Source organism: Vitis vinifera, chromosome 2, assembly GCF_030704535.1.
Source record: "Vitis vinifera cultivar Pinot Noir 40024 chromosome 2, ASM3070453v1".
Classification (NCBI taxonomy): Eukaryota; Viridiplantae; Streptophyta; class Magnoliopsida; order Vitales; family Vitaceae; genus Vitis; species Vitis vinifera.
Window position 1 is genome coordinate 4,471,445 of NC_081806.1, and position 141,587 is coordinate 4,613,031.

General features: G+C 34.5%; 14 protein-coding genes, 1 long non-coding RNA gene and 1 other non-coding gene across 30 annotated transcripts; 11 read left to right on the top strand and 5 right to left on the bottom strand.

Annotated features, from left to right (window-relative positions):
• The first annotated feature begins 2,709 nt into the window (after positions 1-2,709).
• Positions 2,710-7,603, top strand: LOC100255536 (methylsterol monooxygenase 1-1). Its single transcript, XM_059743355.1, has 5 exons — positions 2,710-3,296; positions 3,721-4,043; positions 6,417-6,564; positions 6,665-6,697; positions 7,186-7,603. The coding sequence occupies exons 1-5, from the start codon at positions 2,967-2,969 to the stop codon at positions 7,264-7,266; spliced, it is 915 nt and encodes a 304-aa protein (XP_059599338.1). The 5' UTR covers positions 2,710-2,966; the 3' UTR covers positions 7,267-7,603.
• A 304-nt stretch (positions 7,604-7,907) lies between these two features.
• TRNAK-CUU (transfer RNA lysine (anticodon CUU)) lies at positions 7,908-7,980 on the top strand. The gene has a single exon. It is a non-coding gene; the product is annotated as a tRNA-Lys (tRNA).
• Positions 7,981-19,331: 11,351 nt separating this feature from the next.
• On the top strand, positions 19,332-24,331 carry LOC100253287 (uncharacterized). 3 transcript variants are annotated; one of them, XM_010663844.3, is made up of 2 exons: positions 19,332-21,923; positions 23,488-24,331. In XM_010663844.3, exons 1-2 carry the CDS (start codon positions 19,603-19,605, stop codon positions 23,606-23,608), a joined length of 2,442 nt encoding a protein of 813 aa, XP_010662146.1. In that variant the 5' UTR covers positions 19,332-19,602; the 3' UTR covers positions 23,609-24,331. The 3 variants fall into 3 exon arrangements, with proteins under 3 accessions (XP_010662146.1, XP_010662148.1, XP_019073048.1); XM_010663846.3 differs by having other exon boundaries at positions 19,333-21,877; XM_019217503.2 differs by lacking the exon at positions 23,488-24,331 and having other exon boundaries at positions 19,333-22,320.
• A 5,586-nt stretch (positions 24,332-29,917) lies between these two features.
• LOC100243038 (deoxyribodipyrimidine photo-lyase) lies at positions 29,918-37,963 on the top strand. 2 transcript variants are annotated; one of them, XM_002266447.4, is made up of 9 exons: positions 29,918-30,532; positions 30,971-31,311; positions 31,392-31,632; positions 31,857-32,014; positions 32,136-32,172; positions 32,394-32,452; positions 36,829-36,910; positions 37,001-37,072; positions 37,326-37,963. In XM_002266447.4, the coding sequence occupies exons 1-9, from the start codon at positions 30,203-30,205 to the stop codon at positions 37,497-37,499; spliced, it is 1,494 nt and encodes a 497-aa protein (XP_002266483.2). In that variant the 5' UTR covers positions 29,918-30,202; the 3' UTR covers positions 37,500-37,963. The 2 variants fall into 2 exon arrangements, with proteins under 2 accessions (XP_002266483.2, XP_019080098.1); XM_019224553.2 differs by having other exon boundaries at positions 29,928-30,532; positions 30,971-31,187; positions 31,397-31,632.
• A 3,951-nt stretch (positions 37,964-41,914) lies between these two features.
• LOC100260132 (IRK-interacting protein) lies at positions 41,915-43,869 on the bottom strand. The gene is made up of 2 exons (XM_002266526.5): positions 43,491-43,869; positions 41,915-43,346 (listed from the first exon to the last, which is right to left on the bottom strand). The coding sequence occupies exons 1-2, from the start codon at positions 43,581-43,583 to the stop codon at positions 41,997-41,999; spliced, it is 1,443 nt and encodes a 480-aa protein (XP_002266562.3). The 5' UTR covers positions 43,584-43,869; the 3' UTR covers positions 41,915-41,996.
• A 7,602-nt stretch (positions 43,870-51,471) lies between these two features.
• On the top strand, positions 51,472-56,773 carry LOC100248249 (probable protein S-acyltransferase 14). Its single transcript, XM_059743359.1, has 7 exons — positions 51,472-51,892; positions 52,502-52,748; positions 52,853-52,944; positions 53,787-53,910; positions 53,991-54,076; positions 54,197-54,262; positions 56,175-56,773. Exons 1-7 carry the CDS (start codon positions 51,704-51,706, stop codon positions 56,301-56,303), a joined length of 933 nt encoding a protein of 310 aa, XP_059599342.1. The 5' UTR covers positions 51,472-51,703; the 3' UTR covers positions 56,304-56,773.
• A 1,541-nt stretch (positions 56,774-58,314) lies between these two features.
• LOC100243132 (uncharacterized) lies at positions 58,315-62,513 on the top strand. Its single transcript, XM_002267260.5, has 7 exons — positions 58,315-58,549; positions 59,782-60,183; positions 60,301-60,470; positions 60,557-60,637; positions 60,828-60,903; positions 60,996-61,088; positions 62,076-62,513. The coding sequence occupies exons 2-7, from the start codon at positions 59,799-59,801 to the stop codon at positions 62,258-62,260; spliced, it is 990 nt and encodes a 329-aa protein (XP_002267296.3). The 5' UTR covers positions 58,315-58,549; positions 59,782-59,798; the 3' UTR covers positions 62,261-62,513.
• Positions 62,514-63,865: 1,352 nt separating this feature from the next.
• Positions 63,866-71,287, top strand: LOC100265433 (uncharacterized). 2 transcript variants are annotated; one of them, XM_002267421.5, is made up of 8 exons: positions 63,866-63,975; positions 66,444-66,813; positions 69,193-69,252; positions 69,377-69,459; positions 70,074-70,138; positions 70,227-70,260; positions 70,542-70,612; positions 70,847-71,287. In XM_002267421.5, exons 2-8 carry the CDS (start codon positions 66,525-66,527, stop codon positions 70,935-70,937), a joined length of 693 nt encoding a protein of 230 aa, XP_002267457.1. In that variant the 5' UTR covers positions 63,866-63,975; positions 66,444-66,524; the 3' UTR covers positions 70,938-71,287. The 2 variants fall into 2 exon arrangements, with proteins under 2 accessions (XP_002267457.1, XP_010662181.1); XM_010663879.3 differs by having other exon boundaries at positions 63,896-64,301.
• A 161-nt stretch (positions 71,288-71,448) lies between these two features.
• LOC100249883 (uncharacterized) lies at positions 71,449-72,552 on the bottom strand. Its single transcript, XM_002266601.5, has 2 exons — positions 72,299-72,552; positions 71,449-72,194 (listed from the first exon to the last, which is right to left on the bottom strand). The coding sequence occupies exons 1-2, from the start codon at positions 72,356-72,358 to the stop codon at positions 71,607-71,609; spliced, it is 648 nt and encodes a 215-aa protein (XP_002266637.2). The 5' UTR covers positions 72,359-72,552; the 3' UTR covers positions 71,449-71,606.
• A 1,787-nt stretch (positions 72,553-74,339) lies between these two features.
• On the top strand, positions 74,340-78,090 carry LOC104882013 (putative transferase At4g12130, mitochondrial). Its single transcript, XM_010663893.3, has 5 exons — positions 74,340-75,253; positions 76,470-76,723; positions 76,866-76,964; positions 77,300-77,458; positions 77,537-78,090. The coding sequence occupies exons 1-5, from the start codon at positions 74,787-74,789 to the stop codon at positions 77,779-77,781; spliced, it is 1,224 nt and encodes a 407-aa protein (XP_010662195.1). The 5' UTR covers positions 74,340-74,786; the 3' UTR covers positions 77,782-78,090.
• Positions 78,091-78,141: 51 nt separating this feature from the next.
• LOC100244756 (LRR receptor kinase SERK2) lies at positions 78,142-81,803 on the bottom strand. Its single transcript, XM_010663898.3, has 4 exons — positions 80,837-81,803; positions 80,122-80,382; positions 79,147-80,022; positions 78,142-78,953 (listed from the first exon to the last, which is right to left on the bottom strand). Exons 1-4 carry the CDS (start codon positions 81,273-81,275, stop codon positions 78,487-78,489), a joined length of 2,043 nt encoding a protein of 680 aa, XP_010662200.3. The 5' UTR covers positions 81,276-81,803; the 3' UTR covers positions 78,142-78,486.
• Positions 81,804-83,322: 1,519 nt separating this feature from the next.
• LOC109124359 (uncharacterized) lies at positions 83,323-84,144 on the top strand. The gene is made up of 3 exons (XR_002032328.2): positions 83,323-83,582; positions 83,730-83,798; positions 84,057-84,144. It is a non-coding gene; the product is annotated as an uncharacterized LOC109124359 (long non-coding RNA).
• A 3,777-nt stretch (positions 84,145-87,921) lies between these two features.
• LOC100232874 (serine/threonine kinase-like) lies at positions 87,922-88,742 on the top strand. 2 transcript variants are annotated; one of them, NM_001405804.1, is made up of 1 exon: positions 87,922-88,742. In NM_001405804.1, exon 1 carries the CDS (start codon positions 87,997-87,999, stop codon positions 88,438-88,440), a length of 444 nt encoding a protein of 147 aa, NP_001392733.1. In that variant the 5' UTR covers positions 87,922-87,996; the 3' UTR covers positions 88,441-88,742.
• Positions 88,743-94,418: 5,676 nt separating this feature from the next.
• LOC100249980 (uncharacterized) lies at positions 94,419-107,905 on the bottom strand. Its single transcript, XM_002267775.5, has 8 exons — positions 107,212-107,905; positions 105,895-106,020; positions 104,228-104,326; positions 103,214-103,356; positions 97,054-97,162; positions 95,864-95,971; positions 95,119-95,259; positions 94,419-95,019 (listed from the first exon to the last, which is right to left on the bottom strand). The coding sequence occupies exons 1-8, from the start codon at positions 107,281-107,283 to the stop codon at positions 94,594-94,596; spliced, it is 1,224 nt and encodes a 407-aa protein (XP_002267811.1). The 5' UTR covers positions 107,284-107,905; the 3' UTR covers positions 94,419-94,593.
• Positions 107,906-109,568: 1,663 nt separating this feature from the next.
• On the top strand, positions 109,569-115,051 carry LOC100261883 (uncharacterized). Of its 10 annotated transcripts, XM_059743396.1 has the most exons (5): positions 109,571-109,705; positions 109,794-110,934; positions 112,197-112,277; positions 112,396-112,529; positions 114,549-115,051. In XM_059743396.1, the coding sequence occupies exon 2, from the start codon at positions 109,939-109,941 to the stop codon at positions 110,809-110,811; it is 873 nt and encodes a 290-aa protein (XP_059599379.1). In that variant the 5' UTR covers positions 109,571-109,705; positions 109,794-109,938; the 3' UTR covers positions 110,812-110,934; positions 112,197-112,277; positions 112,396-112,529; positions 114,549-115,051. The 10 variants fall into 10 exon arrangements, with proteins under 10 accessions (XP_010662210.2, XP_059599372.1, XP_059599365.1 ...); XM_010663908.3 differs by having other exon boundaries at positions 109,569-110,934; XM_059743389.1 differs by having other exon boundaries at positions 109,569-110,934; positions 112,396-112,524.
• A 12,837-nt stretch (positions 115,052-127,888) lies between these two features.
• LOC100244845 (UDP-glucuronate 4-epimerase 3) lies at positions 127,889-130,049 on the bottom strand. Its single transcript, XM_003635538.4, has one exon. The coding sequence runs from the start codon at positions 129,591-129,593 to the stop codon at positions 128,286-128,288; it is 1,308 nt and encodes a 435-aa protein (XP_003635586.2). The 5' UTR covers positions 129,594-130,049; the 3' UTR covers positions 127,889-128,285.
• Positions 130,050-141,587: the final 11,538 nt, after the last annotated feature.

The following is a 141,587-nucleotide window of genomic DNA, read 5'->3' on the forward strand; positions in this document are numbered from 1 at the left end:
TATTAAAAACATCTAAATAAAACTTTTGTTTTATAAAAATTAGAAAACTACTTTTTTAAAAATTATTTTTTAAAACCGTTATTAAACACAGTTTTAATTATTTTTTAAATATTACCTTCAAAATTTATTTAAAATTTTAGATTCAAAATGCAATAAATCTATTTAAATTATTGTGAATTAAGAAAAAAATATGCTTGTTTGGATATATTTATTATTATTATTTATTTTAAAAAATAAATATATTTATTGAATAATCTAAAATTTCTTAACATAATTTTTATATTTTGAAATATGATTTAAAAATAAATTATATATATATATATAATGCTTTTATTTTTAATTATTCTTTATATTTATATAATTATTTTTTAAAATAGTCATTAAAAAGCAAGTAAAAACTGTTTTAAAAAATATTTTTAAAAAATGTCCCATGTTTTTGTTTTCTATTGTTAACATTTCTTATTTTTTATTTTTAAAAATGAAAAGAAAATTGTTTTGAGAAAATAGTGACCAAATATAACATTAATTATATTTTTTTTGTTTTAAATTACATGGTTACGCATCATTAAATATTAGGTATACATGATTTAATTGATTCTTTGATTTTCCAACACACCCCTGACCCCTCCTCTTCATTTAATATAAAAATGAAAAGCGTGAACAAACAGGGATAAGAAGAGAGAATGAAAAGCATGCAAAAGAGGTGGAAATGTGGAAACGTAGACGGCAGGAGAATGTGTTGTGCCATGTATGGATCTCAAATCTGATGCCGTACCCTAAGGCGTAACACGTTCCCAACATACTCCCACGTCCCAGCTCGACGCACTTGCCTCCTGTTTTTGCCCACTATTATTATTATTATTTATTTATTTTTAAGTCTTGTCTGTTATTAAAAATAAATAAAAAAATATTAAAAATTGTTTTAGCGATGTTATTTGGGGATTCTTGTTCTTTTTATTTAAATATATGGTAAGCTGGGTAACTTATGACTTAGTTTTTTATTGGGACAATGATCGGATCAATGTTAATTCATTGAATCTCACTCAAATAACTCATTGTTTATCAGTGTTAATTGGATGCTACTGATTTGGGTATACTATTAAAATAAAAACATAATATATATATATATACACACATACACATACGTGCACGTAACATATGACAATTGCTTTGATTTTAGAAAATATTTTTAATTTAAAAACGTTTTTAAAAGACGCTTTTAAAATTTTGAGGAATGATTCGTTGTATTGAAAAATTATTTATAGTATTTTCTAAAGAAATACTTGATAGGTAGGGATAATAATAGGGTAGGTTATTTTTGGTACTCAATTCACGCTTGTGTTTAATAGGATGAGTTCAAATTTTAAATAAACAGATTAGGGGTAGATTCGAGTTTTTTTTTTTAACTCGGAATGAGTTTGAATATTATCTTGTTTCATCCCTCCCTTACTTGTTCGCCCTAATTATATATAAAATTAAAATTTTTAAAATAAAATAAATTTATTTATTTTTAATATATAATAATAAAAAATAATTTTCAATAGAAAGTTATAAAATTTATAATATTTTAATTATTTATAAAATACATTTATTTTAATATGATTATTTAAAAAAAAAAAAAGGTTAAACTAGGCGGGGTTAGGTATGGGCAATTCATATACCTACCCTGCCCGTTAAACATTTTTAATGAGACAAATATGAAAATTATTTTGAATAAATGATACAAGATTGGGATGGGAGTGACCCATCCAAAATCCCAAATTGTCATTTATGTTGTTTTCCTAAAAACATTTTAAAAAAAAAACACTTTCACTAAATTATTGTGAGCGGAAGTTTTCATGCAAATAAGGTTAATTCAATAACATAAAGATAAGACAATCATACATATGCTATACAAGGTTTTAATGTGATTTGATCAATTATACTTATGTCAATGGATGAGAAATAATCATTACACCATACAATAGAGAATATTAGAGACAAAAGAACAAAATACAATTATTGGGTTCCCAAAACAGCCCATATTTCTCAACTTCTTGTATTCATACTCTACCACAAACTACCTTACCACAAACCATCTTGCTCCATCGGTAACTTGCGTTCTTCCTCACATCTCTATCCAACTTATATAGGTTTTACATATACATCTCCATCTCATAACCTTTTCATTTCATAACCTAAAATATTTATAGAGACATTTCTAACAATTTTTCTTAATCTATAAAAAAATATCATATTATAATAATATATCAACTTACAAAATATTTTATATACTATTCTTTATAAAAAAAAATTACACTAATTAGAAATACGAGACACTTCATGACAAAAACATTGTATAAAAAATGAAAGAAAACTCATAATATGAATTGACACTAATAATTTATAATAAAAACTTTTTCAAATGACTCCCAAAGATTTCAGCAATTATTTTATCTACTAGGAATAGGAAAATATCTTCACAACACATTTTCTATAATTTTATCATAATTTCAAGTTTGTAGACGAATACTTTGACTATATATATATATATATATATATATAGAGAGAGAGAGAGAGAGAGAGAGTATATTAATAAGTGCCACAAGGCAATCATTGCAGGAAAGGAAATTATTAATAATATGTGTCCAAATTCATAATTATAACATATATATGTATATTTAAAAAAAATTAAATTCCAAATTATGAAGGGCCAGCGGCACAGAGGCAGTGCCAGCAGAGCGGTCCATGGGGTAATAACTTTTGGTTTTATTTTTTTAATTTCCATAAGAAACGGCAGGAATTCCAAAACGGAGTTCAAAAAATATTCCGAAAATGGATTTCCCGCATTATATATATTTATAGCAAACAAACCTTTACTGGTTAAGTGGAGTCGCATTTGTTGTTTTCTTCTTCGCACCACCCATTCGCTTCCACTCGCCTTCCTGTTCCGCCATCTCTGCCACCTAGGGTTCCGCCGCCGACCAATGTTGCCCTATAAGACTCTCCAGGAGGCCGAGGCGTTTCTGGGGCGGAACCTCACGTTTCCGGAAACCGTATGGCTCAATTACTCTGCCAACAAGTCTGATTACTTCCTTTACTGCCACAACATTCTTTTCCTCTTCCTTATCTTCTCTGTCGTCCCTCTTCCGTTGACCTTCATGGAGCTCTCGCGATCTTCCGGCTTAGATAAGTTTAAGATTCAGCCCAAGGTGAGGCTGTCTTCTGCCGATATATTTCGGTGCTACAAGGACGTTATGAGCATGTTTTTCTTTGTTGTTGGTCCTCTCCAGCTCGTCTCCTACCCTTCCATCAAGGTACATTTATGTGGGTTGTATGCGATTTTCTGAATTTCTTGATCGGGATTCTGAATTTTGTGATTTGTTATTTTTTTTTTCCATAGTGTGTTTTCGGCAATTGCTGTGAAATATCCGATATTTGGTATATGATTTGTAGGGTTTGGATTTGAGGAATTTGTTAATTTTCTATCTTGCAATTGGGTGGTTGTTGCAAGTTTTTTGTGTTTTGTAATGAGATTTATGGCTTTTCAATTTAGGAGAATTTTTTATGTTTCTAGTGCTAGTTTATTTGTGACTGATCTTGAAACTGAAGAATGTGTTGCTTCTCGAAATTTAATCGGATTATTGGGTAATTATTGTGATTCTTTGGGATTATAAATAGTTTTAGAATTCATGGAATCAGCGTGATTCGATTTTCAAGACATTTGTTGTTTGTTCATAGATGATTGGGATTCGTACAAGTTTGCCATTGCCATCTGGGTGGGAGATTCTTATGCAACTCGCGGTCTATTTTATGGTTGAGGATTTTACCAATTACTGGATCCATAGGTTCCTGCATTGTAAATGGGGGTATGAGAAGATTCATCGGGTTCACCATGAGTATACAGCTCCAATTGGATTTGCGGCACCTTATGCACACTGGGCTGAGATTTTGATCCTTGGAATTCCGTCTTTTCTTGGACCAGCAATGGCCCCTGGGCACATAATCACATTTTGGTTGTGGATTGCTCTTCGGCAGATTGAAGCCATTGACACTCATAGTGGGTACGCATGCTAATTTCTTTCAGTTGCTGATTGTCGTTTTGTGCTTTAGTTGATTGTGATGAAATGATGTTAACAGTACCGCTTCTTTCTCACTTTTCCTTTCTCTTCTACCCTAACGTGTACCCTAACGTGTAGTTTCTCTATAAAGTATTTTTGTGGAGGATCTTTCCTAGTGATTTACCTTTTCTTGGTGAAGAATAGAATCAGAGATGTGCTTTTCTTCTTCTTCTTCTTTCTTTTTTCTTTTTACTTTTCTTCTTCTTCTTCTTCTTTTTTTTTATTTCTTTTTCCAAATCTTATTATTATTATGTTTCTTTTTATTATTATTTTTTTTAATTCATTTATAGTTTTTGTTTGGAAATTGTGGAACTGTTAAATTGCCACAGGGCTTTACAATTGAGGGTGGAATTATTATAGTCTGATTTTTCTCATTGTTATTAGATGCGGTCTTTCCTATAGGCTAGATCTATTGCATAGTTTTTGCTTTTAATGTGAGTACAAAGCCATACCAAGGTAAAAGGTTGAAAGAGATTCAGATGCCAAGTCTTTGGTTAAGAAATTTTGGAGTTGCAATTTATTTTTGCAGGTGAAAGAATTAGTTCAATCTGTTTTTCTGTGCATTCAAGATGTGGTGCTGAGCTGAATTGGATTTTACTTCAATTTGAGGTTGGATGGGATCTTTTCAGATAATCTGGAGGACTAAATTTCATTTTTTTTATATTAATTATTTGAATCGTTAGGTGCTTTAACTTTATGCACATAGATAATGTGCTTAAAATTATCTTGATAATCACTATTGTTGCTCGTCACCTAATACGGATAAAGTATCTTGATTATTTATAAGCTCAGCTGTAGTAATACTCTGTTGCTTTGGCTGTTTTGTTTTCTTTACTCCCATCTCCATCCAAGCCCTTTTTTACAACTTGATGGTTTTTTTTTTTTTGGTTTTTTTGGTTGAAGGTTATTGCTATATTCTTCAGTGACCTTGCTAGTAGTTAATCACCTCATAAATCTTAGGTGGCGGTCACCAAGGCAAGGAAGGTGTCCACAAATTGGTTAAGAGTCACAGTTCATATTAAAGGCATAAGTGATGAGCAAAGGCCTTGTTGGAGATGGGCAAAGAGCCTTGGTGGAGTATAGCGATTTTTGGAAAGATGGAAGGAATGCTTTTAGTGTTTTTCTATGTAAAAAGGATTCAAGTGGCCTAGAATTGTGAGCTTAGATGGCCTTGTGGTGACCCTGGGCCCAGAATATGCATGCTATAAAAAAAAATCAGAGGAGATATTTGAGGGTTCTAACCAGAATATGACAAATAGAATTTTGGGCTAGTTGGTAACCTGTTAGAATTCGGATATATGTGAGAAAAATTCAGTAATCTCTATTAACTAGTTTTCAGTGAAAGTTTTAAGTTTAGATTAACTAAGAAAAAATTAGTTTGGTGATTATTAATCACAACAAATGAGATATTCGAGATTTTAGCAAAAAATAGGGAGGGTGCTGTTTACATGTGGTTGGGGAAGGGGAGGGTGGGGGCAACAGATTTGAGGGGCATCACTAACAGAAAAGACCTAATTGTTACATTGATGTTGAGTTTCATTAATTATAGTAAAATTAACAGAATGCTCATTCTAAATGTAGGGGGTTGTTAAAAAAGGATCCATGCAGTCAATAGGCTTTTGGTGTTGTGTGGGCAAGCTATCAAACAAATGGCTACATTGTTTGGCTGTGTGGATAATTAGCATTAAATAAGGACCTTGATTGATGGTTGCTGAGAAGGATTCCCCTGGTGGCACATGCTGCTTGTATGATAATGTTCTCAGAAATTGACATATAGGCTCACATGTAGCTTATTATTTTACCAAAAAACGTAACTGTGAAGTTGGAAAATAGAAGGGGTTTCTTAGTAGTAGTGAAATGAAATAATCTGCTTAGAGTTGTTAATAGTTATATGGCAAATTTGGAACAAAGAGATGCACTTACTGAACGCATCTATTTTTGTTTACTAATTTCCAATTCTGAATGTGATGTTCATTCACTGAACAAATGCATAATTGTAGGTACTTGTTTGCTTTTCAAGATAGATTTGAAAGAGTTCGATAACTTTTATGTGTTTTTTAATTGTAACTTGATATTCTCTGAACTTTTAGCCCAAGGAGGATGTATTATATAAACTTTTTTGGTTGTCCTGTAAGCCTACAAGAGGATTCTCCCTTTCCTCTATTGGCAATAGAATTACTGGGATCAACAAAATAAGAATGATATACTTTTTTTTCTTTATCTTATTCCCTTTCTCCTTTGTCTATGTTTTGCACTAGAAACTTAATTGAGGTGGCACTCGGAGCATGTTGTAACAACTTATGTATGTTCGTACAGATATGACTTTCCCTGGAGTCCTACGAAATATATACCATTTTATGGTGGTGCTGATCACCATGATTACCATCACTATGTTGGGGGACAAAGCCAAAGTAACTTTGCTTCAGTCTTCACCTACTGTGATTACATTTATGGAACTGACAAGGTTATTATACAGTTATTTTTTATGATTCTGTTATCTACATTTTGTATTTAAAGTTAGTTGATTAAAATTGTTTTCCAATAATGTTTTCTTGACTTATTAGGGCTATCGGTATCAAAAGAAGCTTCTTGCAAAGGTAACATTCAGCGCTATGTATTTTTTGTTAGAATATGATCATGGACTATCAGCAGCTTTGTTGGGTTTTCTTCCGTATCTTATTTTGAACATATAGGGACTTTGGACCCACAATGCAATAGAGATCCAAATTTAGGTTGAATTACCTTCCACAGTCGCTTAGTTTCATATGCTAAATATTTTGATACTTATTCCACATGTTAAAATCTGATAGATGGTGGGATGGGATATCCTTTATTGTTCTTGGTAACTTCATTAATTTGGTATGTTGAATAATCCCAACTTAATCAACATTTTGGAATCTGCTTGGTGATGTGATTTGGATGTGCTCGTTAAATGGTTGGCTCCAATGTTATCCACATGCTTTGCTGGGAAGTAGGCCCCTGTTGTCTTTTACTTTATCCAACTTATTTTGCTTCAATAGTCCACTAAGCGTCCTGCAATGGGTTGAATGAATCTTTCTAATGTTTCTCTGTCGATGTAATTCAGTTGAAAGAGGATTTGAAAAGCAATGGCCAACAAAATGGAGTCTCATACCAGAACCTTACTCAAGATCTCAAATCTGACTAATGGTGGGGGATGTCGGGCTATAAGACTCTTATCTGGAACAATGCCCCTCTCGGATGCATCTCACCAGTAACAACTTACTGAGACCTCTGATCTCAGACTGACGTTATCCATTGTTATCACCATGCTAGTCTGGGGTAGTAGAAATTCTAGTGGTTCAGATGGGGATCAAATTCTTGGGGTCTTTTACAGTTGTGTAATTTGTGGGGAGGGGTTGTGTTTTGTGTTGAATTTGTTTTTCCTCGGTGGATTTTGAACATTCAGTGTAAGATGTAAAACCCAAACTTTTGTTGTGGTGTTATGGTCAAAGCCAAATATTATGAATTGTTATTGTTATTAATTTCCGTGTGTAGATATGAAAAGTATTTTATATTTTTTATGCATTGCTGATCTGAGAATCCAGAGCCACCAAAATGAGATGTTGAAAAACTATTCTTTTCCTAGGAATTGAAGAAAGGGGTAGAGGAGAAAGCGACACGTAGCCAATCATTGGCTTGAATTCTTTTCCTATGAATTGAAAGCGAACGATTCAGGCTCGTCTCCAGGTGTATGGAGATTGGAGAGCGTGCACCTAAACAGGATATTTTAAGATGGATGAAAAAGATATTTAAGAAAAAAAATTAATCTGCATGTCTGAACATGAAGCCCGTCTAGCTCAGCCGGTAGAGCGCAAGGCTCTTAACCTTGTGGTCGTGGGTTCGAGCCCCACGGTGGGCGCTTTTTATGAACTTTTCATTGGACCGGATAAGCATGGGTGGGCCTTTTAAGCGGGATCTTTTCTAAGTTGGTCCAAGGACCCATTTTTTTTTTTTTTGGGTTTTCCATTCTACCCTTTGGGCTTCTATTGCGACCTGCCTAGGCATTGGACCGGGTAAGCAGATATCTTTTCTAAGTTGGACCAAGGACCCATTTTTATTTTTTTGGGTTTTCTATTCCACCCCTTGGGCTTCTATTGAGCCCTGCCGAGGCATTGGACCGGGTAAGCAGATATGGGCCTTGTAAGTGTGATCTTTTCAAAATAAGTTCTGTTGGACCAATTCAAAAAGTTCTTAAAATGGCTTAAACTAACACCAATTTTCATCTTTTTTAGTGACAAATTAGTTTTGTTGGTCCTGATGGTTACAAAGTAGCGTTCACCTCCTGTAAGATTTTCTATTATTATTACCCAAATAAAAAAAAATAAAAATCATCCAGCAGTTTTCTTTTAATAAAAGATAAAACAATGTAGAATGTTATATACCTAATTATTTGATGAAAAAAATAAAGGAGGTTTCTTAATAATATTAAAAGTCTTAGGAGAAAATCAGAGACTAGGTTGCTATTTCCACTCACACGGGCCACACCAAATCTCACCAAAAATAGCTGTAATCTATCCAGAGGATTGAGGGCCGGGCCCATTCGGGAGTCCATCAAAAGCCCAAAAGCCCGAAGTTTTGTGGGACAACATCATATCCAGAGCCCATTATGCTACGTACGGAAGTTGGATAGGATGATGGCTTGATGTTGATCGCCCAATCAAATGAGAAGCAGGATGACGTTGAATACTGGAACTGAAAACACTAGAAACACATAGAGCGAAGTGGGCCCAGCAATGATGGGGCTTGATCCAGCCAGCTGTCCCAATACCGAAAACTAGCTTCAGCCTTCATTAAATTTAACCCTCTTTGGCCCAGTCATCTTTACCACTTTTGCAAAGTAGAGAATTACAAATCAGCTTTTCTCATAATTTCTGAGACATTATGGAGTAGTTTGATGGAGCATCATTGAGAGATGTCAGGTCCCCAATCTTTGCCCTACACCTGGCCCAGCCCCTCTCTAATTATGGGCCTAAATATGTAGCAGGCCCGTGCACCCATCATTCATCAATGTACACTTCTTTTCATATGAAATCTATGTTATTATTATAATTTCTTTTTAAAAATATTTTTCCACTTGCCCTTCCTTAAAATTTGTTTCCATCATATTTAATTCCTTCCATAAATTAAAATTTATAATAAATATTTCGATTTGTGGATCATAATACCACTCTCTAAATTGTAGTGATGCTCATAAAATGTTCTTTCTCTCTTTAACATTTTTATAGAAAATTTTATCAATATTTAAAAAATAAATAATAATAATAATAATTTTTTTTAATGATTTCAGATACTGGTGCATCTTTTTATTTTTCTGTAAATTAATGGACTAGGCCCAAATCCTAAGGACAAAATGGTGTGTTAATAGGTCACTTGACCTGCCCTGCCCTGCCCTACCTCATCCCAATTGCTCTAGGTTTGATATTGCCTCATACAACTTGGGACTCATTTCATGGGCTTGGACATGATAAAAGGTCCATTCCATGCTTCATGACCTAAAATTATTACTATCATTATTGGATAATTTCAAATTCTTCTTTCTTGGTATAAAAGAAAAATTAAAAAGTAATAACAAAATTTAATGAATTTTATCAAAATCTATCTTTTATTTATTTTTTTCTTTTTGTCCCTTCAAATCTTTTTAAAATTCAAATGGATCTTTCATGAATTCAAATTTTTCTAAAAATGTGTAATATATTTTAATATAAAGTTTGTACCAACTCGTACCCTATAATATATATATATATATATATATATATTGTCTGCTCCAAGCCTAAAAGGACCCTTACAACTTTAAAACATGTTTACATAATTAAAATGGGTCTATACTTATACAACGTTAAAAACTTTCTCTCGCATCTAATATGAGATATTACAATGGATATATATTCCTCATAGAATCAAACAAATAAAGGCTCATATTGAAGTCGGAGATAAATTTTGATACAATTTGTAACAATTTACACCAAATCATGTAGATATCATATGCTTTAAGCCCTAAAAAGTCCTCATAGCTTTAAATGTGTTTATATAATTAAGAAGAGTCGATACTTATATAATATTAGAAACTTTCTCTTATATCTAAAGTAGAATATTACAAAGTTAATTTTATTCAACTTTTCTAAAGCTTTCGTGAAATACATTTAACTCCAATTGATTTGAAATTTTATAAAATAACTTTCTTATTTTGAGTAAAATTGTGTGAAAATAAGAGATAAAAAATTATACGAGGGGTATTTGATGAAATTTTAAATCAATAAAAACCGGATGTATTTACCAAGAATTTCAAAAGAGGCTAATGACATTAATCTTTAAGATATTCTTAAAGAATTCATTATTAAGATTAAATTAAGATTTGTGTGGAAAATAATGTCACCATCGGATGCATTATCACAGGAAAATAGAGATTACTTTTTGAAGGTTGATGGTATTAAAGTTATGATAAGTTATTTTAATATATAATTGACAAGATTTGAGGTGAAGTGTGATTCATTAGGCACCCTCAACTTATTCTCGAGTCCATAATCAACTCAAAAATTCACTAAAAGAAATGGCCCCATTGAGTGAAATTAATTTACCGGATGAGAGAGAATTTTACGTGGTTACATTTTGTTACTCGAGTTGGAAACATAGAAGAACAACAAAGGGACAAAGGCCAGAGAGGAAATAACTTTCCAAAATTCCCAGGAAAAGCACTAAAGTTATGAAAATGACAAGCTTAAAACAGCAGCTTCCTTGGCTGAAATTTCAAATTTGATTCCAATTGCCCACTGTTTTAAGGTTTCCTTTCCAATCTCCCTTACCTTCTCGGGTTAAATCATCACTCACTCTCGTCATTCTACACACATTTCTACCTGCCATGTCCCTCTAGGTTACCACCCTAATTCTAAATTTGTGGGTCACAGCCCATTAGGGCTACACATGTCTATTCCTTTCTCCACTATACTCTCTCAAAGTGAACCTTCATGGGAAGGTAAGGTTGTCAATCACCCCTTCTGCCCTACTGTATTTCACTAATTGCACATTTTATTATTCACTCCCTACTCCCTCCCTCCTATACTCCTATCTTCTATAATTTAATTAGCCTATTTTTCCTTTTCTAGAGAAAGTGACACCCAAACAGGGCTTTGCTACAACCTTGTTTAAAATTTCAGCAACATTTATCTTGAGTCCATATTTTTATTTTTATTTTTATTTTCAATTATTTGGAATATGTGATGAAAGATGAAAGAGTTAGCAATCATATTTATGACTTTGCTTTAACCTCGATTATGTAAATTAAATTAAAAATGATTTAAATGAAATTAGTGTATGATGTTTGAAGCATTAAGTTTAGAGGTCTATTGTGTGAACGACACACCCGATGAAGGTAATATAATGTTATTACTAATGTTTTTGAGGTCGTATGGGTCATTAAATAAAAAAAGTTATCGATTAATGGGTTAATAGGTGGAATCAATGATTAAACCACGGTTGAATAAGTGATTTCATAAATATATTATTTATAAATTATTAAAAATAAAAATAACACATAAAATTTTAATATACGTATTTTTAAAAACGTACTAGTATTATTTTTCATATTTGATATTATCAAACTTAAATTATGAATGAATATAATTGCTTAAATTTTATAAATAAAAGATATATAATATTTAAATGTGAATAAATATATTAGAATAGAAGAAAATTCTTTTGTTTATAATTTATTTTACTTATATTGTTTATATGCAATTTTAAAATACCAATTATTAGCAACAAAGTCGTCACAACTCAAACCTTCGATAAAAGGGTTAATGGTTCAAATCATCCGGTTGTTAGTTACTCTAGTTGCTAGTTAGATTATAGTTTATGAGAAAGATTTTCAAAGATTTTATAACTCATCACAATTATAATTCATCCCACAATAGTGGATTAAGCTTTGATTGATGATTCAGTAATTTTTTATATATCCCACAATCATTTGTTTAGTAATTTTTTTAAAAACATTCTTAGTCGAAAAAATATTTTTGAAAAAAAGAAAATAAGTGTTTGACAAAAATTAAAAAACACTTTTAAAATGCAAATTAGTTTAAATTGGAGAATTAGTATAGACTATTCTTCAACTATTCCAAATAAATGAAGTGAAGATGACCTACATTACTTTAGTCAAGAGCACTTCTTGACCAAAATGTAGGCATTGAAAGGTAGGAAGTAAGGAGTCTTAGGAGAATCTAGTATTTTACAAAGAATTCAAAAGGTAAGGGTTACTTATTTTTGTTAAAATTTAAATTTCATAAATATAAGGAGTTTGCAAGATATATATCAAAATTAATGTCAAATCATATCAACATTGATTTTAAAATATTAAAAAAAAGAGTCATATTATATCAAATTCAAAGGTCAAATCAATTACTCTAACTAAAAATGATGGCCAACATTAGGGGTAACACTTTATAATAAGTGCCAACATTATGGGTGAGAACTTTAGAGAAAGGCGATTAATCTCATCAAAAGTTCTAGTAGATGATGGGTGGAACCGAAAATTTAGTAGTACTAGTAGCCTTTAAGGCTATGGTTGAATTTATCATATCCTCCGTCAAAGGGACATGAAAGTTGACACTTACTTGATTAAGATTTGAAGTTAATCAAATTTAAAATATCTTATGTAGAAATTACTAATTCCAAGATAGATGTTTTCATTATTTTTATTTTCACATATGAATATAAGATTAAAAACATTAAAATCACCTAGGATGCAAATTATAATCAAATTCAATTGAATTTTAATTCTATTTGGGCATATTGTAATTGTGTTTTTAGTAATGTAGGCCATGTTTTGAAAACTGTTTTCGAAAACAGTTATAAGAAACGGTTTTTAAGAACAATTTTTGAAAATTGTTTTATGATGTTTTGTAAAACAAAAATTTATTTAAGAATTTGAAATGTTTTTAATCTATTTTTAGTATTTTTGAGTATGTTTTAAAAATAATTTTTATAAGCAGTACTTTATTTTTAATCATTTTACATATTCGCATAATCATTTTTTTTAAACAACTTTCAAGAAACAAATGAAAATAATTAAAAAAATATTATTTGAAAACATCATATTTATATTTTTAAGAACAAAAGATATAAAACGATTTTTTGATTGCCAAATTTATTTTCATATTTTTTTGTTCTAGAGAACAAAAACCTGTTCTCGAAAACAGTCGCCAAATAAGCCCATAAGTTTCCATTTCAAGGCTAAAATCCTTTACAAATGGAAGAAAATCTAATTCTTTAAGTTATTTTAGCAAAAACCAAGCAACACAACACAAACTTCCACTCTTTTCTCATTTTCCTTCTATGTTTTTTAATAGGTTTAAAACGTTTGAAGGAATCCAAAGTGTGAAAGGACAAAATGGTTAAGAGGATGATTATGGAAATTAAACAACCTACAAACTCTTATGTTTAAAAGATGTAGACAAACTTTAGCCAAAACCACTAATTATTTTATGTAAAAGGTTTAAACCAATTTTAGTCAAAACCACTTCGCTAGGACACTACTAATTATCCCAAATAGTTTAAGCTCAAAAGTTTAAAAAATCCAACAAAAATTAATAACCTAAGACCTAAAGAGTAACAAAAATTAATTATTGTTCCAAAATGAATTTGAAATTAATCATTAACCTTATTTGTTGGTGAAAAGCATAAAGATAAAAATCAGTTCACGTAGAATGATACACAAGGGTTCAATTAACTACGCCTGTATCTATGGATGTAGGAGAATAGTTCTATTATACTATAAAGAGTACTATAAAGGATAAAAAGAAAAAGAAAATAGATATAACCATTGAATTTTGAAACATTGTGTAATTCTTCACTCCTTATATCTACTTCTCTTATATATCACAATCAAGATGTCAGCCTAATGAACTTTACTTGGAAACTTCTTTAGATCACATCCTTCATGCCATGACTTTATCATGCACTATAATTTTTGCTATATATTCAAATTGTTTAATCACTTTACTTGTGAAGTCTAAGCTAATACTACATGGGTATATATACTTAATAGGGGGAGGGATGAGGAGGGAAGAAAAGGGTTTGAATTTGGTGTGCTTCAATTTTAATTTATTTTATCTAATGATAATAATGCAAATGACATATTACGCATTGTAAATTAAAAGGGAGTATGGAAAAGAGACAAACAATGTTTTATAGTGATTTGGTGTAATTCAAGCCTATGTATACTTTTCTTAAGCTCCAAACCAACCCGAGGGTTCCATTAGTCTTCCAAGGCTTCATCCAAATCATAAATCACCTTTAAACTTGGATTCTTGGTGCCAAGAGACTTTTAACGCTTCAACTTTTAGATTATGTTTGGTTCCCAAGAAGTACCAAGAAAAGAAAAAAATACAAAGTAAAATGGTTTTCTCATATTTTGTTTCACTATAATTTTTTTAAATTAAATATAATTAATTATAAATTTATACATTTTATAATTATTTAATCTTTATATAACAGAGGAAATTAAGTGAAATGAGTTTGAAGAAACATATAAAAATAATTTATTAATTTAAAATTTTTTTTTTCTTTCATTTTTTTTTTCTTCCACTTTTCTTCTTTATTTTTTTTCCCTCACATTTTCCCTCAAATTTTCCGAGAATCAAACATAACCTTAATAGATATCTCACTTTTGAATTTTCTCTCAAGCTTGCAATTTGAAGACAAGTAAATGAGTAAGATGGCAGCAACAAGTTTTAGCTAAAATGAATACAATCAAAGGATAGGATTGAAGTGGTGCACTAAGGTATGCAAGTTTAGGTTTAATGTATTCAAAGATCAATGTAGTAGCTCTTAAAATTGATGAGCATTAACTTCAAGGTGCATATTTTCCTTGCATTTAATGAAGTTAGAGGTATTTACATATGAGATGTGTTAGGAACCTAATGGTTAGGCTCAATTTATCTTGACTTAGACAATCTATTAGTTCATTAGTCGTTCGTGGTAGAAAGGTATAATAGGTGACTATTGGAGCTAAAATCCTTAACCATTTAACTTAGGTAGTTCAACCAATACCCTTGTTACTTTTACAATTGCTATACTTTTCCTAACACATGCAAAACCCTTTTTGGAATGTATTTTTATCAAATTAAGTTGAGATTTTTCTTAAAAGTAATTTTCATCTAATTTATAAATGAATAAAAGTAATTTAAAATCATTTAAATGCAATGCGATGAACATTAGTTCACCATTCAACCTTAGAATGTGATCATAAGGGTCTTCAACACGCCAATATCCTTATATCTAGATCATCATTGGCCACTTTATTCTTGTTTTGTAATTGTCAAAATATCATTAAGGGAAAACCATCAAGATCCAATAGTTGTATCGAATAGCCTAATTTATTTCGAATAATGAAGTATATGTTCCATGTCTCATATACCAATGAAAGAATGACCCACTCTACTTTTATTCAGCATTTCTTTTATATCTTTTCATGTGTTTTATTTTAGCTTTTTGACATTTCTAGAAATTTTGACCTTTGTTTTTTCAAAATTCTACAACAAACTCCAATATAACTTGTTATATTATCAAAAACTTCAATTTCACTTATTAGTCCCAAACATAAAAATAAAAATTAATTTACATAGAGGGGTAATGAGATTTTTACAAGATTTGAGCAGTCACATTTATATTTATAAACAAAAGAGAATAATTTCATTTTACCATAAAAAAGATTTTATTAGTTAAAATAAAATATATTTATAATAATTTTATTATTAAAATATTATTTTTAAAAAAGTCAAAACATTTTTCTTTCTTTAAAATTAATTTTTTGAAATCATCTCTTCAAGATATCATTTCTCCCCATAAATTTTTTATTTTATTTAGGAAATTGTTTGTTGGAAAGAAGATCTTAGGTTATATATATTTTTTAAATAAATAAATAAATAGAAATCATATTTTGAAGAGACAATTTTTTTTCTTGGATTTTTTTTAAACAATTTTTAGAATTTATCCCTTCAAGAGACTATTTTAGTCTATAATTTTTTTAAAAACAGAAAATTTAGAAATCGTCTTTCTAAGAAATGATTTTTGCCAACAATATTTTTATTTATTTAAGAAATTATCTTTTCAAGAGAAGATTTTTACTTCAAATCTAAACTTTTTTTCCTAGTTAGCAGAAAACTATAGTAGATTTGAAAATACTTTTTCCGGTACAACAGTTTATAAAATCATTTTTTAAAATCATCATACACTAATCAAAAACCCAATAAATTGGAGCATAACTTGTTTTGTGCCTTTTTTTTTTCTCTCTTTCTCTCTATATATACTCTTTTTTGTTTGTACAAATCAAATGTTAATCACTTCTGCTCATATAACAAAGAAATTTTTGGTTTTATCAATGTAACTAAAGAAAATATTCCATTATTTTTAAAATATAAAATGTCATATTTTGTTCACTTTTCTATCACTTAAAAATCTAATTATTATCTTTATAGTAAAGGTATTCTAAGTTAGGGTATTTTGAAGATTTTACACATATGATTCGGTTGATTTTTATTTTTTGGGTACTAAAAGAGATAGAAAACCATAAAGAGCAAAACCTAGAGGGTGAAATGTTTTGGGATTCTCTTGTACTCTCTTTTCATCATAGTGAAAATCTACAGAAGTTACAAGTGAATATAACTCTCACGTTGAGAATCACTACAAATCTCGTATGTTTTTGTACTTTATTTTTCACATTTGTTTATTCTTACTTTCGAAAGATAGGATTTGGGTGTTTTAATCCTAACAAAAAAAAATCATCAAATGGAATAAATATCTCTATATTATAAAAGATCATTCTACTATATATTATGATGATATAAAAATAACTTTTTTTTTATTTATAAAAAATAACATGTAAAATACTTGAAATGAAAAATGACATTATGTAGAAAATAGATTTTTTTCAAGTAAAAACAAGAGCACGGAAAAAAAGATTATATGACCACCAATGTTAATGAAGAGAGTTAGATATTGGTTCACTTAATTTTGTTTTGTTTTTTATTTATTTATTATTTTATAAAAAACTATAAGGTTATAGATGTGATTTTATAGAATTTATAAGGTTACAAATGTCCACATAAAATATTTTTATTTTTCAAATTTTTATCTTCTTAAAGTTCTTTTAGAAAAAAAAAAATAGTGGGTTGTAAATCTAATAAAAGATATTTTAAATCACTATGCATTTAAAAGACTTATAAATAAAATTAAATATCTTATAAAAAAACCTTTTTGATAGTGAAAGCTTTTAAGTGTTTCAATCAATCTACCAAATAAGGTCTAAGAAGACACCAAATATGATATACAAATTCTAGAGTTGGCTTAATCAAGTAGCATTAAAAGGCATAAAATACATTTTACTTAAAATAACGAACTCAATTCATTCTTTGTCTAATTATGGATGATTAATAATAATTTAAATAAAATACAAATTAGTATAATTCTTAACATATTTAAATAATTTTGGTGAAAACATAAGAGAAGGGTGTTTTGTTTTGTCTTTTTTTTCCTTTTTTTTTCTTTTTGTTTCAAGATAAAGATAAATAATAGCTCAAGTAATACTAATACTACTACTACTACTACTAATAATAATAATAATAATAATTAAATAATTATTTATTTAATTAAGTACTTTTTTGTAACTTTTTAATTTTATTTTTAAAATGAAGTAATTTTGCAATTTTATTTTACATGTGGTAAAAAATTTTAGAACTCTTTGCTAGTTGTAAGTGTTATTATTATTATTATTATTATTATTATAAAATTTATTAAAAATACTTAATATGGTTACTAAAATTTTCAAATAAAGTTAATGAATTTTTTAATGAAAATTGGATGTGACCTAAATTTTATTTTAATATTAGTGGTGTTTGGTAAACCACTTAATAATTTTAAGTGACTTAATAATTTAATTTAAGTTATTAAGTAAATTAAATATATTTTGTAAAATAATTTAATGATATGACTTAAAGTAAAAAACAGCTTTAAGTAATAAGTAAAAAATAATAATTTATTCTTAATTTTACATATTTATTTTACTTATGTTATTTCACGACTTCTACTTCAATCAACTTCCTTTACTTTAATTATAATTTATAGAGATAAATATCTCAATTTGTTAATTTAGAATAAGTTAATTTTATCAAATAATTTTATTATTTAAAAAATTAAGTTAATAATTTAAGTATAATTTAACTTAAAATTAATTTAATTATTTCTGTCTACCTAAACCCAACAACCAACGGGTAATAAGATTATTGGTTTTAATTTTTAGTATTTTTTGCTTTGAATGCACTGACAACTTATACAAGAGCATTAAAAAGGAAGGATAACTTCACAAAATGAATGATAAGAAAAAAGATACCCATGCAAAAATAAAAGCAAATGACAGAAAAACATTAAAAATGAGGTTGGCATGAAACAAAAATAAAATAAAATCCTGGGTGGCGTAATTAGATTGGCATTATGAATTTATGAAAATGATAATTTTGGTTTTGGGGTCATTAAAGAAAATGGGGAAAAGACCAAAATGGACACACTCATTTACTCGGTCTATGTCACCTACTCTGGTGGCTTTTGAAAAACCAAAACCAAATGCACCTGATGAACTTTTTCAATACCATTCTCTTGTCTGGGTCTGGTCAACACTGCCCCCCACACCCCTCAAAGAAAAGAAGGAACTGGTGTGGAATTCATTAAATTCCTAGGTTGCCCTTTTTGTGACCTCACCCTCAATAAAACCACATGAGCAAGTAGTCACAAATGGAAACCCAAATTTTCCTCTGTGCAAAAAGAAATTGGGGGAAAAAAAAGAAAAAAAAAGAAGAAAAAAAATCCTATTCCACCCTCCACCCCACCAAAAATTTTAAAAAATTAAAATAAAATCTAAAGGGAAGAAAAAGAGAGAAACAGACAAAGGAGAAAGGCTCCCCCACAGGGGCCACCACGACATTAAAAAGAAGAAAACATGAAAATAGTGTGGCAAAAACTAGAGCCCTTTTCATGGCGCGTGAGCCGCACTCCCCAATCAGAGGAAAGTGAGGACCAGTGTCAGGTTGTGTTTTTGGTACGTAGGACTGTTGTGTTAGCCTCATAGCAGTAGTTTTCCATCCACATGGCTGGTTTCTTTCCCACGCGCAGACAGAGAGTGCGTGGGGACACGCTCATCTTTTACAACAGCACCACCAGAGAAGAGTCTCTCTCTAGGCTCTAACAAAGCAACAACCACTTTGTTGGGAGACTAGTTCTCAAAGACCCATCACTGAAGCCAACGCCACAACCCCAGATCGCCGGACTCCGTCATGGAACACCGGCCAAGTGTTAAATTCAGGCCGGCACCGGCGGGGTTTCCGGGGTGAATGCAAAGGAAAAGGAAAAAAGCTGTCATAGCCTTGGAAAATGAAGAAACAGAAATAGAAGCCGAAAACAGTACTGCGTTTTTTTTTTATCTTCTTCTTTTTGTGTTCCAATGGCGGCTACCAACACCACGCCACCCATTGACTCATCTTCTGCTGAAGAACTCACAGCGAAGGCTGTGCACAAGAGGTACGAAGGGTTGGTGATGGTTCGAACCAAGGCCATAAAGGGAAAGGGAGCTTGGTACTGGGCTCACCTAGAGCCCTTGTTGGTGCACAACAATGATACTGGTTTGCCCAAAGCCGTGAAGCTCAGGTGCTCGCTCTGCGAAGCCGTTTTCTCCGCGTCGAACCCGTCTCGGACGGCTTCGGAGCATCTCAAGAGAGGAACGTGTCCCAATTTCAATTCTGTGCCCAAACCCATTTCCTCAATATCACCTTCTTCCATGGCTTCGCCTTCTTCTTCGGTGCAACACAACCACCGTAAGCGTAGTAGCTCCTCCAGTGGTGGCGGTGGCGGTGGCGTGGGTGGGGGTGGTTCTTCTGCTTCGTACCAAGTTTCACCACTGGCGATGGTCGATCCGTCGCGATTCTGCGGTGAGCTGGCATACTCGCCGGCGGTGTCGACTACTGTTGTGACTGCCAGTACTGGGTCTTTGTTGCCTCAGCAGCATTTGATGTTATCAGGTGGAAAAGAGGACCTGGGAGCTTTAGCCATGTTGGAAGATAGTGTGAAGAAGCTCAAGAGTCCCAAAACTTCACCTGGCCCAGCTTTGAGCAAAACCCAGATTGATTCTGCTTTTGATTTTCTTGCTGATTGGCTCTATGAGTCTTGTGGGTCTGTCTCTTTCTCAAGCCTCGACCACCCGAAATTTCGGGCGTTTCTCAATCAAGTCGGATTGCCGGCGATTTCTCGGAGGGAGTTCGCTGGTCCTAGATTGGATGCCAAGTTCGAAGAAGCCAAGGCTGAGTCAGAAGCTAGAATTCGAGACGCCATGTTCTTTCAAATTGCCTCTGATGGTTGGCAACCAAAGCATCATGGGTTTCTGGGTGCAGAAAACTTGGTGAATTTAACTGTGAATCTCCCAAATGGGACTAGTGTTTTCAGGAGGGCAGTGTTTGTTAGTGGGAATGTTCCTCCCAAGTATGCGGAGGAGGTTTTGTGGGAGACAATTACAGGCATTTGCGGGAATGCTGTGCAGCAATGTGTAGGGGTAGTTGCAGACAAGTTTAAGGCCAAGGCATTGAAGAATTTAGAGAATCAGAATCATTGGATGGTTAATCTTTCTTGCCAGTATCAAGGGTTCAATAGTTTGATTAAGGATTTTAGCAAAGAGCTTCCTTTATTTCAGAAAGTCACTGAGAATTGTTTGAAGGTTGCAAATTTTGTTAATAACCACTCTCAAGTTCGTAACATCTTTCAGAAGTATCAGTTGCAGGAGTACAGGCATGTTGAATTACTAAGAGTACCAGTTCGAGAGCATGAGAAATTGAACTTTGAACCTGTGTACACAATGCTGGAGGATATATTGAATTCAGCTCGAGCACTACAGTTGGTTCTTTTAGATGAATCATATAAGATAGTATCAGTAGAGGACCCAATTGCCAGAGAATTTGCAGAGATGGGAAGAGATATGAGGTTTTGGAGTGAATTGGAAGCGGTGCATTCACTGGTTAAATTGATCAAGGAAATGGCTCAGGAAATTGAGACAGAAAGGCCACTAGTTGGGCAATGCCTCCCACTTTGGAATGAGCTTAGAGCAAAGGTGAAGGACTGGTGTTCCAAGTTCCACATTGATGAAGCGCCTGTGGAGAAGGTGATTGACAGGCGGTTCAAAAAGAACTATCACCCAGCTTGGGCCGCTGCCTTTATACTTGATCCACTTTATTTGATTAGGGACACTAGTGGGAAGTACCTTCCGCCATTCAAATGTTTGACACCCGATCAGGAGAAAGATGTGGACAAGCTCATAACTCGGCTTGTATCGAGGGAGGAGGCTCATATTGCGCTAATGGAGCTCATGAAATGGAGAACGGATGGGCTCGAACCAGTCTACGCGCAGGCTGTTCAGTTGAAGGAGAGGGACCCCATTACCGGAAAAATGAAAACTGCAAACCCTCAGAGCAGCAGGCTTGTGTGGGAAACTTACCTCACGGAGTTCAAGTCACTAGCAAAAGTTGCAGTTAGGCTTATCTTCCTTCATGCAACCTCATGTGGATTTAAGTGCAATTTGTCTTTCTTGAGATGGGTTTGCGCCAATGGGCACTCAAGGGCAGGCATGTACAGGGCTCAGAAGATGATATTCATTGCAGCCCATTCCAAGCTTGAAAGGCGGGATTTTTCCAATGATGAAGATAAGGATGCAGAGCTCTTGGCCTCCACAAATGGTGAGGATGATGTGCTAAATGAAGTTTTTGTTGATTCATCCTCAGTGTAATGTTTTTTCTCCTCCTCCATTAGAATTTAAATTTGTAGGATTTATTGAATTCTTTCTGCTACTTCTTTTTTCTTTTTGTTTTGTACTTGTTTACTTACTCTTTAGAGGATTTTGGGTCTCGGGTGGGAGGAATAGGGACATTGATAGGGAATTGAATTTTGTATTGCCATTACTAAGCCTCATGGTTCAAGCCATTGCCCACCTCTCACCCTAGAATGATGTGGAGTTCTTGGATTTGCAAAACAGAAACTCTTCTTGTTTGTAAAGATAGAGAATGCTGCATAAACAGTAGTTCAGGACAGGAAGAATGTTGTAACATTTTGGTTCCTTGAGTAATTTGGGATGAATAATATTTCTAAGGGGGAAGTTTTTTTATTTCTCCTTTGATTTATACATCAATCTTCACAACAAGCACCAATTTGTGGTCATGAATTAGTACTTATTTTTCTCTTCAGCATGGATGGAAAATCTATATGAGTATTTCTTTTGCAATGCATAAATCAGTTTCTTCTTTCTAAAGCTTGCTATTTAGTTTCAAAACTGCAATTTATAAATATTCATAGCCATTTTTCATGTTTCTTAACATGATATTGTGATTTAGATTTTTTGCAGCCATCATTTGCCTTCTAAAACTCTTCATCACATTTTTTTTCTATAGAATCATGTGACATTGAAGGTAGCTGATGTTTAAGTTTGAAGTCAATGCAAGTCTGAAATTGCCCACTAGTTTGAATTTGTTCAAGAACAGACATTCATATGGATACCTTATTAGGTCATCTCATAGTTCCTTATTTTACAAGCATGATATACTATTTTTGCACAGTCTTATGTGTCTATTTTTGACTGCATGTGCCGATTGGATGGAGCCATTGGAGAAGGCTTGGAGGTTTTTTTGCCTGAAAACCCTTCAATCTCCATTCTTTTTTGTACTAGAACTTTTGGGTCTTTTGCTGGTCCTTTATTTGCTAATATAGAGGCCTCTTTCTAACTATTGTTGGGATGGGGACCAAAACTAGTACTTTTGAACCTTACTATCTCAACTTCTAGTGAAATTCCAACCTAAAGTTGGCAGACTCCAGGTTTTGGTTCAGTATGCACTATCAAAACCAGTACTTCAATGACCTTTACCATACTCACATCTAGCGAGATTCCAAAACTAGGTACTGTTCTTACCTCCATTGAGCAGCTTTTCCCACCATGGATAGATTTTTTTTTTTTGGCTATCTGTTTTGCTATCTTGGCAGTTAAAAGCTGAATCATATTCAAAGCAAGGTTCAAACTCCTTGTAGCTGGAAATTCTCAGCTTCTGCTGTTTTTTCTTTTCTGTTTTCTGTTCATCTTTCATGCTTTTAATTTCTCTTGACCAGAAATTTGACCGCATTTGCATTCATCATTGTGGCTGTGTGTTTGAAATGTCAAAATTGGAAAAAAGAGCTATTGGTTTTACAATTGTTTTACACTTGGGTATAAATTAAACATTGGGGAGAAAAAATTAAATGCTTTGTTTCATCTGAAGTCTTAAGGTAAAATATCATACTAAAATCGTATTGTTGATGGCAGAAACAATGGACAAAAATATTGTTGGACTGGAGATGCCGCCATAAGATGCGTGATTGTTAATGGAGATGGTTGTAGCATGATTAAAGAGGAACTTATAGAAGGGATCCAAGGGAGGACTTGATTTGAAAATTTTTGCCTTGGAGGCGTCTTTTTGTAAGAGGCCAGAGGTTGCTGGAACTGGTTGGGTGGATGGCAAGCCAGGTTTAGCTATGTGGGTCAACAACCTCGGAGGGGCCTGAGGGCAAATCTTTCTAGCTGGAGGAGCACTTCTCACTGTTTTCATCTCATCCACATCTTCTGGTTTTTGTGCCTTTGAGAGAGTGGAGCCCCACCATGAAGGAAGTGGAAGTCTTTTTCTTGGCTGTGGTCGTCATGGAGAGAGAGATCAGGGTCCTTCCATCAAATCATCTTTGGGTAACTTCTCTTTTAAACATTCCAAAGCTCGTGACGTCCATGCAGAGTCATTGGGTGATGCTCCCCCATGATTGTGAGAAAGGTCCTGAGAGGACCCCAAAGCAAAGGAGGCCTGTCGGCATGAAACAACACAGAAGATGCTTGATAGTGATTATGCAACCAATTTCAACTAATTTTTCTGCTTCCGTGTATCTCTGAGACTTGAAATATCTATATAGCTTCCTTAGCAGGAATTGCTGCATTGTTGGTGGAGGTGGTGCTTTTATCCACATTTCCTCCTTTTCTATCTCCGATCCTCAATCATGTTTTTACAATTTCCTTAAAGCACTATCAAGATTACTGGTACTGGGTTGGTGTCTACTTATCTCTAAAGAATCTTTACAGGTGTATTTGCCGGAATACAAATAATTTCCCTTTGGTGCTTGCTACATTCTACATTTTGTATTATTCTGCAGAAAGTATGGAATTGTGTTTTCTTCTTGTCTCAGAATTTTATCTACGTCTCTCCGTGGACCCCCTCCTCTGTACAATTATTTGGTCAAAAGGCCTCTGCAAAATAACCCATGCTGGGAAAATTGGGAGAGTGAAGATCTGAGGCCACTTTTCTCTTGTAATAATGTCACAATTTTCTATTCTCAGCTAGGCATTGGATTATGATTCTGTTTTAATCAATTGGCTCAAGCTACAAGTAGAAGAGGGTCTTAAAGTTTAGATATGCTTTACAGTTTTCAGATACAACCAGTCCTATTAATTTTTTTTGTAGCCCACCAAAGGGTGTTGGGACACCAAATGGAAATGAATTTGCCAAATTTTCTCATTCTTTTCCACCAAACGTTGGCACTTTACATGACCAACTTTTGTTGTATTCATCTTACATAAATTTATGTGGAATGTTACTGTGTGAGCCTCTGCTTTCACACCAGAAAGAGCCATTTGGTAAAATTGGAAATGGTAGACATGGAATTGATGCAATGAGATAAGCATCTTTTGGTAATGAGTAACCCAAGTAGATTTAAGAGATTTGGCATCTTTTGGTAATAAGTAAAATCCAAGTAGGATTTCAAACAAAACAAATCCGTACCTTATCACCCCATAAAGCAATTTTGAAGCCTCTCTCTCTCTCTCCACTGATGGATTTCAGATTCACCCTACCCACCTTCACAAACAGTAGAAAGGTGAAAAACTAGAAAAGAAAAAAAAAATCAAATGGGGCTTCCACTTTTGGCTAGTGAGGAAGTGTGTAGAAAAGTAGAGTTAATGGAGTAGAGTATTATTTTACCTTTGAGGGGGGTGGGGGGGTAGGGGAGGAAGGGAGGTGGGGGTCTCCTTATTACTCAGTGGAGAGACACAAATTCTTGTCGGCAGAGCTTACTAACACTGACTTCTCACCAAACTCTAATAAGAGCGAGTATTAGATGGTGGTATGCCTCACTCCACTCATTTTTCTTTGTAAAAGGAGAGAGAGGAGAGATAATGATTAGTATAGGACGACACCCCTTCTCTTTATACAAGAATCTTCCCCTCCTCCAATGCTCCACATACACACAGATAGAAAGAGATAGAGATCGACAGATACCTCACTTCCTAATCCTAATCTATTCACCACCCCTTTTCCCACCCTCCTCCATCTCTGTATATTTTTTTACTCGCATTTTTAGCCTATGCTTTAATCATGAGGGTTAACATAATGGCTCTTTGTCAAGTCAAGTCCACATACACTCAACCGTAACCAAAAACCAGACTAAAACGTTGTTGCTGTCACTCTTTTTAATTTGTATTTCAAAAATGAACGGTTCGAGAGAGATCAGCCCGGCATTAAAATAAAATCAAGTGGCAAGAAAGCGCGTTGTATATCACGAAACGCTCTAAAAATGTGTATCGGGTGTGTCACGTCGTTGTTAATAAGTGGTCCATGGACCACATACTGATAGTTTTTTTTTTTTTTTCATCAATGCCAGCCAAGGGCTGCTCCTAAGGCTTCATTGACAAAGCAGTAGAGTAAACAGCTGCCTTTTCGGAAAGGAAGATACGATCTACTTTAATTTGACTGTGCTCTCACATGGTACACTATTTTTAAGCCTTTGTTTTGAGCGTCCTCTTAAAAATGCTGCCAAAAAGTCTACTTTCTTTGCCATATTTTTCACCAACCTCCAGCTTGATGTTTTTTTAATGCGTGTCCTTGTATTACAAAATTTCTGAATACAGTTGGTGGTCCTGCTACCCGAATCCTCCTAATTTGCATGTATATATATGAGGCTTTTGCATGATTACTCTTGTTATTTGGCATACTTCCCATTTATGCTCTCATATTCTCATGATTCTCTTTTGGTCTTCACATGTCTTGTTCTTAAGCTTCCAGACAAATTCCCATCTTCCTTTCATACTCCTCAACATGCATGCCTCAACCACACTTCTCAAAATCATTTTTTGTCACCACTCGTTTCTAGAAATGTATACCATCCCACCATCTTTTTTAAATGGTGGACAATTCAAGTCCCAGAGGGATGGTATATGTAAGGCCGGTGTTGACAATTATTCCTTGAGCATTGTCTTAAGTCACCCTGCTAGGAAAAGGATTAAAGGAGTTGGAGGAAAGACGGAAGGGTAATGAACATCCGCTCAGTTGTTTTACCTACCTCTTTACAGCTAGCAGTCATGTCAGATGGCACTTTTAAACTTCAGTGATTCTGACATAGTAGTCAAGCACCACTTCACACCACTCTGCTTTACTCGCTTCTTCTTTCTTCGAGTGTTCATTATTTCCTCCAGCATATTTTAATTTCCCAGCTCCTGTACGCTACTATGGTAGTAGTAAATGTAAGCCAGCCACAGCCCACAGGGACGGACCCCTTTAAATTGAGTAGACTAACGGCTAAGTCAACCGACAATTTTTTAAATTTACTTGGACAAATAAACATGATGACACCCTAACAGTTCCCAATAATCCTCTGCCGGCGTTTAAATTCAAGAATCAAAACCGTGGGTGGGTTTACTGGGTGGGAATTCCAGAAGAGGATGAAAGGGTCACGTGAGAGGTCCCCAAAACACGTGAGGGTGAATTTTGAAGTATACCACAATTATTATTTGGGTGGAGCAATCGAGGCACCTATCATACTGGTGCAACTTTTACAGTGGGTCTAAGCAACTGGGTGGGTCCTACCCACCACCTAATAATTATAATGTGATGTATTTGGAATCATAATACCTGACCCAGTATATTTATTGGTAATCATATGGGCCCTACTGTAGGCAGTATCGTGGGCGGTTGTACATCAGAGCCGTTGAGCTTGTTGACTGAGTTGTCAATCTGAATTTTTTGGCAACGGGTAGGTCCCATAGCGGATTCGTGAGACTTTTGTCACTTTCAAACTTGAGATTGCTGTCTCAGTGATTTAAGGTTTCTTTGTTGGAAGTGAGTCCACCAAATGAGTGGCTGTAATTGAACTGGGTCCAGAGTTTCAACCCCGAAACGGCACCGTTTCGTAGGGAGGTAAGTAGGAAGTCCCCCTTGCCGTCTTGGCAGAATCATTTTTATTGATGTCCACGCTCCCATCGCCTCCGGCTGCCGAATGCTTCTTCTAGTCACGTGCGTAACAACTGTTTTTGAAAGATCCATGGAATGGAATCTCTTCGGTCAATGTCCGTACACATGACGCATTACTTTGTGACTTCGTGACGTCATTTTGGCTCCTCGAAAAATATACCTTCCTTTGTTTATAGACATAGGAAAATAATATGATGTAATTCCAGAAATCTCCCCACGGTTTGACTTTATTACATGGTCCGTACTCTGTTTTTAACACCACTGCCCTTCACGTCTGGCGCTGAATATAATAGGAATATCCTGATGTCACACGCTGCTTTGCACTTGTCTGACGTAGCCCTTTTAACTTACCTTTAATTTAGAAATAAACTAAAGTAAAATTAGGATTAATTATTGTAATTATATAGCTAATTGTAATTTAATGCTTTTATTAAAAATTAATTTAAACGAAATTGAATCTTATGGAATCATGCAAAGATAGAAAAACTTGAACCAATGATGAGAGAAAATGAAAAAATATAAATAAAAAAAAAAAAGGGCAGGCGCGGCTCGCGGAGGGGACATGGCTGATTTCTCACGTGCTTGAACAGTGAGAGGCACGTGTGGACATCCGACATGGAAGCAGGTGGGATCTGGTGCGACAACACTCATGGCACAATGTGGGTGGGAGTGGGTATGAGTGCCCTTTTTTTTTTTTTTTTTCTCTCTTTAATTTTTATTTTATTTTAATATTTTAAATTTCCATGCAAATGATCCCTCCTTAACCTCCCCCATCAATATAATTTTTTCTTAATATAGTTTCGGTTAACACTTAGCTTTCACGGACAACGAACCAAATCATTGCTACCATGCTCTCCACTTATTTCACAGAATTTGTTATTATTATGATAAATAATTCTCCTAATCTCCATCCCCAATTTATAATTAATAATTATAGTCAGTATAACCAAACAATGGAGCGGACAATATTTTATAATATTTAAGGGGTTGGTCCATTACCTTTCTTTTTTCCTTTTCAAAAATATAATAATTAAATGTGTTTTTATATGTTAGTATGTTGAAAATGAGGGCTTCGCTTTTGCTAGCTTTGTGGGGGAAAATTTTCCAATTAACATAATGTGATTGAGTACCATTATTATACTTTTTCTTTTATGCCTTTTTTAAGCGGTCAATCATGCTTTGATTTAGTTTTTCGATGAAGTGCCGAAACTGCCCTTGCTCTTCCGGATTTGATTTAATTGCGGGAGGGGAGTATCGTCTTTCTGCAATGTCGGTCCGCTTTTGAGAAGAAAAGAGTAGAAAATGAGATTTGGTGGGTATATTTTTGAAAGTTTATGGGGTTGCTTAGAACAAAAGAAAATTCGTTCGATTGCTCGCCTGCCTGCCTGCCTGCCTGCAGTGTTTAGCGCGTTCACATGCTGCGAGTGTAAAATACATACATGATTTCTCCAAATTGGAATTCGTGTGGGAGCGTGTTGCACGTGAGATGAGAGGTTTAGTGGGGAGAATTTTAAATGAAAGATGGTTGTTGTTTTATTAGAAGTGGCGTTTGTCGTATAGCCAAGATCCTAGCAGATTCTCACCATTTCATACGAAGCTAATAATTCCCATTATAATAAATTAAAATTCAAAATTCCATGGGGATAAAACTCGAATAGGACCGCAAAAGCCGAGGATACTTATACCCCGCACATGCACACCATCACCAAAAGCTGATGTTTGTCATTTGCTTGTTTCTTAGTTTTAATCTTTGGAAAATATACCTTGTTGTTCCCAGATTATCCCAACTTTTACCCACAATCAAAGTCTAGTTTTTGTAAGACTCTATGTGATGTCAACGGTAAGCAAAAGGGCGATGAAGAAGGATAAAAAAGCGCGATGTTTGAGACTGAGACGACGAGTCTTACTCCAGCCCAAGGTCATCTCCACACATTGGGCCAGTTCAGTAATTAAAAAAGAAAGCCTAGCCCAAGCTCCCCTTCAGGCTAAAAGTCTAGGCCCAGAAAAATCCATGGGCTCGGGATTATATTTCAATTGAAAAGCGCGTGTCGTTTCTTCGGCCCATTAAATTTCGGTGTCGGTCATATCTAGGAGTGAACTTGAATGGGTAGGTCCATTCAGCCCTAACACTTTTATAATATTTTTTCAACTTAGAATTTAATACTTTTATAATATTTATAATTTATATTATTCCATATATTAATACTTATTTTCTTCATTGTCTTTGTAGATTGTTAGAAGAAGTATCAAATTATAATTATTTTCTTATTTTTATATAAAATATATATAAATATATAAAGAGAATTTTGATCATCCAATAATCAATTCAATAAACTAAAATCTAATTCGATCAACTCGAAGTTAAAAAAAAAATGATGTTGAATTATGTTTGAATCAATTTTATACCTGGCATTAGAGATTAAATTAATTAAGTTCTTAAATAAAGATCATCCGGGCATCCCAAGTTCCAACCCTAAATTATCCAGTGAAGTGGGCCAGAGCATGGCTAGGGAAGGTGCCTGTTCCGACGTCACACCTAATCACACCCAACGATTAACTGTCACCCTGACCAAAAGAGTTGAGCTGTGGACGTGTCCATTTCAAAGCCACAGATTTAACGGTCTCATTTCCCTCGCTTTTTGGCCGATCTTCTGCTTCAGACTTCAGTAGTCACACCTGGCTCACTTTAGCCTTCTTCGAACTCTCTTCCCTACGCTTACCGCGCACCTTAGCAGGCACTCTAGGGCTTTCTCATCCATGGCCTCTCCATCTTCAGCCCTTAACAAATCGTCCATGGTTCAACAGGGAAGAATCAGGGTTTTGAAGGAAGGATCCACGCCGTCTGGTCGAGATGCGGGTCCCGTAGTCTACTGGATGTTTAGAGATCAACGGTTGAGAGACAACTGGGCATTGATCCACGCCGTTGATCAGGCCAACAAAGCCAATGTTCCTGTGGCTATAGCCTTCAATTTGTTCGATCAGTTCTTGGGGGCCAAAGCTCGGCAGTTAGGGTTTATGTTGAGAGGTTTGCGACTTCTCCATCGTGATCTCGAACAAACTCTTCAGATTCCGTTTTTCTTGTTTCAGGCATATACCTTCGAAATATTGGCTAGTCTTTTAGATTCCCATTCTGTTTGGTTGCCGGGAAACTGGGAAAAATAAAAGATTTTTTATTTTTATTTTCTTGCCAAACTGGTTATTTGTATGACAAGTGAGTGAGAAAGGCGGTGGTGTTTGTTTTTTTGGCTGAATAGAAAAAGCTAAACTTTTTGATCGTTCACTTTAGTTATATTGGTTAATATCTTACTTTTAGCTTACTATTAAGCCAAAAAACAAACACCACCTTTGAACTAACTACCAAAGTTATATAATGTTACGGTTTCAGTTTTTAGTTTTCTAAGCAATCTGTTGAATGGAAATTTTGTTATGTTTGAGAGTTTTAATTTCTTTCTTCTTTCTACTCCCGGCAACCAAATAGAGCATTATAATTAGGAACTTATTATTTTGTGCGTTCGTTCATTTTAGGGGGAAGCCATAGAAACTATTCCCAATTTTCTTAGGGAATATGGAGCTTCACTTCTTGTAACGGACTTCTCACCTTTACGTGAAGTTCAGAAATGGAAAGAGGAAATTTGCAAGAGGGTGGGGAAAAAAGTGTCCATACATGAAGTTGATGCTCACAATATTGTGCCTACTTGGGTTGCATCCGAGAAATTGGAGTATAGTGCTAGGACAATAAGGGGTAAGATCAATAAACTGCTTCCTGAGTATCTCATTGATTTTCCAACATTACAACCTCCGAGTATAAAATGGGCTGGCACAAATCAGTCCATAGATTGGGATGACCTGATTACTGAAGTTTTGAGGTAAACATTCAAATTTGGTGGAAATGGGTTTAGGTTGATTCTTTGAAACTGTGATATTAATAGTAGTTTTATCTGGCTAGGGAAGGGGCAGAAGTCCCTGAAATCAAATGGTGTGAATCAGGAGAAAATGCAGCGGTGGAAATATTGATGGGAAGTAAAAATGGGTTCCTGACAAAGAGGTTGAAGAATTATTCTACAGACCGGAATAACCCATTAAAGCCTGGAGCGCTCTCTGGTCTCTCTCCATATTTGCATTTTGGACAAATATCTGCACAACGGTGTGCCTTAGAGGCAAAAAAAAATCGGAAAAATTGCCCTCAGGTCTGTGGTGTAAGATCTTGGGGTTGATTCTGTGGCTTTAATCTTAGTTTAAGAATCTGATAGTTGATTTTGATATGAATAAACCTCCTTGAAAGCTGAAATAGCCTCATTGAGTGTCAATATAGCACATGCTCCCCACAATTTGCATTTGTTTGTTCCTCATTTGTTGTTCAGTAGTTATATCTGCTTTCTAGCTCAATCTGCCTGCACCCATTATTTTGAAGGCAGTTGATGTGTTCTTGGAGGAGTTGATTGTGCGGAGGGAACTTGCTGATAACTTTTGCTTCTACCAGCCTCGATATAATTCATTACAGGGGGCATGGGAATGGGCGCGTAAGACCTTGATGGACCATGCCTCTGACAAGCGAGAACATATCTATACGTGAGTGGAATGGCCTTTTTTTTTCTTATTGCTTATGGCTAAGGCAGATGGAGTTTTCTCTTTGTTACTCGTTGATTTTCGAGTAGGGTGATCAGACTTTTGAAATGGTTATAATCTGCAGGAAGGAGCAACTGGAGAATGCACAAACTGCCGATCCTGTAAGCTGAAATTTCAAAGATTATTTTTTTAAAATGCTGTTCGGTTTAAAGAATCTTGATGTTTTAAGGTTTATTTCATGGTTGCCATACCTTAACAAGGCCCATTACTGGGATTTCCATTTGCATTATTAAAGTACTGAAGCCTACACCATCTCTATATCTTATCATTGTCTTGATAATTTAACTATGCTATTATTGTAATTATTAAATTGCAATTTCAGCTCTGGAACGCTTCTCAGTTGGAGATGGTTCATTATGGGAAGATGCATGGTTTTATGCGGCAAGTAACTTCTTAATGACTACATTCCTTTTCTTGGTTGCAACTTCTGGAATATCTTATAATATCTCTTTCATTCCTGTGTTTTTTCTCTCTTTCGATTATAGGGGCGGGGAAGCTACTGTTTACTATTATTACTATTATTATTATTATTATAGTTCTTCTTCTTCTTCTTATTATTATTCTCTTGAACCTTGAAACTGTATTTCAAGACCCCTGTTTCTCTGATAAGAAAATCTCTGTAACAATATCATTGTAAGTAAAGTTTTATTTTGACAAATATCATCTGTTCTGTTTTGTTAGTTTTCAATGTTGTTTTATGTTTTTATGTGTTTTTATGATGATCCTCAGATCCTATAAAAAATGTTATCAGAGCCAAATTACTATTCTTAGGCTTGTTCAGTGAAGTCAAGTTAAAACTTAGTTAAACTAAATTAAGGAATAATGTTGGTCAGCCTTAGACTGTTGGTAGAAAAGGGTGGTCCCATTGGGCCTTAATCTCAGTCCAGCAAAAGTTTTAATAAGATTTAAATAAAATGAGTAATTTATTAAGAAGGCTTACACATAGTAATAGTACTAATAGTATGTCTAGAATGGATAGTAATTTTTATTTTTTAGAACCCGCTTCAAGACTAGACAATCAAGCAAACTTTTCAATGGAAAAAATGGAAAATTATTACAAAATTGGTCAATACCAAATCAAGACATTTAGACTATATATTTGTGTAGGACAAGAACAAGAAGCAGTTCAACTTCTTAATCCTAAAGATATACCACATTTAAAGAAAAATTACAGATTACTTCACATAGGATCTATACATGTTGTTAAACCATTAACAAAACTAGGATTAAACAAACCTGTTTGTGTTTGTTTAGGAGATGCAAGACAACAATTTTGGAGATTCAGTAAGTGGGTTATTGGAATCAAACATGGTCCATTGACCAATTTATTTCAATTGTTATCCTAATCTAACATTAAGTTCTATAGATGATGAGTCCCCTTTACAAAGCTTTAATTCTTAATATTCAAACTAAAGGATATGACCTAGATTCAAGATCCAAATATTCACTAATAATTTACAAATTATATTATAAAGCTTTGACAGCTTCACTCAATCCCAGATGCTTGATGTCATCTCCTTTAGGAAAAACTTTGATATTCCAAGCAAATGATGAACATCCATCAACAAAGGTTCCTATGTGGTTGGCATAGGAACAGTTGGCAACTTCAAAATGGGATTTCAAAAATCAACCACCCCTTAAAAATTGAAAATATGCAACTTGCCTATTATATTGAAGACAGAGAAGGGATAATAACCATAGAATTCTCTCCTTCAACCTCTAGGAATCAAGACTATAAATCAAGAGCTTCTTCCTCTAGATTTTCTTTTAGTTACACACCTACAAGAAATAGGAATCAAGAATTATAAGGAGTAAAATTTCGACCTTATATTCCAAGACCCATTCTATCAAGAAAATGAATTCCCAAGACTTTCCCCCACTTAGTCTCAAATTTAAGAAGACCTCTTGAACCAACACAATTATTCACAATACCTAAAAATTTTGAGATTAACAAAGATTATTAGATTTGAATTTCTATTAAAAAGCAATAAAGAAAAGAGAAAATGGTTCTTTTCAAAATTCTCCCAAGAAAAAAGAAACAAATTTAGAGAAGAATACTATAAATATATGGAAGAACATCAAGTATGTATTCCTATGTTTATTTGGTTTGAAATCAATGCCTTTAATAAAAAAAAATAGAACATCCTTTTATTACAAAATCTATAATGTGGAAGTAATAGCTCCGCCTTTTAAAATTATTTACAAAAAGGAAGACGAAACAAGAGGAGTGATATTAAAGTTATTCAATAACAAAATAACTATACAAATCAAATATTAAAAATGTTAGTTGGTCAAGTAAATAGAATAGAAGACAATAAAGTTGAAAAGCACCTCAATTGATCCACTTCTTAATGAACTTATTAAAAAATTAGAAAAATTTGAAATATTTACCCCTTCTTCTAATACTATTAATGCCTTAGAAAACGTTCAAATTAACCATAGAAGAATTAGAAAATATATTCAAATTTGATGAAGAATTGCAAATCAATAAAATTCATAATTATCAATCAAAACCTAAAACAAGAAATTACTATCTTAGATGAACTCTTACTTACATGCAACATGAAGAAGGAAGTCATTTCACTTAATCAAAATATGATAGAGAAGGAATATTTGAATGAAATACATATGGAAAAAGTGAACATCGAATATTTAATACTCATCAAGAAATGATAATGACGATTGTTGCCTACAAAGTAAGAAAAAATACAGATCACATGATTGCATATCATCTAGTTGTAGGATTCACAGGACAATTAAAATGATGGTGGGATAACAATCTCAATCATCAAGACCACAATTATATTTTAAATGTTATAAAATAAGAAGATCAATGTGATATCCCATATCAATTAAGGGTAGAAGTTCCTCGTATTACATATGCAGTGCTCTCCTTTAACTGTGTAGAGGCATTTTAAAGCTGTGAGGGTCCATTCTGCCTAGAATGGACAATATCTACATGAAAGGAAAAGAATCATTACAAATAGTACTAAAGTCGGTCCCTAATCTTGATGTGAGACTTTGTTTGTTTGACCTTACTGTAGTAACCTTGCAATCCCATGGGATACAAAAAAAATATATTATCTCTACATAGGAGGGTGAATGTGATATATCCCATATTGGTTAGGAGAAGAAATTTTTGACACTATATATATATAGTGAGCTCCTTTTAACTATGTAGATGTGTTTAAGCTTTGAGAGCCTATTGAGCCAATGAGTTTAAATGGATAGTATCTAAAAAGGGAGAAGGTTGTTATAATCAATTTCAAGATGTTGTAAATACCTTAATAAATGTACTAACAAAACATTTCTTAGGAAAACTCTTATAGTGGGATATTGAATTAACTTCAAAATTAGATTTTGAGGGAATCGGTATTTTCATATTGATCTACATAGCCCATGCTCGAGCTCATATTCCTTGATGATAGAGTTTATGAGGGTTGTATGAGTTTTTAATTCACATGTGTATATAAGGGTACTTTGGTAAATATGCAAGGTCGCACAGGAGCTTATGAACGAACTCTCTAAATTGAGCTAATTGATTAATTGGAGCCAAATTTTGTTAATTAATTAATTAGGATCCTTTTTTGGTTAAATTAAGTGACCTAAGCCCAAGGTGGGCTCAAGTCACTAAAGCCGAAGGGAAGTCTATAAATACCCCATCTTAATGGTTAAGGCTTCAGTCTTGCTTCTTGTCCACTTAGAGAGAGAGAACCCTAACCTCCAATCTCTATGAGATCTCTACCATCTCTGTGTCTAGGTTCAAGGAAGAACCATCGGGCGGAAGACTCTACGTTTATAAAAGATCTTCTATGGATTTGGTACTTTCCATACTGACAGGAATTGATCTAAGAATGTCTAGATCTGATGTAATTGATTCTAAAGGATTAGATCTAGATCCTAAACGGCTTTTATTGCTTATTTGCTTCTATTGCTAGGATCTAGAGAGCCTTAGGAAGATTGCATACACCTAACTAATCCAGGGCTAGGGAATGGAGTAATCCAAATTTCCCCCTACATAAATGTCCTGGTTTTCCACATTTATGGGAGTCTTAGATTCAGATTTTTTTTATAGTTTATAGTTTTTGTTGTTTCTCATTTTTCTCTTTAATGCATTGTCTTTTATGGTTTTTATAATATTTTAAACATTTATGATATTTTTTCTTTCTTTTTTCTTTTTTGATGCAGAGGAGGAGTTAGGGTTTCATCCATGCACTGAGCACAAAAGGATTCTAACTCCTTTTTACTAGATTTGAATTCTTTTTGAATTCTTGCATTAATTTTTAACAAAGAGCATAAAGATAAAACTTTTTGATTTATATAATTAATAATTTCTCCAATACATTTAAGGCTTCATAAGTAATTACACCATCAAATTTTTCTTTGATCCTAAGTTTGACTCTTTCTGGAAATACCCTTGGAAGACCATCTGTAAATCTGTCTTTTCGGTGAGGTTGATTACCATCTGTTCTGGTTTTATTATTATTATTACGATGCTGTGATGTTCTGGACAGTGTCACATCATTCTGTTTGATTGCATCATAGTTTGAATATACTTATGGAAACATTTAACTATTTGATGCATTAGCTTGATTATTGAGTTTCCAAGTTTTTCGAGATCCTGATTCTGTTGCCATTAAAACAAAATGTATAGTTGATAATGCCTTCTACACTAGAGTAGTTTATTGCAGTTTTGAGGTTTTTTGTTGGAGATATATTTTGTGGGTTTAAACAAAAAAGATAAAAAACATTTGCAGGATGTATTGGGCAAAGAAGATCCTTGAATGGACCAGAGGACCTGAAGAAGCCCTTGCAATATCAATTTATTTGAACGACAAGGTAAGTTAACTGAAATACCAGGGTGCTACCATGAATGCTGTTACCCTAACTCTCTGCAAGTTTCTTTACATATAATACATCTGCATGCAGTATGAAATAGATGGGAGGGATCCAAATGGATATGTTGGCTGCATGTGGTCGATCTGTGGTGTTCATGACCAGGTTTGACTCTTTCTATGTGTGTGTGGCTCTCAGTGTAGAGAAGCATGCACCTATTTTAACTGAAAATGCAAAGCAAGTTACTAAAACTCTGCTGTGAGGTAAGATGATGATGCACCATAGGAACAGAATGAACCATAAATATTAGGTATCGAAAGCAATCCTATCTTCTTTTTGAATAAAGAAACAAGGCTTCCTAAATTAAGTCCCTGGCCATTTTGATACATGAATATTGAGTCATTGGCTCTCTTTTCAGGGTTGGCAAGAGCGACAGATATTTGGGAAAATTCGCTACATGAACTATGCAGGCTGCAAGAGGAAATTTGATGTTGATGGATACATTGCACATGTTAAGAGGCTAGTTACCGAAACCAAGAAGAGGAAAGCAGAAAGCTCTCTAGGTAAGGAAGCAAAAGAACTTCGCGTTTGAAATCTAAAGGAATCAGAGTGGATGTGGGAGAACCACTGAAAACAAAATTTCATGCTTCCTATCTGGTGGATCACTTAACACTACAGAAAAAAAGTTAGTAACATGTAGGCATTAGTTTTTTTGACAAGGGGTCTGCTAATTTTTTCTTAGCCCACAGTTCTGAGACCATTGGCTTTTGTCGTCTTCTTTTGGCTCTGACAAAAAATTACCACTATTTTTCAAAATGGCCTGATAAATGTATTTATATCAAGCAAAAAGAATGGTACCTCGTCTTAATTGTGAATCTTTCATTGAAATGGATGTTAGTGACAATGGCTTTAGGCTTTGGAATTAATATATGCTGTTAGTTTAGCTTGGGTGTAAGGATCTCTCATAATGTTCAGAATATGTTATCTATCTTATATTCATCTGTAAGGTAGCCTTATAGGGTGAATATCATGGGGCTATTAAGCTGTTACAAGAAATCTTGTACAACAAATTGTGCTTTATACCTTCTAAATCATTTTTTCTGATTGAATTTTTGTACAAGCTCGTATTTATATTTAATATGTCATGCATCTTTAGCCATTGGGACTGATAAGTTCACATATTTACCAATTTACCGAGTATAGTACTCATCAATTTACTAGTGAGTATAGTTTTGTGTAGATGGCTTCTTTCCGTTTTAGTCAATTTCTCTATTGACATTCTTTTACATTTTATAGTTTGGGATGTTCATAATTTCTACCACTTGGAAATAAAAAACGTTATCAATAAGAATATCATTTTGATTCTATCTTTTTTACTAACCTTTTTCATAGGGTTTTCTTTAAGTTTTCGTCTTCTAAGGAATTTAGAATCAGCTAGTTTGCACACCAAGGATATGTCTTAGAAAAACTTGCTATTACATGAATTAATTGTTTTGTGGGTTCATCAACACTTGTTTTTCTTAGGGGGTTATCTGACATTGACACTTTTTATGTCAATACATGCATTTGGTGATTGATTTGCAATTCTTTGAAATTGAATATCCTTTCAACTTCTCACCCACATTTGAAGAATTGTTGTAGTAAGGATGATCTTTGATCTTCCTTTAGAGTCCCATTGAAACCAAATCAAACCACAAGATCTTGAACTTTCTTCAACAATCTAAAATCTCTTTGGATCAAACCACCCTCAATCTATAATCACAAACTAAACACCAATCCAAGTTGCAGATGATATCATTTCCTAAAGATTAATTATAAGGTCATTATTGTAATATGACTACTAGGATTATTTTAGGGAGTAGTATGTTGCTGTTTCAATTTATTACTTCTAAATTAATAAAAGAATGACAGAAGAGAGAACACATTCCCCTCTCTTATTCCATGTTCTTTAACATGATATGACAGCAAGTTTTAAACCCTGACTCCTTGTTGCAAACTGGATTTCAATTGGACATGGACTTTTTGCTCATTTTGTTATTCAACTAAGTTACTTCAATGTCATTTGTTTAAATGGTTTCTAATAGCAATCTTGTTCTTAGGAGTTAAACTCAAGAAAATGTGATTTCTCTTATTGAAAACTATGGCCAACTATTGGGTGCTTACAGTGGGAACAATTGAAGAAGCAAAGTTTCTCTTTGCTTTCAGTTTTTCAACAATGTTTTCAGAATTGGTTCATTAAATCAAGAAAGTTATTGAATCACGTTTCATTGGTTGAATCAATAGTTGAATTGCGATCGAATTGTGATATCAGTATTATTTCATAAAAATACTATTTATATAGTATTAAAATTAAAAATAATTATAAAAATTAAGAATATGTAAATAATTACAAACATAGTAATTTTTTTTTTCAATCTTTGATATTATTAAAATAAATCATGGTAAGAATAATATAAGTATATTAATATTTTTTATTTTATTAAATAAAATATATATATATATATATATATAGATATATTCATAATTGAAGAAAAAATTTATTATTTAATTTTATCAACATGTTAAAGCTATATATTTTATTATTTTACTAATTTTTATACATAAATTAATAATTAAACATTACCTATAGCAAACCACCCTTCACTATGAAATATTTGTTGATATTGAATTCATGACTACCTTCTTTTAGACCTCCTTTTTACCATAAGATAAAAACATGTATGCTAGTGTCATATATGATTGTTCTTAAGAAGGTAATGTCTGCTGTAATACTAGCAGTCTCTTTTTCTACAACTATAACGATCGTACTATAATAGTCATCATATTTGAGATTGCATTTGTATTTGCATCCATTGTCACCTTCGTACGCATCTAAAATTCCAAATATTAATTATTTTTATATTGTTAATAATTAAAAATCAGGATAATATTGTAAAAATGTCGTTGGGAAGGTGTGTGCATGGTCCCTGAAATTCTTGATTTGACTAGTCATCACAACATTTTATGTTTATATTATCACAAATAAATATAAATGGAAGCAAATGCAGAAGAAAGAATATTTCATGTAAAAATTAATTATTTAAATTTATTAAATATAGGTAATAATAGAAAAGTCTTTTTAAAGAATATATTCTAATCGGAAAATATAAAGAAATTATTTGATATATGGTATAGGAGACTTCGTATTTTTATAGTTTGTTTATTTGTGAAAAGAAATTAAAGACAATTAAAGATTCATAATAATTAATAAGTAAATAAAATTTTTATAAAAAGAAACAATATATTAAATAAATATGTAGAAAAAAAAAAGGTTAAAAAAATATAGAAATAGAATAATAAATTAGAAAATAAAAATCATTTAAATATGTATTTATTTTATTTATTTATTATTATTTTACTATTTATCATTCTCTACTACATTTAAATGTTTGAGCAAATAAAATATTAAGATAAAAATGAATAAATTGGTAGTTTATCTTTTCACCTAACGATGATATTTATAACATTCCACTTCGGATTAAAAAAAATTTGATATTATATAAATATGAGTCTCTTTATTTTAAAACTGTTAATATCTTTGAGTTTAAAACATATAATATTTATAATTACAGGATTTTTTACAAAAATAAGTAGGGTGTAGAGGAATATTATAAACTTTTAAAAGCAAAATATTTATATAAATTTTATATATGTTGTAAGAACCATTTTATTAAGTTGCAATTTGCAATTTGTCTGCATTCTGAAGGATGGGTCACTTCATGGAGTTCCGTGCATTTTCTTGAGTCTTCTCTTGCTCCTGTTTTCAAGTGCCAAGAATCATTTTTGTCTTAATTTGAATGTGAGACAGAGAGGGCTTTTGGGCTTATTATCAACCTATGAGATGTCCGTTCAAAGACGTCTATTAGGCATTCCACGGGGCCGACTTTGACATTTTCAAATTTCAACAGCTCCGCGTCAGTCTTTGGGTCTAGTTCATCCAATAATCTGAGGCCCAAGCCTATCACATGTGCGACTCTACCCAAACCCAAGGAAGTTTCAAGTGCATATGTCATGGATTAGCGAAAATGCCTTGACGTATGCTGCTTCCTCAAGACCTGCGACCATACATGGCAACCAATTTCGTGCTTTGACAGCCCAGTCCCTCCCAAACATCAACAACAATCAACTGGTTCTGGGTCGGAATTACAACGAACTGGCTATATACTGGTGCTGCAATGTCGATCCATAGAGAACCACGATCGTCCATAGTCCATAGACCACTTGCATTTCTTTTAATACAATGGTGCACTCTGCGGTGTTCAGGACCTTGATTCATTTAGATGCATATGAATGAATCTAAATTTGCAGGTTGCTTGTAGGGTGAAGGGACAAGTGACAATTTTCCCAAATGACAAAAAGATAAAAATAAAAGATGACAGACTCCAACTGAATTTATGGGAGAAGTTGTGAGTGTACCAACCTGTTGGGACTAGTCATCAGGATCGGGATTCAACCTCTTGTCTAGCTTATGGTAAAACTTGTGTAGAACCCACAGCTACCACAACGCATGTGCCCATGCACAACCAGTCCTTGTCAAAAGACACAATACAATGCCTCCTTGTACAGCATGTGCAGGACGTTTCGGCTGAACCTTACATGGTGGGTTGGCACTCGGCCGTATGCCAACAGAGACAAGCGGCACCCATAACAAAAACAATAGTAAATCATATTATGGAAGTTCCAAATCTCATTCTCGAGAGTATATACATACCCGTCATCCATATCCACATCTTCGGTTTTTGATATTTTGTAATTCCATCCACGTAGTTGGGATCCATGAGAAAACGTTATCTCATTGGATCATTGCTAGCTATGCAAGTTGAACTAAGCCCTAGAGGAAAAAGGGAATGGAAGAGACAAAAGAGACCAGAGTGGACCAAACAGAGAATAAAACAAAGAGAACAAGAAAATGCCAAATCCTGCTTTGACCTAAGAATCCCAAATCCCGAACGCACCAATTTCACATCATCACCATAAACATAACCATAACCATGTTATAGAATAACGGTAACCAACATCAAAATTATCACAAGAACCCAAAAAGTTGTAACTAAATTGTAGGGGTTAAGGGCACACCCCTGTCTTGATTATTATCATTAGAGTACCTGCAAAGGACCTTGCACTTGACCACGTTGCCATAAACATAGAACCCCGGTGCCACCATGATCCGGACCATGACTGGGACCAGCCTCCGAGCCTTGTCTCCACCCATGTCGTCCATGTACACAGTGTCAAACTTCGTCCCAGTCTCAACTCTAAAGATTGGCAAGCTCGGGTGCACCGACATGGCCAGAAGGTGCACCAACCACACGCTCTTGGAGGCTGAGAAGAACGCCTGTAGCAGCGGCTCAGTCCAAGCACGGTTCCAAGCCAGCATAGCCACGATCTCACTCATCTTCCTGTCACAGAATTTACTGAACTCCTCGCTGAAGTGCCTCGTTCCTTTGTTCAACACTTCATCCCATGTTAGCCCTTGTAGAATGTTGAATGACGCGTAGTTCGCTTCGCATCGTTCTATTGGGTTTAGAATTTGATTGGAAGCATTCTTCTGGAATCCAACCGACTCGAAGTCTTCGAAGAAGGCCTTGCTCAGCAAAGCTTCTAGGTAGACGAGGAGGGTTCTAGGGTTCTTGGAGAGCGAAAGTTTTACATCGTAAGGTTGAAGGAGGAGTGATATTCTCTCGTAGACTTTACCTCCAATTTGCCGGAGTTGCAAAGTGAGCGATCGGCTGAGGAGTCGAATCGAAGAGCGGGCTTCTGATACTGCTACCAAGAAATGTTCGATCACCTTATCGTGATCGCGAATTTTGAAATGATTCGCTTCGATTTGTTGATCTTTCCTTGGCCGGTACGGTGAATTGCCGCTGCAAACGTCAAGTCCCGACTTTAAATTGTGGCAGTAGACTTCGAGCTTGTTCAGCTTTTTCTCCAATTCAGCCATGGAGTACTTGAGCCGAGAAGCTTCGAGGAGAGCTTCGTCTCTCTTCCTCGTAGCTTGAATGAGCTTGTGGGATAGCTCCGCCACGGCGATCTTCCAGTGCTCTTCTCTTGCCGTCCACGATGTATCTGACGTCCTCGGACTCTTCCTTGTAAACGACGAGAGTATCGATTTGAAGATACCGTTGGGGCTTGCGAGCGACGACGAGTTCCGATTCATGCCGGCGTTGTCCAGAGGAACCACGGAGATCTTTTCCCGGGCGCTTGGCCGACACTTGTTGCAAGAGACCGTACGGTCGTCTTCGTAAAGGCTGTCCGAATCCGTACGTTTTCTGGTAGACTGTTTTCCATTTTTGTCAGATTTATGGATGGGCGTCGGATGGTGTTTTGAAGGGTCTCCTTTGTCTGTACAAGAACTTGGAGTCACTTCGTCTTCTTGTTCTTCCCTTTCGCACTCTTGAATCTGCAGACGATAAACGAAGAATCAATAACCAAAATCCAAAGTTTAGCCCCACTTGTTTTCCAATATAAAAAAAATACATAAAAATGCCTGAAATTGTTTTCCCGAGAAACAAACAAGGAGTCGGGGGTCAGGGGTTATACTTACAGGAGTGAAGTGAGGAGACCGGGGAGAGGGCGGAGGGCGCGAAGGGGAGGCTCTAGAGGAAGACGGAGAAGAAGAAGAAGATGATGGAGCCATGGTTCAATTATCTATCAAATTTTATCTTATTGGTTTCATCTGCATACGTAGCTTTTCTTTTTAAAACCTCTGCAGCCTGTATTCTCAGTTATTTACGTAGAAATTCACACTCGTCACTTTCTTTCCTTTTCTTCGGTTGCATTTTCGTCGTCTTGTAATCATGACCATAAATCACAGGCACGGTAGGCATCCCCGGCCTTCTGATCCATAAACCCATAGTGGATCCTGATCATCCCACGTCATCGATCTTTTAGAATCTCCTCAGAGGCTCAGACCTCACCTCTGTGTATTACACCGTTTCTGTACAATACCTTTTTTTATTTTATGTGATAATTATATTTCTCAAATTTAAAATTCCATATCGTCAATATTTTAAATCGAGTCAAAATAAAATAATAATAATAATAATAATAATAATAATAATAATAATAATAAAAGGACGTGATAGGGAGCAGTGGGCCCCAAGTGGTGGGCCCATATGGATACGAGGGTCATTATGACCTAAACAGGGACCTCATATTGAGGTCACAAGGCAAGACGGGGTTCAGGTCGCTCTAGGACCAGCTCTGCACAGTGGCGTTTAGCTAGAGTTTGTTTATTCATTGATTTGCAATTGTAGGTCAGACTCAGATCTTCTAATGGTAATCCTTTTCCGGAGTCAACTCTTTTTCATATAGGAGCCGTTTCCAACCTAGAACTGCCGGGAAATGAACAAATTCTGAGCCGTCCGATGATGTTGGGTCCACCGTGCGCTAGTCTTCAATTCTGTCCCTAGTCTGTACACTGTAATGTTTAAAAAAGTTCATAAAGCTGTAGACATGAAAAGTTGCCCCTTTTAAACAGGGATTTCTGGCACTTTATTTAAAAAATAGAAATCATCCAGCGCTTGAAAATTTAGGGAGGAAGGATAAGGAGGGGCGAAGGTATTTGTAATGGTGCTTCTGCAACTTCTGACAAAATCCAAACAGCTCATTAGATAAGTGTTCCTGAGAAGGGAAAGTAACAATTTGCAATAATGGCTAATGAATATTTCCTTTCCAGCAGTGTACCTAAAATCTCCTCAGGCAAATGTGGAACGCACTGTCTGAATAACTATCATTTAATCGCTTCCATAAAATGCTTATAATTATAAGTTTGCAACTCATATTATTTAGTTTATTTTTTATTTTTAAATTTTTTTGAAGCAGTGAAAATTTTAATGTAAAAATATTAATTAAAAGCACAAAACTATTTTAACGTGATTTAATCAATCATGTTTATGTTCCATAACAAATCATTTCAAAATTAAATAGAAATATTAGATTCTTAAAATATTTTATTTTTCACTTATAAAAAGAAATTTATATTAATTAGCAAACATTTTCCTTTCTAAAATTAGAGAAGGAAATTTAAAAAAAAAAAAACCTAAGAGTAAAGAGTGGTCTGAATGAATTTGAAGGAGGGAGAAGATGACAGTCTGACAGATCGAGAGCGGTGTGATTCAGTGGCAGGATTTTTGGGGGTGGGAATATAACGTATTTTTCCAACCGATCGAAGGCATTGTGAAACGGGAGAATGAGTCAGTCTCAAGCATTAATGGGAGTGTTTGGAGTTGGGTTGTGGCATTTATGGCTTCCGTGAATTCTCCTCTGAAAGCCCCCAACTACCACTATTAAATTCCGCAGATAGGGCCGACCCATCTAGAAAAGAGATGGAGAGAAATGCATGTGAACTTCATAAATGAGACAATGGGCAGGGAGTCCATTGAAGTGGTCCTCTGGTTTTTTGTGCCAGCACGGCTTTGCATTTGGCCCGTGTCCTTCCTTGGGATCACGTGCACGTGTCCCCCACCCTCATCTCCTTCCCATTGGTTCTTCCCCACTGGGTTGGTTTTGGTTTTAGGCATTACCCCGCACCTGAACCTACTCTCACGGCTGCATCGTCCCGGCCACCATCGGACAAATTCCCCGCCTGCGCAGTCCATGCTCACCACTCATAGGGCCTAGATATCAGGCCAATACTCAAGACAAGCTTCATCTTTGCTAAAAGTCGATCCAAATTAAATTAAGGTTGAAAAAACTTAATCTAAACCAAATGAATTATTAAAAATGATTGTTTAGATCTATCTAAACATCAAATTGTGTAGTATATATTATACTTTTTTAGATTTTATATTGAAATTTAAGATTTAAAATTAAAGTTATGGTGTGGTAGCTGTTGAGGCCAATAAATAAAGTTTTAAGTCAATTTTTTGGAAGTATATAATTTTTTTGCAAAAAGAAGAAAAAATGTCTGAAATGGGAAAGTGGTGTTGGGTCATTAATGCGAAGCTGCCTTGGATTTGACAGTGGAGGCTTATATTGTAGTGCGTGCTGGAAGAAAAGGGCAAAAGCATGGTCAGCAAATGGCAATCGGCGTGAATCAAATGGCGTTCAGCCACCATACGTCCATGGTCACACTTCAACACTTCATTTACTGACGCAGACGTACACCAGCCCCCTCATTAATTATAAATTTACAAAAACTCCTATCATTCTCACGGCGAACCAACATTTCACATTTTTAAAAATAAAAACTCTAATTTTTCTTTACTATACCCTAATTATGATACGGTAGCGATGTAGGTTGAAGCTGACGGACAGGAGTGAAGTTTGTGGTGTTCAAGTTGGGGGGAAGGGGCCCAGGGAGGGCCACGTTGGAGTTGTCAAGTTTTAGTGAAGTGAGATCTTTTGTATACTCGGATTAGAGCCCGTATTGGGCTTACTGCAACTTGGATGGATTGAAAATTGATGGGGTGGGCCTCCAGTTATAGCCCAGCCCATGTACTGTAGCTATTCTAAACTCCCAACGAAAGCCATATTTACCTGGAAACTTGGGCTGGACCGGACTTATAATATTGTTGAGAAACAATAGCTATATTTGGTTCTTCAAAAGTATTTTTTAATAGGAAAGAGGGAAAAAAATAAAATATAATTAAAATTAATAATAAATTTATATATTATAAAATTATTTAATCTTTACATATAAAATAAATATATATATATATATATAAGTTTTAAATATGGTATAAAAATAATTTATTAATTTTAAATCTAATTTTCATTTTTCTTCATTTTTTTTTTATAAATCCCCCCTCATATTTTCCTTTAAATTTTCTAAAAATCAAACATAACCTAAAATACCTTAAATCCAATTTTTCTAGAATCAAACATTTTATAAACATACAATTTATTGTTGAAAATTATTTGATACTTTAAGATACGTTTTTTTAAACATAACTGAAAGAATTATATACCCTACAAAGCCAACTACAAATAAATTTATTTTTCATATATTTTATGTAAATTATATATATATCATAACTGATAATATTTCTCATTATATTATATAAAAATCATAGTGATGATAGATATTATTAACGAATAAATATAATCTTAAATTGTGTTTATAAGTCATTTATGATCTTAAATATTCACAACTTACAAACTTTTGCATAAATGTCTTATAAAAAGTATAGTTAATAGAATGTATTAGCCCAAGGGTTCTCCTAATCGGGTTTTGATGATAACAAACCATGGTTAAGTAACTAATTGGTTTAATGTTTAAGAATCTCAGGTATAAACTCGAAAATTCATCAAATGACCAAATAGATATAAGATCGAGACGCTTGGAAGACTTGAGATCTTAGGAAACTAATATAAGATGAATGCATGAGTGCACTTAGGATTTTCATACGTTTTCATGCATCTTAGAAAACTCGGTTTATTCTTTAAAACATCAATTTCATGAAAACTTGAGTTTTTAACTAATTTACCTTAGGCAAAATGTTTCAAAATTGGCTTAATAATTTACCTAAAGACATTGTCTAAGTGTTAGAAAAGAAAGGAATCAAAAATTAGGTTTTTCGGGGCTAAAAAGGCTCAACCGGTTGAGGTCGTCCGATTGAGGACCAGTCGAGGAAGGTTAAAAACCTTCTCTCTCTTTCAGTAGCCTTCTCTTCCCGGTCGAGGTGATTCCTTTACCGGTCGACCCCTAGCTCGACCGGACGAGGTTGCCTTTTGCTGTTTTTGACTCTCGAGCTTAAAAACCTATAAATTGAGAGCTCCACTTCATTTATTGATAAGAGAACACTTGCATTCAAAGCCCACCTACCTGTTCTTGATCAAAAAGCTCTCATTTCTTTCATAAGTGCATTAAATCACCACTTGCATATCCTTTAGTGCACTCTTGTTGTCATCCTAGCTTTGTCTTGTATTTGAGTCATCTTTAAGCTAGGTTGAGTGAGTATATTTTGTAACAATCTGAGTGTTAAAGCATTCAAGATGGTTGAATCTTGAAGAGGTTGTGTAAGAGCCCATTGGAGTCGGAATCCAAGTGTAAGAAGATTGGAAGCTTGGTTGAAACTTCAAGTTAGTGGAACCCTCACTCGGTTAGGAGATTGAGGAGAGTGGATGTAGACAAGGAAGTGCCGAATCACTATAAACCCGAGTTTGAATTCTCTCAACTCTATCTATTTACTTTGCTTATATTGTGTTTAATTTTGTTGTGATTGAAAATATTTTAAAAACCCAATTCACCCTCCCCCCTTTTGGGTATTTTTCTTAACTAATCATAGCCTTTGTTTTCTCAGAATGATTAGCATGTAAGTAAGAAACAGTTAATTTCTTACTTTAATTATTTTATCTTATTTTGGTTTCATAAGTACACAACCCTTTAAATTATCACTTACCTATTCTTTTAGCTTTTGTTAGGCTGTTTTTTAATAAAACGGAAAAACAAAAATATATATATATTAAGAATGCGTTTGACATCAATTTTAAAAAACATTTTTAATAGGTAAATATTAAAATTTTTTAATATTATAAAGATTATAAATGTTTCTATGATCACTGTGAACAAACTCTAAGTATATTAGATATGATAGAAAATGATATTATATTTATTTTTATGAATTTAAACTTATTTAATAAATAAGGAGATTATATCTCAATTTACACCTCCAATAACACGTAAAGATATGGTTAATTTATCGTCATTTTAAGGTTATGCATTAGAAATTAGAGTTTCAACTAAATTACTTTAAATATACGTTACGAATTGTGAGTGGTTGGGAAATGAAGTATAAAATGCCAAAACATATAGGGTATGTAAAAAATAAAAACATATAAATTAGAAACTTAGAACATAGTGTTAACCAAATTTTTATAAACTTTATGCATAAATAATTATTTTTAAAAAACAAATTTGGATGTATAAAACAAAATAAATGTAAATATTAAAATAATGATCATATTTTTACTTTACCAATAACACTTAGGAAGTGAGATTGAGTCGCTTTATGAATTGTATTGTCAAGGTCTTCAACTCACTACTTTCATATAGTGGATAAGTCACTTGTGTGATGTATGTTATTAAAAATAAATAATAAAATGATATAAGAATGAGAGTGTGACTTGGAACCTTAATTTATAAAAAGTTGTACATCTCTTTAAGTGGTGTTTTTTTTTTTTGGCTTTTTGCTGAAAGCAATTTGATTTCAGAATTTTAGTTGTTTGTTTTTCTACTTTTTCATGACTTATTATAAACTTTTTACTAAATAGAAAAAACCAAAATATATAGTTTTTTTATAAATAAAATAAAATAAAATATTGGTTTTTCTTTACTTTTTAATACTTAATATAAATAAAATATTACAAAAACAAACAACCTAATATTTAACACTATTAAGTATTAAGATTCCATTTAGAATTAAATTAAAAAAACAAACACCACCTTAGTCTTCTCATTAAATACTATATTGGAGTTATACTCATTATTCACACCCATTATGTACAAATTAATGGGTAATGGTGGGTTATTAACTTGAATGCATCTCTATAATTGCATAGGTTATACTTTTCCATTTTCCTCCATTACTCATAAACATAATGTACAAAATAAATTTCATAATGATAAGGTTACAAAAGTTGTAACACCACATTCATATAAATTAAAATTTCTAACTCCCCATTTATAATCCGAGTCTTCCATACATAAGACTTTTGAATACTCAATCAATTAATTCACCTATCTATCAATTGATACCCTTAAATAATATTTACACAAATATAATTATATATGACCACACATTATAGGAAAAAAGCTAACACATAGGACATTTGTTTGTTAGTTATTATTATTTTGATGAACTAATGAACCAAAAATTTTCATATATATAGGAACACTTTTTTTTCTAGAAAAAAATACATATATACAATTGTTCATAACAAGAATACTAAGATTATTTTTTATTTTTCATGTTGAGATTCAAATCAAAGCACATGCTTGAGAAACCAATTATTCCAATTCCAAACAGTAATTTGGCTGAATTTGGAAATGATAAATTTTGAAATAATTTAACATGTATTTATCATTTTATGTATATGCGACAAGTAAGAGCCTATTTAGTAAATGTTGATATCCTAAATTTATTTGGTATTGGTTGTTGCAGGATAGTAGCACCCCGAAATTTAGGTCCCATGGAGGACTCCTAAGGGTTTGGCCACGAAAGATTCATGGATTACATATATAAATTGTTTAGAAATCTAAAATGTTTATAACATAATTTTAATAATTTAAAATGTTTTAATAAATAAGGTAAATATATGGTTAATTTATCGTCATTTTAAGATTATGCATTAGAAATTAGAGTTTCAACTAAATCACTTTAAATATACATTACGAATCGTAAACGGTTAGGAAATGAACTATAAAATGCCTAAAAATATAGGTGTGTAAAAAACAAAAACATATAAATTAGAAACTTAGAACATAGGATGTTTGTTAGTTATTGTTATTTTGATGAACTAATGAACCAAAACATTTCATATATATAGGAGCACCTTTTTACTACTAAGATTTTTTTTTTATTTTTCATGTTGAGATTCAAATCAAAGCACATGCTTGAGAAGCCAATTATCCCAATTCCAAAAGTAATTTGAATGAATTTGGAAATGGTAAATTTTGAAATAATTTAATATGTATTTATCATTTTGTGTATATGTGATAAGTAAGGGTTTATTTAGTAACTGTTGATATCCTGAATTTATCTGGTATTGGTTGTCGCAGGACGGTCAACACCCTGAGATTTGGGTCCCCATGAAAGACTCCTAAAGATTTGGCCATGAAAGGTTCATCGGTTATTTATATATATATATATATAAATTGTTTAGAAACCTAAAATGTTTATAACATAATTTTAATATTTTAAAATGTGTTTTAAAAATAATTTTTATATGTAATTTTTTATTTTTAATTGTTCTACATGTTTATATAATTATTTCTTAATAATATTGGGAAAATAAATGAAAACAATATAAAATAACTAAAAAATATTTTATGAAAACACCTTATTTTTTGTTTTCAAGAAAAAAAAAATTTTAAATGGTTTTTGGTTATCAAACATGATTCTTGTGTTTTTTATTATGAAAAATATAAAACTATTCTAAAAAATAGTTCCCAGACAAACGCTAAAGGCTGTTTGGTAATTATTTTTTAAAACAATTTTAAAAAATAAATTTTGAAAACTGTTCTTTAATTTTTATAAAGTAAAGGTTTTTAAAAAAATTTTAAAATGTTTTTAACTTTGTTTTTAATATTTTTAAATATGTTTTAAAAATAATTTATATATATTATTTTATTTTTAATTATTTTACAGGTTTATATAATTATTTTTTAAAAGAATCTTAGTAAACAAGTGAAAACAATAAAAAAATAACTAAAAAATATTTTATAAAGACATAGTTTTTTTTTAAATTTTTAAGAACAAAAAATAAAAAACATGTGCTTTAATGATACCGTAATTTTTATTTTTAAGAAAAAAATAAAAATCATTATTGTAAAACATATTTCTTTTTGTCAAGGAGAAAAGAAAAATGCTATAGAAAACAACAACAACTCCCAAATAGCGATTTAAATAATATACAACAAAATTCATAATATATTTTTCCTCACCTGAACCCGCAAGGACACGCTTATTCCGAGTAGATTTTCCAGGTTATCTCGTGTCCGCGCACTCCTGATTTCCTTTTATTGACGGTCACCAGATAGGAGGGATCAAGAAAAGAGTATCCAGCTGGAGAGCAGAGAGATCTGGAGCTGCAATGGCGTGGAACGTCTTCAAATTCTGTACGGCACTGCGTGGCCTCGGCTCTGTCATGATCTTCATAGTCCTGGGCGTCGTGGGTGTCACCTATTATGCTCTCGTTGTTGTCAATTACGGCCCTTCTCTCTTTCATGGTGACCTTGATTTGCTCATTGCTCTTGCAGTCTTGTTGCTGTTTCATTCTTTGGTAAAGTTACTTTTTTCGGTTACTGTTTTTCCGTTTTGGTGTTGTATTTTGTCATGGCTTGCTTTGATTTTATTTGGGTCGATGTTTTTTCCTTTCTTATTCGTGCTTTGTTGGCGAGAAAAAAGGGAAAGGGGAAGAATCTTTTGAGTGGATTCTGTTATTTTGGTTTTCAGAAAATGGACCTCTGACTCAATCAATCGGAAGTTTTATTTTCTGGGGTTTGTAGTGAGGAAAAATCTAAAACTTTTTAGTTCTTTTTCTCTTTTGCCCTATAGTTTAACTAGTGTTTAAGATTTTAGCTAGCTTGATTTGGGGTATTAATTGGATTGGGGTTGACTCTGAGTTGTGCCCTCTTGCTTGACAAAATTGGGGACTCCTACTTTTCGACAGAGTATCAGAAATCACATTGCTTAAAGTTGAGTACTTTGAAGTTATTGATGTAAATTTTTTGTTCCTTGTCTGCAATCAATTGTGTTTGGGAAAAGAAAATGAATGGTGGGCGTTTAGGGAAGGTTGCTTTTTCCCCATTTTCAGCACACATGAAAAGGTCGGTCATTGATAGGCGCTGAAAACAAATAATGCTGACTTTCAGCAAATTTGATAATGTAGTTGGTGATGCTGCTGTGGAGCTACTTTTCTGTTGTTTCCACGGATCCGGGTGGTGTTCCACTGAATTGGAAGCCCATGGTGGACGAGGAGAAAGGAGATGTTGATCCATTGCTGGGTTCAGAACATACTGGTGTAGGCTTAGGTGTGGACCAGGAAAATATGGTTGCTAACCCAGCAAGTGAAGCAGTCCGGTTTTGTCGGAAATGCAACCTATTTAAACCACCCCGGTGCCATCACTGCTCTGTTTGTGAGTTCTTTGTTTCTATACTTTTTACCAAAGCTTCATCGCCTTTTGTTTTAAGGTTCTTTTATCGCCATTGGATTGTAAAGCAAGAAATTGATGGGTTTTAGGCGGGAGATGCATATTGAAAATGGACCATCACTGTGTGTGGGTTGTCAATTGCGTTGGGGCAAAGAACTACAAGTATTTCCTTCTTTTCTTGGTATGTTTATCAAACTACTCTATCTTTTAAGTCTTTCAGTGATCATGGAAATGCTTGCATTCATCTGATGCTTAGTTTGATTGGTGCATGTAAGATTGTGAGCATGGAGATGCATAATTTCAAACTGAATGGGGTTCTGGTGTTTATCTGTTTGTTTCTGAGCACCAATGTTTCACTGTTCAGTACTATATGTTTATCTTGTTGAATAGAAAATAGAAGGTGAAAAAAAATATGAAAGCATGAACCATAGCTGAAGTAAGGAGCAGACTAAATTGTTCCCTTTAGGGGGAGTCACATGCCTGAGATGATGTTGCTCGAGTTCATTGACACATGAACTTTGGGTTACAACAACTCTTAATTTTAATTTTTGAATCCCATGCTTTCTCAGGAATTAGATCCCTGAACCTCATATATCTAGCCTAGGAACATAACAAAGAATTATAGGAAACCATTTGAAGAAACTACCTTAAAGTGTGTTTCAAAAGGTGTGAATGGAAAGAGTGTGAAATGGCGTTTCTGTTAAGAACATGCATCCATTCTAAACCTTTGTTCCCAAATAAATATGAAAATTCTGCAATACTATTGAATGTAATACTATTGTGCTCATGCATTTGTAGTGAGTTGAAAGTTCTTTTCCAATAACAAAATTTTCAGTAAAAATTCTCTGCTCATTGTTTTCTATCTACAAGTTCTCTTTGCATGTGTTGACCCAAGTTTATTGTTATTTAATGTTATTCAGCTGATTTTGTATTGGAAGTGCCATAGGGCACATGAAAGAATCCTTGTACTATTGAACAACATACCTGAGTGTTATTATTATTTTTTTCTTAATCTTGATGCAGTTTTACACATTTCTTGAGACAACTCTTGTCACTTTATCGCTATTGCCTCATTTCATAGCATTCTTTTCTGATGGAGAGATACCTGGAACACCAGGCACCATTGCAGCCACTTTTCTTACTTTTGGTAGGTCTTCACTACCTTTTCCTTTATTGATTTTATTGTTTTGTCCCTGACTCATAAATATTGTTGGTTGATCCATTCAGTTTTGAATTTGGCATTTGCGTTGAGTGTACTGGGCTTTCTGATCATGCACATATCATTGGTAGCAGCCAATACCACAACCATTGAGGTGAGGCCTTCCGTTAACTATATACTTGTTTTTTCCCCATATGAATAGGGCTGCCTTTGAAATCCTTTTCTATTTTTATCTGATGTTTTGTTTTTGATTGCTCAATGTTGGTTTTATTAGGCATTTGAGAAGAAGCGCACCTCTACATGGCGTTATGACATTGGTCGAAAGAAAAACTTTGAACAGGTTACAGTTTTTTTTAACATGTTACATTATTGCCAATTTGTTCCCATTTCATTTAATTTGTTTGCTATAAATTTTATGTGATTTTCACAAGATACACCTAAGGAAACTATCAAATAGACAAAGAAAAAATCCTAGGCTTAAGTCTCTTTAGGAGGTGCTGTGTGTCATATTTTTCCTTTCCCTGATCTACAAAGTGGGGCAATTTGGTTTCTGTTTTATGCCAAAAATAAAAAATATACATTTTATACCTTGAGTCTATACTTGTTGGTAAGCAATTCCGCTTCCACCATTGCTGGAGTTTATCCAGAGTTAAAAATTGAGAAGGCAGTACCTGAAGTCTTGGTTTATAGATTGCAAAATAATTCTTGTTCATGTCAATTTAATTGCTCTATTTGGTCCTCTCATCTTCAAAACACCCTTCATTGAGGTTCATGTGTATATTCTTCTCTTCACTGATTTTATTCACATTGTTGGTTACGATCCTTTAAATTAGCCCTCTAGGGTAAACAGTGAGAGAGTTCCAATCAGTAACTATTTGTACATCTGAGAATTAGATCCACCTCCTATAATGAAATATCATTTTGCATGATTGCACCGGTAAGCTGAAATGCAATTTATAGATAAAAAACTGATATAGTTTGAACATGCTGCTTGATTACTAATGTGCAGCAAGAAAGTAAGGAATGATAAAGTTGACCATGTAGTTTTTTAGTTGATTTCTGAACCTGGAGTATTCTCATAAGTATAAATAACTTTCGTCGTTGCATTTGCTTTAGATCAACATTATGCACCATGCCTTCAAGTGCTGAGAATGGTTTGAAGCAAATCCATTTCTAGAATCGTAGCCATCATAATTGTCTCCCCTACTCATTTTTCCCAGGCCATAAAAAATTCCTACTTATTTCTTGTTTTCAATAAATACAAATTTTCAAATATTTTTTTGAAAAGAAAAGGAAAGGAAACACTTCATAAAGAGAGAATCTTTTACATCCTATCATAAACACATCTGTAGCATCATCCATTGCAATATATTTAAGCTTAAAAGAAGAATTTAACAACTAGATTTATCATTAAATATTGCAATACATTTTCAAGAAATTAATCTGCATCAGCATTGCCCTCCCTATAAACAAATACAGAATAAGCCTTTAGGAACAATCCTGTGAAAGGTCTTCTGATGAGGGTGCCATAACCAGCTCAACTTTCAATGCATAATCCCATTGAAACAATTCATAGTAATCTGAGAATCTGAACATACTGTAAAACAATTAAGGTGCCATCTTATAATCTTTAATTGAACCTCATTTAGTAATATTAAATTCATGAATCAAAACTGAGTCAACTTGATTAGGTAATATCTAATGGTCATGTAGAAACAGTTGGCCTCTGAATCTTTGATATCTTGAAAGCATTCATCCAAGATCCAACCACTTTGTATATGAATACCTGAAGAAAGATGATTATGGTTGCTTGATAAACTCCTGTACAAAAGGCCACTTAACTGATCAACTTATCCCAGGGGAGTAAAGCTTTCCTACTACAAGCAACAAAGAGCCCGGGAACCATAGGTGGCATAGCAGACCAACTTTACCGATTAATCTTAAGTTACTGAGTATGGACAAATTCCTATGATTATCTAAGAAAACTTCCTGGTTAGTCCCCTTCCAAACAACTCAATGTCCCACCATTCCATGAACAAATATAAATAATTCAAAGAATCATATACACATACACACGTGTGTGTGGAAGAACCGGTGTCCTAGCTCTTGACTTGAATAGCTTGTCTATATTAATTATGTATTCTTGAGTAATCAAATTAAAGTTGTTGGTCACATAATAACACAGATTGTGGAAATCTTGCATGGAGAAAATATTGGTACTCAGTGACAATGAGTCTACTCTTTCATACCAGGTGTTTGGGATGGACAAGAGATTCTGGTTGATCCCTGCATATTCAGAAGAGGACATTTTACAGATGCCAGAACTCCAGGGTCTTGAGTACCCATCAAGACCCAACTTGGATGCTCTCCAGCAGTTTTAGCTACATGTCATAGTTGGCAACAAAGATAATGAATTCTGGTTCCCTTTACCACTTACAAGAATATCCGAGAAACCAAACTATGCAGTCCTTTCCCTCAAACTGATGCTGCCCTGCAAATTTGGAATGCAAGCCATCAAAAGTCATTAATATGTACAGAGGCTTCACTAATACCGTCACCTACTTGACAGAAGCTTTAGCACTGTAGTAGATTCCTCACTCCTCTCTGAGGAGCAGCTGAAGCTGTGAAGTATAAATTAAGAAGAATGAGAAATGGCTTGTGATGTTTTAGTTCCAAATTATACTCGTGCAGATTTGGGGAATCTTAAAGGGATGCATAGCTTCATTTGTGTGCGTTTTACCACTTTTAGATATAATTGCCTGAAGTGATGTTTTCACTTATCATGGTTAATTATCCTTGTAAAGTGATGCCTATGATTCATTGATATAAATCTTTGTGACCATTAACATGATGAATATGATCCCGTTGGGACCATACTACTGATTCATTCAACAGTGTTCTTTAATCATGACAGGGTAACTCCAAATCTGAACATGGTTTCCTGCAAATGCTTTATAAGACATCCCTGGATGCAAGACTGTTTGAGTGACTGATATTCCTCTGGTTTCACCAAAATGGTCTTTTGATAATACTGCAAGATGGCATTTTCTTGAAACAGGGCAGCCATTTTGAACAGCCTCATTGAAAAACAGATGGTTTTCAAAAGTGTGGAGCATTGAGTATATTTTAGGGATAAGGATTGTTCCATACTGTAAAAGTTGTTGCTTCTCATAAGCTTATATGAAAGATGCTCGTGTTTGCCGTTCCAACAAAACTTCGCATCTTTTCAATTCTTATTTATTTTTATTTGAAACTTTTTATACATTTCTCTTTTACTCTTTAAATTAAGGGGGAAAAAAAAGGGTATATAATCCATATTTGTGTTTGACAACCTCTAGAAATAAAACTTCTCAAATTCTTTTTAATAGATTTATCATAAATTATACAAAAAAATATACAATTAAAAATGTATTTGGTAGTGATTTTATGAAATATTTTTAACCTTTTTAACACTTGAAAATTTTTATCTTTCAAGTATTAAAAATATTAGAAACACTTCCTAAAATCACTTTCAAACACTCTAAATTTATATATATATATATATATATTAATATATTGTATAAAAAATGAAAAAAAAATGGTTTATAGAATAAGCGAAGCCTAATTCAAATTAAAAAACAATCAACCCGAGTTCAATATAACCCAAACTTTAACTCGAGTTCAATTCAATCTTATTTTTCAAAGTTTATGTTGAGTTCAAGTTGTTCAAGTTAGATTTGGGTTGGTCGGGTTAGATTCAGGCTAGTCAATTATATAATTTAAAATCTATGTATAATATTTGTTTTTTAAAGGGACAAAATTTTAAGATAGTAACAAAAGAATAAATATAAATTTGTATATTTAAAAAAAAATTAAAATATATAATATAATATAATTTGATATATTTTTTAAATAGACAAAAATAAATATTATTATATAGGATAATATGTATGATAAATATTATAAAAATATTAGATCAGACTCTTATCTCAAACTCAACTCAAATTAAGTTCTAGTTGAAAAAAGTAAACCCTAAGCCAAAACATTAAAAATGATTGTCCAAATCCAAACATCAGGTTGGATTGGGTCAATTTGTCCAAACTACACACAAGCAATATTGCTAAGTATAAATATATCAACTCTGTAAAAATTATGTCTTAAACAATAATTTTGTTATGAGTTTTGGCCTTGTGGTGCATTATAATTGAGAATTAATTTATTTTTAGATAGATAAAACATGAGACTTATAAAGATGATATTATAATTGGCAATTAATTTATTTTTAGATATGTATAGAGATAAACTTTTAATGCAAAAAAAATCATTAAATTAAAATTATTTTTTATTCTTCTTTTATTTATTGCATTACTTTTATTTTTATAATTTTCTATTTTGGAAAAAATCCTATGATGTAACCCCCTCACATTTTCTAAAGCATCTAAGGTTCGAAGGATGGCACGCGTCGCTCAAATATAGGAGTGTCCTAAAAAATCGCGTAGGCGCCAGAAAGTTCTATAAGCTACCTCTATCTCTCTCTGCATTAGAGTCGGTGAAGATACACGTAATTCAGGGTTAGGGTTTCATTTCCTCGTAATCGGATCATCGCTCTCGTCTTCGATTCACGCCTCTCCGATTTCATCTCTTTCTGGTAATTCTCTTCCGCACCTTTAGAGTTCTGTATTCTTGAATGATTCCATTCGCTTTGTTCTTGGTTGGTCGTGTGATCATGGATGACTGTGCAAATATGATGGGTGTTTTTCTCGAAACGATTACGATGTATATTGGATTGTTTGAAATTGAGTTTTGATGCAAGATTTTTGCGATAGGTTTTTTGGGGGGAGAAAAGACTTTCCCATTTGCGCGGCTAGGGTTTGTCCAGATGTGTGTTTTTGATTGATATTTGAGGAATGGTTTTTCATAAAGGTTGATGGTGCAATTGGGGGCACCCAAAAACAATTTGTTTTATGATTTTTATATCATCTCACTAGCTTATTGTGGTTATCTTTGAGATTTTTGATTAATCCTCTGTTTGCTTGATAAGAGACTGTAGTAGAAGAAAGAAAATAACTTCTTGGCTTGGCAGGTTTGTTTTTGTTTGATGATTAATCTTCCGTTTGGTTGATCAGAAATTGTGGTAAAAGAAGGAAATCAGCATGTTGGATTGACATCTCGGTTCTTTAAGGGTGGCGACTACTTGCCTATTCTTATGAAATTTTGAAGAATTTGATTTTGTTTGCTCTTAGTTGTGGATTAATCTCAGTTGATTTCGCTCAATGATGCAATTAATGAATGTCTCTCTGATGGTGAAACCAAAATTTCAGTATTCCCTTGCATGAAAAAAATCGATCTTTTTAGCTCGATAATGTTAGACAATTGGGCTTAAACCTCTTGGTTTGTGGATGATTATCTTGTTCCTTATTTGTTTTTGTGTTAAAAACATTCTTGGAATAAAAATTTATCGGATCAGGAATGAAGGTTAGGTGGCATCTGGTAGGAAAGATATTGATGAAGATTTTGCCACTTGACATGATAGTAGTTATATCAAATTACACACATACATATAGTATAAATGTGTGAGGGTAGAGGTTGGCTGGTAGAGAATACATTTGCTGATAATATGTGATGTTCTTCCTTTGTAAATAATGATTTTTCTCAAGTCTTTGTTGTGGTACAATTTTGATTTATTGCCTCAATAGAGGGAAAAAAGAAGCAAAAAGGCCTACCTCATTTACTGTGTATGTTTCTGTTGCTTGATGCACAATTATTTTGATTTTATATGCAGAAAATATTTTATAATCCAGCTGTGCGTTAGTTTAGTTCCTCAACTTGTTTTGAATTTTTAAACTTTTACAAGTTATAATTTTCATTGTTGGTTTCTAGGAATTGTAGCAACAAAAATGCAGGGAAGACGTGGGGCTTCTTTCTCTGATTTTGGTGATCCTTTTGCTGGTTTTGGGAGTTTTGGTGGCTTTGGGGGACACAGGAGTTTGGTTTCTAGTGTTTTTGGGGGGAGGGACCCTTTTGATGATCCTTTCTTCACACAGCCATTTGGAGGAATGTTTGAATCCAGCCTCTTTGGTTCAAGAGGAAGTCCGTTCATGGCCATGCCTGGGACTGGATTTCTAGAGCATCAAGTTCAACAGCCAAATACAAGAGGCCCTATCATTGAAGAACTGAACTCTGATGATGAAAAGGAAGAAGAAGAGAAGAAAGATAATCCTAGAAAGCATCGTAGGTCAAGCAAGGAACCTTATGTTGAGGATGCAGATGATGAAGCTTCTGGTGTGTTTCTTGATCGGGTTACTATTATGGCATTTAGTTTCTACCACTGCATGACATTTTTATTTCTTATAAGAGGAAGGTGATTTTTTTTGTGTTTTCTCTTTTTCTGTAATGCAGGGCGAAAGAGCAAGCAAATGCAGTATAGGAATGAGTACAACAGGATGACCAACACACAGCCACAGCCCCAACCACGTAGCTTCTCATTTACGAGTTCCACTGTGACTTATGGTGGTACAAATGGGCCTTACTATACTTCATCTACAACTAGGAGGACAGGAAGTGATGGAGTAAGTAACATTTTAGTTTACAGGACATTTTAGGTTACAGTAAGCATTAACATGGGTTGTGTTACTCGTGTTTTATTGTGAATCAGCTGACTTTTGAAGAAAGCAAAGAAGCTGATACTACTACACGTCAAGCTGCTCACAGGGTCTCTAGGGGAATTCGCAATAAGGTATTCAATAGATGTTAATTTTTGGATTCTCTTTCCCTTTTTCCCAAAAAAGAAAAAAACAACCATGTCCTATATAGTTTATAGATGCGTATTTGTTGTATTGTGGGTTAAAAATTTTAAATGTGTGGCATATAAATCTTGTAACTTATATTGAGAATGTGATACTAAGCTATTTTTAATCAATTGACAGGGGCATTCTGTTACAAGGAAGCTTAATTCAGATGGTCAGGTGGACACAATGCAGGCCTTACACAATCTAAATGAAAGTATGTGCATGTCATTGGCTTTTGTGCCTTGGAGCCAAAGTAGTGTTGTAGGCAGTGGTTAACTAATACTTTTTCATCTGCTCTATTTTCAGATGAGCTTTCTGGTTTTGAGGAAGCTTGGCAAGGAAATGCTAAAAAATACTTGCCTGGTTGGAATGAGAGGTTCAATGGTCTAGATAATATTGGTAAGCACAGTTTTGCATTTCTGGTTGTGTTTTTTTCTTGTCTATACTGAATTGGTTGTCATGGATTTGAATTCTGCACCTATTGGTTTTGGGGCTTTTTTTTTGAAATTATAGATATGATTTATTTTGTGATACATATTTTCCTGTGGTCATCCTTGAATTTTAATATACTACAAGGTTTTTTTTTTTTTTTTTTTTTTTTTAAATTTATAATTTATTATTATATTTTGGTCCTAATGATCTGCTTGGGTAAATTTGTCTTGCTTCTGGTCAAGTAAATGGCATGTTTGGAATTGGAATAGATAATGGAAATGAGAATTTCATTTCATTTTTTATTCATTATTTTGTTTGGATTATTTACTAGAAATGAGCATAGGAATGGAAAAATCATTATGATGGAAAACAAGTCACTTTTCTGATAAAAAAAAAAATTTATTCCTCTCTTCCATATGGTGTTGTGATTTACCTTCATTCTTATTTCCATACATATTCCTATTCCCGAGAACTAATCACATCTTAAATGTATGCTAAAATCTTGGTTGAGGGTAGTGTTGATTGCATCAGTGCTGGTCCTCATGGGACAAGGTTGTTGCATCAATTATGGGTATTACCTTTTAAATTCTGAAGTAAACAATAAAAAAGGGAAAATGTGTGTGTATATATAAATACATATGCATATATTGGGAGGAGTTCTATTTTGTTATTTTGTTCTTTGTAGGAACTTTTCACTAACTGTGCTTTTTATTTAATGATGTATACATTTTACCCCTCTGTTACCACTACTCCTGTGCGTCTGACTTCTCTTCTTTCATAGACGGGTGCTCATGGCATATAATGATCATGATCATTTGGTTGTGATTATGTGTCTGAATTTTTTAATATAACCTTAAAAAAAAGTTGATAGTTGGTTTCTTTAAATTAAATATTCTTTCTGGTGTACTGATGATCACACCTTAATGCACACTTGTAATTCCACTTGTCATTCAGGACACGGCAGCAGTGGACAAACTGGGCAGGCGAACAGGGGAGGTTGGGCGCTACCTTCAACTGAGCGTGTAATGCCTTCTAGTTCTCATTCACAACACCCAAGGACAGAAGCAGAAATTGGAGATAGGACAGGTTCTTCTCGTGGGAGGGCAAGAGCAACTACTACCAGAATAAATATTGATTAGGTTGAGGCCTGAAGGATCTTTCATCAATCTCCTCCATTTAACCTGGTCTTGTAATTTTAAAATCTTTACCCCTTTACGTGGGCTAAGTGCTTTATGCTTGCCTGGCTGGTCCAAAGGGTTTTGCTAAAGCTGAGAGGAGGGCCATGATGGCTAGTAGTAGAACATTGTAGTGTTTGCTTCCTGAATGTCTTGTACTATTCTGGTTTCCTGAACTTTAAATACTGGAACAAGTTGATGGTTTTTGATTGCTCAACATTGGATGCGATTTTAAAACACTTAATATGATTGGTCGGATATGTTGGTTTAGGATATGATAGCGTACGCCGTTAATTACACGGCGTCTGTTAAATTTCGTCCGGTCGCTCTATAGCCTTATAGCCCTTTGGCAGTGACATCCTATTTTTTGGGCTTTCTGACTTCAGTTTGGGAACAATTCTGTGAAAAGCATTTTCAGTTTATAATGTTGGTATGTTTGTTTGTTTGTTTTTTTTTTAAAATAATAAAATGAAGTTTTATTTAATAATAATAACAAAAAAGATTTTTGAAAGAATGAACTAAATGACTATGGCTTGACTGTGATTGTTGTGAGGTTAGGGGGCCAGCTGTTGGACTCGTGTATATATTTGATTGTACCTACAAATTAGGTTTTAGGTATTCTTAATTTAGGCATCTTTAAATAAGGAGGATCAGCATCATCTAAATTGTCTGTTTTGTTTTATTTTTTATTTGGGTAACTATTATGATTATTATAATATAAATGACATTCGAAATGTTGTTCCTAATTATTACTATAGAGTTGTTGAATTAAATTAAGTACATCTGTACATGTGAGGGTATGATTTAGAAACAGTTTTTTATTTTTAAAAATAAAAAATTATTTAAAAAATTTACACTATTTTTTTACCATTATTTTTTGAAAATAAATTTTAAAAGTAAAATAAAATATAAAATAATTTTTATCCAATTTTTACTTTCAAACAAATAATAAAAAAAAATCATTGAGAAATAAAAAATAATTTAAAATAAAAAGTTAAAAACGACAAAGCATTTCTAAACAAAACATCTTTGATATTAAAATGGTATCGTTTTTATGAATAAGTATTTCACTAAAAGTTATTTATTTTAAATTTATTTATAATTATAAAAATATTTTTATTTTTAGTAGATGTCGAATTGAATTTATTGAATATTATATAAATTGAATTGAATTTTTATTTTTTACAAAATCAAATATAAAAATAAAAAATTTATTAATTGAGACGAGTTTTTTTTTTTTAAATATCTTACCAAACACCTTGCTTTTAGAAAACGCCTAAAAACCATTTTTATTTTTTAATTTCAAATAATTTTTTTCTTTAATTTAAAAATAATATTCAAAAGGTCTAATTCTCGGTATTTTTGAGGCTGAAAATAAAATGTGAGAAACCGTCACAATCATAAAAATTATAAGAAAATAAAAGAGAAAGAAACACTTATGGCTGAAAATAAAAATAAAATTTAGCATTCACATATATGTTAATGACCGAAAATAAAGTGGGAAAAAGTTAAAAAGAAATAAAAGAAAAACAAGGGAAATATTTTCTTTGTTTCCGTTTTTGCCCTTGTTAAAATTTTTCCATTTCCAACAAAACGCTGCCAAACACGTCCCATGGTCGCGATAGCGGAGAGCCTCTCTTCCATTCTCAACGATTGGTCACTCTATCATCTTCTCTAAGGTACTTTCCAACTCTCCTTATTCACTATTCCTTTCAAATTATAGTGTTTGGCTTCTGGGAAAATCGGAGGAAAATAACCTGAAAGACGATGAAATTCTGAGTCCTGGATCTCAATTCAACCGAACTAACTCAAGTGCAGTTGAGGGGAGGCTTCGGGTTTCTTGGGTCTCAAATGATAATTAATAGAAGATTCACATTAATTCCCTTTGGTTTCTTACATTTCCTGGGAAACCTGGAGGATTGTTTATCGGTTGGTTACTGGGAGGAGCAAGGAAAAGAGGAAAATATATATTATATATTTAAAGCTCTCTGATTGCAGCATTGAGGTTCTCGCTTGCATCTGGTCCCAGATAATGAAAGAATTTAGTTTGTCTTGCTTTTTCATTTTTGTGGCGATCATATGGAGCTCTGTTTTTACAATTGTTAAGCAAATCTTCTATTGCGTATAAATATGGATTGTTTTTCTGTGTTTGTTTAAATTATTATTTTTTTCTTTTCTATTTGTTATACATATGCATATTATTTGAGAAATATCTTGGCAGATTGCCTCGATTTATTTGAAGTAAAGCTCAAAATTGAACCGGGTGTTTGGTACGTTTTGATATCTTCGTATTCATTGTGGCCAATCACTGTTATTCCTTGGCAAAATAATGAGCCAAAGAATATTAGACAAAATTACAACTGGGAATAAGCAAAATATAATTCCCATTTCAAGTACCAGCATTATAGATATGATGATATGATATTATTGTATGTGAACTTTGTGGCTGTTATGCTTGAGTTCGACTTGGACAACACTAATTGGACAAGTGGGTTTCTTTCTTTCTTTCTTTCTTCTTCTTCTTCTTCTTCTTTATTTTTTTATTTTTTGGTCTGTATTAGTTTCTTTGGGAAATGTCCAGTTGAGAACTAGGACAGTTATTTTAAGCTTTTTTACCCCTTTTCTTTTGGTTTGTGGTTTGAAGGAGGGATATGTTTTTGAACCGTGACCTAAAATATAGGTTCTTGACTCCATCTGCTCTAATTGGCTGCACTGAAGGGCTTTAATCCTTGCTATTAATGGGTTTGTATACTTCTATTGGAGATGACCATGATTAGTTTTGGTGATTAATTTGAAGTAAATAATTTAGCGGAGCTCTCTAGTGCCATAGGCTGTTGCACTGACAAGGTTGGAACTGCCATTATCCAGTTTACCATGGATATGGCCATGGTTGATCTAGTGATTAAATTAAAAGCAGAGAATTTAGTGATACACAATTGATGAAAGATGTGATATTTATCAAACATGAGCTGTATCTATTGGTCAGTGGAGTGTTTCATTAGTTGCCACCATTTCTAAGGGACATGCAAAGAGAAACACAATTCTAATTATCTTTAGGGCTTTTCTGGTTCAATACAATTGTGGAACCTGAGGATGCATGTAATGAGTATCTTATCCTATATATCTTGTTGGTGCCATACAATCATCTTTGGTCATGTCTTGATGTTATCTCAGTAGAACATGAGGAGAGGTCCTCCATTTTTCCTTTTGATAGGCAAATTAGTGTAATTGTAGAATAAGCGCCTAACAGAAAGGGGGTGCAATCTGTGTATGTATGAAGAATACAGGCAACACACCAACTTGAGTAGAGGTCCTCTATGTCAACATGACCTGATCATTTGTATGGCATTTAGGCATGCTTTGTTATTTTTCTATTGTGCAATCCCCCCCTTCAATTTTGTTTTTGATTTTTTTTTTTTGTTCTTTTTTTTGTTTCTTGTATTTTTGTTTTTAGTGTTCCTTTTATTTTTTGTTTCTGTGCTTGCATATAACTTTATGACAAGGAAATTAGGAATTCTCCATAGGAGCTTATATTCAGGATCTTAGATGTGTTGATATCAATGGTGATTCATTATTTTGATGAATCATTCTTCAGAAGAGGAAGGTTATGTAAAGTAGTAACACTTTCTCATAATCTCACTTATCAAATTCTGCTGTGAAAGACAATATTTCAGAAGAATTTGCCATCATATATCTGATCCATACATGATTTCATGAAAAATGGACACAAATTTTTGATTGGTATATCTGCTTGGTATGGTGATGGGTGTCATGGCTGACATCTAACCATCATGAGCAAGCCAATATGAAATGAGTTTAATTTCCATGATGATTCCTTTGTATGACTACATCTTTCCTGCACCCATTAGATACTGTTCCTATGGTTGCTTGAAGACAGTAGGAAGGTTTGTTTGTCAGTTTTGATTTGTACTTCTTGTTTTTATTTAGTTTCTCTTGTGTGCCATTAAATTGATATGAAATGCGACCTGTTCTTATAAGGAGTTGCTTCCTACTCTGTTCTCTTTAATTTGGCGTGTGTTGTACATTTACTGACATCCAAATAGATGCTTTGGAATTTTTGAATCTTAGTTTTTGTGTTAATATGCATTAGCATGGGCTTATATTGATCATGTACATGCTTGTGCAGCAATATCAAATCAAAATTCACAAGTCAGAGAGTTGAACTCCTGGTGCTCTCTTTCTGTCAGAGGGCTTTGTCAACTAGGAAATGGCTACTATCAGATGCACCACTAACATGATTGTCAAAGAAATATTTCATGTATCATTGTCCTTACGATCAGAACGGATGTTCCAGATGGTATTACCTAACTTCAGTGTTTACTGTGGTACCGTAAACCGTGGAATCAGCTATAGTCGGATTAGGTGTGCGGCAGCAGATTCTGGAGATGGTGGAAGGAAGGTGTCAGCACGCCTCTCACAAGTTCAGCAGCTTTTGCAAGAAGCTGAGGAGAGATCTCTCTCTTTTGGCAATGAGCCTACTCCCAAAATCACACTAGGTATTTGAAATCTCCCTCTATCATATATGTTATGAATGGGAAAGAAAGATCCTTTTTTTTTCTTTTTGTTGTTGCTGTTTTTGATTCAACAGGAAATGCATAATCTACTTTGTTGGAATTGAAAGCATATACTATCAGGGCATTATAGCAAATGATACCTGAAGTCATCTTCCCAACTAATGTCATTCTTCCGCCTTCTAGGGTTGGACAGGAATTAATTGGCCCCTCCCCTACTTCCTTTACTAACCAAGGTCTTTTCATGAATTTAACATTGACAATTGAGACTAGTTAGAATAAATCATGTGAAAATTCCATGTGGGGCCATTGTGTAGAGTGTAGAATCTGGTGGAGAAAATGAGAATGGTAATATTTTACTGTGTAGGATCAAGGTCATTTACTCCTGATTTGTTTGTCCTTCAATTAATGGATTTTCCCCACTGAATAATAATAAGTCTACGCTTTATAAAAATATTCCAGAGGTGTGATTTTTCTATTCTTTGATGAAGAGATACACAAAAGAATTTGTTTGTTACTAAAAGTTTCATTCTTAAAGGGAAAAGATGTCTTGCTCTCTTCTATGGTTTCTTACTGGGGTATTTTATTCTTTAGCCATTATGATTCTCAACTTGTGACTGGTGTCCTTCGTCCACTCACATTCTTTTCATCTTCCTTAATGAGCAAATTATCAAACTCTACATTATCTGTTCTGGTCCTATTTGACCTCATTTTCTTACTGTTTTTATCTTCATCAGAGTTATTATCTTTCACCATTTATTTGATTGCCCTCTTTCCCAGTTATTCTTGTTCCCACACCCAGTACCTATCTGTCTACTTGCCTTTTTGCTGAAGATGTAGTTTTGAATGCTATTTGTAATCAAATTCTTCATCAGAGCTCTCTCACTCTTTCTCTCTCTCGCTCTCTCTTGCTTTCTCTCTCTCGCTTCAAAATATGATCTCTCTCCTAGAAACCATGTATTGAGCAAGCCCAGGACTTGAACCTAGGACCTCCCATCCCTGGGCAGGATCACCTGTCTGTTGAGCTGTCCTTGGCTAGCAATGATACAAGAAGGCCTTGCCAGCTCAGAGACTTGTCTATTTTGGACCTTCCCAGACTCTCAGTCCCTACATTCCTTAGGCTTGATTTTACAATCTTTTCTGTTGATTCATACGAGTGTCCATTCTTTAAAGTTGCTTTTTTTTTTTTTTTTCGATAAGTAAACACATATATTAGCAAAAGGCAAAACGCCGCATAGCATACAGGAAGTATACAAGGCGACGAAGACCTCACAACAACAATCAAAAGAAACAAAAAAACCCACCAACCCTTAACTGGAGGCTATCCACTCCAAGAAACCTATAAGGGAACGAGGCTCCGCACCATTATACAATTTTGCCCACCCCCACAAATTACAAACAAAAGAATTCTTAACTTTCTGTATAGCTAACTCCCCTCCCCCCCCCCCCTGAATGCTAATCTATTCCTCTCCTTCCAAACCGTCCAAAAAATAAATAACGGTATGGATCTCTAAATTTTCTCCCTCTTTTTACCCACAAAAAGAACCCTTCCATCTGATAACTGCCTCCTTTACAGTTTCTGGAAAGAACCACTGGGCTCCAAACATTATACAATTTAAAGTTGCTTTCTTATGATGCATTAAGTTTACTTTAGTTCCCTCATATTCTTCTAGCTGTCCTGAAGCACAATCCAAGGGATGCCGGTTAAGTACAAGTCATGGTAGAGATTCTTCTCGGTTGGAAGTTATTATTGTTCTTTTGCTTCACTTTACTGTTACCACTTCTGTTCATTCGTTATTATCGTTTTTATGAGACTGTGTTGTTTGTTTACAGTAGAGAAGTGTTAAAAGTGTTATCAGCATGGGAAGGTGGTCTATCTTGAAGGAGTGATGAGTATCTTTGTAGTTATTTTTCCTTTTATAGTGAGGATATGCAAGATAAGGGGAGAGCTCTTCTACGTTGCAACTATAATTGGTGGCTACCTATGATACCAGGAAACATTCTGACCATTGGTAATCATGTGGTTGCGAAAATCCTATCAAGTTGGCTTTCTCACCAGCTTGATTCTAGTTCTGGGGCGCTGCCTTGATCTTTCCTGTAACACGAGCCTTTTATCATCTATTAAATGGGAAAAGAGGGAAAAATTGTCCTCTTAGGATTTTAACTCTTGCTGGGTGCTTCATTATATTCACATGCTATCTGGCAATTTTTTTCTTTTCATGGAACTGCTTATTTTCTTAAATTTAGGTCATTCCATCTTCTCTGATTAAGATGCTGTGAGCATTGAAAACCATGATATCTATAATCAATTACATTAGCTCGTTAAGCTAAGTACCATTTTATTTTCAATTATCATCATTTCAGACCATGTTACTGTGAGTTTTGCAAGAAGTGGTGGGCCTGGAGGTCAGAATGTCAACAAAGGTCTGTTCTTTGTCGTTTTATATACTAAATCTTTATTTGATTTCCCTTCTTACTTCCCTGTTTTTTTTTTTTGATCAGACTCTTCTTACTTCTTATTGAGGCTTATTTCCATTACTGGTTACAGTGAACACAAAGGTGGACATGCGCTTCAATGTTAAAAATGCTTATTGGCTAAGCGACAGGGTCAGGGAGAGGATTATGCAAATGGTTTGTTACTTTCATTTGTTCTCCCGTATTTTATCCAATTTTTTAATATAAGAAATTTTTCAGGACAGGAAAGTGGCCGTTTGCTGGGCCATAGCCTTAAGTTCATGGAACATTTAGGAGATTGACCAGCTTAGAGGGATCTCATAAGTAAATTCCTCAGCAAAAATGTGATTAGTCGAGTCTTGTAACAAAAAGTGAAACTGATTTGTTACTGTTTGCTACCTGATCTAGCATATTGGGACAGGTGGTTTTCAAGAAAAGTTGATCTGGTTAGATGGGTGGTTGATCTTCTAAGGAGAATGTAGTCCTGGAAGATGTCAACAGTCCCTATATTGGAGGCTTGAACTTTTGAATGTGCCATGTATATGGGCTTATGCCTCAAGCTTATATTTCCCTCCTCGCTTATCCTAGAATGGATTATAAATATTTTTGAATTGGAGATATTTGTTAGATTCCTTTATTTTATTTTATTTATTAAGAGATTGAGGTTTTTTTTTTTAAAATTGTTTTAATTTTATTTTTTGTTTTTACTATTTTATTTATATAAAATTGGGTCTCGTTTATTGCCTACTTATCTTTCTATGAGCTTTGTTGACTTTCCTAGTTATGAACAGGAAAAGAATCGGATTAACAAAGATGGGGAGATTGTGATTTCTTCAACAAAAACTAGAACACAGAAGTTAATTTCTGCCCACTTCTCCTTTTTGTTATACATTTTGGTTCTCTGTTCCCAAAGCAATTGGTTTCATTCTGCCATTCTTCTTCAGGGGTAACATTGAAGATGCACTGGGAAAACTACAGGTACCATACAATGCATGCTTATTTCAATTCTTGTGTAATGGTGATATATATATTTATTGCTTCTTGTTATCTGGCTCAAATGGTAAAATATTCCCTTGATTGTTAGATCTAGAATGGTTTCTGTATGATGCTAGAGCGAACTTATTACCCAAAAATGAAGTGCTACAAGTACTTCAAACCGTGTCATTATTGTGTGACTTGCTGTTGATTATTTTTGAAGTGATGTTTTGTTGAGATTAATTTTATTATTGATTTTCCATTATTTTGAATGAATAAAACAGGCAATTATTGATGCTGCTTCATATGTCCCACCGCCCCCATCAGAAGAGCAGAAGAAAAAAATTGCCAAGTTGTAAGTGTTCATCTGTATCCGTGTTTTTTACCTTGCACAGAACCATTGCATCTCTGTCCTAACGTTAGGCTCCTAGCCTAAATTATCTATTTGATTGTTTGTTTTATAGTTTGTAGGTGATCTTTGTTTTTTTTTTTTCTCCCCAAATTTTCCTCGTATCATATTTTGTGATAGCATTCTTGAGTTTTGAAGGGTCCTGAATTTATTTTTATAATCAATCTGTCTACTGTGAAGGGCTGCTATTGGGGAGCAGAAACGGTTGCAGAACAAGAAGGTACTTTCACAGAAGAAGGCATTTAGAAGAAGCCGAGACAGTTGGGACTAAACAACAAATCATGAAGTTTTAATGTTTGAGATGTTCAAATATGAAAGAACCCATCTTCCACTAGCATCATCATTCCCTTGTTGCCATCTTCATGTGGTAAAAGGGGAATAACTTATGCCAAACTTTTCCTATTCCATATTATGAACAGAGTGGACGGCTGATGGGACCTATGCTGCAACCCTGGGAACCCATCTTGGAGATGGGGGGTATAACTTTTATCTGTCACAAAATTGGATAGAATGCTTAATCCTCATTTATGTAGGACGATCGCAGGCTTGTTAGCTGCAGTGATCCTCACAGAATACAGACAGTTCAATTCTTACATTACATCAAAATTTACCTTTTATTTATGTTAAAAGTGCACCCAAGATTCTGTCTCTCAGGGCTCTGTTATAACTTAATTGACAAATCTCTTATTTAATGACTTGGGAATTCCTTTTGTTTAGGTTATATCTAGGACAGTACTTGAGGGTTGCCTGGTAAAGCAAATTTGACTCGATAGCAAGCAAAGTGAGGCTAGTGGAATGTTTCATTCATTTCCTTAGGAAAATCTCTTTACATGTCTTGGGTCACAGCCCAAGAAGAAAGGAAAAACGAATAAACGAAATGAACAATTGAAGCTTTGTTTACTGTACACAAACGATGAAAATGCATCCATCCACTTGGGTGTCATTTTCGGATAACATACTCCTCCCCAGATTCTCGATCAACATGCCTGATCCAACGGCTCTGACCCTGGGTCGAACCGGAACTCCCCCCACTAGTCGCAACATGTGCGATATCCAATCCCTTCCCTACCGGGAGGAACACCGTCCTCACCAGACGTGACCCATGATCAAGAACGCTCCGCCATTTGAAACTCGTGTTGCTGGTTGAGTTGGCGTTCTTGCATACCAAAACAGCTCCCCGGTGGCTAAGCTTAGCAAGCCTAAATACTCTCTGAAAGTTCCTCCGCCGGCAATCCACCACCAAGAAATCCACACCTGATAGCCCACCCATCACATCCTCCGCCTTCCCTACAATAACTTCTGTCGACACACCGGCTTCACCCATGGCCTCTACATACTCTGACCTTGACTGCTCATCCGGTACCAAGCACACATGTCTCCCACATGAATTGCGGCTTGCGATGGCCAACCCAACACTCGTCGCTATGAGCCCACCCTGCGACCACGTTTCCACGATCAACTGCGCGTTCCAACCAGCTGCCATGGCTGAAACCAGCTCCGCCACCCCCGATTCCTGGAAAAGCTCGCACTGCATACGAAACCCAATAATCATTCATCAAACTTAACAGAAAAAAAAAAAACCCAGAAAAAACAGCAGGGTCTTCATGTAGGCTTGGGAATAGCTATGCTAACCGTTTTAACAGTATCGATATAAGCCTTGGAGGCAGTCTCTGGAGACCAAACCAGCTTCATATTCTCCTGTAATGGTGTACCGTGTTTCTTGATTGCTGCACAGGCTATGTTTATGTTTGTTAAGGTAATTGGTAGTTTGTTAATAGATGTTGATGGTGGGCTTTAAATGAGGGAAGGGATGGTTTCGGTGGAGCGTTGACATTTCTTCTCTCCCAGGTTCAACGTGTGGAATGGGGTTAATACTGTGGGCATTTCCTCTATATTTCTCTGAAACCACCGGCCTCTTTTGGCTTTTTGAGTTCCATTTGCCTAGCACAACTATTTCTACTTTCAACCCTACATTTCCTACAAAATTACATCACTCTACCTAATGGATTAGCATCTCAAATTTGAGCTATCCGAATTGTTTTTAAAAACATTTTTTATATTTCAATCAATTTTTTTTAAGACATTTTTTACTAATAAAATATTTTTTAATTATTTTTAAAAATAATTATATAAATATATATAATTATTAAAAAAAAACAAACAAACACATTTATTTAACAATTTTTTTATTTTAAAATATATTCAGGAATTATTTTTAAAAACTGATTTGACAGATTTTTAAAAACACTCCTTAAAGGATGCATCCAATCAAATTTGGTTTAAGTAGGAGTTTAAGATATCACTAATGTGTTATGACATCGTTTTGGTGGCTATCAAATTGGTGGGTGGATAAGATTCATATTCAAATCATGACGCTTACAAATGTAAAAGAAAAAGAAATCAATTATGATTGCGGAAAATTGCTCATATGTAACAAAAAAAAAAGAAAAAAAAGCATATTTACACAGAAATCAGGATTTTAGTGATAATATCTAAAATTATTGACTTGTTTTTAATTTTTTTCTTAAGGAAAGGGGTCAAATTGTGATTAACCGATAAAACGAGGTGCACTTTGGGAAACAACAAAGAGGAGGAGAAATGGTAAACAAACTTTAGAATGTGGAGACCAGCCGAGAATCGAGATTAAACATGAAAGATCCAGAAGCAGGAACCGTAACCGCGTCCGTAACGATAGCAGGAACCGTACGAACCGGACCCTAGGTTTTTGTTCTCTGCCATCAAATCCAACTTAAGTGTCTCTGAGTCAGCTTTCAGATATGTTGACCTTACCCTCCATCAAGTCATCAGCTCACCCTCATTGGTCTATGACTTTAGTGCCTCGTCACCACCAGATGGAAAAATGACTGGTTCCAGAACTGACGTGTAGATGTGAATCGTGATAAGCCCAGCCGACTTCTGCAGGATAATTTTGACCGTTTATTTATTTGATTCATGTATTTTCTACACATAATTTATGACACTAGACTTATTGGTCAATAATTTCACAAGCATCCCTGTTTTTATAAATGGATTTTGTGTTCTTGAAAACAATTGTACTTTTAGTTTTTGAAAACCGTTTTAAAAATAAAAATTTATTTAAAAATTTAAAATATTTTTAATTTTTATATATATTATTTTATTTTTAATTATTCGTATCATTATTTTTTAAAATAATTATTAAAAATAATTAAAAGGTGTTTATTAAAAACATCATCTTTTTTATTTTTTTAAAAAATATAAAATAATTTTTTATTATTAAATATGTTTTTTTATTTTTTATTTCTAAAAAACAGAAAAATGATCCAAAAAAATAATTTTCAAACGTGCCTTTAATAGATTAATAAGGAGAAACATGAACTTCGTTTAAAAGGGTATTGATATTTTGGGTGGTGGTGACATGTCACGTATTAGTTGAAAAACAATGAAACAATACTAAAGTACTTTCTTGCTAGTGGTCGGTCAAGTTGTAAGATATTTTAATAATATCACTAAGTTGGTCTCCAACCAAACTCCACGGAATAGTTGAATTTCAATTTGGTTTTACTAAAATTTAAGGTTAGTTTAAGGACAACTTGTACGATTGACTGGGTACACGTAGGTCGTGACATAAGAATATAATTTTTTTTTAAATAATCAAAATTCAGTGTCAAATAAGATGGGTGTTAATATGATAGCAATAAATTCTATATCATGTCTGGTGGATGGAAGCATTTGCACAGCAGCATATTGAAGCCAGCTTAATCACATTTGGGGTGTGGCGCTCACAAGCCCATAGCCCATAGCCCATAGCCCACAGCCCACAGCCCATAGCCCATATAGCACATAGCAACATAGCACATAGCAGCAGCCATTGGCCAAGCCTAGTTTCCCAGGCAGTCTTGAAATGAAGCCTGCCCCTGTCTATTTCCTTCAGGAATTTCATCGAACATCTATCAGTCACGCTTTCTTCTGAGACAGAAACAAACTTTTCCATACCAGAGATCCACCTTCCACGCCACGTGTCATAACATCATAAACCCCAACTACGCGTGTCACCAATCCAAAGTGTCACCTCCACCATCTTCCCCCATTACTTGGCTCCCCAAATCTACCTCCTTCCTTCACACAACCAAGCACCGCAATGCACCGCCTCAAACCCTCTCTCCAATTCCGCAAATCCATTACCTATACTTACGTAACACTTGCAAGGCACTTCTCCACTCACCAAACCCGCTTCGATCATGTTGGTCCCATGGCCTCGCTTCTCAAGTCCAGGTCCGTGGTTCGGTTCCGAGGACCGGACACAGTCAAGTTTCTTCAGGGTCTGTTGACCAACGATGTGCAGAGGTTTTGTGAATCCCCGGGTGAGATGACCTCGACTTTGGTCACCCCCAATGTGCCTTTCATATCGGATTCGCCTATGTATGCTTTAATGTTGACCCCTCAGGGGAGGTTTTTGTATGATTTGTTCCTGTACAGGCCGGCTCGGGCTAGTGAGAAGCTTGACAGGACTGGGTCTGGACCTGGGTCAGACCCTGATGGGCGGTTGGAGTTGTTAGCAGATGTGGATGCCACTGTCTTGGACGAGCTCTTGGAGAGGTTCAACAAGTAAGCTTTTTGTTTGAGCTCTCTTTGGTTTCCCGGAAAAATTGGTGGAAAAGAAAAGAATACGAGTTTTGTACTGATTATGTTTTTGTTTTTCTGTTTTGGAAATAATGTAGAACTCATGCCTATTGGGCTCAGTCTGAATGCTTTATCTCTTAGCAATCAAATGCACCAAATATGAACTGATTTTTGATTGGTTGGTTTGAGGCTCACTTAGGAAATTTGGTATTGCTACAAGCATAAGAAGTAGGAACTCTAGTAGTATATCTCACATTTTTGTTAGGAATGCCCAGTATGCTTCGCGGTCCAGTCATCTGAATATTTGGTTCTTCATTTGTTTTTGTTTTCCTAGTCATTCATTGCACTTATGCATTTCTCTCAATTTGGAACATATCACAGAACAGGCAATATATATACATATATATATAACTATGATCTTTCCTGAATCCTTGTAGCGATGAATCAATACTTGACTGGTAAACCAAACTCTTCCAAAGGCACTTCACTGCAAATTATATATATTCCATGCCAAATTTACACCCAGTGACACCATGGTGTTTTTGAGCTGTTTTTTCAAGGTTGAGTGAATTCCAGGCCATTGTGTTGCCTATGATGGAAGTTCTAATCCCTGTCTTGTTTTTGTCCTCATTTGACATCAACTGTTTGTTGTTACTTGTGACCCTTTGTAAGACTTCTTAGTAAATTATATAGGAGGCACTGATTTTTCTAATTAAATAGTCTTCATATTTTGATTAGATATAGACAATTTTGTGGACTTCCATTACTTCAAGAAGAAGTCAAGTTTTTTCTCTTTCATCTATCTTGTTTCATTGGTACTTAATCAGGAGTAGTTCTTGTTATAGTGTTCTTTGTCGTATTTTCATGCACATGTATACATCTTACAATTTATGATGGGAACTAATTTAGCAATGATAGCACAACAAATCTGATATGTCATGTTACATACGACAGCTAATGAACCACCTTAGTGGCTAGGGTGATCTGGGGTCATTTCTGATGCTTTCCTCATCTCTTTATGAACTCTTGTTCTACGTTGGCTTTGCTTGGAGTGGCCAAGGCTAGGAGATCATTTTTTTAGGATACCAATTACTACTTTCAAGTATGTATATTAGCTGTCTTTTAACTTTCTTTTGCTGATCTTGGTTGTGCAGATATCGGAATTTCTTTAAACTTTCTTTTGCTAATCTTGGTTGTGCAGATATCGGTTGAGGGCTGATGTTGTGATTGAGAATGTGGCGGAAGAATTCTCTTGCTGGCAGCGCTATGGTGAGAACCTTACTGAAAAGTTCTCATCTGCAGAAGAACCTGAGGCTGCTTCTGTTGGCTGGGGTGCTGCTGTTGATCCTGCTGGCACATCTTCTTCACATGGAAATAGTCATGGGTGGCAATGGTTTAAGGACCCCAGGTTGGATTCTCTTGGTTTCAGGGGAATTTTTCCATCTAATACAACACGTGAGTTTTTATTTGTCTTTGCTGTTTCTGAGATCTGCCTGTGTTAACATCACCATGTAGTTTAAGAGGCTTATAAGTGCATTGTGGGCGGCTTGACAATCATTGTTAAGTAATTTACAGATCTATTTTATATCTGTTGCAGCACCCTTGGTTGAAGCAGACAAAGAAACAGATGAAAAAAATTACCTTCTGTGGAGATTAGAGAAGGGAGTTGCTGAAGGCTCAACTGAGATTCTGAAAGGTATATCTTCATTTCCTCCATTAGTGTATATTTGGTTTCCTTCCAAACTTCAGGGAAACCTTTTTTGTAAGGTGGAATTTCATTTTTCTAGACTGGTTTTTCTTTTTTGTAGCCCCAATATAGAATATGACACTGAATTTTACATGAATAAGAATTTTTTTATACCAACCTCCATTTCAAGTCTGTCCATTCGCATTATTATTGTTAGAACTCCATGATCTTAAAAATATGACCTCTGGTTAGTAATGCTGATGCTTGTTTACGTAGGTTACTTTCATCAGTTTTGGCACTGGGATTTTAATATTTCGATCTCAATTTGTTACTACCCTATTCAGGTGAGGCAGTCCCACTTGAGTATAATCTTGCTGGTCTAAATGCAATAAGCTTTGACAAGGGATGCTATGTGGGCCAAGAGCTCATTGCCCGTACTCACCACCGGGGGGTCATTCGCAAGCGTCTGCTTCCTCTAAAGTTTCTTGATGATAGTGGAAAGGGTAAGACCTCATTTGTTTTGTTTTCCATGGCCTTTATCAACTTGGTATATTCAAAACATTCCCTTCCTGTTCGCCCAGAAATGGAGCAGAAAGTTGCACCTGGCTCGGATGTGATCAATGCCGTCTCTGGGAAGAAGGCTGGAACTGTGACAACTGCACTTGAGTGTCGTGGGCTAGGTCTTCTACGGTTGAACGAAGCCTTAAAAGGGCCGAGTAAATTGACCATACAAGGACAGGAAGATGTGAAGGTTGAGGCTATTAGACCAGAATGGTGGCCTACTGAATGGTTTCAAGAGTATCAACAAGATACTGCGTCCGCTTAGAATGCTCATTTACAGGATTCAGCATTACTGCTTGTTGACTTCGTCATCCTGCACAACTTGGCCATTGTACTGGCAATGCAGGTTTTTCCAAAGTGCTAAAAATGTTGAGCTCATATTTACTTGAAAAGGGAAATAAGGGGAACTTCTAAAATCATATCTTTTGTAATAATTCAGGTTTTTGCCTTAAATGACTGTTGATGAAAATTTTGAGGTCATTGGCCAAATATTGACCGGTGCCTTCCAACCAAGGTTTCCTTGCTGAGGACTGGATTGGAGTGGAGTTTGAATCTATATTAGTGTTCTGGGAAATACCATTGTTACCGACCAAAGAGCTTTAACGTGAACAGAAGGAGAAAGCTATAGAGAAATTTTTTAGTACATTTCCAACCATAACTGATTGCAAGATGTTTCCTGAAGAATGTATTATCATAAGACTAGACTGTCACATTTTCTTCTCTGAGCCTACGTTTATTGAGGGTTGTGCCAGCTTGTCGCAAAACTAGAGTAAACTTGTAGCTTATAGTCAAATCACAGGGCGATAATCTAATCCACAAATGAACTCTCTTCGCACCACCTCCAGTCTACAGCAGGCACGCCCGTTTTTACATTCCCCAATCAGCTTTTGCAGTTCAGTGAGGCATCATCTCCCAGTTCATTGCCTTTTTAAGTTAGGAACTTGAAATATAGCCATCAAGAACTGGTACCTCAAGTGCTCAGCTCCTGAATCACTGTCTCCATAATTGGCCTATTGTCAGGAAGCTCATGAGTGCAAGCTAGTCCAATCTTTGCCAGCTTGGCTGCTTCAGATTCAGAGAATTCCCCCTTGAGATTTGTATCAACAAAATCAGCAAATCTGCAAGATTCAGCTGCCAGTCGCATTGAGTTGGTGAGTTGTTGCTTCCCTGACAAAATCTGGAGGATGATCACACCGAATGCATATATATCACTCTTCTCAGTAAAACTTCCAGTGGTAATGTACTCAGGAGCTAGGTATCCTAATGCAGCACTGGTTTTCAGAGCTGAGAAGACAATGTCATCAGCAAGAAGTTTAGGAAGGCCGGAATCAGAAATCAACGGGTTAAACCGCTGGTCGATAAGGACTTTATCTGCAGAAATGCTTCTGTGAACTAGGGAAGGTTTGTTTTCTTCACTGCTGTGTAGATATCCAATACCTGGTTGGGAAAGAAGGATAAATATCAATGTGAATGGACATGGTCGATATACTTATCAGTTTATCCGAAAAATAACATCTAGGACTAGCTCATCCACCAGCATGCCAGCATACGGCAATCTTGGGAAAATTGTAGTGGACAAAATAAAATAGCAAAGTTGGATGGATAGTGATAAGTTAAACTATTAGCTAACCTTTTGCAATGCCATGGATGATAGAGACCCTTGTGGACCAGTTGAGGACCTGGCTGCTTCCTTCTTCCAAATCAAGATACCGTGACAGGCTTCCATTTGGGACAAAATCGTGGATTAAATAACATTCACCCCTCCCCTTTGAGCAGCAAAAACCTCTCAACCTAACAAGGTTTTCATGTCTCAATGAGGATAATAAGTTCAACCCCTTGAGGAAGTCTGCTTCCTCAGACTTGCAGCTGGTGGCACTAATGCTCCTAATTGCTACCAGAGAACCATCTCTTAGAATCCCTTTATAGACGGACCAGAACTTGCTCTTCCCTAACAAATTTACCTCTGAAAAATACTGGGTTGCTGACTCAATCTCGTCCAAGTTGAACCTAGGGTTTTGGCAAAACTCCTGGGAAAATACATTCCCATTTCGCCCATCAGCCAATGGATCCCATCCAGTGGAGTACTCAAGACTCACAAGTGGAGAGGCAATCTTCCTGTGGCAGTCTATACTCCGGTCAGTACTAAGCTGACACTCAGAAGTATCAAATGAACTTCCGATTTTCTGTTTCCTCCTTCGATAGCAAAGAAAGGTCAGAAGTCCTACCGCAGACAATGTGACAGTGACTGTAGTAACCCCAGAAACGAGGACTATTCGAGGGAATTTGGATACATTTGGGCAGTGGGTTTGGTTGCAATGAGGCCGGAAATTTGAAGACACAGGATAAATTGTTGGAGTGAAATCAGTGTTGGTGGCTGGGAACGTTTCAGATTGGTTGATATTCATACCATCCCAATAACTGCAAACTCTCAATGAAGAAAACCCAACTCCACATAAACCAGCTGAGTTGTTTGCGTGTTGAAACCCTTCCTTTAATTTCTTCAAGCCTTCATTTCATTCATTAAAACCATAATCAATGTATGTGTACAATGCAGAAATTAAAGAAAGTTGCAAACTTTGAGCAAAAGATGCCAGGTGGAACTCACCAGAAGGGACTATTCCCCACAGGGAATTGTTCCTCACATCTAGAAATTCCAATGCTGGGGCCTGCGCTAGGTTTGCAGGAATTGTTCCAGAGAGGCGATTGAAGCTCAAATTCAGCATTCTTAACATGCCTAAGTTTCCCAGGCTTGGAGGAATTTTGCCAGTCAAGTTATTTTTTTGCAAAGAAACAACACTCAGCTTCTTCAGGAAACCTATCTCTGAAGGTATCGCCCCTGTCAACTGGTTGCTGCAAAGCTGCAAAACTGCAAGAAATATCTAAATAAGCTGAATGTCGGAGATGAGGAACCCAAAAACCCAAGCTTTTATTTTATTTATTTATTTATTTATATTTATCTTTCACTGAATTCCAAGTTAGATAATGTTCCTTTTGGTCGCTGAGAAAATGCAGGAAAAGAAATGGCACTAGTGCAACGCTTTTTCCGTATCGCATATGCTATAAGATTTAAAACTCTCTTCTGAATTCTATAACTCTCTCGGCAACCAAACATCATTTGAAGGTGACCCAGTAAACAAAATTCAGAAACAAGAAACCAAGGAGAATTTCAAGCAAGATTGTAGTTTCTATCATTCTATGTACTACATTCAGTGTTATGGCAGGCCGATTCCGATTTACCAAAATATAGAAATCCCATATAAGAAAATTCAAGATAACAGCAACACCGACAAGAACAGAAGAACCCAAAATTCTTAACCAACCTTGAAGACTAGCCATGTTACCAATCTCGGGAGGAATGGCGCCGGAGAGATTGTTGAAATCAAGATATAGATCGGACAATTCGGTAAGGCTGGAGATTTCTCTGGGAATTTCACCAGATAACGAGTTGTAATGCAAGTAAAGACCAGAAAGGCATTTCAGTCCAGCCACCGCCGGCGGTACCTTGCCGGAAAGTCCCTTTCCCTGCAACGTAATATTTGCCACTTTCCGGTGTTCGTTGCAGTGGACGCCTTCAAACGAACCACTACATGGGTCTGCATCACTGGTCCAAGAAGAAAGGAACCTGTTCACCGGGTCCAGAGAAGCTTTCATCTCCATGAGAGCTCTCAGCTCTGAATTTCCCCACACGGTTGGCAGACCAGAAAATGCAAGAAAAAGGAGGAGAGAAAAGAGGAAATAGAGGAAACAGAGGAAACCCATATCTGTTTCTGAAGCTCAATTATCTCTTCCTCTCAAGAAACGGAGAGGGTGAGAAACGGAGAGAAGAAGAGACAATGCAAGTATTTGTCAAAGACAGTACAAAGGCAAAACCTTGGAGTCACTCTTGCGTTCACATTCTGTGTGTTGGAGGTCAGATTATGATCGTGTTTGGCTGACTTCTCCTATAAAAATAAAAAATAAAATAACAGTACATCAGAGGTTAATTTAACAGGGTGATTAACGTGTCTGTACTGTCAACCAGGTGGCCGACTCTGGTTGCCACTCACTACCTTATAATAAAGATTTACCAGAGTCTTTTGACTCTCAGATCAAGCTTGGGCAGATCAACTCTTATCCTTTCATGTCCAGAAAATTATTAACAACACTCTGCCTTCTATCTTTTCACGTATCAATAACATCATTCTCACATATTATTTTGACATGATGTTTCATTATTTGAGAGGTATATCAGTATCTGAATGGATGGTTTAAAAAAGATAGAATATGATATAGAAAGTCTCGATCTGTTATTTGTGAGCAGTGTGGGGTTTCTAACATTCTATATATATATTGATAAGCCTCCAGTCAAAGGATGGCAGACCTAACTTTGGCAACAATAACATGGCCTTGTGTCAAGTCAAAATATTTGTAGCAAATATTATAGTTATATAAGCTTGGCATCCAGAGCATCCAATTCATACTTTTCAAGTCACAAGTAGGACAAAAAGAGGAGTGTTCCTTGGGTTCCCTTGTCTTGGATTCCCATAACTTCTAATCCACCATCAGCGCCAAAATAAATGAACTGTCTGTCCTTGAAAAAACACGACCGTGAAGAGAGGAAATGGGTCATCAAAAGAAGTTATAAACCTCATCGTTGATCTGTGTTTGGCTGTAGGTTTCTACATGAGAGTAGGTCACCAACTTGAACATTTAGGTTAAGGAGCCAAGGTTTGTGTGACCCTTTTCAATGTTCAAAAGGGCTACCACTAACTTTTTCATGTCATTCAAATGAAAAGGCATACTTAAACTATAGGTAGTGGCAGAAGTGGGGGATATAAAATGCCATCATGACAAAGAAAATAGTGGAGTTTTGATGGCAATGTGAAGGTCATTTTCAAACTCTCTCCACCATTTGCGATGTGAATGATTGAAAATGGCATGAAAAAGGAAAAAGTGATCCACTCAACGATTTCAAATGTCTTAGAAGAAGACAAAACATACGAGTATATTGAAGACAATACATACAAGTATATTGAAGAGAAAGCGATCCACTCATGTAGATTGGTTTTGAATTTGAATTGTGGAGTCGTCTCACTTTTGCCTTTCCCTTCTTATCAGGGCAATCAAGACTTATGAAAAGGGTCTGCCCCCTCAAAAGAAGGTATGCTTTTTTCTACTGTTCAAACTTAAAAATGAATGATCTTCAACGCCTTTAAGTCTAGTCTTCTAATCTTCGCTTTATTTAAAGATCTTCCTGTCAAGAAAAAGAAAAAACAAAAAGATGACGCTGGATTCGCACTTGCCTCTTAACAGATTAAACTAATTCATGATTTTACTGGTGATTAGTGGGCCCGTGAAATTGCAGGCAAATAATCCTGTAGTTTAAATAAAGAAGACAAATCCATGAAATCTTGGAATTACCAGAACAATGGCATAAATTCCAGTCAAGGAAAAGTGGAGAATGGTGAAGAAAAATCTTAGAAACACATGACCACTGAGACAGAGAAACTTGCTTGAAGTTTCTTCATTGCGCAATTTCCAGAATGCAGAAACATAGGTAGGGAAGGACAAGTTTGCATTCTGCTTCCACGAAGGAAGTTTGCAGAAAGATGTCTAACATATTTTTCATTCCTTCAACAAAGGGTCCACAACATATTCTTGGACCATGTGAATATTTACATTTCAAATTGAAATCATAGACCAGTTAGCACAAATCAAGAACGCCGTGTACTCAATCACCAAGAGTTAGGTTCACTATCTCTGTCGTGCAGTGGTTCAATACCCTCTTGAGGCTTACGCCTGCTCATTCTCTTGGAATCTACCACTTTGAAGAGTCTGGGTGCCAGCAGCCCCACAAGCCATTTGGGGTCTTTAACTGTGGCTTCACACATTATTCTTTTGAAGTCATTACCAATTCATGGTAGATTAACAATCCTGGGGCATAAGGTTAAGAGGATGCCATACATATATAATGTCAAGAATTTTTTTTCACTATCCGATGTGGGATATCACAGATTGCCTTATCAGCTTGAAGTCCTTTCCAGCATTTACAATGTCCAACTTATACCAGAAATGCAGCATTAGGTGGTGAGTTAGAATCTCATGTACAAATGGAACTTAAATTTTAAGTCACTGTTTTTTTCCCATCAGCATAAAGATGGCACAGAAGCAGGATGGCATGGGCCTAGCTTACTCTACTGCATCTTATATTTATCATTTTAATTTGGCTTGCAGTTGAATCAATGGAACTGATGGGGAAGACTTGGCATTCATCAAAATTGAACAGGGTTTGCAGTTTACATGGTAATCTAACTATATAATCCCTATAGTCATAGAGTCCTATGGTGGCAAATGTGGCTACATTAAAAGAAACATATAGATCTGAAGAGCATTCACTAGTAACAAATGGGTTAGAAGAAAAGGTGTCAAACAACTTCATCCAGATAATCGATTGCTGGCTATTTGGTATAGAGTATCTGTATAGGGAAATTTCTTCCATAGATGCAAAGATGTTGCAGGTGAAGAAATACCCTGAAAACTTTTCTGCATCCACTGTGGCAGATGTGACAATAAAATGGGGTCAGATCTCAATTTGACAAGCTACCTCAGCAATCCAAAAAGGACATCAGTGTGGATTGTCCTGTCTCAAGCGTCAACCATGATGACCGAGCATTGAGAAAGATTTTCATCAATCACAATCTACATAAGAAGGAGATGTACTTGATCATAGTATCTGGTCCAGAACAATTCTCAAACTGAATAGCATATACAACTTCCTTTCCTTAAACGACAAGCAAACGCTTCTGCAACTACCTTTTCCAAAGACATTACAGCCACCATACGAGGCTGAGTACATCCAGTCTTATCCCTAGTCATGTACTTTTACTTCAGCCAGATACTGTGTTACTTGGGTTGTCTTGCCTGAGCCAGTCTCATCAATGATGACCAGAACTGATTAACATGCACAGCCTGAACAACTTCTTTCTTCAATTTGTGGACAGGCCAACGTTTGTTCTCGAAGTTGACATTCCAACCTCTGTGGGTATGGCTCCTTCAGTGGCATAGGCCAAAGCAAAAAGGGTTTTTGCAGTTGGTTTTCTAGGTGTAGTTCTGTATGCCCAAAGCTCTAAAGACTCTTAAAACTCTCTAATAGTTACTCGAGCCCATGATCTATCTTCAGTTCCTTAATGGTTCTTTCTGTTTGATTCTCTACCCCATTCATAAAACGCCTGCAGCAACCCAATGTTTCTGACTTATAAGAGATTAAATAGACATAACGATAGCGTGCATAGACCATCTATAAATGTAATGAAGTAGAAGGCACCAGGGCTTTGCCTTCACATTCATTGGGCCACATCTGCCTATGTACCATGCTCAACGAGTTGGTCCAATAGGTCTTCTCTATAACTGACCTATTCATTCTATTTTGCCCAATATAGTAACCCAACATTCTCACATAATCCACATAGTAGTTATGAACAAATATCCAAAACAATGAAATTACATGCCAAAAACTCACTATCATAAATAATCATTCCCAGAAAAAGTCCTAACATTGTTTCATCAAATATCAAGAGCAAACAAGACACCATAAAGTGACAAAGTATGGTCACCATGCCAATGTAGTTGGTAGGTACAAATGCCCAATACCATTATACTTGTTCCATTTCCCACGAAGATCTTTCAATTTCCTACTACACTCAACAATACCCTACAAATCTAACTTGATTCCTCATTGCCTGTTCCATTGCTTTTGAATCCACAATCTCATCTAGAGAGGAATCAGCAACCATTACATGATGAAAAGCATAAACACAATAAGAATCTAAGTGAGAAAGTACCTTTTTTAGCTCACTTAAATTGTAAGTGAAGTGTCATTTCTTGCCAAGGTTGAAACTTGCTTTATTAGCTTTGCCCCTTTTCCTACCATTCTTGCCTCACTTGCCCTTGATTAGTGTTCTTCGCCTAAGAAGACTTAGATACCTAATTATTTTGCTTTCTTTTGGCTCTCTTAAAGTTTTTGCACTTTGGAACAACTCCCTTGTGCCTACTTCCCTTGCACAAACCTAGTAGCCAAGGTCCCAGCAAACTTATCCTTGAGGCAAATCCAAATCCCTTGCGTGGTTTGATATTGGTCAAATAAACCCATCAAATCATTTTGAAGCTACTTAATTATCTCTTGTGCTACATAAATCCATCATGGACTTTTACCCAAATTCTACACAAAAGAATATTATAGAAAATCATTTTAATAATTTATAAAATAATTCCTCCCGTCCATATTATTTACTAATATTCTCAAAAGCACTAAAAATTTTGGATAACAATTTTTATGCCATTTTTTTTTCAAATAATTAAATTTAATGACTAAGAAATTATAATAAATAAAATAAAATATAAACAATTTGGGAAAAATGTCACCCAATAAATAAAAAACCATAATGAAACATTTTCATCTGAAAAACAAAGTTAGTGGGCCCCACATGCACTCCATCTGCCTAAAAAGAGTAAGTTTTAATTTTAAAAATAGCATAAGGCTAAGAAAAATATTGGGAAAAAAATAAAAGGAGTCATAATAACTCTTTGAAAACTCCCACCCTTTTCAATTTTTGCAAAGACAAATCTTGGAATGCTCATCATAAGATTGTTTCTCTTTAAAACTAAATAAATAAAAATTGCATTTGATGGGAGCTGGTCCATGAAGGATAAGATCCGGGTATGACCTAATTATAATACCAATGGTAGAAAATAATATTAAAAAAGGAAAATCAAAAATAAAATTCAAGAGCATTTTTTCATTATTAACAATAATATTAATTTAGATATTACCTAGAGATGACCACGGCCAAGGACTAGTCACCCTCATCCATACCTGTCCCACCCGTTTAAATTTTTTCAATTTTTTATTTTTTAAAATTAAATTTTTTATTAATAATAAATATAATTTATATATAAAAAAGATTATAAATATTTATAATTTATTTTGATAAAAGGTAATATTTTATTTAGGTTTAAAAATTGAAAATTGAAAAAATATTGATTAATATAATTTTTTATTTAAAATTATACATAATTATCCCAAATATTTGTTTTTTAAACTTTCTAAAATTTATCTTTATCTAAAACCTATTTCCTACACATTTTTTGTTAGGGTGGGGCAAGGTGGGTATCGAAAAAAATCTGTTGCATTGTTATCCTTATCCCTAATATTACCACAAAAACATAAACGGCATAATACCTAAATCGAGATATGACATAAATAAAAAGCTGAAAAACAAGTAGAAAAAATGATTATTAAAAAAATAGGATGAAAATTGACGAAATTGATCCCCTTAACAAATTCCAATATCTACAAGAGAGTTGATTGACTTTGTGATTTGTCAAGTTATTTTTTCTTTCTTGAAGTTTTTTCGAATTTGAATTTTTCCAGGGATTTTCAGTTTCATCTTTCACCCTCTACAGGATTCAGCCCTTTAAAAGGAAGTATACTTTTTGTACTATTAAAACTTTCATGGGCTTAGAATATTACATAGAAATATGTATGAAAATAAAAAAAAAATGGATGGGCTTAAAATACATCAAAATTGATGATATTTTGAATTGCATTATTACATGTAACAATACTTTTATATAGTTAGTTCTTTCTTTAAATTTTGAATTTTGAAAATTTGAATTTGGAATTTATGAATATGAAACTCCAAATAAGGTAGGTACCAAACTATGGCGGTGGCATGGGCCTACTGCCTACACCTACGGAGAAACACTACACGTGCAGTTATTTAAAGCCCTCATAAAGGCTTCTTCTCTAACACAAAACAAATTTTAAATTTCAAAAATACATTTAACAAATTCTTACTATAAATAATTTTTTTAACAATTTAAAAATATTGCAAAAATGGTTTTTCATATTTGAGTTCTAAAACAAAATTTTATATTTTAAAATTATTTTAAAAAATATAGTTGTAATTATCCATAAATATTATATATTTTGGATTCAAGTATATAAAATTTATATTTATTTTTCTCTTATCCAATACGACATATCATAATAACGTAATTTATTTTTAATATTTGTCGAGAATATAAATAACATAATTTTGATTTTTTTTCCCTTAATGTTTACAAACGCTTTGGGATGCAATGTTGCCGAATTTACTAAATAAAAATAATTTATAAAAATTGAAAGGAAATAGAATAAGTGGAAATATTAAGGGTGGTGAGGAGATTGCTTGAAGTTTCAACTGTGAGTCTGTGACAGAAGACAGCAGTGAGTGGGCGAAAGAGAATATTTTCGAATAAAAAAATCAACAATTATTTTATGAGTGTTATTTAAAAATACAAAAAGTGATAGCGAGGAAGCTGTTAGGGTCCGGTCCAAAACTTGCATGTAAAACCGATTGTTGGACCGGTTCCGGTCCGATCCGGATGGCAAAGGGAACAAAACTCGCTCCGCCACTCTCTCCTATACGGAAAGCGAGAAAGAGAGAGAGAGGCGGAAAACATGGGCAAAGATCTGAGCGATGACCAGGTGGCCTCCATGAAAGAAGCCTTCACCCTCTTCGACACCGATGGGGACGGCCGGATCGCCCCGTCGGAGCTTGGAATCCTAATGCGCTCTCTCGGCGGCAACCCTACCCAAGCCAAGCTCAAGGAGATCGTAGCCCAAGAAAACCTCACCACCCCCTTCGATTTCCCCAGATTCCTCGACCTCATGTCCAAGCACATGAAGCCCGAGCCCTTCGATCGCCAGCTCCGCGATGCCTTCAAGGTCCTCGATAAGGAGTCCACCGGCTTCGTCTCCGTCGCCGATCTCCGCCACATTCTCACCAGCATTGGCGAGAAGCTCGAGCCGGCTGAGTTCGACGAGTGGATCCGGGAAGTCGATGTCGGGTCCGATGGGAAGATCCGTTACGAGGATTTCATCTCTCGGATGGTGGCCAAGTGAGGAATTGGGTCTATCGTGAAACGCTTTCTGCAAGTGGTTTTGAGTAAGATTTGGTTTTTTGGGTTGTTGTGTTGTTTTGGGATTAGGGTTTGTTTGAGGCCAATGGTGTTTGAATTGTTAAAGTGATGCTGACTCTATTAGAGATTTGGGGTTCTTTGTGTTCATATTTATGTAGTTATATGAGAATTTGGCATTACAATTTCTATGGTGTTAACATTAATTTGAATATTTTTTTTTTCCCTTTTTCCTTTCTGAACTCTGGCTTGATTGGTATAAGAATAGTATGGGGTTGTGGAAATTTTGTTATTCTCTTGATAATAAGACGCTTAACATGCTGCCATAGGGTAGGTAATGTTTTCCTGAATAGGAAAATCCATAAAATTATACCATTTAGATCGTGTCTGGCAGTGTTATTTGAACTTTTGGTTCCGTTCCCAAAGGCTAAAGTAAAAATAACTCAAAATACTTGGTGATGAAACATCATTAGATTCATTACCCCCTTTGGGTCTTCCAATCTTTCTATGCCTTGTATCTCTTTGAAGAAATTTAAGAAAATTTCTTGCAGGAGATGCATATTTGTAATAATCTTTTACTTATCTCTTATGATGGTCTTTGGATTGGAAAGCAGGTGTGGGGGGTGTAAGTGGGAAGCACGGCCTTTAAGTAAACATAGGGCAATTGTGGTTAGGATAAGTAGGTTTGTTGGTGACTAAAAGTTGTCAAAACAAATATGTCAATGTGAATGGTTGGTGTTGTGAGGCAGACTACTTATTTATTTTTGCACTTATTTTTGAGGTGCAAAATTCACTTTTTTTGAATCACATTCTGTAATTGTTCTAGAATGGTTTTCCTATAACCTTGGACAGGGTGTAACCAAGAGGGTTTCTGGTATCATTGATAGGAACAATATGTTTCTTGCCTAATTGATGATGAGTAGACTCCAATACTTGGAGTTTCATTTATGAATGGTGATTATAATTTCAGTGAATATGGATGGCATTGAGCTAAAACTATGGATTGGGTATGGAGGTGCAAGCAGGCAAACCCAGGTTTGTTGAACTTGGATTGAGCTCAACTAGCCGGTTCAAGCTTTTAGAAGTGCGAGTTTGGCTGCAAGGCGTTCACCAGCCGAAAAGTACTTTTCATTATCTATTTTGGCATTGGTTTTTTATATTTTTTTTTTTTGGGTGGGTGGGAGAAAATCAATAATTGTATGCATACAAATTAATGAGTTTAAATCCTTACTAAATTCTTCATGCTATCTCATTCACTGTGTGTGATTTGTTAACAGTTCTCTTAAAGTAGTTTTTCGGGAAATGTTCTTTTGGATGTAATGTTACCATAGTGGAATCATACCTACCTTAACTATTTACTAGGCTAATTAAGCTGAGTTTGATGGCGACATGTTGGCTTGTTAAGCACTAGAGGGTGTGCGGCAAGCTGCTTGATCTTGTTTTGTGTGAACAAGTGGCTCAGTTCAATGACTCTAGTTGGATCATCTCTGTTTCAAAGCCTTTCTTAGCATTACAGTTCTGTGGTTTACATGTGTGTTTTGTGATTCTGTTCCTCTTTTTCCCACCTGTCTCTCTTTTGTAATTTTGTTTCTTTTCCCTACGGTTTGTCTTTTGAGTAAAGATGAGGTGACCACATGGAATGAGGCTGGGAGGATTGTGTTTCTACACAAGCAAACCTTCCGAAAAGCATGAAAGATGTTACGAATCTCATCTCATGAGTTGCATACGAATTATTTGGTTTCACTTTTTTACACTGTCACGAGACATGGCCGTAGCGCTGCATCAAGGGAAATCAATGACAGACGACAAAAGTCTGAGGGTAAAGGACAGCTCATTACTGAAGGTTGTGTGTCGTGTATGGGCTTACTACTATGTGATACAAGCATTTTTCTTTTTCGGCCTTTACAGGGAATTGAGGCTGCGGATCTCGGATTCCGAATCCACATTGGTTGTTGCTCTACTGTATACACAAGAATAACTAGAATAACATATCTTCAAACTGCATAATCAATTCCAAAGGCATATGACTAATCCAATTTTGAAACTTCAAGTTGTCAGCCAAAACGTGCAAGTTGCAGCTCATGACTTCCAATGAACAAGGAGGCGTGAATAAGCCTGGAATCTCCCAGCTATTTTCTTTTCATGAATTTAAAATAATGTATAGAATTAATAAATTGAGTTTAAATTTATTTTTTCATTTTTTCACTCTTCTTTTTCTTCTTTTATGCAAATCAGCCGATGATTCTAATTGGAGAGATGGCGACGACGTCGTTTCATCCTTTTACGCCATATTTTAGCTCTAAAACTCTACCTCCATGAAAAACCCTAAACTACCCTTACCTGAGATTCTGAGAAAAGCAAAAAGGAAGCAGAGAGACCACCATGGGTCGTATGCACAGCAGCGGGTTGTCTACTGCTTCTTCCTCAGCCCTCTCCTCACTATCTCTTCGTATAGTAACACTGCTCTTTCTCTTGTTTTTTTTTTTTTTTTTTTTTTTCTAATATTTTATTTGCAGTAAGGTATTTCCGCTTCAGTATTGCCTTACAAGAGAACCCCACCAGCTTGGTGCAAGGCCACCCCCTCGGATGTGAGCAATCTCCTTCATTCTCAATTGGGAAACCCATTTGTTTGGTCACTAAGAAAACGAAAAGGAAACTAAAATAATGTATAGTTTTGGGCCTTATATTTTCTTGAATACCAAACGACAAAAACAGTACTACTCCAACCTTCCTTTTCCTTCGTCTTCTCGATACTGATGCTGAGGATGATTTAATGACCCCTGTACAAATTTTTTACGTCTATTTTTTTTCTCAGCGTTCAGGCAGGGGATCTAATCTGCAAGTTGGCGAAGAGGGGTTCAACGCCGTCGAACATTTGTATATCATCTTGTTTTCCTTGATTCTTTGCGGACAACTTGGGAAAACTCTTTTATTGGGGAAGTTATAAAGAGTTTGATTTGGCTGAGTTCTTTTGAAACTGTCTAGTTAGTTATTTTGTGTTGAGTTGAAAATGGAAGTGATAGACAAGTCTTCAAATTCATTAATCTAAGAATAAGAAACAGTATGACAGATCGACTCTTGTAGTTCTCTTGATGGTGTAACTGAAACAATAATTTGAAATCATTTTCCCTCTTACAGTATCAGAGAAAAAGAAATGGTTGGGGGACGAGAGTTTCTACTGCCCATAGAGTAGAAGGGAGGGAGGAAATTAATGGATATGTGAAATGGAGGAGGCCTATGGAGCTTTGCATTTGTGCATGTATGCGAAAGCTGCTGAACCTTTGGTTTCATATGATTCTGAATGTTTGTTTTTGCTCATCCTTATTGTGCGTGTGAAGCTAAAGTCTTTAACTGTTAAATGCACTGAGGGCTGATATGCAGCAAACTTAAAAAACCACTCTTCCATTTTGTGTCTTTCTCCATCTAATTATTGGCTATTTTCACTGATTTTATGTCTTTCTACATCTAGTTACTGACTATGTGTCCCTGATTTATGCAGTGAGTCAAATACTGCAAGCACTCAGGTTGCATAGGGAAGTACTGGATCATTTGGGAAGGTTTACACGACTGGCTGAAGCAGCACGACCCCTGTAATAGTTGCTAAAATATGTGGCTATATGGGAGTCTTTCGTGGTAAATGAAATAGTTCTTTGTGCCAAGTTTTTGTGGATTGGCATAGAAGACAAATGTTTTTGTTTTGGTAACCAAAGTGTGGTATTAGTTCCTACCTTACCTGTTGGAGTAATTACTGTCTAATCTACACTTTTATGTGGTGTTGGCCTGTACATATTTCTGAAGCATTACATTTGACAGCATTAATTGATGGGGAAACAGGGAAGAAAAAACAATAAAACTGTCACATTGCTATCTATTGAGCCTGTTATTTGACATCTTAAGCCCGCTGTAGCTTAAAATAGCAATAAGCAGAGCCAGTTAATATATGCTAATTCTCAACTCTGTAGTCCCAAAGTAAATAATGTTTGTAACTTGAACTCTCTGGTCCCTAAACTGATTATATTTGTAACCTCACACGCTCATGCTTTATTAAATCATTGAAATGGTAGGGCTGACATTGGGTGAAATTTGTGCTGGACATTGTATTAGAAAAATTAGGTTAATTCAACCTATGGTAATCACCCTAGAAGGGGGTGAATAGGGTGATGATCTCTTTTTACAAATTTAAATTATGTGAAAGTAAGAGACAATTATATGCAAGTATATAATAAACAATATAAAGACAATTACATATAAATTAAAAGAGTAGGGAAGAGAAAATGCAAATATAAGATTTTAGTGGTTTGGAGCAATCCGGCTTACATCTACTCTCCTCTAGCTTCAATCCTAAGCTTGAGGTTCCACTAATTCAAGGCTTCCAAACCAAGCCTTCAAGCAATACAATTGGATTATAATTTCAATTCACCCCCTTAGACTTTTAACTCCAAGCACCCTTTACACTTCTCCAGAGATATCCCACTCTTGAACATCCCTCAAGTGATACCCCACACTTGAGAAACTTCCTCTCAAAGATTTATAAATAAATGATCTCACAAAATCATAGTACAAAAACTTTAAGCTCAAATGATACAAGAATACTCGGATTGAAAAGTGCACTAAGGATATGCAAATTTTAGAACAATGGTACACTAAAAAACACTCTTCCAAGGCTCAAATATATTCAAGAAAGGTTTGGGAAGGTTAAGTTTTTTTAAACAATGAAGATTCGGGCCTTTTTATAGAAGAGAAAAGCCAAACTAGCCGTTTAGGGGTTCGATCAATCAAGCTAGGGGTCGACCGGTTGACTAACCGTTAGCATTAAATGTTTGGTAGGTGATCGTTGGGTTTCAACCGAACCTCGATCGGGCCTCAATCGGACCTCGATCGATCCTCAATTGGACCTCAACTGGTCCTCGACCGGAAAGAGAAGACCACTGGGAGAGAGAAAAACTTTTTGACATCCTTGGACCAGTCCTCGATCGGACGAGCACAACCGGTCGAGCTATTTTTTTGGCTCAACAACCAACTTTTTCAACTTAAAACCTTGTAAAACAAGTTTGAAAACATTTAACACAAGGTTTTAGTTGAAAACATGAATTCATTCAATTCTTAAGATATTTAAAACAAAATAACCCTTGGATGATTTTGATGTATAAGTAAAAAAATATAATGCATGAAAATCCTAGTACACCAACAACCTTACGAAGAGATCTTATGAAGCTTGAGTTTTAAAAAACACTTCTTTTTGAGGTGGTCTTCTTCTTCATGATTCCTCCTTGGCTTGATTTGTTTTTATGATTGCAACTTTGGAAATCATCTTACCTAATCACACTTGAAATATAATTATTAGTTCTAAACCTTGTTTTATTATCATCAAAATCAAAATTAACCAAACCTTGGTTTTACACATTGTCAATGGTTTTAATGGTTAGGGACATTAACCTTACCACCTTAGTATGAAAGAGAAGTACTCCTCCCGGTTTCGCATTCAAGGTTTTCAATGTGCACACATCAATAGTTAATGGTGGGTGGAGGTGGAAAGCACGATTGATGAAGTGTTGCTTTTGGGCGCAGACGCTCAAAACTTGATCTGCCACCGACTTAAACAGGTTTAGCAGGGTAATCAATTAATTCCATATTTCATCACTGTTAACAGTATCAATCCCTACTCATTAAAGAAATTTGGCAGACTGAAGTTTGGGTACTTTCAACCATTTCAATTAAACAAGAGGACGGTATCATTTTGCAATCCAGTAAGTGCTACGCGACTAGTTCAAATGTTTCCTTTCGCATCATTTCTTCCCATGCCCATTTGGGCTGAGAATCTGGCCTACTAGGTATTATATATTCGGGAAAACAAGGCAATATGAACGAAACTCTCATTTCAACCAAAAATATATATGTATATATATACTCCTGATGTGTTAGAGCCCAAATACTGAGGAGGCAGCAAGTTGCAAGAAATCAGAATGTGGTGAACAGAATCCATTTTCAATTAAACAAATCGATTTGGATATCAAATGTGCAACACAGGCAAAGAGAGACCCTGTATCTTACGCAAAACAACAGCATTATCTGGACACGCCAGGTTTGCAGCAATTGCTTGTATAAGAATATACAAACAATGATGTGCAAATCTTCCACATTACACAAGACATCTACTTTTCCAACAAAAAATCCAAGTAATGTACATTGTTTCCACATAGAGAGGAAGCAGACAAAGAATAAAAATCTCCCAAGCCGGTTGGACAAACCTTGTGGATACAATGTCTTGCTGTTTCTCAAAAAATGCATGAGATATGGGAAGCCTCACATGTTCAGGACTGGTGAAGCAAACCTTTGCATTGCTGAGGAGCTGGTCATCTAAGCTATGAGAACCCGAACTTTCTGGAGCCTCTGGCAATTGGGTTTCAGTGGAAGGGCTTTCAGGACTTCCCCCATTGTCCTTAGGAGGAACATCTGAATCTTCTCTTTCATCATTCTTTTCACTAGAACTCCCACCACTACCATCCTTTGAGATACCCTTGACCAAATCTGGACGGGCTTCCACCCCAACTCGTCTCAGGTGTAACTGACACATGGTAAATATCAGTAGAGGAAATACACACTTATGCCAGCAGTCCTTTAATACAACATGGATAGAAGCAACTGAAGTACTTATAAGCATTACCTGAAGATGTAGGTTTACTTCATCTGAACGTGAAAGAAATGGGAAATCACCTCCAGTTTTTAAGTATGCTCGCCTTGCTCCAGGGTACCTTTCACTCAGCTGATCTTTGAGTTGTTGAGGAATTGAACAGTAGTCATTTGTCTTCAAGGAGGAGCATGTAATCATAGCAAAAGGATCAAGAGAGGTATCAGCTAAATATTTTTAATTTCCTTTTTTGATGTATTAGAGATAAAAATGCTCCAGAAAAAAAAACCAAGTTGCTCGTGAAAATTCATTTCAACAATCTTAAGGCTTAAAAGGCAATGGGTGGTGCAGTATTCCAAATATAATCGGGGCAGAAGAATGCTATGTTGCTTATGTGGAAACATGGCATTATGTTTGACAGTTTCAAGACATTTCGGAACAACAAATAAAATTTCTGTTGACTTGATAAGCTAATTCAGTGAATATTAGTTAGTTATATTTTGGACATCTTTTCAAAAATTTCCCAAGGTTTAAGTAGAATTTGGCACATTGGTGAGCAAATTCAATAGAGATAAAATTTTCAACAAGATTTAAATTTCAGAAAGATCTTCCTAAAATCCAGAAGCTGAAGTAACGTACTATTTTTATTTCAATTAGGACCAAAAAAGGAAGAAAAAAAAAAGATATAAGAACCAAAATCAAAACATTTAGTCTCCAGATGCATGATTTTCCCAGATGTTCAAGAATTCACACACATCAGACTGAGTTTGGAATAACATACATCCATTAGAGTGATGAATGAATCTGAGAGAAGAAGAGGTCCAATGGAAGCAGCATCAACAGTCAAGGTCAACCTGGAGGCCAAGTCCTCTCTTGAGAGTGTTTCAACCTGAATGGTAATAGCATGTTACAGCATAAAAGATAATAAACAGGTTTTATATGAGGTAAATAAGGTTGCAATTAAATTAATGGAACAACAAACACAAACAGCAAGTGAGAGATGGAATAACTAAAGCATATGGAAATGGACCATAAGGGAAGAAAAAAGAGGAAAAATAAATCCAAGAAAATCTCACCGTATAGAATATTGTCATTCAGATAAAGCACACATTAGACTGTAGTCTACCATCATACTACTTGAAATGTAAGTTCAGAATTGATAGTAACTCAAGATGCCTGAGTGTACAAGTTGAGTGCACCCATTAAGTTGATTAAAATTAAGGTCCAGTTTTAGAAATTGTTCTTTTAAGTAGTTTTCTAACTTAAAAAAACTTGTTTGACAAATTTTTGACTGAATATAGTTTTTTGAGAATTTGTTTTGAAAATAGATTGTTTTGTAGAACAAGTTTAAGATGTTTTCCATATTTCTTTTTACAGTATTCTAAAAAATTGCAAATATAGAAAATACTTCAGAAACTTTTCTATCGTACATAAATGTGTAATACAATAATTTGAGAAAACTATTTTTTATATTTGAGTTCTTAAATAGAATTTTCTTCTTGAAAACAATTGAAAACTATTCTTAAAAAGTTGCCAAATACCTTAAAACTTTAAACTTACATGAATAAGTTCCAGTTTTGGACTGAGCTCCAACTCAAAATCCAAGTTCAAAACTTATACACGTTCCATATTCTGGTTGGCTTCCATTACCATCAAAGGAATTTCCACTTTATGGTGAACAAGGTTTAAAACAATGTCAATTTTTTTTTTATGCACAAAAAGAAGCAAATATGCAACAACCTGTGAAAGCAGTCCCTTATTGGAACATTAATTATTGAGAAAAAAACAAATGAAAAGGGAGAAAAACACAGTGATAATACAAATTTACAAGGGAAAAAAAAAACCATTTTATAATTGTGCAATTCCAAACTGACACTTATAGACAGTTTTGGGGCTTATTGCTTCAGAATGCAAAATAGATATCTAAAACAAACACATGGCTTGGCTATTCAACTTAATCTAAGGTTCTACCTGGGAAACAACAAAGTCTACTGAATCTGCAATAAATGGTTCATGGGGGCCATCTGGAATTCCCGTTAAGACATATCTCTTCAGCAAAAAAGAAGGGGTCCAACTGACACTGCAGAAGGTAAACACCACAACTAGGCAAGTTAGTTTGACAATAAAGAGCTTAACTTTATGTATATCATTTAAAATGGTTTACATGTAGGCAAACATAAAACTTCAGTAGATCAATATATTAATAGCATATTGTTGAAGGTTGGAAAAAATCAGCACAAACAGAAAACAAGTGTAAGAGGGACCAGCATATTGCATTAACAAGTCAATCAAATGACAGAAGTTCAATCGATGGGGAAAAAAATAGAGCAAGCATGCACACACAGGTGTGTCAACCATATTAATTGTCTCCCTGAAGAAAATATTCTTTTTTTTTCTGTGTCAAAACTGAATACAAAGTGACCTATATATATACAAGTGGGATTCCTAATCTAAGCCATATAATATGCACAATCACTATCTCTAAGGAAACAATAACTAATTAGGAGAGATTCTCTCATCCATAAAAATAGAAAGTATCCTAACACAATCCCTCTAATCTTGGCACTTAATTACAAATCATAATCCTATATTTCCACACTCCCCCTCAAGTTGGGTAGTAGATGTCTAGCATTCCCAACTTGCTTTTCATGTTTTCGTAGGTGGCCTTTGGAAGTGTCTTTGTCAGAATGTCTGCTGTTTGACGACTTGAAGGAATATACATAAGTCTGATTGTTCCCCCTTCAAGTTTCTCCTTGATGAAGTGACGGTCTATCTCCACGTGCTTGGTTCTGTCGTGTTGAACTGGATTCTTTGCAATACTTATGGTAGCCTTGTTATCACACAAAACTATCATAGTGGAGTTTGATATAATTCCAAGTTCCTTGAGTATTCTTTGGAGCCACATTCCTTAACATATCCCATGAGCCATTGCCCTGAATTCTGCCTCTACACTGCTTCTCGCCACTATGGACTGCTTCTTGCTTCTCCAAGTCACCAAGTTTCCCCACACATAGGAACAATACCCAGTAGTTGACCTCCGATCTATCAAGGATCCTGCCCAATCAGCATCTGTGAATACCTCAACTTCCCTACTTGAGGTTTTCTTGAAGTAGAGTCCTCTACCCGGGCTCTTTTTAAGGTACTGTAAAATTCTGTATACAACTTTCATGTGTCTTTCAGTGGGATTGTTCATGTAGCGGCTTACCATGCTCACAGCGAAACCAATATCGGGCCTTGTGTGAGTTAAGTAGATCAACTTTCCTACTAACCTCTGGTACCTGTCTTTGTCAGTTGGATGACTGTCATTATCTTTATCAATCTTACCAATAGGATCCATAGGCGTGTCCACTGGCTTACAACCTAGCATTCCAGTCTCCTGAAGTAGATCAAGGACATACTTCCTTTGCGTGACCACAATTCCCTCCTTAGTTTTGCCAACTTCCATGCCAAGAAAGTATCTGAGTTGTCCAAGATCTTTGATTTCAAATTCTCTTGCTAGCAGCTTCTTGAGATTCCCTATCCCTTCTTCATTGTCTCCGATAATTATAATATCATCAACATAGACAATGAACAAAGTCATTTCACCTTCCTTAGAGTGCTTCATAAACAGTGTGTGATTTGCTTGACATTGGATGAACCCATGTTTTTTCACAACTCTAGTCAGTCAATCAAACCAGGCCCTAGGTGACTGTTTTAGACCGTATAGGGACTTTCTCAGTTTGCACACTTTTCCTGAATTTTCTGGAGTTTCCATACTAGGTGGAATCTTCATGTAGACTTCCTCTTCTAGTTCTCCGTTGAGAAATGCATTTTTGACATCAAGTTGGTGCAGATTCCAGTCCAAATTTACTGCAACTGACAATAACACTCTGATGGAGTTGAGCTTTGCTACTGGTGCAAATGTCTCTTCATAATCAATACCATAGGATTGAGTAAATCCTTTAGCTACTAGTCGAGCCTTGAACCTGTTTATACTTCCATCCGGATTGTGCTTCACGGTAAATATCCACTTGCATCCAACAGGCCTCTTACCTTCTGGTAATTCTGAGATTTCCCATGTCCCATTTTTCTCCAATGCTTGTATTTCTTCCTGAACAGCAGTCTTCCATTCAGGTTGTTGAAGTGCTTCTTGGATGTTGGATGGGATACGATCATCTTCAAGAGAAGTGATGAACGCTTGGAAATTCTGTGAAAGCTTTCCATAGGACACATGATTACTGATTGGATGCTGAGTGCAGGATCTTACACCTTTCCTTAAAGCAATGGGTTGATCAAGATCATCAAGGTCATTACTGGAATTTAGATCATAAATTGTGTTACCTGGTTGTGAGTTTGGGTTGCTTGGATCCTGGTCCAATTCTTGGTTCTGCTCAGGTGGAGTGTTGTCCTCGGGCTCCTTTTGAGGAGGTTTCTCGGGCTTTTCCTTTAAATTTTTTCTAGAATAAACTATTACCTCTTTACTGCCTTGTGTAGTTGACTCAGGTGTGACAGAAGGGACATCTAAGGAATTGTTTTCGGGGATAGAAAGAGTAGTATCTGTTTGAGGAGGCAGTGATGAACTCAAAGGAGAAGTAGTGCTGATTTCGGTTTCCCAAAATTGGAATTCATCTGTGGACCAGTTTTCCCCCTAAATTGCAGTTTCGGGGTAGAAGGGTTGATTTTCGAAGAAAGTGACATCCATGGAAGTGTAGAATTTCTTGGTTGTTGGAGAGTAGCACTTGTATCCTTTTTGGTTTGGTGAGTACCCAAGAAAGATGCATTTAGTGGTTGTCGAATCAAGTTTACTACGTTGGGACTTATGGATGTGAACGAAAGCAGTACAACCAAAGACTTTGATTGGGATAGACGAGATTATTCGAGCAGATGGATATGCAGCGAGGAGGATTTGACACGGGGTTTTATATTGAAGAATCCTAGAAGGCATTTGGTTGATCAAGTAGGTTGCTGTGAGTACAACTTCACCCCATAATTGTTTAGGCACGTTTGAAGCTATCATGAGGGATCGTGCAACCTCCATCAAATGTCTATTTTTCCTTTCTACAACTCCGTTTTGTTGTGGAGTATCAATGCACGAGCTTTGATGTACGATGCCATTCTCTAGAAGATATGACCCAAGAATGTTGTGATAGTATTCTCGATCATTATCTGTCCGAAGGACTTGAATTTTTGCCTGAAACTGCGTCTGAACCATGTTGTTGAAGTTTTCAAATATTTCCCTCACTTCTGATTTCTTCTTCATAAGGAATACCCAAGTCACTCAAGTGTGGTCATCAACAAAGGTGACAAACCATCTAGAACCTATAATGTTGTTGATTCTAGAGGCCCCCCAAACATCACTGTGAATCAAGGAAAAAAGATGAGATGGTTTGTATGGTTGAATGGAATAGGAGTTGCGAGTATGTTTGGACAATTGACATATTTTGCAATGAAAATTTTTGGAATTTTTATTGATTAATGATGGATATAGTTTTTCAAGATAGGAAAATTTTGGGTGACCTAATCGGTAGTGCCATAACATAACAACACTATCCGTCTTGGTACTAGGGTTGGAAATTACACAAGTAGTCTTCATTAGTAGCCTTCGAATTTCCTCAGCTCTCAGAAGGTAAAGTCCAGCACGCACCTCAGCATTGCCAATCCTCTTCCCAAAGTTCCAGGCCTGAAATTCACACATGTGAGGAAGGAATTTAGTAACACAATTAAGATCCTGTGTTAGTCTACTTATAGACAATAGGTTGCAATCCAATTTTGGAACATAGAGCACGGAGTGAAGAGTAATATCCTTGGAAATAATAACTGAACCTGTGCCAAATAACCTAGAAAGGGTTCCATCGGCAATTCGAACAGAGGAATTGTTATGGCAAGGAGTATATTCATGAAAAACCATGAGATTCCCAGTCATGTGATCTGAAGCTCCTGAGTCCACTATCCATGTAGTGTGATTTTCCTGTCTAACATTTAGGGCATGGGAAAAAATACCTTTCTGGGCTACAGATGCGGTACCAATAGTTGTTCCAATTGATTGAAGAGTCTGTTGGAACATTTTCTGTAGTGCCTCCAATTGCTCTTTGCTAAACGGTCTAGGATTTGAGCTAGTGCCAGATGTGTCTTCTTCGGCTACAGCGGTGTAACCCTGACCTTCTCTGTTTTGCTGTGGCCGAGAAGGTTTCCAATCAGCAGGTTTACCGTGTAGATGCCAGCAAGTCTCTTTCGTGTGTCCAGGTTTTCTACAATGGTCGCACCATGGACGATTCTTCTTCGTTTGGTGGTTGTTGTTGTTGGATTAGGTTCCTCGTGCAACTAGGGCTGAGTTCTCAAGATTTTTGGAGGAATTTTGGGTTCCCAACATCACTTTTTGTCTACTTTCCTCTCTGCGAATTTAAAAAAAAACTTCCCTAACACTAGGTAATGGCTTAATACTTAGAACTCTTCCACGTACCTCATCTAAATTCTTATTAAGGCCAAGTAAAAATTTGTAGATGCGTTCCTTTTCAATGACCTTCTTGTATAGGAGTCCATCTTTGGGACACTTCCAAACCAATTCTTCATAAATATCGAGTTGTTGCCAATACCGTGTAAGGATATTAAAATATTCGGTAACAGTTGAATCTCCTTGTCGAAGATCTTGGAGAATACTCTTGATTTCGAAAATCGCCGAGGTATTATCGATGTTGGAGTAGGTCTCTCTAGCTGCATCCCATATCTCCTTTGCTGTGCCATAATACATGAAGTTTTCTCCTATGTCATTGGTCATAGAGTTAATTAACCAAGACATCACCATACTATTTTCCAACTTCCAGGTTCGGTATCCTGGATCATCTTCCTTCGGCTGAACAATGGCTCCCGTAAGGTATTCTTCCTTACCTTTCCCGCAGATGAAGATCCGAATAGACTGAGCCCATTGAATAAAATTCTGCCCATTGAGTTTATGACCTGTTATGGGAAGAATGATGCCGTCTGTGGTGCTGGCACTGCCGGAGTGAACTGCTTCAGGTCTGGACGCCACCTCCGAGTTTTATCCTTCCGTTCTGCTCTCCATGGAAAAAGATGATTTTTTTATTTTTTTATACGTGGTTCAGATCTGAATGCTCTGATACCATGAAGAAAATATTTTTTTTTTTTTGTGTCAAAACTGAATACAAAGTGACCTATATATATACAAGTGGGATTCCTAATCTAAGCCATATAATATGCACAATCACTATCTCTAAGGAAACAATAACTAATTAGGAGAGATAATCTCATCCATAAAAATAGAAAGTATCCTAACACAATCCCTCTAATCTTGGCACTTAATTACAAATCATAATCCCATATTTCCACACTCTCCTTGATATCATACTCGTTGTATAAGTCTTAAAAATCACAGAAAGAAAAAATGCCCCAGAATAATAGACTTTGTTCAACACAGATACCGATTTTTTAAAGCTGACATGGGATTTATATAATAGTTGCTGGAAAATAAACCAAATCTGCGCGCAGACCAAAGGCTGCCATGGTTATAAGGCACCCCGGAATATTCAGAACTAGAACAGTAATCATATTTCCAATTTTAAAAATAAAAAAATTAAGGCCACTGGAAGTTCTCTATTTGAAGCAAATTTTTAACTAATTCTCTGAAAACTTTGACCATATAAGGTAAGAACTAGTCAAATTTAGTTTACTAGATATCTCATATAAGAATCCAAACAAAATATTTCTTCACATAATTTGCTGTAATAGACTTGCGATGAGTTTCTGACTGAATTTCATTTTAGATCATGATAGAATACATTTATGTTTATGTACATTTTTTAACAGGAAAAAAAAAAAATCATGCACATGATCTTTTGCAAATGGAACAAATAAATTTAGTCCTTTCAACAGCAAAAAATCCAGTGAAAGATACAATACTACTGATGGGAGAAAAAAATTACAATCCAATATGTGATTAAACCAACAAAAAATATTGGCAAGCAATTTGGTCATCTTCGGCTTATATTCATTATCTAAAAATACAACATACGCCCATGGTATTGCAGAGGAGAAACAATAAACCATATTGGCAAGCAATTAATGATGTCATTAAAACAATTAGCAAATATTGGAGGTCATATTCAACATATATTCATTATCTAAAAATACAACATACATAGGGGCCCATGGCATTGCAGATGAGAAACTGCGTGTCTCCAAAAATGAATTTGAGAGAATCAACGACCTAACCCGTCTTGGACGATGCTGAGCAAAAAGTTGTGCCAGGAAGCCTCCAAGGGATGTGCCATAAAGATGTATCTGTTGAATATAGATTTATCATTCTAACTAGAACAAATATTTGCAAGAAATACATGAACCTTTTACGTACATCTCACTTAGAAAATATGATCAGGAATCTACACTTACTGTGAAAAAAAACACATTTTTTGCTAAATCCAGCATAAAGATGTTTCAGTCTTGCAAACCAAATGCTGCACCATTTTCTTCGTTTATGCTCATCTAGGCTCACATTGCACAAACAATTACCAAATGCAAGCCCACAGGCTGGTACAGTTATTTTTTCCTTGCAGAAAATTTATCAAAAAGCATGGATCAAGTATGCTCTACATCCCAGTCTCATTGATTCATATTCATGGTGTTTCTAGTTCTACAGTTAAAGCTAGTGAATCATGAGTCATCCATCTTAAACTCCACGAATTGAAAATCTTCAATTTTGTGAACTGAAATTGGTTCAAAGCTCACTGCTCACAACCTAACAAATCAGTGTTTTCTTTATCGTGGAAAATCCATCTTATATTAGTTTATATATGGTTTTCAGTGAACCTCATTTCAAATAAAAATCCATCTTTTTTAAGATAAGTCCCATATGATCTTCAATCTGGTGTTAATATATTTCCAGGATCTTCTATTTCACATAAGTTGACAACAGTGAAGATGAAAAACAGCGATAATTAACCATGAGAAAACAACTTTCATATTAGAGATGATTATCGGTTCTTATGATAGTTGGAGAAATGATGTAATTGTAACATGATCACTTGCAACACTTCTTTCAAGAATCAAATGGCCCAGGAACTTCAGTCATAGGAAGCATCAAGGTTGATGAAAACTAAATCCTAAAGAAAACGTAAGGTATGACGGATCTACAAGAAGCAAATGAAATTCTTACATGGTGCACATCAATAGCATCCAAAAACTTTTCAAATGCTTGAATCCACTCATGATGGTTCCATACGCGAGGAATATCAACAGAGATCACCCGGTAACCCTGAAACAAAAAATCACAAATTGCTTAATTTACTCATTCAAAGAGATGTCTTACATGATCTGTCACAAATAAAAAGTACAGTAACACCCCAAATAATTATTATCAAGTACACGGGGTAGCCCTACCCTAAGAATAGATCATCCTAAATCTTGAAAGTGCCTTCCAGGATTATATTTTATCTCACAAAATCAAAACCTTGGGGTAGAGAATAAGGTGCTTGGGGTACTCTCTCAAATGCAAACACAGCAACCCTATAAAAGGCATCTGAAAAATTAACATATGCTAGAATAATATGGTACCTTACCATGTAAATTCAATAAATAACTAGTCAAAATGTCCCACCTTAATTTCTTTCTTTGCCTGCCCAAGCAGGTGTTCTACAGTTTTCCATATTACAAATAAACTGCCTCATCACCTTTTGTTTTTATTTAAGACCCTATGGTTCTATCTCTCTTCAATTCTTCATGTTTATCATCTCCTTTTTCTTCTTCTTCTTCTTCTTTTTTTTTCCATTTCCTAGGCTTGTGAATACTTAAATCTTTTTTCCTGCTTTACCATAGTATATATATATATAGCTATTAAGTAGATTTCCAGATGCAATTTGTTTTTTCCATTTCCTCCCCCAACCCTTCCCCACCCTTTTCAATAAGAGACATCGTAAAGTATATAAATAGTTTAATAATAACATATAATTAATGTAATTATTTGAACATGATGTTGTAACTGTGATGATACTGATTATTAACTTTTCCTACTGTCCTCACTTTGAATGAATTCTTATTCCTCTGCTAGCATCATTAACAAAGTATTCAGTTATAGATGTGTCTATTGCACTCTGTCATGATTACATGATTACATGATTGCATGCTTATTCAAATTTAAGGAGAAAAAATTACAAAATATTTGACCACTTTAGGTGTGGAGCTAGTTAGAGGCCTCTCACCCATCATGGCTTACCTCTTATAAATAACTTTTGGAGTCTAATCTTATAGAAGAATGGTGGAGAAATCCAAAGCACCATGATTTACACCTTAGATGGAGATAGTATAACCATACTAACTTCATCTCCACCAATCTCCAACCCCTGTAAATCTCCACGTTCATAATGCCTAGCAATATAACTAATAGGGATGGAGAGGTTCCAAAGCAATATTCTCCATTTGGAGGATCCCAAAAGGCCATATAGTGGACAAGAACTGGAACACAAGCACACACTTTCTTTGGGGTCAGGGAGGGTGAGAGTTTTGTCAAAGACCTGCTAAGGGGAGAAGGAATATTAGGTTGTAATGCAAGAAAGAAATTAAGTATTTAGTTTATAAAACCTCAATAACTATATTGATATAAAATGTTCCCCTTTAAAACAAAAATGAAAGTCAGGAAGGGGAACAGAAAATTGCAAAGTGGACGGTTCCTTTTTTTGCTAGTTCTTTTAGATAGACGTGAAAAATAAGAATCATAATGCAGATTCCCTAAGATTTCTTCAGGGAGAAGAAAAATGAAGATCAAATGTAGTCAACATTATTTATAAAACAGAAAAGAAGAGAAAAGTATAACATCAAACACACTACCTTTATGGACAATGACATTATCTGTTTGTAATAGACATCTGCAGTTCCTGCTGTCCCAGGAAGACAAATAAGTGGAGGGACCACTTTTGGACCAAAATCATAATACCGCCACTGCTTTGTGCCAATCTACAAGAAAAATAAAGACTCCTAATTAAAACACAACATTAGTCACTCAATTGTTCAAGCAGAAGTGAACCTTCTGGTACACACAGTGTACAAAGAAAAGAAAATTCCCCTCCAACAAATTCAAAACCAAGTCACTTCTCTAGTATCAACCAATCAAAACCCCATAACCCCTCGTGATTTGTGGGTTACCTAATAGCTCGGTTAAAAAAAAAATCAGAATCATGCCCAAAGTTTATAGAAAGCTCCTTCATGACAGGCATTTCAAATAAAATTTTGTATGAAAGACAGTAAACCCAATTCATATATGACCAAACTGCTGTGAGGAATAAGAAGTTTGTGGCAGATATTCATTAGCCTTTCTGGTACATCAACAACCAGGACTAATATTATTACCATTTCCCACTTGTAGCAAGAATAATCCACAACCGTATCAAGTATACAACAAAAAATAAAGTTCCAATCCCAAAAATTGAAATGATTCAAACAAAAAATTATTAGTGCTTCCCATTTGTAGCAAGAAAACATCCAACAACCACATAAATTGTGCAACAAGTAAAATCATAATTCCTGACAATGAAGTTATGGAAATAAAAGTTGCATTTGACCCATGAGAAGCCAAGCATGCTAAAGAAGTTACTATTTTTCTAGAACATAACCACCTTAGTTTCATCAAAATGATTAAGAAAGTTAAATAAACCCAAGTCAACATACGAGTAAGATACATAAAAGTAATGCCAAGCCAAGGACAGTGACTTGAATCTAAGAATTGTCTAGAAGACTGAAAAATTATATTTCAACCAGATCCCAAATGTGCAAAATAGGGTATTGAAGCTTGAATTTAAACGCAACCACATCAAAATTGAATAATTTTGATTAAAAAAATTCAGAACTCTACAAAAATGGTCCAACAAATACAAATCCATGCCTATCAGAAACCATAAAATTGACTCAGAACATAGAAACCAAGGCCCAAGCAAACCAACTTAATCAACTATAACCCATATCCAAATTCACATAATTTAGACCAGAAATCGAAATTCAGCGTATAAAATTGGAACTCGTGATTGAAACGGAGAGACTATAGCCAAACAAAGACAACCCCAGAAGCAAAACAAGCAGAGTGAAACCCACAAATAAAATAAAATCAAGAAAAATGGGGAAAAATCACAAGGGAAATCGAGAGAGACGTACGGGGATCTTGTGAAGAGGGACCTGAGACTTGAAGTGGATGTAATCTCCTGGCGCCGAAAAGACGCCTTTCATTTTTACTATTAGTAGCACTCTCCCATATCACAGACCCATTTCCGATTTGATCTATCACTTTGATATCTCCCTATACTATCGATTGATCGACCTGGTTGTGGCTGTGATCTTCAAATTCAGCAATTCGTTTATTGGGGTTTTGAAGAGAAGACGAGGGACCACGTGGATTGAGCTGGCTAGGGTCACGGTCAATGACGGAGCTGTCTTCAACCACATGTCAGCGTTATGTTCTCTATTGCCATTGCGGTTTTGATGAACCCCTGTCGGACGGAATTGCGTTAGGCTTCTTGGGCATAAGCCCTAGTCCCCACTGTCCATCAAAATTTTGATTTTTGGCCCAAACTATTGGGAGATGTGGATTTTTGTTAGGCATAACTTCATTTTAAATTGAAATTCATAAAATTTGATTTATAAATTATTAAACCTACTTTGTATCAAAGTTGATGATCAAGAAGTTTTTGGCATTTTTTAATTTTTTTTATTTATTTTATGTGGGGGTTTTTGGTCCGAGTCACCCGAATGGGTTTGGGCCCTAAGCACGCGAGACCCTTGCCTATTATGAAGTTAAGAGAAGTGAGTAGTGTGCATACTTTGTATCCATCAAAAGTTTTCATTCCTTTTCAATATGATATTCAAAATGGTTAGGAGAATCCTAATAAAGTCTAACCTTGGATCAGATCGAATGTCTCATCAAAGTCTACATCCTCCTGTTGCATTTTTTATTGGTATTGACTCCATTTTCATTCATCTTAGTCTTGAGCATCACTTGGTTCCAATCACATCCACTATTTAAAATCTTTAGATTAATTCCCAAACATCATTCTTAACAAGCTAGTTTAGTTCCTCACGTAAGGGTAAAAATACAACTCTCATCTAGAAGGCATTCTTCTACCTTTCGGAAACCTTCTATCAAAATATTTTTTAAACTAATGCGTCATATCCACGTAAGTTTCCATGTGATAATATTGTAAATAATAACTATGCTTTTAAGTATTTTTTAAAATAATAAAAATTATAATTAATTACTATAATTTTAAATTTAAACTTAAAACTACAATTGATATATCTAAAGAAAATTCAAAATTATAGTTACGATTTTACGAAAAAATATAAATAAAAAATCTTAGATCACATGAATAACCAAGTGATTGAAATGCATTGATTTGGTTTGTGGATTTTTTTTTTTTTCTAATGTGTTATTTTGACTCAACTCTTTTTAAGCTTTGGTTGGGATGTGTAACACATTCGTTAAATCCATTGATTCCAGTTTGACTTCTTAATTAAAACTACGTATATTCAAATTATTTGATATTTATATAGTAAAGTAAAAAGAAATGAAATGGATTTAAAGAAATAAATAAATATAATTTATTGATTTTAAATTTATTTTATCTTTTTCTTTTATCATTTTTTATTTTCTCTCAAGGAATTGAATATAACTAAATAAATTATTTTTATTTGAATTTGTTTTCATATAGAAAGGTATGAACCAATTGATTTTTTTTTTCAAATTTTATTAATGAAATTCTTCATATCATAATTTGTTTTCATTATGTAAGGTATGACTATAAAGAAAGGAAAAAGGCGAGTTATAAGAAATATTTCCGCTGCTACCATACCATAGTAGCAGCATGTATAAGAGTTGAAATAGGAGCATGAAGGGGAAATTTAACTGATTTAGCAACTGCACCCACAAATAAGAATCAAGCATACAAAGAAACAAATAAAAAATTTATCCCATTATTATAAATCAAGTTATTAAATATTTTGAGCAAAACTTGAAAATCGAAACTACCTGTTGTCCAATAAAGACCCAAAATCATTGTTTGACAAACATTTACTGCTATAGGACGTGTGAACCAAAAACCTATTAATAAATATGAACACATTCCGATTAATTCCCAAAAAATATAAATTTGTATTAAATTAAAACTAGTAACTAATCCCAATATGGAAGCATCGAAAAAAATAAGATTTTAAGTGGATGAGGGAGTCGAGGTTGAAGGAAACCACAAGAATGAGAGTTTATTAGGGAATTACTTTTAAAAATAGTCTTCTATCCTAAAAAATTAGGATCGTAAATGATTTTTTTTAAAATTTGTTTTGAAAATATAATGTTTTTTATAACACATTTTAATTATTTTTATAAAATGTTTTAAAAAATAATTGTTTATAATTATTTTTTGGACGGTGTTTTAAATATCCATAATGATTTGAAATAAGAAATCAGATATAATTCTAAAAAAGTATTTGAAATTACGGAAAAAGAGGAATTTTCCCCAGAAAGAAAAAAAGAAAGCATATAAAAGAAAATCAGGTAGAAAATAGAACTCCCCATGCTACTTCTCCGAACTTAATCGGAAAATTCTGAATGAAAGCATGAAACCATAATCCCGAAACCCACACGGCCATCCCATCACAGGTATGCTTAGACTTCGCAGCGTTTTGATTCTTTTGAAATTGAATACACTTCAATCTAAAAGATTTGAAGCCCTAAGTTCATTCAACAGTTTTCACCACGATTCCTCGAACCAATCACAATTCAATGTCGCAATTTTCTGGGATTTAGACAACAAACCCCCAAATTCATATCCACCGTACGATGCTGCCGTTAGACTGAAGGCGGTGGCCTCATCTTTCGGAGTAGTCCGCTACATGGTTGCCTATGCCAATCGCCATGCCTTCAGCTATGTCCCATCTGCAGTTAGGGAGCAAAGAAAAGAGAGAAAGCTATTGAATCATTTGGAGAATAGGGGTGTGGTTGCACGTGTTGAACCCTATCTATGTCGCGTATGTGGGAGGAGATTTTACAATAATGAGAAGCTTATCAATCATTTTAAGCAAATTCATGAGCGTGAGCAGGCAAAAAGGTTGAACCAGATTGAGTCAGCTAGAGGAAAAAGGAGGGTGAAGTTGGTGGGTAAATTTGCGATGAAGATGGACAAATATAGGAATGCAGCGAGGGACGTTTTGACGCCGAAAGTTGGGTATGGTTTAGGGGACGAGTTGAAACGAGCTGGGTATTGGGTTAGGATGGTTTCGGATAAGCCGCAGGCTGCCGATACTGCATTGAGGAACCACATTGTGGATATGATGGATAAGAGGAGGGTTGGGTGTGTAGTCCTTGTATCCGATGATTCCGATTTTGTGGATGTTTTGAGGGAGGCGAAGTTGAGATGTCTCAAGACTGTTGTTGTTGGAGATAGCAATGATGGGGTTTTGAAGAGGACAGCGGATGCTGGATTTTCATGGAAGGAAGTCATGTTGGGTAAGGCAAAGAAGGAGGGTGCTTCAGTTGTGGGGAGGTGGAAGGACCGCGATATTTTAAAGAGGTTGGAGTGGACATACAATCCAGAAATGGAGAAAAAAGAGTATGGTTCGGATGGTGAGGTTGATTTTGAGATTGACGATAGGGAAATCATAGAAGGTGCTTATGGGAAAGATGATAATTTTATGCAGGAGAAAGACAGTTGTGCTTGGTGGGAACTGGATTCTGATTCTGATTTGAGATCTTCTAAATCTCACTGAGTAATTTTTCATTGTTACATATTGCGTTTGAGTTTGTGGCTTGAGAAAGTTCTGTTACTTTTTCTTGGCAAGGCATTGGTGAGAGTTTGTATGAAGGGAACCAAAGAAAATGACTATTATTTTGTAAGTAGATAAAGAAGAGTTAATTTATTTTTGCTCATGTTTGCTGCAATGGATAAAACCATGGAAAAACGATTATTGCTTTTGGTAGGGTATACAATTGGATTCTGGGTTGAATTAGGTGGGTAATTGTATGAATGGCATGTTATTTGAAAGCAACATTCTGTTTTAGAAAACGAGGCAATCAACTTATCTTAAATTTGGAGAATTAGGGATTTTGTTATCTAGTATCTATCTTCTTTTGCTGAAATCCTTGTCATTTGCCTTAGGATTGAGTAACTTGGTAAGCATCCCCTATTTTCATCCTAGAATTTAGTATTACTTTCTTTGTTAGGAAGTCATAAGTTATATTTCATATAAGTGAAAGTGGAAAGACTTTGTGTGTCATGCTTGGTGTCTAATCTAGTCACAGATCCCCAGTGAAGGATAAGGATTTCAGGGAGCCAACCACCAACATTGTGAACTTGGAACATTAGTCTATTTATGTTAAACCTTAAAATGTTCAAGCAAAAGGTTCAACTTTTAGAGTGCAGTGGTGAAACAGGATCAGATAGAAAGTTGGAAGGTGGTTCTGAGTTAATTGCAATGTTGAATGCCTTACTCCTGTTTTCTGATTGCCTGCTTCTTGGATTCTAATTTGAAATTCAGGCGCTCATTGCTCAGGCCTTTTTGCCCTTGACAGACATTTTGCCTAGCTTAAGTTGTGAAATCTACATCTGCTGCAAACTACTGTTTCTTCTCTTGGCCATTTGTTGGCAAAATGGTAGAGAGAAATGGTACACTATTGTAATAATGCGAAACTCATCTTCATGTCTCTCTTTTTTTTTTTGTCCTCCATTTGGTTGTTTACTTTGTGGTGTTTTTTGGTTACACTCCTATCAAATATTCCCATGCATGAGAAACCTGGTTTCAGTAGGATAAATCTTTTCCTAACTAATGAAGATTAGGGTGCATCAGAGTTTACTGTTCTTTTCTTACTACTGTGTGCATCAAATTGTTGAAAAAATAACTAAATGGAGTAATTAATCGTCATTTTCTAGATTAAGCTACTCAATCAAGATTGTCTTTTTCTTAAGGGCTGAAAGACTCCTACAATGTTGAGGTGGCTACTGCTTTATTCTTAGATTAGTGCCTACTTTTGTGGCTTACCACATGGCTTGTTCTATTTTATGAAATGGAGTTCTTTTTTCCCTTTTTCTTTTTTGTGAAGGAGTATTTACTTGATAAGTATTTTTATTTGCTTCTCTTCCTTTATTGCCACTCAGAGATTCCTCATGTTGTGGCTTCACAGGCACGGAAGAGGGATGGATGGAGAGGCTTGCCTTCTATTTACTATGTTTCTTCTTGTACTCTCTCTTTCTGTTTTTATTGGGAAAGACCATTTTGCATGCTAGTTCCATTGCTTCATCATTGATTGGACCTAGATAGGCTTATTGGCATTTTGAATTTTTTCATATTTTGCAGGAAAGAGACCTTGTAAGGAAACCTGTTTCTCAACCCCATCCTAGATCTCTTGTTACAATCTCTGTCATATTCCAGATCTCTTCTTTGGGCTTGTATGTGAGCTTAATAAAAGGAGGAAATAAATAAGTGGTAAGGTATGAATTCATGACCTCCTATAAAACAAGCTTGGACACTTGTTAAGCTACCAATTTCACCCAAAAAGCTTAAACTGTTGAGTAATGGTGGGGCAACAATATATATTAAGCTGACATGGGCAACAACTCTAATAGTATGTTGCAGTGATCCTTCAGAAGTTTTTATCCTATGATTGCCACTCATACTGCAGCAAATAGGCTATCTGAGACAATAGGCAAGCTTGCTAGAGTTATTATATGATAATGAGTTTATCCTTGGTGAATTTTTCTTCTTCTTTATTCTTCTTCCTCTTTTTGTTTATTTTTATTTTTATTTTTTGTTTTGTATGTCACATTGGGATGGTTGGTCTGGGATAACTTCTATCATACCGAGAGGAAAATTGAAAAAGAAAAGAAAAACTGATGGTTTAGTCCCCCTCCCTTCTCAGCTCTGCATAGAAAGATGGGTGATGAAGTTTCCTATCATTGCAATACTGAACAAAACCCTCTCCTCTCAACTGAGCCTGTTTTTTCACATGACTAGATATTCATCCAAAGTGTTGTTTGTGCCCCTTAGTACTGTTTTTGTTTATTTATTTATTTTATTATTATTATCATTGGATTTCTTGCTCCATGTTATAATTGTATTGACATCAGTCAGAAGGTTTTTGTGCTAATTTGGACAGGGTTTCTTCATTTCATCCCAATCAAGTTGACAAAAATAATACCCTCTAAATATTTGAAGTGTATTCAACCTCTCATTTGTTACTTTTTGATTTTCAAAACGAGTTGTCTGAACATCACTGCTGTTTTCGTTCTGCAAGTTCTGCAGTTCTTTACCATCTGTTGTGGTTAAAATGTAGCAACTGAGTTTCTTTGCCATTCAAAATAATAATGTTTAGATGTTGTTGCTTTTCTTCTTCTTCTTCATTTTTTTTTTTTTTTTTTGTTGAAGTTTATAAGTTTTATGCTATGAGATTCGTTGTAGTGGGAAGTTTTATAAGTGTAAACCTGCAGCTTTGGATGCATCATTGTGGGTTTCTAATGAACAGAGACCAATATGATGTAAGGCTGTTATTATTTTTTGTTCTGTTTTTTATATGTATAAACCTAGAAAAGGTGTTGAAATGGGGCATAAGGCGGCTATTGTTTCTGCTTAATCTAGAAGACAAACCCCTTCTGCAAAACATTAGCCTTTGAGCAAATGATGGTGCTAAAATACTGACACGATCACAATAGAGGGAACAGAGATGGGAGAGGGATCCTGTGCAATGCTTCTATTTTAAAAACTGTGTTGTCACAAACATTCAAATTTTTATGGTCATCTAGTATCATTGAACATTGAGTATGTAGTTCTGATGCTTGCTTTAGCAATATTTAGGTTTTGATTCTCAGGGCAGCCAAGTCCAATGACACAGGTTGCCTTGACTGATGCTTTTTCTGCATAGCAGAGGAGAGTATGCATTTTGCATGAATGTTTCTTGCCCAAATTTCTGTTCCTTAACATGTGGGGTGATTTTTAGTTTGGAAATCGTCATAGTCATGTCTTGATATGCAGACTGCTCACATGAGTGAGATATCGAAGTTCTGTTAAAACCATCTCCAGCATTGTTGCGTCAAATTTGATGGGGATATTTCTCTTAAGTTTCCTATGCTATCTTTCATGCTCATTTCAGAACTAGTTGAGCCTCAACCTGTTTGTGTTTCATGGGTTTCAGACCTAGCAGTGGACTGGATGAAGACCCCCACTATGTTTTGCACATATACATTACTGGTTAATTGTATTGAGCTAAGTTAGGGCTGCATGCCTTGGTTGCTTTCCTTCTCAACTAAAATCTTCCATTCTCCTTTTTTGTTTTCTTTGTCAAATTTTCTTTTAACTAGCTCCAGTTCCTTCCCTACAAGCACCAGTTCTAATTGAAGGTGCATGTGCTTCATATACACAAGCTTTTAAAATGGCATGATGTGTATTAAAATCATTTACATTGTGGTCTACTTAATTCTAGACTAATTGTTTTCTTCATCTGTTCACTTTTGCAGGTTTCTATTCCCAGGAGCAGCATAATCATTCTTGCCAATCTACCGCCTGAGCTTTCAACAGCAGAAGTAGTCTCACCACATGTCTCTGACTTTTCACTGGTACCCAAATTTTCATCTGCCTGTCAGTTTCCTGAACAATAACAAAGTGACATCTAAATTCAGGATTTGTTGTGGTGTATGAAGGCACCCTGATGGAATTCTAATGTTTTTAATTTGTGGATAGTCTATTGTTCCTTTTCTACATAGGCATGGATCTCTAGTTTGGAGGATCCACAATTCAATTTCACTGTGAGGGGCAAAGGTCTCTCTAGAAGAAGTATTTAGTTGTAGTTCAGAACTACTAAGAATAATCTTATCTCAGTGATTATAACCTTACTCATGTACCACATCTTTTGGGAGGTTGAAAATGAAAATCAAAGACACTGCCAAGATGTGCTAGACTATTCTTGGAGTTTCTTACTTTCCCTGACTGGGTCAGAAGGTAAACTTTCGGTTTCCAACAACCACTGTCATGTTGATGTGTAGCAGAAGGTTTTTTTTCATGGACAACTGAATGGAGTTTTCCTGTGTTTAAACTACTTAATCTGAAATGTTGTCTAAATAAAAATATATGGATATCTTTTAATAAATAAATCACTAGAACGTAATAAAACTCATGAGCAATGGGTTAATCAAGGCTAGGATGTATGGAAGATGCAAAATGCAATCAGCTTCCTGGTTGGCCTACAGGTATGTGGGCTCAAATCCAAATCCAAGCTTTATAGATGCCTATAAATCAACTCAATGCTTATAAAACCATCTTCTGGTTTACCCTTTTTATTTTCAATTTTATCACTACATTTCCTATGATCAAATAGGTCGGTCATATGTTGATTACCCTTGTTATCTTCATTCTTATCTCCACATTTCCTACGGTCAAATAGGTTACTTTGAGTTTAATTTCTTATTTATGCATAAATTAATTTTTAAGCATGTAAATATATTATGTTCATCTACTTGTGAATGTATTTCAATGTTAATCCATCTTAAAATGTCTATAACGCTTGTTTAAATTTTTGCTCAAAATTGTTTTTTTTGTTATTTTTGTAACCCATTTTTTTACAATCCCCCACATGAATAGAAATTATCTTGTCATATGCCAATAAAATGCTCACACTTGAGAGAGTACTATAGAGATAAATTGCATCAAGATAAGGTAGATTGTGATTTTGAACCATTCTTAGTTTGATTTTATTGGATTTATTAGCTAACAAATGAATGCGATATCTTAAACCATTTAGCCATTCATGTAAGCCAAGACAATAAATAGGTTTTTTGCAACTCCACTTTTGGACATCTTTTATTCTCTAGTTGTATTTATTTTGGCCCTAAACAACTTCTGGTTTCATGAGTGTTCTAGAGAATTTCAATCTTAAAAATTTTCACAGAAACAACCTTTTCGCATTCATACAGTTGATTCCTGTTAACGGTTTTTAGTCAATACCACATTGGTCCAAGTTATAAGATTTATTAGCACTACTTCATGATAGGAGCAACTAGTAGAGAGTATCCCTCTAGAGGTTCATTTTGTCATTCATGACTTATTTGTCCCTTTGAATCTAGATCTTAGGATTTCTAGTCAACTAGGTTGGGTTATCATTAAATGAAGGTTCTTTAATCATAGGCTTTAATCTCATTCCTCTTGATAAGTAGTTAACTTGATCTCTTGACAAGCTTTTAGTAAGTGTATTTGCTAGGTTGTTCTTTGATTTGATATAATTAATGAAAATTATTCCATTTGAAATTAACCACTTAAAAGTACTGTGTACTTGATATATATGTTTAGACTTATCATTGTATATGCTATTTACAATGTATTCTTATTGCTAGCACAAGTTATGGATAGTAGGGTATGTCCTCTAGGAAATAATGAAGTCAATCTACTTCTATTTCATCTAAAGCTATAAATTCTTATTTCATTGTAGATTTGGCAATACACATTTGTTTTTAAGACTTCCACGATACAATCCTACCTCCTATTGTGAGTAAATATTCATTGGTGGATCTGGTATCCTTTACATCGGATATCTAATTTGCATCACTAAACCTTTCAAGTGCAATTGAATAGATTGTGTAGCATAATCCATAATATAGAGTGTACGTTAGGTATATAAGAACCTTGGTTATTGCCTTCTAATGAACTTTTCCTGGATTGTTTTATAAATCTGTTCAATTTATTTACTTTGTATGTTATGTTTGAGTGTGTAAAGCTATACATTACACTATCGATGGTGCATGAATATTCTAATGAAGATATTGTTTGACCAATATTTTTAACTCAGTGTAGATTTAAGTTTGCTAGTGTTTTTATTAGACTATCTTCATATTTATTAAATTTCCTAAGCATGTTTTTCTATAGTGTGATTGAGATAATGCTAGTCCATTAGACATCTTAGAGATTTTAGTTTCTAATATAACATTTTCTATAGGCACATCTTTCATATCAAAAATGCTTGGTCGACATTTTCTTGGGTAGCTTTAATGACATCATTATTGCTACCTAAAATTGGCATATCATCCTCATCGATACATACTATTACAAAACTGGTTGATGTGTTGAATAATTTATCACAGTCATTGATCTTGGAGCCATTTGACAATGTAGTATTGTCAAACTTCTCATTCTATTACTTTGTTGCTTGCCTAATCCATACAAGGATTTGACAAGCTTACACACTTTTTTGTCTTGTCTGAGCGCAATAGCCCTTCTTCATGTTGTTCCATATAAATCTTTGCTTGTATTTCAATGTTTAGGAAGGCTATCTTGGCATTCATTTGATGAATTTCAAGATTATGTAATACAATGATTGCAATTACCACTCCAATGAAAATTGTTCTTATGATTGATGAATATGAATAAAAAAAGTCTAGGTCTTCTCTTTGTTTAAAATTAATTTCAATTTATATTTATCAATTGATCTATCAACCTTCAATTTCATTTTAAAAATCCATTTGTAGCCTAAATACTCATTACCTAGTGAAAGATCCACTAACTTCCATGTATGATTTTCATTTAGCATGATGGATTCAATTTCACTATTGATAGCTTCTCTCCAAAATGAAGCTTTTGGAGTCCTCATTGCTTCCTTGAATGTTTGAGGTTTATTTTTAAATATATAAGTTAGATAATCAAAGATTGGATGACTTAGCAACTTGGGCGGCCTTTTTATGGCATTTAGGTACTTCAACATTTTTATGAATACTGTTAGTAGTATTGTATGATATTTTTTGAAAACCTTTCTCTAATACACTTTTACAAGGAAAGTTGTTCTCAAAAAATGAAGCATACCTTGATTTAATGATTGCATTTTCATGAATATTAAGAGTGTGATATATATATTATGACCCAATGTGCATTATTGTTATTAGCGTAACTGATAAATACATGGTCATTGTTCTAAGCCCTATCTTAATAATCTTAGGATTAGGAACAACTGTCTTATCTAAACACCTCCGCCCTTTCAAATATTTATTAGATGGGCTTTGTCATTTCCATAATTTATATGGAATTACACTTCCTTTCTTGTGTGGTATTTTGTTAAGAAGTCGTTTACAAAAAGAATCGTTTCTCGTTACAAATTTTCGTGTAAACCAAAACTTATCAACATAGCATTCATCGACTCCTTTAATATTCAATTCTTGTGTTCAACAATACCATTTGATTAAGGTAAGGAATAGTTTGGTGAATATTACCCTGTTCCAAATAGAACTCACCCCAAATGTGCTTCATAGTCTCCACCTTTACCACTTCTTACTATCTTTATTTCTTGCTAAGTTGATTTTCAACCTCATTCTTGTAGTGTTTAAACAGTTCCATGATCATATCTTCACTTATTAGAAAATATACATAATTCTATTGTGTGCAATCATTAATAAAAGTAATGAAATATTTTTTTCCTTTAGTTTGCACAAACTTTAATCCATAGATATTACTGTGAATTAATTCTCGAGGTTCAGTATTCCTTCTTTCAATAGAATAAAATGGTGGTTTAGCTAACTTAACTTCTACACATGGTTCACACTTATGATTTGGATCGATGTGAAAGTTAGGTCATTAGTTTAAATTCATTAATTTGAGTAAAGAATTAAAATTTGTATTCTTTAATTTATCATGACAAAGATTAGAGGAGTCAAGCAAATATGCATAACGACTAGATTAATTATTATTTTTGAAATCTTGTAGTATAATGCACATTCCCATTCTTGGTGAGTACAAACTTATTAGATTCAAAGGCTATCTTGAATCCATTTTTACTTAATATGAACTAGCGACTGAATTCTTGGGAATATTAGGTACATATAGCATATCATTGAGAGTGGGTTCCTTCCTGAAGTTATCTTCAATACTGTCTTTCCTATGCCTTCAATTTGGAAGTAGTTGAATTATCCTTACACTCTTTTCAATTTATTTTATTGGTACATATGAAGAGAACATCTTTTTATCAAAACATACATGACAAGCAGCTTATAACATCTTTTTATCATAACATGCATGATAAGTAGCTCTAGTGTCTATCCACCATTCCTTAGGGATCCTATTGACTTCAAACACCACAATAGTAAGCCTCAAATATGATGCACTAGTTGTCAACTTTTTTTCTTCAATCTTATATACTGGGTTCTTCTTTATATCCTTTGAAGTGACAATCTTTAGCTCTATGACCAAATAACACTTTCCATTAAATTTTTTGGACTTGCCTTTTTTTCTGACTAGTTGCTTTACTAGAGTGCTTCCTTTTCTTGCAAGTGTTTTTGCATCAAGTTTGCCTTGTACTCAAGCCTCACCTCTTTGCACTTTTACTTCAAGTAATTTTTGAAATATTTCTTAGGTGGTAATTTTTCAATTATAACTACAACTTGAAATGATTTATCAAACACTATCTTTTCTGCATGTAGCTCATGTAGAATGATTATAGTTCTTGGACTTGACTGATGATTGTCTTGAAATCTATCATTTTGAAGTCTAGAAATTAGTCAATTATGAATTTCTTCAAGCAACCATCCTTTGCAATCCTTAATGGACAACACATTTTATAATATATTGTCTAAACTATTAAGGATGTGGTTATTGCATAGGAAGTAAGATTGATTTCAAGCTTCCACCACTGTTCACACTTGCTCACTTGACCATTAGTTTAAACATTCTTTGATGTGGGGGCATCCTTGTAAAGGTGCTGAACAAGATTTAGTATCATAAGGTAGATCAGTATCTTTTGTTGCCATCTCTTGTAGTTCATATTAGCGAACTTCTTGGGTTTCTTACCATCGACATAGGATGTATTTTTCTATTAAACTATAAATAAAAATTCATCTTAAAATTATTGTCCAAATAAAAATATATGAATTTTTTAACAAGACAAAGGAGAAACATTAGTATTGTCTTAAGACATGAAAGGATAATAAGACAATTGTATTATGTCTTAAAGATGTGAAGAACGAATATCAGTTGTGTCCTAGGACATGAATAGCTACTTGATTTAGGAAGTTATGTCTATATGGACCTTTGATCCTTCGATGTCTGAATTCAGTTGTGTCTAAACATGAAGAACTGTGACTTAAAATATAAAGAACGAACATCTTATGTCATAAGACATGAAAGGATAATCAGGCAGTTGTGTCTTAAAACATGAAGGACTGCCAGATTGAGTCTAGGCAGCTGTGTTTGAATAGACCTGTCTTAAGACATGAAGTGGTAATCAAGTAGTTGTGTCTTAAGAAATGAACTAATTCACTTTCTTTAAGACATTAACGTTATGTTTGGTGACTAAAAAGTTTGAAGGAAAATGTGAGATAAAGAAAATAAAGAGAAATAACAAAAGAAAAGAAAAGGTAAAAAAGAATAATAAAAAATAAATTTAAAATTAATAAATTATTTTTATATGTTATTTTAATTTTTTTTCACTTATTTAACTCTTCTATATAAAAATTAAATTATTTAAAAATATATAAATTTCTTAATAATTTTAATTCTATTTGATTTATTTTTGCATTTTCTACAATAAAATCAAATATGAAAAAAATCATTTTTGGTAACTGTTTTTTTTTCTTGTACTTTCTGGTATCCAAACATAGTTGAAGGGGTCATCAAGCGGTTATGTTGTAAGACATGAGTTCTGAATCTGCCTATTTTGTAGCACCATTTCCTGGACACAGTTAGTTTTATTTGAAGGAATTGAGGAAGATGTTGTACTTGTGTCGTGGAATTTCTTCACTTTATCTGCCTACTTATTAGACGTCTCATATATGTTGCATGCCGTCGTACATGGGAGAAGGAAGTCTGGTTTTTGAAAAAGCCGGTTTACTTTGCAATATTCTTGTTAAGGTCCTGTTTCAAAATTGTTTTTTAAGAATAGTTTTCTATTTTTCAGAATAAAAAAACTAAGAAACCCTTTTGACAATCAGAAACTGTTTTATATTTTCTTTATGTTTAAAAAAATAATTATACAAATATATATAATAATTAAAAATAAAGTTATGAAGATAAAAATTATTTTGAAAACATATTTAAAAATATTAAAAACAATTTTAAATTTTCAAATAAACTTTTATTCTATAAAACATCATAAAATAGTTTAAAAAAATTATTCTTAAAAACTATTTTTTTAGAACTCCTTTAAAAAGTAGTTACCACCAAATAAGGTCTAATTTCTCTTCTTGATTGGGAGGGAATTAGGTGACTTAGTTATTGTTTTTAATATACATTGTTTGAGAGGCAAAAAACAACCGGTTGCCAATCTAAAGTGCCGGAATGTTGAAAAAGGGGAAAAAAAAAAAATATTCCAAATTGAACACGAAAGGTTTCCTCTCGGGCAGGAACCTTCCTGCTTCATGCTCAGATTTGCCAGTCCTGTTCTTTTGGTTCCTGCCAACTAAGTTGGCTATTTTTTAGCATTCAACCCTACAGCTTAGTACTCTCCTAAATTAGTGCATTCCTAATCTACAAGAAAGGTAAACACAGCCTCTAAAAAGTCGGCTACATTATTTTTCTGTAGTTTTCTGATTGCCTATTTTCTGAATTTTATATGGTTATCAAATGATTTGTGAATTGCATAATCTCCGCCTTTTATTGGTTATCAAATGATTATTCAAAACTCACAGATCTCTTCGAAGCAGTCAATTACTAGCCTAAGGAAAGGAACTCACCAAAACCGCATATGCTGTGTCAGGTATTCACAAGAAATTCAACTTGGACACCAGAGATGCACATGAGGACTGCAAGCAGGGATATAATTCCGAGTTCGGAGTTCTTCATTACCTGGAACTTTCCCTTGAAAGGAACAGGCAAAATTGTTCCAAGTTTTTTCTTGGTATGTTAAGACCTGTTTGATAACTATTTAAAAAAATAATTCTAAAAAATAATATTTGAATATTATTTTTTAATGGTTTGAGAATAGTTTTAATTGTTATATATGTATGTATAATTATTTTTTAAAACAGCAATCACAAAACAAGTGAAAATAATAAAAAATAATTAAAAGATATTATCTGAAAACATTATGTTTTTTTTTTTTCTTAAGAATAAAAAATAGAAAACAGTTTTTGATTGTCAAACATGATTTCCAAAACCCTTACTTTCTACAAGAAGTATATACATGCTCCCAAAACCTAAACCCTGCATAACATCTAAATAATCAAAATCAAACTACAACCATGGCCAAAAAATCATAATATCACAACCACCAACTACCTTTGGAAAACAATACCAACTACTAATTCATAACGTTGCCAACACAACTGATCATATCTTTAGGTTTAGGATCACCACTTTCCTCATAACCGTACAGAACTATTTATCATAATGTATAACCACAGTTCCAGGTGAGATTAAAATATCAAATCAATCACGCACTTTCATTTTATATTTAAAATCACCTTAAAATCAACATCTTAGGAGCCATTTCCCCATACCCCCTATGATGAACACATATTTGAAACAATGTCCTCCAGTGAGAACTCTTGTTATGCAAGCAGAAGATGCTATAAAGGGTCTTAATTTCCAGGCAATTCCTTCCGTAGCTGGATACCACATAGCTTTGAGAGTTAACAAGCCTAATTAAGTTGCGTCCCTGATCTTGATTTCAACATTGACCATATCGTGAACTAATCCAAACTCTGACGACAATTTGTTGGACATGCCAATTTTTTTTGATAAGCAAACCACATATTAAACAGCAACAAAAAAAATGGGGGGCACAACTTATGTATATAGGAGTATACAAGAGGCACCAAAAGAAATGGAACACAACATCAACACCAAGACAAAAAACAACAGAATTAGAACTTATGATCCAGAGTTTAAGTTTTCTACAAAATCCAACAATGAACAATTCTCCATCTCCAACTGGGCTTTAAACCAATGCAAAAGGGGATTTAATAAAGTTCTCTCTCAATTTTTTGGTAGAGAAGTTTTTCATTTAAGATCCTTCGCTCGTCACCTGCCTATTGTGTTTATCATAACCTCTTCCTACAGAACATTTTCAGTATACCATTCCTCTCCTTATAACAACCAATCCAAGAATCCAGGAATCAATAAAAATATTAAAAGAATGGAATTCTTTTTCTTTTGTTAAATCAGAAGTAACAAATTCATTGAATGAGTTCAAAGATACAAAGAAAAACAAGGTATCCCTCCAAAAATAGAAGAATTGATCAAAGAAGAGAATATACACCACTATTCCACTTTCATAACAAAACTAGTTATATACAGCTGAAGGATGTGATAAAAAAGTACTAACCTCAAATAGCACTACACAATTTATGGGGTAAAAAATCTCCTATAAAAGATATCAACTACCTTGCTCCTTGATTGATTAAATGATTTGCAACCTGATTAGCTAAACATAGAAAGCCCAAATGCAAAAGTGTCCCGTCACTGGCAAAACTGGCAGATCCAACACTTGTTATAAGTCCTTAAGTTGACAATAACAAAGCATAAAAACGCCACATGAGGCTCTGCAAGATGACACTCTACCCATTCACTGTTCTTTGCCATCCAAAGGCTACTCACAAACTCCGTGTTGCACTCTTCTTTTTTAGTGTCTTGGAATATAACCAAATTGGATGATCCTTTACAGTGAAATCTTTAACAGCCCTTATTTTCTTTGTGGACCCTAAACCCCATAGATTCCAACTTACAATCTTCCCTAAAACCTCATGAATCTGGTATATTACAACCCAAAACCTTAGAAGCCCTCATGAGCTTATTTTCCAGCTTGGTAGAACTAAATCTCTTTCTATAGTATACCTTGTCTTTTGACTTGATTCTTATCTCAATTCTACTAATGAGATAAGATCCTTTTGATTAGGTTAATGCACATTGATGTCAAGAGTGTTTTGGCACTCCCATTTGTTGGAGGTAAGACTCTTAATATGAAAACCATCTAGAGAGGAAAGAGGAGAAGAAGGCCTAATCCCACTAAGAAGGAAGAGTCTCCTTTGAAACATGACGCATGTTAATTAGGGAGCAATAATCTCTAATGCTTAGGCAAAAAGAGCTCCATTTCACACTAACAGTATGTTAAAAATGACTTTCATAGATCAACTTAATGATTAAATAACTCAAGTATAGTTTAACTTAAAGTCATCTTGAATCATTAAGCATTAAGTATTAAGTTCTACCAAACTTCCTCTTAGTGTAGATCTAGGATTGCCAACATTAGAATTAAGTAGTACACTAGACTCCTTAATTGGTTGCTAGAAGACAACACTAAAAAGGCTTAAGTGCAACAAGCATCTAAACTTCCAAAGCTAACATAGGAGTCCCATCTAGTTTTGGACCAATTGCATTAGCCATGGTAACAGAAGGACCGTCTTTAGATTACTAAAGAAGAATGAGGAACCTTCCATAACCCAAAGTGATATTTAAACGGTTAAAGATGGTTTTGAGGCGTTTTGCCCAAATGAGGCGAGACATGAGGTTTGAGGTAGAATGAGGTATAAGCCTCACTTAAACATAAAAAATAAAAATAAAAATAAAACATGAAATAAAATTAACAATAATAATAATAATAAAGAAAAATGTTAAAAAAAATCATAAAATTCATAACAAGAAACTTAATTGTTTGTCATCTTTAATAGTTTTAATTTAGTTCCTCTCTCTTCTAAAATCCAACTCTTTTCTCAAGGTTCTATCAAATATCTTTAATATCACCATCACTATTACAAGTAAGATCCACTAAAAATATTATCATCATATCTAATCGCTCTATCCTCCTCCTCATTATTGCCCAACCATTCTTATGTTTCACTCATCAATTGCAATCCTCCTTTTCCTTTATTTATTAGTAATAATATAATAATTGTATATGAGCCTAGTCACTACAACAACTAACAACTACTATTTCTTCTTCTCAACCCCTTTTCTTTCTTTTCTTTTCGTTTCCCCATTCTAAAAGGTCAATGGAAGCCAACTTAGCCACTTTATTTGTAAAAAGTTTAAACGAGGCCCTGGACCTAAGAAAAAATCTATGCCAAAATCCTAACAAAGCATAAAACTAATCAATACCCATCAAACTTCTCAAAATAAAAATCAAAAGCCACCAAATCCATTAAAACCTAATGAATATTTGAGCCTTAAGCCTCAGCTGCCTCAAGGCAATAGCCTCAAGGTTGTACACTACACTACTCTACTAAAGCTAAAAGCTCAATCCTAATTCATAGCACCTCACATTAAGGTGAGCCTCAAAGTGTATTCGAAGCTCCTAAACTACTAATAACTTTCTTATTTGGAATGTGTTTGACAAACCATAATCCATTTTTTCTTCTTCTTCACAATCCAAGCTCCTATCTTCATTAACGTTTTGAAACAAGGATTATTTATAACTTCTTAGTCTCAACACATGTTCCCTTTCTTTATAAGTCCTCAAGAATTCTTCCATGAGGACAAACACTAGAATCGTACTGTCATTAAGGGGAAGGGCTCTTTTTGTGCCTTTTTAGTGTTCAACAAGAAGGAGAGATAGGCTTTTAGGCTTGGGCTGCTAGACCAAAGCTTGGGCTAGGGCATTGGCCTTAGGTCTTAGAGGTTAGTCTTTCTTTATTAAAAAAGATTTGCTCACTAACCCATTGTAGTAGCTTCTCAACCATATCCACATTTAAGGCCTTGTTTAGCACTTTTAAGGACTTACTTAAAAGACTTGTTCAGTCTTATACTAGACTTGGAACACATTTATGGTGGACAACTGTTTCCCTTTTCATCTATGTTGCTGCCACGTATACCACTACGTGGTGCATTCCCTACCACCAAATGTGTTTCCTATCCTTAATTGATGTCACACTAAATAGTTAGACTCGCCCCTTCCATGAGTGAACTCAACAAGAGATCCACCTACTTTGTCTTCTTCTTACTGGTCACCCTTCTTGTGATGATAAAAATCCAAGTGCTATCTTTGATTTCTTCTTACCGGCCAGCCTTAGCATGATGATAAAAATCCAAGTGCTATCTTTGATTTCTTCTCACCGGCCAGCCTTAGCATGATGATAAAAATCCAAGCGCCATCTTCAACTTTTAATAGCACCGACAACACCTTGTCTCCATCTCCCTCGCGCTTTTATCATGATGATAAAATCCAAGCACCATCTCAACTTCTTCTTACCGGCTATCCTTTATCATGATGATAAAAATCCAAACACCATTTATCTTCAGCACCGACAACACCCTGCATCTTTCGTCTCAGCAAGACACATACATGCCTCCGTGAGATCAACAAACTTGAAAAGTTCTCAAGTCAATCTCTAAAAGCTTTCCCCACTCTTCAACCAACTACATCATATATCTATTCTACTGTAGGTGGAATGACAATTCTTTGATCGCTATCCACCCTTTTCAAGAGCATAGGGGCCTTTGTTACCCTTTACTGAAATGAACTCCTTTTCATGGAGGTAGAATGCTCTGTCTATTGTATCCAAAGAATCAATCCCTTTTGATATAAAGAAAGGGGTAATTAAAACCAATCCTCTAGAGTCTATAAACTTAGCTAAGGTTCTTCTTACGTCACCATATTTCCCATCGGCATATAAGAACTTACAAATGACTACACCTCCCATTAGAACTTTGTGTGTTCAAAACCTAAGGAAAAAACAATAATGGTTATGTTTATGGACAATCACTGCAAAGCTTTGAAATTTATCATATTATCATTTGCGTCAAGATCAGATGCATCATTAATACAATAAATGTTAGGGAATTTTGAGATTGGCACCACCATTGTTATTTCTTCGTCTATATCCTTCATATCTGACAAGATGTTCTATATTTAGTTACATTTACTCCTCTTAACAAACCTGACTCATTATTAAAATTTGTTTGATAATAGGTAATTTGATTAAAGGTCACTGCAGGTGAGAATGAAAATCCCACTAAGAAATGTTTAAGTAGTTCATAAATATAAACCCCTATGGTCTAAATGAATCAATTAGAGCCATCAAATTGCACATGGACATCCCTCTCTCTCTCTCTCTCTCAATAATCTTCAAAGTTTCTCTTAGAACAATTATCTTCCCATGTTTCTGTTGATAATTACATTCATAACTGATATTAACATATCAGTATTTCTCATTAGCTTTTTACACCGCTCATGGCTACATTCTAAACCATCAAAAATCCCAAAATTATCTCTCTCGATAGAAGCCCCTGGAACCTTCAACAAAAATTTGAGAGTTGCTCTTCTAACCAACTTGCTAAACTAGCAAACAAAAAGACAAGTAAAAGATACCAGTTTGCCAACAAAAAACATAAATAAATTGCATACCACTGCAAATAGAAGCACTAAAAAAGAAAAGAAAAAAAATAATATTCTCTCTTCTTCTAAGTCGTCAAGAAACTTAAGGAAATGAGTTTGTTTGAAGATGCAGGGACAGAAATTCAAGGACTCAGACTACTTTCTACAGCTGTTCATTTAGTTGACCATGATGATTCCAATCACACAAAAAGAGCCCACAACAATCAACTCGAAATTTAGATTTTTTAAAGAATATCTAAATCCAAGCAAAAGAAAAAAAATGCAACCTCTAAGTTTGGCAACTCATCGCATACTGAATAACCAATAAGTTTATGTGCAACTTAGACTGGAAAATGAAAATGAGGTTCAACAAAATTGATCTAGAGCACATACATATCTTACACAAAGCTAAAGAATCATCTGCGTAGCATATACATGAGTGGGCAGATTTTTGGGACATGAGATGGACTGATTAGACAGTCAGATAAGCCCATTTAACTTTGCCATTGGTCCATCAAAAGTAGCTAAACAAATCATGGCCACCTTACATTCATATGGTATCAAAATTACCAGAGACACAAATTCAAATATAAGGCAATTCATAAAGTGCCCAATTCAGCAAACGCTATCTTATTAAAACTGCTTCATGAGGATGATTAAAGTCAAGCAATAAGCATATTTTGTAAACTATCAGTCACAGACTGTACAGTGTCTAGACTATGAATAAAATCCTAAAAAAGGGAAGCAACAATTGGAAAGGCTATGTGGATGCTTCTAGCTTTCTGTTCATACAAATCGGTAATGCCCTGCAAAAACAAACCCACCAACCAAACCTAATCCATTGCAGAACATGGTTCCTCCTTGTATAACAGTATTGCGTATGAAGATAACGGGAAAATGCAAAGATTGGCAGAGGGATAAAACCATATGCAGTCAGTATCATGACTTAGGATGATTCTAGCAAACATGATGCAGAAATTCACCATGAGCTCTTTTTCTTCGATTTTGACTGGTAAGTGATGTACCACCGCACAAATTTCTTCAGCCCTGACTCAAGATCAGTTGTAGGCTTATACCCGAGCTCCCTCTGTGCCAAACTTATATTCGCATGTGTATACTGCACATCTCCATTCCTGGGCATGGGCAACACCCTCCTTTTTGCTTTCACCTTCAAAAGCTTCTCCAGTATGCTCACCAGCTTGCTCACATCCACCGGCGACGTGTTCCCCAAATTGAAAATCCGAAATTGAGCCGCCCCCTTCTTCTTACCACCAGTACCTGTACTTTTCTTCGCGGTATCCAATGATGCCAAACACCCCTTCACTATATCATCAATGTATGTAAAATCTCTAGCAACAGATCCATGATCTGGCCCTTCAAAGATCGTAATTGGCTTCCCTGTGAGAATATCTCGAGTAAAGAAGAAATATGCCATATCTGGCCTGCCCCACGGTCCGTACACGGTGAAAAATCGCAAGCCAGTAATTGAAAGACCGTATATATGATTATATGTATGAGCAATGGCTTCACCTGCTTTCTTTGTCGCTGCGTATAGGCTCGCCGGACGGTCCGTTCGATCTTTTTCCGAGAAGGGCACCTTAGAATTAAGCCCATAAACAGAGCTCGAAGATGCCCAGACGATAGCTGGCTGCGGGTCCGCAGATTTACAAACTTCAAGAAGATTCACAAGCCCAGCAATGTTACTGTTGACATATGACTTAGGATTCTGCATTGCGTAGCGAACACCGGCCTGAGCAGCAAGGTGCATTACGTGTGTGAACGCGACCACATCGAAGAGCTTCCTAAGAAGCTCCGAGTCATTGATATCGCCTTCCACCACAAACACGCCGGCGCGCTCAAGCAGGTCGCGGCGGTGGCGCTTCAGTTCCGGGTCGTAGTAGTTGTTAAAATTGTCGAGGCCGATAACGCCATCTCCCCGCCGCTTCAGCGCTGCAGAGACGTGGCTACCGACGAAGCCGGCGCCACCGGTCACCAGCACGGTATGGCCGTGATCAGAGCGTACACGCGCCGATTGCCGCACCTTCTTTTCCCATTCGGGACCTCCCCAAGTATAGTTCGCCAGAACCCGGCGAGACCGGTCAGCGGGAGGGGACGTCGGCGACGTAGGCGATAACAGAAAGAAAAAGCAAATGACGCTGAAGAAGAATAATGACCAGAGAATGAGCTTGGCGAGAGACGAGTGGGATCGGAATCGGTGAATGTAGTGATACTTGTCGGACTTGAATTTTCCGGGCGTGGAGGGGATGTTGTCCATGTGCTGCGACATTGGCAGAAAACTGATCGGAACCTGATCAAACCCTAGTCTATTCCCTCCTCTCCTGACTCGATTCTTCAACTCAGAAATAGAAACAAAAGGGTATAGGTTTTGTGGGTCATAATGGGGTTGCGCTCTTGTTCTTCACAGACGACTATTGGCTTGATGCGTGTTGTGAAGAAACAGTGAGACCTTTTTGCTGCAACCTTCTCTCCTCACTTTTTCTTGATTTCTTGGATTCCACTCAGAACTTGAGATGGGCCGCTGGCTAGACCGTAGACCTATCTATATAAATACAGGCTGGGCGGTGCCAATTGTATATTTTGCAATTGTAGACAAAGTCCTTGGACTTATGGGCAAAATCGTCATCATGCCATTAAAATTGTTAAACCAGCTTTGTTCGCCGGAGGGCTTTTGACCTCGTGTCATTCAAACACGATTACCTACCAAATGACCTTTATGATTTTGGGAATTGTTAAGGAAAATTTGTATCATCCAATATTTGTTTCCATTTTTTCCTTAATATTGTCGGTTTTATTATTTTTAAACCTTAAATATTAAATTATTCATCATCATCCCACACATGACATGTGACAGGCTAGCAGGCTGATTTGGCATGAAAACTAACCAAAAAAAATATATATGCCTCTAAAATTAGGGGATGCGATTAAGGTTAGGATCATTTTTTTTTTTTTTTTTTTAATAAAGAGAAAGGTATAGAATTGTAAATTTACAACTGTAATACCCCTTTTTTAAAATTATGCGGTGTATATTACTGTCGAATGCGTTGTATTTGGTAGGAGGTGTAACTTTCCCGGATTAATCTTACCATTCTCATACATAGCAAGTGAGATGAACCGACGCCACGTTCGGCTTATTTGGTAGGGGTGGCGTAACTTGGGTGAGTTGAACGAGTCCATAAAAAATTATTGTTAATAGTCAAATTAGACTTGAATTTAATTCGGATCGAGTTTTGACGAAGATTCAAAAAAATTTAGAGTTTGACTTGAAATTCATTTAATATTTTATAATTTATATTATTCTATATAATAATATTTATTTATTAATTTTTTTAAAAAAAATTAAATTATAATTATATCATATATTTTTTCATTTTTTCCTATATAAATCATTTTTTTCCTTTTTCTTATTGCCTTAAAATCTCTCACATTTACTAATTTTGATATAAATATATAAAAAAAAATTTAAATACATAAAAAGTGAATTATAAATTATACATATCAGTCGATTTGAATTCAACTTAAACTTAAAAAATATAAGGCTGAGTTGGATTTGAATTAAGTAACTCGAGTTAGATATTTGATTGATTATTTTTAAATTCTAGTGGAATTTAAGTTGGAGATTGGATTGAATTGGATTTTGAGTTGATTGTTTCTTAATTTAAGTTGAAGTCGAGTTAGGACATTTAAAGTTAGTGATTGAGTTGAGTTGAACTTGACTTAATTATTTTTTAATACTAATACATGTATTATTTACTATATATATACATTATTTTTATATATTTAATAACTTATATAAAATTTTATTTATAAATTTAAAATATTTGAATCATAAATATTATTAAACATAAGAGAAATTTCATTTTTTTAATCCTAAATATTGGAATACAACATAATTTTTATGTAAACAAATATCAAAAATTGAAAAATAATGTATATTTCATTGCATTTTTTATTCATTTTTATTTTAGTTCTTCTTTTTTAACTACAAAATTATTTTTTAATAAAAAATATTTTATTTTGTAAAATAAGTAATAAAAAAATAAAATAAAATTTAAATTTATGATAATCCGATAATACCTCAGTATAAGATTAGCATATTTTATATAGACAAAGTATAAAAAAAATAATGAATAATGATAGGATATATGATTGGATAATTTATCATATCTTATTACCGATTAAATATAGGACATGATATGTTAATTACTCTCATATCCTATCTCATAAAGTATCTAAACATCCAAACATGGTCTTAGGATATATGCGTGATTTCCAAAAATTTTAAAGAAAAATGCAAGGCAAAGAAATAGAGACTGCAAGTAAAATGAGAGACAGCCAAGAAAATTTAAATAAATAAAAGTCAAAAATTTGTTTTTATATACTATTTTAAATTTATTTCACTTTTTTTTAATTCTTCTATATAAAGATTAAATAATTTAATAATATATAATTAATTTTAATAATATTTGATTTTTTTTATGACAGAATCAAATATAAAAAAAATAATTTTAATTTTTTTTTCTTTCTCGGTAATTTAACCGAGAATTATATAATTAATCTTTCATAACATGACTATATGGTATTTGGGTTAGCATTGCTAGTCATATACTCATATGGTAGTGTAGGTTTGATCAATGGTGTGAAAGGGGGAGAAAGGAAAGAGCCAAACAGAGATGGTGTGGGTGATGGAGATCAGGTTGAGACACCAACCAGAAGGTGAATAGTAAAAAAGAGAAACTTGAGAAGAAAGCGAGCTTTAAAGAATACATTAATAAGATGTCTTGGTTTATAATCCAAGTCGAGTAGTTCTCTCAGCCAACCGATAGAATCACACAAAGCCTACCACACTAACTACTCCTTTTCGAAAAACTCATCATGAAGATTGATGTGAAAGAAATGGTTCTCATCCTTGTCACGGACTCACCATTTAGAAATTTTAATTGCACTCTTTTCATAATGAATTCTCTTATAAAATAATACCTTAATTATATCGATGGGCTTGCTTCTATCATGGAAAACCAAACTTTTTGATAGTACAATCACCTAGTTGTCATCCATGTATTTGTGTTGGTTCCTAATTTGCAAAAAGACAAAAGAAGATTAGACCATTTTTATTTTATGGTATGTCATAAATCTATTATAAGCTTTCGAAACATGGTATCATTTGACTTGAGTTTGCCAACGAAGACGATGTTAAAACTTCGTGATTTGATAGAGGTGATGACTAAAGTGGAATGGTGATATTTCAGTAACATAAAGATGACTATAGGATACGTATTTGTATAAATTTAGTAATATTTAAAAAATGGGCTAATTGCATGAGTGTCTTAATGTGTAATACTTTATTTAATTTTGAATTATCTATTGAATGAATGAAATTGAGATCTTGGTTTGTGTCTAAGGAATGTTTGAATTTCTCACTCTTAGATGCGTTTTGAACATCATATGCATTTTAGAGAATGACTTGATTTGGATGAGTGTTATGGAGAAATTTGTAAATTTTCGTTGGAGGATATTAAGTGGTTTATATAATCTATATTTTGTCATAAAATTGTTAAATGGAGAGATTGTTGATACATTAGGCTATATGTTATTAAAGTTGACAATTTTGCTTCAAATATTTTAGCTTAAGAACTTTATAAGATTGTATTTTACTCTCTATTAAAGACTTGAGAGTATTGTGTGATCAATCAGGATGACAAAGATAAGTATGAAAGGTCTTAAAAGGTAAATAGGATTTAATTAAGACATTGTATGAAGTAAATATTTTTTAAAAAGGTTTTGAAAAAGGTTTTAAAACTTCTTTGAGTGCTTAAGCGCTCTTCTGTTCAAATGCTAACACAAAGATTTCAATATTCAAGTAAAAAGTCTAAAGTATCTCTTGAAGAGACGATTAAAAATTAAAAAATTAAAAGGAGAAACAATCTCTTCAAAAGATGATGATCTCTTAATAAATAAATAAATAAGGAAATAAATCATCTATTCGAAATATGATTTCAAAAAATCAAAGAAAACAAAATATTTTCAAGTTTTCTTATTTTTAATAATAAAATTATTATAAATATATGTATTGTAAAATTAATTGATTTTATGTTTTTTATTATTGATATACTATATATAATTATAATATTTATAAAAGTATAAATTATGTTTAGCATCTCATATTAAAAAAAAATACTATTTTATATTAAGTTAGATATTGATTAAAACAATATTTTGTTTTTTTTATCTCCAATTTTATCTTTAAATTAATTTAATTAATTATAATTATAAATAGAAACTAATTTGATTTTATATTATTTTTATTTATAATATAAATAATGAGTATTTTAATTTTTAAACTTTATCTATTACTTTCTTGTTCATTGAAATTTCATATTAAAAAAAAATCTATTATCAATTTTATTCTAGTTTATAAAAATAAATTTATCATCGATTTCCTTTTTTAGTTTATTAAATAATATTTTTTATAAAATGAATAATTTTGTTTCATTTTAATTTTTAAATTAATTTTATTAGATAACTTTAAAATTAAAAATATTATTCTTTAATTTAAATTTAACTATCTAATGTATAAAATATATAAAAATAAATTAATTTGGAATAAAAAATTCAACGGTCACAAATAATTTTTTAAGTATTAATCAATTTAAAACTAAATAATAATTTTGTTTTTTTTTTTTTTGAAGAAACGATTTTTAAGAACAAAGAAATCGTTTGTTTAAAAATCTATTTTAGCATTTTTTTCTTATATGAGAAACTCATCTGTTAGCCTACCACGGCTGCAACGCCCACTATTGTCCCGCTGCAACACCCACTACTTTACACACTGCTCCACCGGACTTTTCTCAATAGTACAGTAGTTTAAAAAAGTTATGCTTAAATTATTGTAGTAGAAGAAGTTATTACAAATATATGGTAGTTTTTGCCACATAGGAGAGAGGAGAGAGGAGAGAGGGTGAGAGAGGAGAGAGGAGAGAGGAGAGAGGGTGAGAGAGAGGAGAGAGGAGATAGGAGATAGGGTGAACGGATATTTAAAAAAGGGAACTCGTCTCTTGAAGAGACGAGTTCCATGAAAAAAAAAATATATATTTTTTTAAAAAAATTCCCATTTACTCAAGGGAACTCGTCTCTTCAAGAGACGAGTTCCATGAAAAAAGACAAGGGAAAGACGAGTTCTCAGGGAAAAAAATATTTTTTTTATTTAAAAAAAATCCTAAATTAAATAAAAAAAAATTTCCTAAAGGGAACTCGTCTCTTTGGGAAATTTTTTTTTTTAAATATATTTTTTATTTAAAAAAATCCCAAATTAAAAAAAAAAAAAAAATTCTTAAAGGGAACTCGTCTCTTCAAGAGACGAGTTCCCTAAAAAAAATATTTTTTTAAAAAAAATATATATATTAAAAAAAAAAATTTCCTAAAGGTAACTCGTCTCTTGAAGAGACGAGTTTCATGGGAAAAAAATTATTATTTTTTTTTAAATATATTTTTTGTTTAAAAAAAATCCCAAAAAAAAAAATTTCCTAAAGGGAACTCGTCTCTTGAAGAGACGAGTTCCCATAGAAAAAACAATATTTTTTTTAAAATATATTTTTTATTTAAAAAAAATCCCAAATTAAAAAAAAAAGAAAAAAAACAATTTTTTTTTAAAATATAATTTTTTTACATGGGAACTCGTCTCTTGAAGAGACGAGTTCCCTTTAGGAATTGTTTTGTTTTTTTTTTTTTAATAATAATAATTATTATATATATATTTAAAAAAAAAAAAAAATTTTACATGGGAACTCGTCTCTTGAAGAGACGAGTTCCCTTTGGAATTGGTTTTTGTTTTTTTTTTTTTTTTTTAATTTGGGATTTTTTTAAATAAAAAATATATTTAAAAAAAAAAAAAATTTCCTATGGGAACTCGTCTTAAAGGGAAATTTTTTTTTTTTAAATATATATATTTTTAAAAAAAAATATTTTTTTTTACATGGGAATTTGTCTCTTGAAGAGACAAGTTACCTTGAAGAATTGATTTTTTTTTTTTTAATATATATATTTTAAAAAAAAAATATTTTTTTTACATGGGAACTCGTCTCTTCAAGAGACGAGTTCCCTTTGGAATTGTTTTTTTTTTTTTTTTTTTTTAATTTGGGATTTTTTTAAAATAAAAAATATATTTTAAAAAAAAATATTTTTATTTAATATATATATATTTAAAAAAAATATATATTTTTTTCATGGGAATTGTTTTTTTTTTTTTTTTTTAATTTGGGATTTTTTTAAATAAAAAATATATTTAAAAAAAAAATATTTTTTTTCCCAAGGGAACTCGTCTCTTGAATTTTTTTAAAAATATATATATTTTAAAACATAATATATTTTAATTTAGGAATTTTTTTTTTTTTTTGTAATTTGGGATTTTTTTTTTAAATAAAAAATATATTTAAAAAAAAAATATTTTTTTTCCCATGGGAACTCGTCAGACGAGTTCCCTTTAGGAAATTTTTTTTTTTTTATAAATATATATATTTAAAAAAAAATTATTTTTTTTTACATGGGAACTCGTCTCTTGAAGAGACGAGTTCCTTTAAAAAAAAAAAAAAAAAATTTCCATGGGAACTCATCTCTTGAAGAGACGAGTTCCCTTTAGGAAATTTTTTTTTTTTTAATTTGGGATTTTTTTTAAATAAAAAATATATTTTAAAAAAAAATATTTTTTTTTCCCTTTAGTTCCAATTTTTTTTTTTTTTTTTTTTTTGAATTTTTTTAAAAAATATATATTTTTTTTAATGGGAACTCGTCTTTTGAAGAGACGAGTTCCCTATATATATTTTTTTTCATGGAACTCGTCTCTTCAAGAGACGAGTTCCCTTTTTTAATATCCGTTCACCGTCTCTCCTATCTCCTCTATCCTCTCTCTCACCCTCTCTCCTCTCTCCTCTCTCCTCTCTCACCCTATCTCCTATCTCCTCTCTCCTAGGTGGCAAACACTACCTGTGGACCCCGCATTTTGGGCTCAATGCGTTTCCCACTCGATGGCAAGCTCGATTTTTATTTGAAAATTTGATTTTTTATTTGATTAAGAAAACTGACTTGGAGTCGCCACTTATTTTTGTTTTATTTTTAAAGGGTAAACAAAATAAGAAAGAAAAACCCTAAGTGTGACTCCTTGTTTTGGAAAAGGCGGTCTGTGAAAAACCGGATGGGTTCGGGGGTCAGGTTACTTATCGGGAAGGTACGGTAAAGACCGTAGCACCCCTCTAAGTCCCTAAAGTCGGGTCTCTACTAATAAAATAAAGCAATCATGGCAATTGATGAGGAAATCAATGAATACTCAGAGTGATCATGCACACGTGAGAATCTAAACATGCATACAGAAAATGACCAGAGTGGATGTGGATGCGTACCTAGGCGACGAGCCACCATGTGCTATCAAGAGAGGGGTTAGTGCATAATTAAGAAATAATAGCATGCATGTCGGAAAGCAGGATAAATAAATCATGTATGATAACCAAGTCAATCAATCGATCAATCAATCATAAAGTCACCCATGTTGGGCCCCCACCAAAGCCTGTTTATTTAGCATGACTTAATGTCACAGATTCCATTATTCTGGAATTATGAAAAATTCGTTCACGCTTATTAAAATCAAGAGGAATGGAAGATCGTTTGAAAACCAGAGCGGAATTAAAACTATTTGAGAGAAAATTGGACTTTTGAAATTTAATTGAAAATTTGGAATCTCGAAGATCACTAGAAAATTGGAGTTTTAGAGTTTATTTGAAGATCAGACTCTTAGAGGTTGAATGTGAGAATGTGAATTTTAGAAATCGAATTTGAAAGAGGTTGGAATTTTGAAAATGATTTGAGGGATCGGGATCTTAAGAAAAAAGATTAAGTTACGAAAATTGGGATTATGAGAGTTGAATTTTGAAAGATATCAGAATCGTAAGTTATTTGAGAAGTATGAATTATGAAAGTTGATTTATGAAAAATGGAAGTCTCGAAAATCATTTGAAGGCAGACTTTTTAGAAATTGAACTGCGAGAACATAGACTTTTGAAAGTTGAATTTGTAATAATAATGATAATAAGATTTTGAAAGTTTGAATTGATAATAATAATAATAATAATAATAATAATAATAATAAGATTTTGAAAGTTGAATTAATAATAATAATGATGATAAGATTTTGAGAGTTTGAATTAATAATAATAATAATAATAATGAGATTTTGAAAGCTTGAATTAATAATAATAATAATAATAATAAGGTTTTGAAAGTTTGAATTAACAAAAATAATAATAATAAGATTAATAATAATAAAAAGATTTGGAAAGTTGAATTAATAATAATAATGATAATAAGAATAATAATAATAAGATTTTGAAAGTGCTTTGGGTTCCATCCCCATCATATGCCCAAGTCCATTCATTAAAAGAGCCTTGAGCTCCATCTCCATCAAGCCCAAGTCCATTCATTAAAAGAGCTTTGGGCTCCATTTACACCAAGCCCACGTCCATAAGCCCACGTCCATTCTTTAAAAGAGCTTTGGGCTCCATTCATTAAAAAAGCCTTGGGCTCCATCTCCATCTCCATCAAGCCCATGTCCATTCATTAAAAGAACCTTGGGCTCCATCTCCATCAAGCCCAAGTCCATTCATTAAAAGAGCTTTGGGCTCCATTTACACCAAGCCCACGTCCATTCTTTAAAAGAGCTTTGGGCTCCATTCATTAAAAAAGCCTTGGGCCATCCGGCCCAAGCTAAAAGAAAATGGCTTAAGGCCCACAAAAACAAACTTAAACCCAAACATAGGAGGTCCAAACAAACATTACCAACAAGCCTAAACTAAAAGAAAATGGCTTAAAGCCCACAAATACAAACTTAAGCCCACAAGTCAGTGTCTTGGGAGCCCACCAACAAAGCCCACTGCCTAAAATATCCACCCAAAGATCAAAAGATGGTTTCTCTTTTTTTTTAAGAAATTTCCGGGTTGAAGACCGGTGGTGGCAGGTTGGTGGTGAAGATGGTAGAACAAAGCTCCAATAATAAGAACCAAAATAAACTCATATCATCCTCACCCTATATATCCATCAACGAGCTTAGAAAAGAAGTTAAAAAAAACAAGCATGGAGTGGAGAAAAGAAAGTACCCGAAGATGAAAAACAAAAGAGAGAGGACGAGAGGTTAAAGAAAGGTCTATTTGGTGCCCGATTTTCTCTCTTGTCCCCAGATTTTTTTTCTTCAAAAAAAACCTCCCAGCTGCTGCCCGTTTTCTTCCTCCACCTAGCTGCTGCCCCTCTTCCTCTTCAGTGCATGTGCTGCCCACAAAATCTCCTCCAATGCATGTGCTGCCCAGAAAAAAACCAAATGCATGTGCTGCTCCCAAAATCTCCTCCAATGCATGTGCTGCCCAGAAAAAACCCAAATGCATGTGCTGCCCGGTTTTTCTTCCTTCTAGCTGCTGCCCCTCTTCCTCTTCAGTGCATGTGCTGCCCACAAAATCTCCTCCAATGCATGTGCTGCCCAGAAAAAAACCAAATGCATGTGCTGCCCCCAAAATCTCCTCCAATGCATGTGCTGCCCAGAAAAAACCCAAATGCATGTGCTGCCCGGTTTTTCTTCCTTCTAGCTGCTGCCCCCTTTCTCCTTTTTCTCCTTTTCTTTTCTCTCTAGTCGGTTCCTACCTTCCCGGGCAAGCCATCACCTGCTTCCCTGTTTCCGCAGTCAGCAACATGGCTTCCTTCATCAGCAGCATGACATCTCTTGCAGTTGGTCCCACGCATGGAGAGGGGTCCCCCCACACCGCTCGGGTGCTGCCAGGTCCTCTAATATATATATAAAAAAAAACTCAATACCCATTGGCTCTTCAAAGGGGGTCTACACTACCGTATATTTGTAATAACTTCTTCTACTACAATAATTTAAGCATAACTTTTTTAAATTACTGTACTATTGAGAAAGGTCCCCGCTCCACCACCATCCACTACTTCACACACCCCTACTTTATACACCACTCAACCGTTACATCACTTCACACACCACTGCACTACTCCGACGGTTTGACACTTCACACAGTTTGCACTCGTGCACCACTTCATACAATTTTACCATTTTAGATGGTATTGTCACTTCTAAGGTTCAAAAACACTTCAACATTATTATTATTTTTAGTAAACAAACACCCCTACCCTACACACACATAAAATATTAGATATATAATAAAATAAAATAAAACTATGAATTTATTAATTGTTATTAGCAGTAAATTATTATTTTTGCATAAAATATATGTGGACCCCATATTTTGGCTCATGCGTTTCCACTCGATGGTGTGCTTAATTTTTATTTGAAAAATGATTTATTTATTTATTAGAAAATGACTTGGAATCGCCACTTATTTTTGTTTTATTTTTAAAGGATAAACAAAATAAGAAATAAAAACCCTAAGTGTGACTCCTTATTTTGGAAAAGGTAGTCTGTGAAAAACCGGATCGGGTTTGGGGGTCAGATTACTTATCGGGAAGGTACGGTAAAGACCGTAGCACCCCTTTAAGTCCCTAAGGTCGGGTCTCTACTAATGAAATGAAGCTGACATGATAATCAATGAAACAATCAATGAATATTCAAATCGATCATGCACATATGAGTATCAGAATATGCAATAGAGAATAACCAAAGTGGAAGTGGATGCGTACCTGATCAGCAAACGATAACGCGCTATCACAAAGTGAGATTAGTGCATAGTAATGAACATAAAGTATGTCACTCATATCACCAAAACGGATAAAGAAGCACCAATAGCACACATGATATTTCATTCAAATTCATTCTTATTTTGAAGAAAATTTATTTGATGTAGGGCCCCCACCAAAGCCCATTTTATTTTGGCATGAACTAATTTCATAAATTCCATTATTTGGTATTATGAAATTTGATTCTTTACTTACTTTAAAATATTTTGAGAATCAGAGAAAATTCGAAAACGACTTGTCGGAAAGAAAATACAACCAATTTTATTAAAAACGGAATGTTATGGGAACCTAAAAAAATGCTAAGGGTAAAAATGGAAGAATTGAAATCCGAAAATTTATTTGAAGAATATTATTTGGGAAGACAATCACTTTTAAAATTAAAGATAGTGAACCTGAAGGTGACACATGGCCTAGAGTGACCATTCAGACCATGCCAGGGTGGATATAGGCTGTCATTAAGGAGAAAGGTCCTCAGCTGGGTGCAATTGTGTTGAGATTCCTCTATTGACGCTGGGAATGCTCTCATTTAATGAGGAGAAATCTCAATGTGAAGTCAGCTCATCTTCAATGGAAACACATCATGAAGACCTCTGGTAGCTTAGGGACCTTTTAACTGTGCGCTATCTGAAGTTCCAATCATCATCGAATGAGGCCTCATCGGAGATTCATTTGAAAATTTTGTATCACTGGTTGCATGGCCGCACATTACACGTGTCATGTCCTTCTAAAATTTTCAATCCGCCAGCTTGCAAGGCAATTTTCTGATGGCTATAGGCCATTGTGCCTGAGCTAGAATATTATTCTGCTCTAATTTTGCCTGTTCTCTGCCAACTAGGGCATGATGCGTTGTAGGAGTTGTATCACCTATTTTCAAGTCATGGAGCGCAGCACAAGCAATGTCAGTCACAGCTGAATCCTTCACAGGAACTCCCTCAAACATAATCCCACCCAACGCCATCTCATTACTTGTCTCCTCAACACTTATTCGGCCAAGGACCCGTCGCAGCAGCTGAAGTTGCTGCTGCTGCTGTGTTGACGTTCTCTGCCGGCTGTGCCGGAGCCGGCATAGAGCTTCAAGGAGGGCCAAGAAGTCCTCTTCCCTGTTGGTACTTGGGTCTGTCGCTGCTCATCTTCATTGGGGATTCATTTTCGAGGGTTTCTAGGTGAATCCAACTACCAGAAACTATAGAGAGCTGAAAGGAGGCTCCACAGTTAGCTCGGAGGGCCTTCCCATTGAACGGGTCACAACCTCCACTTAATCAGAGAAACAACACCCCATCTAAAGGCCATAGCTGATCAGCAATGCAACCAGGCTATCTGGGTCCTGGATCGGGTCGTGTCAAAGACCTTGTATATAATTTTCCTCATGCAGCTTCGAGAGCATTTTAGGTCAAGAACAGTCAAAGTTGTTAAGCATTTAGCTGCTGCTCTTTGAGCTTTCCAACTGACATCCTCATCATCTATATATTCGGTAGCATTCTCATTATCCTCCTCCGCCTAAGGAATATCACCAGAGAAACGT

What these genes read in the sequence shown, in the direction of transcription:
- LOC100255536 (XM_059743355.1), top strand. Translation starts at nt 2,967, where the DNA reads ATGTTGCCCTATAAGACTCTCCAGGAGGCCGAGGCGTTTCTGGGGCGG. An exon ending in GCCATTGACACTCATAGTGG is followed by an intron (nt 4,044 to 6,416) that starts GTACGCATGCTA and finishes ATGTTCGTACAG; the next exon opens with ATATGACTTTCCCTGGAGTC. An exon ending in AAAAGAAGCTTCTTGCAAAG is followed by an intron (nt 6,698 to 7,185) that starts GTAACATTCAGC and finishes GATGTAATTCAG; the next exon opens with TTGAAAGAGGATTTGAAAAG.
- LOC104882013 (XM_010663893.3), top strand. Translation starts at nt 74,787, where the DNA reads ATGCACCGCCTCAAACCCTCTCTCCAATTCCGCAAATCCATTACCTAT. An exon ending in TTTTCCATCTAATACAACAC is followed by an intron (nt 76,724 to 76,865) that starts GTGAGTTTTTAT and finishes TATCTGTTGCAG; the next exon opens with CACCCTTGGTTGAAGCAGAC. An exon ending in CTCAACTGAGATTCTGAAAG is followed by an intron (nt 76,965 to 77,299) that starts GTATATCTTCAT and finishes TACCCTATTCAG; the next exon opens with GTGAGGCAGTCCCACTTGAG.
- LOC100243038 (XM_002266447.4), top strand. Translation starts at nt 30,203, where the DNA reads ATGGCCTCTCCATCTTCAGCCCTTAACAAATCGTCCATGGTTCAACAG. An exon ending in CAATTTATTTGAACGACAAG is followed by an intron (nt 36,911 to 37,000) that starts GTAAGTTAACTG and finishes ATCTGCATGCAG; the next exon opens with TATGAAATAGATGGGAGGGA. An exon ending in TCTGTGGTGTTCATGACCAG is followed by an intron (nt 37,073 to 37,325) that starts GTTTGACTCTTT and finishes CTCTCTTTTCAG; the next exon opens with GGTTGGCAAGAGCGACAGAT.
- LOC100248249 (XM_059743359.1), top strand. Translation starts at nt 51,704, where the DNA reads ATGGCGTGGAACGTCTTCAAATTCTGTACGGCACTGCGTGGCCTCGGC. An exon ending in AGTATTTCCTTCTTTTCTTG is followed by an intron (nt 52,945 to 53,786) that starts GTATGTTTATCA and finishes ATCTTGATGCAG; the next exon opens with TTTTACACATTTCTTGAGAC. An exon ending in CCAATACCACAACCATTGAG is followed by an intron (nt 54,077 to 54,196) that starts GTGAGGCCTTCC and finishes TGGTTTTATTAG; the next exon opens with GCATTTGAGAAGAAGCGCAC.
- LOC100253287 (XM_010663844.3), top strand. Translation starts at nt 19,603, where the DNA reads ATGGCGGCTACCAACACCACGCCACCCATTGACTCATCTTCTGCTGAA. An exon ending in TTTGTTGATTCATCCTCAGT is followed by an intron (nt 21,924 to 23,487) that starts GTAATGTTTTTT and finishes TGTTGATGGCAG; the next exon opens with AAACAATGGACAAAAATATT.
- LOC100261883 (XM_010663908.3), top strand. Translation starts at nt 109,708, where the DNA reads ATGCTTAGACTTCGCAGCGTTTTGATTCTTTTGAAATTGAATACACTT.
- LOC100260132 (XM_002266526.5), bottom strand. Translation starts at nt 43,583, where the DNA reads ATGGCTCCATCATCTTCTTCTTCTTCTCCGTCTTCCTCTAGAGCCTCC. An exon ending in GGTCTCCTCACTTCACTCCT is followed by an intron (nt 43,347 to 43,490) that starts GTAAGTATAACC and finishes TATCGTCTGCAG; the next exon opens with ATTCAAGAGTGCGAAAGGGA.
- LOC100244756 (XM_010663898.3), bottom strand. Translation starts at nt 81,275, where the DNA reads ATGGGTTTCCTCTGTTTCCTCTATTTCCTCTTTTCTCTCCTCCTTTTT. An exon ending in TAACATGGCTAGTCTTCAAG is followed by an intron (nt 80,383 to 80,836) that starts GTTGGTTAAGAA and finishes TATTTCTTGCAG; the next exon opens with TTTTGCAGCTTTGCAGCAAC. An exon ending in GTGGGGAATAGTCCCTTCTG is followed by an intron (nt 80,023 to 80,121) that starts GTGAGTTCCACC and finishes AATGAAATGAAG; the next exon opens with GCTTGAAGAAATTAAAGGAA.
- LOC100249883 (XM_002266601.5), bottom strand. Translation starts at nt 72,358, where the DNA reads ATGAAGCTGGTTTGGTCTCCAGAGACTGCCTCCAAGGCTTATATCGAT. An exon ending in ATATCGATACTGTTAAAACG is followed by an intron (nt 72,195 to 72,298) that starts GTTAGCATAGCT and finishes TTTCGTATGCAG; the next exon opens with TGCGAGCTTTTCCAGGAATC.
- LOC100265433 (XM_002267421.5), top strand. Translation starts at nt 66,525, where the DNA reads ATGGCTACTATCAGATGCACCACTAACATGATTGTCAAAGAAATATTT. An exon ending in ATGCACTGGGAAAACTACAG is followed by an intron (nt 70,261 to 70,541) that starts GTACCATACAAT and finishes TGAATAAAACAG; the next exon opens with GCAATTATTGATGCTGCTTC. An exon ending in AAGAAAAAAATTGCCAAGTT is followed by an intron (nt 70,613 to 70,846) that starts GTAAGTGTTCAT and finishes TCTACTGTGAAG; the next exon opens with GGCTGCTATTGGGGAGCAGA.
- LOC100232874 (NM_001405804.1), top strand. Translation starts at nt 87,997, where the DNA reads ATGGGCAAAGATCTGAGCGATGACCAGGTGGCCTCCATGAAAGAAGCC.
- LOC100249980 (XM_002267775.5), bottom strand. Translation starts at nt 107,283, where the DNA reads ATGAAAGGCGTCTTTTCGGCGCCAGGAGATTACATCCACTTCAAGTCT. An exon ending in ATGCTATTGATGTGCACCAT is followed by an intron (nt 103,357 to 104,227) that starts GTAAGAATTTCA and finishes TATATTCAACAG; the next exon opens with ATACATCTTTATGGCACATC. An exon ending in CATTCATCACTCTAATGGAT is followed by an intron (nt 95,260 to 95,863) that starts GTATGTTATTCC and finishes TCCTCCTTGAAG; the next exon opens with ACAAATGACTACTGTTCAAT.
- LOC100244845 (XM_003635538.4), bottom strand. Translation starts at nt 129,593, where the DNA reads ATGTCGCAGCACATGGACAACATCCCCTCCACGCCCGGAAAATTCAAG.
- LOC100243132 (XM_002267260.5), top strand. Translation starts at nt 59,799, where the DNA reads ATGCAGGGAAGACGTGGGGCTTCTTTCTCTGATTTTGGTGATCCTTTT. An exon ending in TGCAGATGATGAAGCTTCTG is followed by an intron (nt 60,184 to 60,300) that starts GTGTGTTTCTTG and finishes TCTGTAATGCAG; the next exon opens with GGCGAAAGAGCAAGCAAATG. An exon ending in CTAGGGGAATTCGCAATAAG is followed by an intron (nt 60,638 to 60,827) that starts GTATTCAATAGA and finishes ATCAATTGACAG; the next exon opens with GGGCATTCTGTTACAAGGAA.